Raw genomic sequence first — 143,265 nt, 5'->3', positions numbered from 1 at the left:
CTCACCTCTGTCAGTGCGCCCCAGGGCAGCTGTGGCTACATCGTAGCTCATCACCATCAGTGTGTGAATGGATCAATGATACACTGTAGTGTAAAGTGCTCTGGAGTCCTTACTCTGACAGGCGCTATACAAGTGCGGGTCATTTATCATTTTTAAAATTTAAATTTAAGCTACAATTTCCAGCTATTCCTGGAACCGGTGCTAACCACGCCGCGATCGTGGGATTAGCCATCCAGTTACCATTAAACTTCCACTTCCCCATGGCGCAAGCTCCCACTAGCTTATTCAGCTAACGTGCTCATCTAAAAATCGCCCCCTTTCACAACCAACTGAATGTGTGCGGTTCCGCTTACACCAATATCATACACAAAAAATGCTGAACACTAACTAGAAATTCACGAAAATTTTATAGAAATAAAATAATCTTGTTTATTGGGTCTTTAGTAATTTAAGACCTCTGGAAACTGTATTTAAGGATTATTTGTCATTTTTAAGGATTTTTAAAGCCTTAAATTTGGAAAAGCTAATTTAAGACTTTTTAAGACTTTTTAAGGACCCGCGGATACCCTGTAGAACCAAGCTGTTGTTCTCCCCTAGATGAACAAACGAGAGCTTGCAACCCTAACCCACAACTTAAAAATTGTAAATGTACTAAGGTGAAAAGGGTATCATGAAGAAAAGAGTTACAGTGGTTGATCCTTAAAAACACTAAAACTCACATTATGTTTAGCAAACCTTTACTTTTAGCTCATGATTGCTTCAGAGAACAGGTCTACAGAAATCTGCCATAATGACTTATCAGCATTTAATATCAAGAAATGTTTTTTTTTAAAGAAGCAACATTGTGCTGCCATTAAGCAGCAACTAAGTAGATTTAGACATTTACTGGCTTAAAGATTTCAGACGTAAGGGACTTCAGTATAATCTTGATTAGTTAGATTTAAAAGGTAATCACCTAAAAGTCACACAGCTGATTCTACAAGAGCAGTTTGGTCTGACACAATCTGTAACCCAAAGCTCGCCAAATGAACTGTTGAAGCTATTTAGTAGCTGAAAGAAGCTGAAAGGATAAAGCTGCTGGTGAAATTTAACACCCAGCCATTTGGATCTGGTCCCACACTTGGAAGTGAAAAGTGTGAATATCTCAGCCTCAGCTGTTTCATTTATTTTTCTGTGCATCTCCAGAGAGCCTGTAGGTTTGTAGAGATGCACAGAAACAGCAGCAGCAGCCTGTGGCCTCACAATGAGGAACACACCAGCATGAGCACAGTCAACGCTCTGATGGGAATACACGATTCGTGTATTTGGTATGAGTTATTGAGGCCGACAGCAACGACTTATTCTCCTGATGAACGAGGGGTTTGCACACTGCAGGGTGATGAGTGGCACAGAGAACGTGGTGAGAAGATCATCTGTAACACATTACACAGCAGGAGACTAAATAATCACAACCCGATGAGCACAGGAACGCTTTGTTGTACGATATGCGACGCTCCCCTTGTGTGGACGGTTGGTTGGTGACTTTGCTGAAGTAGATCTTTATCAGATCTTTTTTTCACCCCTCCCCCAATAAGAAGGAGATGTGGTAATGTGGTAAACTCTACAGAACCTGTTAGTCTCACAGCAACATGATGGAAAAAGGGTCATGAAGGCTGGCCCTGTGCTTTAACTTAGGGACTTATATCGCCCTCTTCAGGCTGCAGCAGGTAACACACTGCTGCTCTACATTAGAGGATTGTGGGAAACTGTGACATCATCCACCACTGGCTGATGCCTGATGGGAAAGTATGGATCTAGAAGTATTGATTACTTATAGATGTGTGGGGTCGGACTCTACTGTGTCCGATGGCATGTGTGACATCATCACAGATCAATACGTTCTCTGCTGCTGAACTGATCATTTGTTGTGTTTGTGAACATCTGTGACGGCGTGCCTTCAGAGCAGTGGGTGTTTCTTAGAGCAGATTGTCTGCAGAGCCAGCGTGTGTCTCTTTTGTTGCCATGCTCTTTATCTCCGTCTCTGTTGTAACACACTGCTGTGTGATTGGCTGTTGCTGCGAGGGTCATGAACCAGCAGATGGGTCTACAGAGAAAGTTCAGACACATCATTCCTCCACCTAAACTTTGAAGAAGCTGATTCTGCCTGGCTGATGAGCCTGTAAACATGTTTGGAGTTAACGGCGTGAAGCCCATGTCGTTGGACTGAATGTCTGCGTGTCCCCAGAAATGGAATGTGTCCATTTCCATCTATTTGCATGCAAACATCCATGTGTGTCTTTGTACTGGCATGCAAGCATCTGGCGTGTGTGTGTTTTAGGGGGTGGTGTTAGACTGAGGGCAGACAGCTGCAGATCCCCCCCCGACCCTTCTATAAAACAACCAGACACACAGAGCGAGCTGAGGTACAGGTCAAAGGTCAGGGGGTGGAAGGCCTCTATAGCCTCGTGGCAAGCTATTCAGTCTCAATACTGAGCCAACAAGCATGACGACACACTCAACAGGTCTTTGAGTAGAGTGGTGCCGTTTGCCATCACTGCAGCTGTGAGTGGGGGTGTCTTTTATATAATACAAGTAATTAAATACACAATAGCAATACACCTCTTTGTAGTAACAGTACTGACAACAACACATTTATAAAGTAGACGACACTTGGTCTATAAAGTAAAATGCACACTTTGAGAAAGCATCATATTGTAATTTATTTTGTCCTAAATGTTGATTCAAACTCTAAAGTTACAGTCTGCACTTTCACAAACATTACCCATCACATAAACTAGCATTTGCTGCTCACTAATGTTACTTTACTTTAATTTTCACACATTTTCTAGCCTTCTTTCTTCATCGGCCGGATACCCACAATCCTCTGCTCTGAGCGGGCTGGCGTGAAACCTGGGCTGTTTCTCAATGCCAAGGAACCTTGCCTTGATGTCTTGGCCTCGCCCCAGTTGTCTAGGAGATACGTCATCAGGAGACGCCAAGACGTGTTCCAATGTTCATGTTCTACCGAGGAGTGTTCTCCGTTTGTTAGCCGTTTAGCTAGCTGAGCGAGGATACATGGGAGGTGTCTTGTAGCCTAGCCTTGGTTAAAAATTACCCAGAATACACTGTGGTATTTTCAAAAGGACGGTGGATCAAAAGCTGGCAACTACTTGGGGACAATTTTCAAGTTTAAAGTAAGTCAGCTAATTTAAAATGTTTTTTTAGATCCAAAGAAGTTATCCATTGTTGGTTAGTTGTTTAGTAGTTGCAGCTTCGGTGGCTAGCGAGTAGTAACTCACTTATATTTTTAATTTAATAAACATATGCACAATTAAAAAAAGTTAAAGGCTCGTTATATATTTATATTGAAACTAATATGTATAAAATATAATGTTAGCTCACGTGTCACGTGACATTACGCTACCGCCGTGGAAGCCATGGTCACGTGATGCAAGTCTGTTCCATTTAACCGTTTTCTTTGACCAAGGAAGGACAGTGTCCTCACAAGGCCAGGCGCCTAGACATTGAGAAACACCAAGCCTTCTGTTGGAATAATGTCTGTTTCATGTACTGATGGTTAAAAATGAGACCTTTTCTCTATCCAAAGCTGTTATTGTTCTAAAACTTTCCAGAATCTCTGAAGTGATCTCATTCAGAGTGATGGGAACTGATCCTTTATGTCTGCAAGGTAACAAAGCAGGGGTTGAATAACTGTATGTGATGCTCAGGAACATCCAGACCGAACTTCAGATAATCTGTCGTTACCCAAATGGCTGCTTATTGAAGCTTTTTGAGCACAGGAACTGCTCATATGTGATGCTAGAGCTTTAGTCTATAGCTACTGGGTATAAATGACCACACAAACAAACAGAGCTGAGTTCAGTAGAAAGAAGAAGAAGAAAAGATCATTTCTATAGCGCCTCTCAAGATAAAAATCACGAGGCGCTTCACAAAAACAAAAAATTAAAAAAATGTAAAAATATAAAAAAGCATTTAGAAAATGTTTAAAAATATATTTAAAATGAGCAAAAATAAGCAATTGCAATTTAAAAGAAAAAAAGTTAAGAAAGAGAGAGAGTGAAGAGGAAAGAGGGAAATCAGTGGATCCTGAGGAAGGTGGAATAGGTGGGGAGAGCAGAATAAAGAGAGAGAGGTGAAGAAGGTCATACAAAAGCCAGCTTGAACAAGTGAGTCTTCAGCTGCTTTTTAAAGGAGACCACTGAGTCCACTGATCTCAGGCTCAGGGGGAGAGAGGTCCAGTCTGGGGGCCACAGCAGCAAAGAGGACAGTAGAGCTACACTGATAAAAAGTGCAACATGGTTCACTGTTTAGCTTCTGAAAATGAAATGAATTAATATCAAAAGGATGGTAAAAGTAGAGTAATGAAATGAAGATAAAACATTTTATATGAGTTTTCTGTTTGTCACATTTTTATAATACTAACTGCAAGAATAGGAATCTTAATTTTCATTCATAAATACAATCTTATTAGACTGAAATAAAAAAAAAACTAATTAGACTAACAAATCATGCCTTAATTTCGTTTCAAACTTTTTAACAGTTGTTTTAATTAAACTGGAGTACCAGGGAGGTGAAACTCTGCTTCCCTTCTCACTCATAAATCATAAAAGCAAATTAATATCCGTCTAGTGTTTGACTTATTATTATTGGAACATCTGATCAGTGATTACGCCGCACATAATGGTTTTAAATGGATAACAATGTAACTGCAAGAAAAAGTAATAAGAATGGGATCAGCTGGTCCCAGGGACAGAGATCTGTTACATGTCACAATCAAAACCATTGCTTCATGAGCCTCAGATGTCCCAACCGCATAAAACCCTTCTCTGTAGTATCCAGGATGAGCTTGAGCAACTTTCCTGAACAGATCTGGGACAAACTCTGCACATATAAAGTCCTGTATAACCCCACTGTTCTCACACACACTCTGGTTACATGCATGTTTTATTCTACAGCTGCCTTACGCCAAAGTCCTGCTTCAGCTCCACTAAATTAAGACCTCTGACTCAACCACACACACACACACACACACACACACACGCACACACACACGCACACACACACACACACACACACACACACACACACACACGCACGCACACACACACACACGCACACACACACACACACACGCACACACACACACACACACACACACACACACACACACACACACACGAGGAAAAAAACAAGACCCAGTCTTGTTGTGCGGCTGAGAGACTTTAGGCTCTGCCTGGCTGCAGAAAGAAAACAAAAGAAGTCTTTAAACACGGATGACCAACACACAACCTCCTCACAAAGACTGCACAAAAACTGCTGCATGGCTTCACACTATCCACCATCTCTGAGGAAAACCCTGACCTTTGGCCAAATGACGACGGAAATCCACAGTGGGGTAAGAGTCAGGGAGGAGGCGTTTAGTGGGGATTTGATACAGCCACTCAGATTTTCCACCTCCTTCCTACCACAGGCTGGTATGTGGAGCGAGGAAAGCTCAAACTGCCTGTTTCTCCCACATTTCTGATCAGGTATTTCCGGTTAGGAGAGTGAGGTGGCCAAGCTGAGGTATGGATGACTGGCTGAGCCAAAGACTGGGCCCCCTTCTTTTACTGTTGTCCCAGTCAGTTTAGCAGCAGTTGGGCTCTTTAACTTTCTGCACTGTTAGGTGAGATTAAGAGGTTAACAGAGGACCACTGAATCAGAGTTACTGCAGTCACACGATGACACAAAGGATCCGAAAAAAAAACAAAAACAAAGGAGAGAAAGACCAAAGGAGATGATCAAAAGAAACAAAAGATGCAGTCCACCCTCTGGTTTCCAGTTATTCCACTCTGGAGCCACGCTTCACATCTGGCTTCCATTGAAGGAGGGATAGGGTTGCACACACTCCTCCACAACTTTTCTTATGTGCAAATTCAGAACACACACATATGTGCATGTGAATACACACAAACAGGGTCTCGCTTACTCGATTTCTCACAATAAATGTGAACTGGACAGTTTCATACTAGCACACACAAGCTGCCTAAAACCAGGAGTCATGTTACATAGTAAATGTCCCGACTGTTAGTTTGAGCTGCTTGGTCTGATCGGGAGGCCAAAACCTGTTACAATAAGTGCTACAAGTACAGGATTACAGACACAGAGGAGGAAAGCAGGGAGAAAAGTGTCTAAAAGAGTAAATAAAAGGAGGATCTGAATGTGGGATGGACAGAGAGGAGCAACCCTAGACTTCCGGACAACACAAAGACGTGGTTTTATGTCACACAAAACAAAAATAAGAAATCTAACAAATCTAACCAAACTCTGAAAGTTTATGAAGTAACATACCAAACAAAAATGTGTCTTTTCCTAAAAATAACAATGGGCTATTTATGTATAAAAACTTTTAAAGATTTATTCTGGACGGGTTTAAAAGCTTTGAAAAAGGAAAAAATGTAATAAAAAAGGTTCTGCTGTCTTCAGTAGACTGATGTAAATGGATCCTGTGGTAAACACACTTCAGTGAAAGTGAAATGAACCCTAAAAACAGTTCATAAAACATCATTTTATGTGGGAAGCTTAAAGACACACGTCTGTCTCATATTTTAGCCCTTTATGGCATGTTTTGTGCATTCCTTTCACATTAATCTGCCTTTTTTAATGTTTCTGCCCACACTCTGGTTCACCCTTCTGAAATTCTTATTTTTCCTATTCCACGACCACACCCTGATCAGCTGCTGTTACCGTCCACACCCACTCATGGCACCCTGTCCTCTCGTCTGTTGTTGTGCCAGCCCTCGGTGGCACTGGCTTTGCTCCCTGTAACTATAACCCAGAATAGCCCCGCAGCTCTCAGCCTCTCAGACGTGCAGCAGCCATGGAAAACATCAACAAATGTGTTGTTGTGTATCGACACGGAGCAAACAAGACAGAAGGAGAACACAAGTGTGTGTGTGTGTGTGTGTGTGTGTGTGTATAGTGAGAACATCTGTGTGAGAAGAAACTGAAAGCTGTAACTCAAAAGCGAGACAGAAAACTTGACCTCCTCTGTCTTTTATGAGATTTATGGATGAGTTTGGGTTTAAGTACCTGCTTGCCGAGGTCCTCTCTTTCTTCTGAAAGCAGCGCCCGACTGCAGTGCCTCCAGCAGGCCGTCCATGATGCCAGTTTCATCGTCTGTAATAAAGATCAAAACCTAAGGTTAGGGATGCAGAAACAAAGCACAGAATTATATCATTATGCCGAGTCAGACTTGAAAGTCTATTTTAAGAACAAACAGTCGTTTCCTCCAGTGATCGGGAATTATTTACAAAAAATCCTGCCACAGGACACGGGGACATTCACACACGGTCACTTTTTAAATGAGTTACATTAACCTAGATAAGCTGTGAGCCGGTTAAGCTACATCACTGCTCTACAGGCAGTTTTGGCACGCACACACGCGCACACACACACACACACACACACCTCTATTGAAAAGATGCACTCACTAAAGCCAAATCCACAAAAACACTACAAAATGAACATGTGAATGTGGCTCTTTTTCAAACAGGCGCTGACTGGACGTGAAGCTGGAGTTACTGGATGTTTGTTGGAACGGGTGTTTTAGCTCGCCTTTGATTGCATCCAGATAGTCTGCTAAACTTCAGTGTCTGAGACAGGAAACACTGTTCAAGCCACGTGGAGTGCCAACACTCTGGACGTGTGTGTGCGTGTTAGTGGGCATCATTCAGTGGCACAGCTCAGCCATCAAGCAGATGGTCTCAATTATTTCTATTTGAAGCTGAATTGAGTAGAGAAGGTCTGGAAAGGGGGGCAGTAGAGCAGAGGGTTAAAGGTTTACATCGTCACCTTCCCAACCCCCAGACACAAAGCACATGTCCTGCTCACACACACACGCACGCACGCACACACACACACACACACACACACACACACACACACACACACACACACACACACACACACACACACACACACACACACACACACACACACACACACACACACACACACACACACACACACACACACACACACACACACACACACACACACACACACACACACACACACACACACTATAATCCTGCAGTAAGCCATGCAGCAGATGGCTTGTGGTCTCGCCTGTCATGTCTGAGAAAATCTCCCTCCCACCTTCCATCTACAGCTCATACACACCGCTCAGCGTCCATAAACAGGAACTACACACACATACACATAAGAGTCATGATAAGCTGCAGTTATCTTCTTCTGAGGAAACACATCTGGCATGAATCCATAAACAGCCTCAAAAGTCCCAAAAGTCTAATGAGACCAAGGATCCTCAAACAAGACTCTGGTCCACAGTCACACATGTCAAAACGTTTTTATGGCGCTCCCATGATGTCCTCTGAGAAAAACGTGTAACCTTGTTGCCAGACAGAAGCAAATAAACACACAAACCTAATTGTGTGAATGCTCTGGGCAAGTGCAAGGGCACCAATCAAGGACCTAGCTGTCTAGTAAACACACTTTACAGTCTGGGTGAACACCAAAGTAAAAATGAAAAGTCTTTGGGCTGCTTGTCGGTAAAGTTCTGAATAAAGCTCTAGTGTTTGTGTTTGCTTCCCTCGCTGTGGCTGACAGCAACTCTGTTAAAACGGGTCGTCATAAATGTGAGTGAGATCTACATCATTTCATTTGCTGCATATTGTAAAAAAAAAATCAACTCCTTAAATTCATCTATGGCTGATCATGCACTACTTGATGGGTGTAAAATATTATACATGTTTAGTAAAACTTTGTCAGACTAAACTGGACTAAGGTAAACAACTTAAGTGCTTCAACTATCCAGAAAATAAGCAAAGTTCACACCTGAACGAGCAGCACACTGCTCACTGAGTTCAGTAAAGGAGTGCATGAAGCAACTAAGACGCCCAGATGGACTATTCAGTGCAACAGTTTTAGATGGGAAGCTTTAAAAGTAGTCTTATTGGATTATATTTACAACACACACACACACCAGGTGCATCACCGAGGAGCACAAACACAGAAGACATCTCCCGTGGACCAACAGCACCTCTAGTGGTGGTTCACAAAGTGTTATGGATGGTGAAAAAGCAAACATAAAAACCCTTTCCTCTAACGTGCTACAGCTGTGTCTCTCCTCCAGCGAGCTGACGTCAGACAAACTGAGCTGATCCCATTTCATCCCATCATACTTCCGTGCTTTTCTCCTCTCCTCGTCTTGCCCTATTTTCTAAGAGACGACAACAACACAGTCTAATCCACCGCAGAGCATCTGCTGCCCTAGTCTCCTCCATCCCACCCCACCCCATCCCCCACACACCACTCCATCACTAGCTTTATGTATGGAGCACGAGCACTCCCAGTGGCAGTTCCCATACAAGCATCTGAATGTGTTCAAGCACACACCCTTCCTCACACACACACAGCGACGCTGAACCTTTTGCAGACACTACTGACACCTAGCTGCACACATAAGACACAGTAGCTGTCCAGAGGAGTCAGATCTAATTAGAGGAAAACATCTCACTTGAACCTTTGGGCGTGGATCTCCACACGAGCTCCGCTGAGCTATTTTCATGACAGCTAAATATCAGAGAGCACATAATAAGTGAAATATGCCACGAGTAAACTGAAAGATTCCCAGAAGAAATATCCATTCAGCCACTCACACCAGCTATTATCACATGCTTAAAACACGGGAAGTGTGTGTGACTCACAAGGGAATGACAAGGCCACAAACTACAAACACACACTGACCTTCCAGGGTTTAACCAACAGCAGTTGGGAGTGGATGTCAGAGCAGCATTCAGTAAATTCATGAGATAGTAAAGGCATGGGGAGCAGATAGGTGGGACACGGCCAGAAAAAAAGGGAACTTGTTGGATGTTTATGAGCAAAGAGGAGCAGCTGCTGATAAACAAGTTTGTGTTTAACAGCATTTCAGGATGAGGGTCATAACCAAATACAAAACAAAGACCAGGTGTATGTTTGCCAGACTGATTTGTGAGTGGGTGAATTCAAATAAGGGGTGTTGAATGACTCCAGGCTGCAGGGGCAGTCAAATGTGCCACCTGTTTGTAAATGACCCCTGTATCACACACATGCCTGGTCATCTTAGGAGCTCTCATGTTCCTTTAACGTGTCACCAGAGCTGAATATAACATTTAATCCCTTTACTCTCACACACATTCTGCAGATTTTTTTAAAAAAAGATACAGAACTTCCTAAGTAGGGCCTTGGTGTCTTTTCACAGCTGGGAGATGGACCAATAAGACAAAAGCTAAACACTTTTGTAAAATGTTCACAAAATACAGCAGAATGCACACATGGCTGTCGAACAATTAGACTGTGAAGGAGTCTCTGGAGAGCCCAAGTGGAGCCACAAAAAATAGGAATGCATGAAAAGTAGGTCAGAGTCTGAGGGAAGAGGGGGAAGAGTCTGAGTGCACAAACTTGTGTCTGCAAGGCAGGATTAGTGTGTTTGTGAGGGATGAGTGAGTGGTCATGTGTTTGTGTTACACGGGACAAGACGGCACGGGCATCGGTCAGTAAAACAGCTTCTCATGAAGAGCATGCACTTTCCCCCAAATGTTCTTTTTATGACAGAAAATCCCCTGAATGCTCAGAGGCGTGAAACGATGTGAAGCAGTTTTTAGACTCTTTGCTACTTTTCACAAGTTTTTGTGAAGTTGTTGTTTCCTGCTGACTTCAAAACAGGTCATCAACATTAGATTAACTTTGGTCTAAAAATACTGTGTGCACACTCTGCGCACACACACACACACACACACACACACACACACACACACACACACACACACACACACACACACACACACACACACACACACACACACACTAAAGAGAACTGTGGACTCTGAGTGCCCCCAACTGGAGTGTGAGAGAAATACAAACTGACACATGGAGTGTATTTATCCATTTCAGTCACAGGTAAACAATTCAATAAATAAAATTAAAGATGTGATTTATAAATTATGACCTCCAGTGATGTCGAGAAGCTTGTTTTTTGCTCTGTCCTCTTTCTGCTTCTCAGCTTTTTCTCTAGCCAGCTTGGCCATCCTGATCTTCTCCTCAGCCTCTGCCCTCTTTTGATTCTCTTGAACTGCTTGCTGCAAAATAGAAAAGTGCATGTTTGAGGTTTAAGAGGTAGTAACACATATTTTTAATGATATTTTCAGTGTGTGTAAACAAAACTTTAACAGTCATGCAGGTACCCGCAGTAGCAGGTAAAACATGTTTTCACCCTCCAGACATTTACAGAATAAATGAGCATTGTTGGATTTGCTTCTCTTTGTTGTATATAAACAGCAGGTGCACACTCAGGTTTTCCTTCATTGTTTCACTAGTCTTTCATCCGCTTCTTTTGCTGAACTTTGTTTTGTTTGCTTTAAATAGACAAACCGACATCTGACTTGTTCTCCTGCACACACCAGCACACACCTGGAACATGTTTTTGAAGTTGCTAAGGTCTCCGAAGAATTCCTCCACTGACATTTTTCTCGGGTCAAACACAAAATATTCTCCCAGATCGCTGTACTGCTTCTCCATATTCTTATGCATCAAATCCAGCTTCTCATACTGCTCCTGTGCTTGACTCACAAAACTGTGAAGATATCATGTTAAGGCAAATAAAACATTTGTCTAGAGGACTAAGTCACTGTTTAGTTACAACTCTCCGTTTGGCTCATTTTGCTTTGGCGGAGTGGCTGAACTGAGAGGATATCGACATCTTTTCCACAAAGAGGTCGTTTTCATTTTGTGGAGGGGGGAAAGTTTCCAGATCTTTCTCCAGGCTCTTGATCTGACGACCCATCGATTCCAGATTCTTCTGAATCATCTCTGCAGAAACTGCCAAGAACAAGAAAAATGTCAGCACATGAGGACAATAAGCTAATTAAAGACACTATAAATGTATTTGAACACATTGCTGTACATTTCCATATGTAAACAGTGGAGCAACCACTGCTGATGAGCTTCTGCCTTTATTTATTTTGATAGTTTTTTTAAAAACACACAAGAAGATTTTACAAAGTTGCAAAACTCGTGAGACAAGTTGTGTTTACGTGTAATCATTGTTTGACCCTATCCTCAAAGATCAAACTCGAAGCTAAATGCCACGCGTACCTCTGCTGGCCTTTTCCACGTGAATCAGCTCATCAGGAAAGCTCACGACATCAGGATACTGCTCCTGGCACACGCCAGCAAGAAAATGAAGCAGCGTCTGCTTCAGGTCAGCTGATTTGGTGTCCCGGAGCTAATGGAAAAATTATTGATTTTTTTAATGACATGCTGAAAAAGCAGCCCACTGAAATTTAAATATCTACAAGCTTTCTGCTTCACAAAGTCCATCTGTGATTTTGATACTGCAAGTCTGATAGGTTACAAAAATGAGCACATCTGTTTGTGGGTCACATATTCACACTTCACCTTGCACAGGTATGAAATGGAAAAACCGAATGCCATTCCATTACGGGAGCCAGAGTTCATGTAGTTCCCAACAAGGAGAATGATCTGCAGCAGTTTGGCAAAATTCTCGCTTTTCCTGAGCTCCTCACAGGCTGCTGTTACAGACACAACATCTGGCTTAATGTTGTTAAGCTGCTCCTCAAACTGCAGCTTGAACAGGATGGCCTGAAGACGTGGCATCAGCCGCTTCACACCAGACATCTGGAAAAACAAGGATGAGGGGACTGTGAGAATTTTCCTGGCATGGTTATGGCCTCTGTGTGTGTGTGTGTGTGTGTGTGTGTGTGTGTGTGTGTGTGTGTGTGTGCGCGCGCGCGCACACAAACAGATGTGTGTGTGTGTGTGTGTGTGTGTGTGTGTGTGTGCGCGTGTGCGCGTACACAAACAGATGTGTGTGTGTGTGTGTGTGTGTGCGTGCGTGCGTGCGTGCGTGCGTGTACACAAACGGATGTGAAGGAGTGAAGGGGATTTCATCCATAATCCTATTTTACGGTGAAACAGTGTCGTCTTTGTTTACCAACTTTAGGAGATTGAGTATCTCGTACTCGGGCTGTAAAGCTATATTTTTACACCTCATTTCTTCTCTCACCAGTTGGTAGGACTTGTTTGGGGTTAGTCATCCCAGCTTATCTGGGAAATAATACGAGTTAGGTCCACCACAAACTGCCTTTATTGTTTAGCCAAAATGTTACTGCTCTGTAAAATACAGAAGCTTTGGTATAAGTTTTAGTGTTTTCTTTTAGGTCATAAAAAATAAAACTATGCATGTGACAAGTTATTATTGTGATTTATCAACACAAAGTGCAATGAGACAGTCAAAAATGACCACAACTAATATATTATTTAGGACTAAGGTCATTGGTATGTATAAGCTAAAATGAGTTTTAGTTCCAGATCAGATTAACATTATAATAACAACATACATAAATTACAGTAAAATATGTCAGATTGTTAACATTTTTGCAAAAAAAACTAAAATTACACTACAACTCAGCTATTTGACGACTATTCAAGTTCGACATCATCCAGACATTCTCTCCTCCAATCTCTCCAAACACAGTGTGTCTCGGGTCTTCACCAGCTACCCGACCCGCTTAAAACAGATCGGCCTCTCTGGTGCTGTACATAGATGGTTCACTTCCTACCACAGACAGAACTTTTATGGTGAGTTTGGATACCTGTTCCTCTGGGGTCCACAGCATCACAAGTGGTGTGCCCCAGGGTTCAGTTTTAGGCCCAGTGCTTTTCAACCTCTATATGCTCCCTCTTGGCGGCATCATCAGGAGACATGGGGTGAATTTCCACAGTTACGCTGATGATACACAGTTGTAAATCTCTGTGTCTCCTTATGACACATTGCCAGTGGATGCACTTTTTAACTGCATTTTAGACATTAAATCCTGGATGGTATGAAACATTCTCCAGCTCAACCAGGACAAAACTGAAGTTTTAGTCATCTGTCCTAAGAACCAGAGAGAAAAACTTTTACCAAAACTACAATCAAGGTTTGTGGATTGGGGGGTGAAACTGGCATAATTGTTTTAAGTGTGGGAAAGGGAGGCAATGTGAGTTATATGGGTCATTTTAATCTGTTAAGCACGCTGTGTTACTTGCTTTGCATGAAAAGTGCTATATAAATAAAGTTTGATTGATTGACAGACAGGAGACAGCAGGTGAGGATAGAAGGTCACCTCTGATGGCCAGACCACACGCATCGGCAAACCTCAGGGGTGTGTCCTCTCTCCACTGCTCTTTTCCCTCTACTACAATAACGACATCTCCACAGACTGCTGTCAAATCCCTGATGTTTGCAGATGACACCAAGACCACTGGTCTAACCCAGGGCAATGATTAGTCTGCACACCGGTGGGAAGTTGAATGGCTGGGGCTTTGGTGCAGTTATAACAACCTGGACCTGAGAATTCTCGAGACTGCGGGTGACGGTGGATTTTCAGAAACAACCACCAACATTGCTCCCCCTCACCATATCCATCAGCCTCATATCCCCTGTGGAGACCTTCAAGTTCCTGGGAACCATTATTTAAACATTTCTCACTACAGCGCTTTACACATGATTTATTTCATTTTGACTTGGACTGCATAAGGCTTATTGATGTTGAAATAGCCTGGAAATATTTTCAGGATGGATTTTTGCAAATTGTTAAGAAACATGCTCCCTTGCGTAAGTTTATAGTCAAGGGCCGAGACAACCCTTGGTTTTCTCCGGAGCTCAGCAAACTTCTTCATGAAAGAGATGGGCAAAGGCTAGAAAATCAGAGGTAGAGGCTGATAAAATCAATTTCAGACAACTACGAAACAAGTTCACGGCAGCCGTCCGACATGCCAAATCTGAATACTGTCTGACTGCTGCTATAGATGCTTTAAATAACCCTAGGGTTTTCTGGGAGACTATCAAGTCTATTTCCTCCATTGGACCTCATATTGAACTGCCTCTCCATATAATCAGGGATAATATTATTATCTCAGATAGAATAGCTATGTTAGGTTTTAATGAACATTTTGCTGCATCTGGTTCATTATTTGATTGTTGTCAACCTTCAGAAGCCTCCCCCTCTAATGGTAATGCTGCTGAAAGATGCTATGTTGGTCAGCCTTTTACCTTTACTCCATTTTCAGTTAAAGAAGTACATAAAGCTCTTGTGTCGTTGGACATCAAAAAGCCTGCTGGTCCAGACCTCTTAGAGCCTTATTTTTTAAAAGTGGCCGCAGATTTTATTGCTAAACCGCTCAGGTATATTTTGAACTTGTCCTTAGATCAGAATGTCATACATTTAGCCTGGAAATCTGCCTATGTCCTTCCCTTGCTGGGGGGGTCCAATCTTGCTAAACAACTATAGGCCTATCTCCAGTTTGTCTGTCCTGTCAAAAGTCTTAGAATGGCTAGTAAACGAACAACTGAAGGAATTCCTGAGCGATAATAATATTCTATCAGAGTTTCAGTCTGGCTTTCGAAAGGATCATAGTACCATCTCTGCTTCACTGAAGGTTGTAAATGATTTCATTGATGCATTGGACAGCAAAAAGATGTGTGCAGCTCTTTTCATCGACCTCTCTCTGTGCATTTGACACAGTGAATCATTGTATTCTAAAACAAAGGCTATTCAACATTGGTCTTTCTGAGAAGGCAGTTGGTTGGCTTGAAAATTATCTCTGAGATCAGACCCAATGTGTCAGCTTTAATGGTATCTCGTCAAGCTTCTTACAGGTGGCTTCAGGGGTTCCGCAGGGCTCGGTATTGGGCCCACTTTTATTTACCATCTATGTGAATGACCTTTGTTCGACTGTTCACAATGCTTTATTCCATTTTTATGCTGACGACACAATCATTTGCAGTAGCGGAGAAACTATTCATCAGATCTTTGAACACCTGCAGGATGCTTTTGATATCGTACAATCCCATCTATCTGACTTGAAGCTTGTGTTGAATGCAAGTAAAACTAAACTGGTCCTCTTCTCAAATAATAGGAACTCTACAGCTATCCCCCAAACAAGATTACTCTAATAGTGTGTGGCTGAGTACAGGTACTTGGGGTTTGAACTTGATGAACATCTGACCTTTAAGATTTACATCCAAAGTTTAGTCAGGAAACTTAGGTTAAAACTAGGGTTCTATTTTAGGAATGGGGCTTGTTTATTCTCTTGCAGCAAGGAAGAAGCTGGTTGAGGCCACTTTTCTGTCCCTCATGGACTATGGTGATGTTTTATATATGCATGATCCTAAGAAATATCTGCTTCAAATAGATTCAGTTGTATCATGGAGCACTGAGATTTATTACAGGGTGCAAAGGTTGTACACATTGTTGCACTTTGCACAATCTAGTCCAGTGGCCCTCATTAGCTCAGTGAAGGCTAACCAGGTGGCGACTATTTATATATAAAGCCATCATTAGGATGTTGCCTCCTTATTTATGTAGGCTTCTGTCTTTCGAAACCAGCACTTGCTCACTTCGGTCCAATGCTAATCTCCAGCTGGCTGTGCCTAGAGCTCGTACATAATTAGGTAAGCGAGTATTTAGGATCTCTGCTCTATCAGCCTGGAACCAGCTACAGAACCACTTAAAACTAGAAACCCCGGTCTCTTTTGGTCAATTTAAGCGGCTAGTAAAGAAACAGGAAGCAGGCACATTCGGCCCCTGTCCCTGCTTCCGAAGTTAGGATAGGCCTATGATATAGGTCAAGACAAAAACTTCCATTCCCTAATGTTGACTGGATCACTGTAATATTAATGCATAATGTTTGGTATGTCTTTCCCATTGTATTCGTGTGTCTGCTGGTGCGTATGTTTGTGTACGTGTAAACATACACGTGTGTGTGCATGTGCTATTTGCTAATTTTGGTTGAACTCCTGCATTGTTAAAATTTGATGTTTTTTCTCTGCGCCTCTCGAGGGGGGCGGGGCCTTTTCTGGTCACGGTCTCCTTGGGGTCCCTGTGCTCTGGGGCAGCTCCTGGATCTCTGGGACTTGGACCTCCCTCCATCTCCTATGCATCTTTGGGGGGCAGATCTGTGGCCCCTCACACTCTCTATTGGACGCTCCTATAGAGAAACCTTACATATACAAGCGCGTGTACGCACACTGGCACTCCCATGGTTCTCTCATAAGTATGGACTTGGGCACATTCAACATATGTCTTAAGGCTGTGGTTGGCACTAAATGCACTGTGATTTATTATCGTGCAATTGTTCAGTAAAACAATGTTGATTTTACATTTCTTCATCAAGTTGACACAGTGATAGCTTGCTCCTGTTGTATTGTTGTGTGTCCCTTTTCTGCAGGTCTAGAAGCAGACTCTTGTTCATCATTGATTGTTTATTTTTGTGGACCAGCATTATGGTCTGCTGGTAAAAAAAAAAAAAATCACAGCAGTGTCCATCTCTTTCCTAAACAAAATCGTTATTTTTGTTTAGTTTGTGTCTGTATGTTTCTTACCACTATGCTAAATTGTTCTGACTCAGCCAAATCATCGTATTCATCCTTCATGTCTGCCAGAATGCTCAGCTGTTCTGTTTGTGGCAGCTGTTTGACCAGGTTCTGTGGGAGACAAACATCAGATCAAAATTATTTACATGAGTCCTAATGCACAGCTTGAGAAACAGGTGGTTAGATTAAATGGAGAGGGTGTTTCTAAAATAAAGTGTGTAAAAGCTTTAATTGTGATAAAAATCTACAGTCATTTTAAGATTTTCTCTTTTAAAAATGTCATTTACAAAAACTAAAAAACTTAACTGATTTTACTCTGCAACAAAACAAACCAGTAAGCTACAATCTGTGGTAGCATTTATAAATGAATACACAACAAGAGGCTTTAATAAAAACATGAAGGGAGATCTGAACTTAGTACCTGAACCATGGACTCAGTCAGAATCTTCTCGTTTACTTGCAGAATAGCATTTTTGATCTCTTCGTACGGAAGACGAAACGATCCCAGGAAAATGGCTTTGTAAAGAAAACCCAAACAAATAATTATTACTACTGAATAACTTTAGTAAATTCATCCAAAAAGCACAGACTGGTGTGAACGTTAACAAACAGACTTACAGAGGTTCTGTGAGGACTTGGCATCAAGAACCTTCAGCTCCTTCACCTTCTTTTTCTGCACTAGCTTCTTCTCGTCTCCACCATCCTGCTCTTTTTTCGCTGGAGAAGGAAACGGAAAAAATAATAAATACAGTTACAAAGAAATACAGCAGTTATTGTAGCTTAGGCTTTGTAATGTAAAATGCGGATTAAAGGGAAAGTTAGAGGGCTACGTGTGATGCATATAAACGCTGACAGACTTGGCACGGCCTTTATGTTTCTCACTTTCTCCCAACTGTGTAATGTCAAGGAGGTGTTGGATTTTTGTTTCAGCAGCCTTGGGTAAAACTGAACTAACAAAAAATGCCTGTAGACCTGGATAATGTCTCTGGTGAATCTGGGATGTAGAAATTTGGCAAGACATTTGTTAACCGAAGGCCATTTAAAGACTGCATTACATGTATGCATACACACTGAATCATATGCACTGGAAACAAATATTTTAGATTAATTTGCTCAGACAAGGTCAGGATTGTGACTGTGAGGATGTGTCAGAATGTGGGGGTAGATGTGAACTAGATTATAATTGGGAGTGAAAGATGAACAGTCACATGGGTTTGACCACATAACGGCTGGTTGAATCCAGGCACATCATGTCTAAAGTCAGCTGAGGTCAGGGTGCCACTGAGGTTCAGCTTTCTTTCAATGTTGTTCAACCTCAGAAGCTCACCTGTAACTCACCATAAGACAGCACGTCGATCAAACATAAACCTGTCATTCTCTCTAAATTCACAGCAGTCTTTTACACTCAACAAAAATATAAACGCAGCACCTTTGTTTCTGCTCCGATTTTTCATGAGATGGACTTAAAGATCTAAAATTCATTCCAGATACACAATATTACCATTTCTCTCAAACATTATTCACAAATCAGTCTAAATGTGTGATAGTGAGCACCTGTGCTTTGCTGAGATAATCCATCCCACCTCACAGGTGTGCCACATCAAGATGTTGATCTGACATCACAAGTAGTGCACAGGTGTACCTTAGACTGGCCACAATAAAAGGCCACGCTGGAATGTGCAGTTTTTTGCTTTATTGGGGGTCTGGGGACTCAGTACCGGTCACTATCTGGTGTGACCACCATTTGCCTCATGCAGTGCAACACATCTTCTTCGCAAAGAGTTTATCAGATTGCCATTTGTGGCCTGTGGAATGTTGGTCCAATGGCTGTGTGAAGTTGTTGAATATTGGTGGGTACTGGTACACACTGTCATATACGCTGGTCAAGCACATCCCAAACATGCTCAACAGGTGACATGTCCGGTGAGTATGCTGGCCATGCAAGAACTGGGACATTTTCAGCTTCCAAGAAATGTGTACAGATCCTTGCAACATGGGGCCGTGCATCATCTTGCTAAAACCTGAGGTGATGTTCATGGATGTACGGCACAACAATCGGCCTCAGGATCTCATCACGGTATTTCTGTGCATTCAAAATGCTATCAATAAAATGCACCTGTGTTCTTAGTCCATAACAGATGCCTGCCCATATCATAACCCCACCACCACCATGGGCCACTCGATCCACAACATTGACATCAGCAAAGCGCTCACCCACACGATGCCACACACGCTGTCTGCCATCTGCCTTAAACAATGTAGACAGAGATTCATCTGTGAAGAGAACACCTCTCCAACGTGCCAGACGCCGTCGAATGTGAGCATTTGCCCACTCAAATCTGTTACGGCGACGAGCTGGAGTCAGGTCAAGACCCCGATGAGGACGACGAGCATGCAGTTGAGCTTCCCTGAGACGGTTTCTGACAGTTTGTGCAGAAATTGTTCGGTTATGCAAACCAATTGTTTCAGCAGCTGTCTGAGTGGCTGGTCTCAGCCGATCTTGGAGGTAAACCTGCTGGATGTGGAGGTCCTGGGCTGGTGTGGTTACACGTCGTCTGCGGTTGTGAGGCCGGTTGGATGTACTGCCATATTCTCTGAAACGCCTTTGGAGGCGGCTTATGGTGGAGAAATGAACATTCAATGCACGAGCAACAGATCTGGTTGACATTCCTGCTGTCAGCACGCCAATTGCACGCTTCATCAATGCTTGTGGCATCTGTGGCATTTTGCTTAGACAAAACTGCACATTCCAGGGTGGCCTTTTATTGTGGGCAGTATAATGGGCCATTCCCATCTGTGCCGGGTCGGCCCGGGCCGGGTAGCGTAGGTTGTTTACATAACTGGGTGGCCTGGTATTTTTCCGGGCCAACCAAGGCTCATTCTCAGCCCTCTTCTCAAGGGGGTCTGCTTCAGGCCGACCAGGGCCAACACACCCACTGCTGACAGCAAATTCACACCTTCCATTAGAGCAAGCCTCTGATTGGTGGGTGGAATCAGCCCACATGGGCTTAATACAAGGATGTGTGGAATCAACCGGGCCAGGCTGGGGCCGACTGGGGCTACCCGGCCCGGGCCGACCCGGTACAGATGGGAATGGCCCAATAGTACACATTTGCACCACTCATGTCAGATCAGCATCTTGATGTGGCACACCTGTGAGGTGGGATGGATTATCTCAGCAAAGCAGAAGTGCTAACTATCACAAATTTAGACTGATTTGTGAAATGTTTGAGAAAAATGGTAATATTGTGTATCTGGAATGAATTTTAGATCTTTAAGTCCATCTCAAGAAAAATCGGAGCAGAAACAAAGGTGTTGCATTTACATTTTTGTTGAGTGTATTTTCTCCTTGACTGCATATCTTGAATGCTCATAAAGCGCTGACCTTTTGCTTTGTTTCCAGTTTCTGAGTTAGGTTTTATCTTTATGTGGGGCTTTTATCTGCCTCTCCGTGACCTTGGTTTTGTCTCATCTTTGCAGAGAAAAGAAAACCAAAAAATAAGGGGAACATTTCTGGATAAAAGCCAAGAACAATGTTGCTGCTGCAGTCTGGTTATGTGTTTAACTAAGCTACATCAACCAGAGCCCTGTGCAGCTTAACAGCTTTGACTCCCCTATAAACTTAGTGTGATGACATCAAAGCTAAAATGACCACGGCAGGAGGACATAATCTATTTCTCCTAACCCTAACCCATGTTCAAAATCTGTTTTGTTAATGATGATTATTAAAAAAATGTTAATGCCGCCTGTGTGAGCCCACAGATGAGATGATCCAATATTATAGCACTGGTTCATCGTCATGTGCATTTTAAAATGGTTTCACTGGTTGTGAGTTTTATTAGTTTGGACTTTTATCATAAATGGGTAATCTGGTAGAAGCTTTAAAGCTATAATGATTATAATTTGGAAAACAAATTAGCTTATAACAAATCCCCTCCCTAGCTGGGCTGCCACCTTACCATGGAGGAGGGGTTTGAATGTCCCAATGATCCTACATGTGTTTTGTTGGATTTGGATAAGGCGTTCAACCGCGTCCCTTGAGAGGCCCTTTGGGGAGGTGTACTTAGGGAATATGGGGTACCAAAACCCTTTGATATGGGCTGTACCAGCACTTGGTCCGCATTGCCAGCAGTAAGTCGGGCTTTTTTCTGGTGAGAGTTGGACTTCGCCAAGGCTGCCCTTTATCACCGATTCTGTTCATAACTTTTATGGACAGGATTTCTAGGTGCAGCCAAGGTGTTTAGGGATCTGTTTTGGTGGTCTAAGTCTCTGCTTTTTGTAGATAATGTGGTTCTGCTGGTTTCATCACAATGGGATCTCTGGTTCTCATTGGAGCGTTTCACAAGTGAGTGTGAATCAGCTGGGATGAGAAACCGCTCCTCTAAATCCGAAACCATGGTCTCGAGTTGGAAAAGGGTAGAATGTCTTCTTCAGGTCAGGGATGAGGTCATGCCTTATGTGGAGGAGTTTAAGTATCTCAGGGTATTGTTCATGAGTGAGGGAAAGATGTAGCGTGAGATTGATAGGCGGATTGGTGCTGCATCTGCAGTGATGCAGGCGTTATACCGATCTGTTGTGGTGAAGAGAGAGCTGAGCCAGAAGGTAAAGCTCACAATGTACTGGCCGATCTATGTTCCAACCCTCACCTATGGTCACGAGCTTTGGTAGTGACCGAAAGAATGAGATCGCGGACACAAGCAACCAAAATGAGTTTTCTCCGCAGGGTGGCTGGGCTCTTCATTAGAGATAGGGTGAGAATCTTGGTCATCCGGGAGGGGCTTGGAGTAGACTCACTACTCATTCACATCAAGTGGAGCTAGTGGAGGTGGTTTGGGCATGCTCAATAAAATCAGAGAAAGAGAAACAGTCGGCTGCTACCACTTCAACTTAGGACAAACCAGAGTTTCAAAAAGAAAAACACCATTGTAAGTCACGGACATCAAGAGACGTTTGGACCAAGAAAACACCAACTGGTGTTAAGCGCTCCTTTGTTTCCATGACCGTGTGCGCGTTCAAAACCTAGCCAGTTCTGTAGATTTGCTAAAGTAGCTTTAAGCTAGACATATTTCATGAAGTTTGTGTTGGCAAAAAATCTGGCATTTTGATATTTATCACAATACAGGGGTGTGGTGGTATATATGATATGTTGCTATACTAAAACCCAGACATTGTTTGCAAATGTTAAGACTTTAATTGAATTTAACAAACAAAAAAACACATCCAATGTTATCAAAAGATGTCACTTTGTTAGACTGCTGCAAACTAACTATTCGAGTTTGAATTGCACCACACTAAAGAAATACTGAAAAACATTCAAGAAAAAAAAAAACGGATGCACTTAAATCTGTATTCAATACCATAACACAAAAAAATCACTTTATTTCTCTGCATCGATATTTTCCTACATCTCAAATACAATATGCTCCTTCAGATATCACCATCGTTAAAGTGAGAGACTTTGGACTCTTTGATTTTTATTTCTGAATATAGAGCTGTCACATTAAAACATTCAAAGCAGCACAGCAAACTATTACTTTTTAAACTAAAAGAATATTTTTTCGTTTTATTAAATCAATAATTCTGACTTAATAAAATCCTTTGGTAAATGGCCCGTATTTGTATTGAGCCTTCTTAGGGTTCTAAAACCCGCCAAGGTGCTTCCCAACACAATCAGTCAGTCATTCATCCATTCACACACACATTCACACCCAGGTGGTGATGAGCCACATTGTAGCCACAGCTGCCCTGGGGCGCACTGACAGAAAGAGACTGCTGGACACTGGTGCCACTGGTCTCTATTGGGCCATTCCCATCTGTACCAGGTCGGCCCGGGCCGGGTAGCGTAGGTTGTTTACATATCTGAGTGGCCTGGTACTTTTCCGGGCCAACCAAGGCTCATTCTCAGCCCTCTTCTCGAGGGGGTCTGCTTCAGGCCGACCGGGGCCAACACACCCACTGCTGACAGCAAATTCACACCTTCCATTAGAGCAAGCCTCTGATTGGTGGGTAGAATCAGCCCACATGGGCTTAAGAAAAGGATGTGTGGAATCAACCGGGCCAGGCTGGGGCCGACTGGGGCTACCCGGCCCGGGCCGACCCGGTACAGATGGGAATGGCCCATATGACCACCACCAGGAGTCGGGATCAAACCTGCAGCCTTCTGATTATCGGACAATTAGCTCTACCTCCTGGATACTTGCTTTAAAAGTACCAAATAGTCACAAAGTGAAGAGCGAAGTGGTGTAAAACGATGCTCTGATACGTAATTGAATCAAACACTGATGGACCTCAAAACTCCAACATCTAAACTAGAAAACTGATCATGGACTTAATAGCTGGATGGTGACAGAGATTTCCCTAAAGTTCAGTTCTCTGTACGATAATCACAGCATCATTTCTTTAAACCTAGGATGTAGTTTGTTTAAAAACTATCTGGTCTCATTCAAATAGGAACACTAAGCATTCAACACACAGGCAGACAATTACTGCAGGAAAACAACTCATCCATTCAGCTGCTGATCCATCCGTAAGTCCAGTCAAACAGTGCTTTGTCTCGATGAGACGCCAGTCTGTTGGACAGTGCTAATTACCCATGCTTCTAATGAGAAACTTATCGCTCCAGTTGGTCACACAGACACACTGCAGTCAGTCAGTGGACTGTGGAGAGAAAATGTGCATCATTTTTTTCTCAGTAATCTCCCAGCTTTGTAAAACTCATCACCACAAAACCACCCATAATTTATTTTGATTGTTTTCCTAAAGTTTGAATGATAAAAAGACAACCAACTGTGTATCTGATTACCGGAAAAAGCTCTATTGTGTGTCACACACTGCTCGTACTCCCTGTGGAGCAGGAAACCAGAGCAGGAAGCCAGCTCTGACAAACACACTGGGAAGGAAAAGCCATCAGACATCTGAAAGGATGCAACATTAATTTAAACAAACATGTAATCACCTTGCAGCTGTGACTGATTGTGAGCACAAAAGGAAGTGACAGGCTTCAGCAAAATAAGCAGAAGATTTAAACGCTTTTGAACTTCAGATTCTGACTCCATCAGCCACTTTCTGGTGATTTTATCCAGCAGTTGTGATCAATTGCTTTTGAAACTTTCTAAATGCCTTTAAAGTTCCTTTTTCTGACCTTCAGCTGCTGTCTCTCATTTGTGTTTAGTCTTATCCGATCACGGGACCTTATGGTGCAGTTTGTAAAAATGATGAAAGTGAAGAAGAGTCGATAAACAGTATTTGATTGTCTTGCCTTTTATTTAAAAAGTTTTGAAAGTCCAGAAAAAAACCTGAAAAAGGTCATTTTTCCAACTGATTATCACCTAAATGATAAAAGTTCAGCTAATTGATTGTTGGACATCATGTTGTTGGCCCTAAAATACTATTTTGTGGCAAACTGTTCTTTTTACATCTGATTGATTATGCTGGGAAAATAAAAACAGCTGATTGAGAGTTAAAGAGAACATTTATCTGTAAAGGTATTGGATTTTAAATGAGATCAAAGAAACTTCAAAAGTGTATATCAATACTAGTTCAAAACACACACACAGACTGGATCAACCTGTAATCTTAAGTGTGTGAAATTTGTTCAAGCGGGAGTACAGTTAGAGTGGGAGAAGAGTGGTGATGTAGCATCATGTCACCAGAGTCACTGTGTGTGTGTGTGTGTGTGTGTCTCTCACAGAATGATGAGGGGTCAATGAGGGGCGAGTGTGTGTGGATGTAGAGGGTATCAGCACAAGCTGTGCTTCAGCCAATAAAATCAGCTGTAGTAACGTTGACATCATAGCTGATTCATAAAATGGGGTCTGGTGTGAGACTAAGATGGCTGCTCTGTGATTTTCACATGCAGACATCACTTTTCATTTATGAGCCAATGGCACCTCTAGTGGTGGCTATGGAGCACTGCATCCTGTTACACTTAGTCACCGTGGGGGAGGAAATGACAGAGGGAGAACACACACACACACACACACACACACACACACACACACACACACACACACACACACACACACACACACACACACACACACACACACACACACACACACACACCCTTCACAAGCACAAACAAAAACAATTGAAAGAAAATGCTTGTATGGCACAAGAGTTTTAATCTCTTTCTTTCATTTATGGTCACAGAAAGAAGAATTATATTCTGGAAAGAACCCAACACCCCTCCAACACATGTGGGCATGCAGTCCTTTCCTGGAACACCTCCCCCTGTCTCCCCAACAGCTGCTCGGCACCAAAAGATAAAAAAAATAAAAAATCTAACCGTGTGTGTGTGCGCACGCACTTGCGCGTGTGAGTGCAGGGACATATGAGTCTGTTATGAGAAGAAATTCTTCCATTCCTGGCATCTGCCTTTAATTATGTGGAGACAAGAAGGAGTGAAATGTTGGAGAGAGAGGAAGTGAAGGAGGGGTCAGCAGAATCATGAGGGGCCAAGTCATGCTGAGGTCTTTGTCAATATGTAACTAAGTATCGATGTGTGTCTGTGTGTCTGTCTGCACAAAGAGGCGTCTGTTCATCAGCCAGCAGCTCCCAGTGTGTCCTTCACCCTCTCCTGTTCCTCTCCTTAAAAGGAGAAGCTCTCAGCCTCTGATGGTGATGCTAGTCTGGCTGGCTTAGAGAAACACAATATAGTAAAACAGGGGCAGAGGGAACGGGAAGAGAGACAAAGGACCAAAGTGATCATACATATAAAAATACTTTCATCTCTGGTCAGAGTGAACCTAAAGCCTCCACACAAAGAAGAGGTTCAGCCTCTATTTACTACGGCTCTTTCACTCTGTCCGCTCGGCTCATTCACCCTCTCATCACCGCTCCCTGTAGCTTATTTTTAACTCACTAAAAGCTTTCAGATGATCTGCTCCATTGTACGTTTGTAGCAGCAAGATAGCTCTTTCCTAAAGGCCCTCTGGTGGCGAGATGGGAGACAAAAGTTAAATTAACTTTATGTAACTTCTAGCTAACTTTTTCCACTCAGCATTCCAGGCCTGGAGAACGTCTAATCGGGAACAGAGGAGAGGGTGTTTGGTTTCAGCGTCTATATCCCTGGACTCTGGGAAAAGCTACTCAATTTGCTCCAAAGAATTACACACACTCACACACACACACAACTTTTGCAAAGTTTTCCAAACCAAACTTACTTTGATTTAAACATTTATGTAGGTGAGGGAATCAGACAAAGAGAATTAAAAGGAGGGGTAGAAGTAAGCCGAAGGCTAGAATATGCAGACAGAGGGACAGCTGTTGCTCTGGTCCCTTTAAACTTTAAATGTCCACCATTCTGTCATTCTCCCCATAAGACTATTCACATTACAATGTTTTGACAGAAGAAGAATAAAGAGGTTTCCAGGGTAACCTAAAGTCTGAAAGAGCCCCTTCATCCTGTTTTTCCACTGTGAAAGGAAACTAGGAAAAAAGGCTGCTGTCGATGTGTGTGTGCGTGCACGACAGCAGGCACGCAATTGTGTGAAAAGCACCAGATGGCAGGGTGGGGCAGTGGGGAGGGGGGACGGGGGCAGGATGTGGGAGGGCCAGGATGTAGGGGGAGGGCTTGTGGGAGGGGTTAAACTGTGCTCCCTTGCGCTCCCCTGGCGCATGAACGCTGTAACTGCAGCTGAGTTTATTTAAAGTCATATATGATCGTGTTCTTTTTGCTTTAAAATAACTAAAAGTAAGTTTAATCTGCATCCAAATTGTCAGGGAAAAACCCAGCTGATGCGAATAAACATCAATCATCTTCACACGCTGGTTTTAAGTTACAGATCTTCAGCAGAAGTGGGAAATATTTATTTTAATATTCCTGAAACTTTTTTTTCTCCATTAAGTAAAAATTTGGAAATGTTTGTATAAATGGTTTTAAATATTTTTTTCATCTTTGTATATTTTTGGAAAAAAATTTGTCTAATTCAAATTTAAAACAAATCATTTAGTTTTATTTATTGACATATTTACGAATGTTTTAATGTAGTTGGTCAACAAGTTGCAACACAATGTTCAAAATGTGACTTAGTCTATTTCTCATCACAAGTATTTAATTTGACATACTTTATAAAAGCATTTAAAATTTTTGTTATCAAAAAGACACATTTGTAATTTCAAAAGGTATGACTTGATGAGATTATATTTAAATGACAACTTTTAAATATTCTCAACCTGATGTAGTCTTAAGTTTTCTACCCCCACCAATAACAGTAATGTTTAGTAAAGTGGAACAAGGAGGCACAAAGTGAGGTTCCTTCAGCGGAGCTACTGTTTATGTGTGGAGGCACAGTGCCCTCTAGCGGCAAAATTGGTGAACTGCAGGATTTCAAAGCTGACAAAAACCTGATCCACGTTTGTTTTTAGGACTAGAAAGAAAAAAGTTAGGACAACATGGTGCTTGTTTTTATAAATATGTGATGCTTCAGGCTGCGCAGAGGTTCATGATGTGGTGAGTGGGGTTGTGTTTGTGTGGATGTTGTTCTCCCTCAGCCAATGTGACCTCTCTCTGCTCTTCTGGCCATGAAGGTCTTCCACAATGACGCACGCATGGCACGTAACAGCATCACTGATGAGACACACACACTTGCACACGGGGTATGCTGCCCGCATTACTGATAAGGTGCATTACAGTCGACACATCAACACAGCACTACCTTGAACTTGAATTTGCACTTGCTGAAACCACACAAACAGCCAATAAATCCCCAAAGCAAATAACAGAAGACACAGAGCTCCCCACTCAGTGCATGCACGTACACAGACACAAGCAGAGGGAGAGGTGAGCTGCCACGGTGTGCTTATTAAATCAGTCCTCTATCAGCCAGTCTCCTTGGGACATCAGAAAAGATTTACTACAGCAATTACACTGGCTAATTACAAAAGAGGAAAGAGGGAGTGTGGGAGAGCTACTGAGTGTAGGAGCGAGAGCAAATAAAGGTGTGAAAACAGGCGATGAGAAAGCAAATAAAGGAGAGACAGGAAGAAGTTTGGAGGACAAAGATGATGAGGAAGTGACCTTGAGCCACCTGCAGCACCTGAGCCTTAATGCAGCACAGACACAACACAACAACACAAAGCTGCATTGTTTGGACTCACAAAGCAGCTTTGTGTGTCTAAGTGAGTGACTCACTGTGTGTGCATGTAGTTTCTCCTGTGGTGTTTGTTATTCAAAGTGAGAATGCCCTTGATGGTGCACTGGCCTTCACAGCACAGAGCCCCCTCTAGGGGCAGTGGAGTGAACTGCATCATAGTCTTGCTTGCAATTATTCTGGGTTTTAATCAATACTTGTTTCCTGAGATGTACATCAGAGGAAGTGACATTCTCAGACACTGTTGACATGTGTGGAGGTCACTGACCAATGGCATTAAAGCTCCTAAAGGAAGGTTTAAATAAAAGCTTATAGTGAGCATTACCGGTCAGAGTAGAAAATAAGAGCTGCTCAAATGTTAAATAAATGTAATTTACACTCCCATGAGGTCCCAAGGCTCATGAATAGTAAGTTGTGTTAGAAGGTCAGACTTAAAGCACACAGCTGAATGTTTTTATGCCCTCTGCCAGTCAATTTTCCTAATGCACAGGCATTTCCCTACTAAACGTACCTTCCATCCAGACTGCTCCTGTGATACATGCAAAACCATGAGTCTCATTTACATGAGCAAAGAGGAGAAATGAAAACCTAAAAATTGGCTTTCCGTCTCAATTAAAAAGTTAGATGAACTCTAACACACGTGCACCCCATGAGGCACATTTGCCCAGGGCAAAGAGGATTAGGTACTGCACTCCTGTCAGCGCTGAAATATTCATTATTTCCTTATTGAAAGATAGCAGATGGAGGCAGTGGGAACCAGATGAAGCAAGAAAGAGAGAGGGCAAGAAAGTGCATGAATACGTGGTAGACACTTTCTGAATACAAGCCGTTCTGACTTATGGAAAGCAATACAGATGAAAGGAGGACAGTGAAAAAACGGAGGTCTAGGCGGTGTCATGTCGTGGAGGACAGTTAAAAGCATGTCACAGAGCTGGTGCACACACTCATCCCGTTAATCCGTCCATTTCCGTTCTCTCGTCTCTAACCATCCATCGTTTCTCTCGTCTTTATCTCTGCTTCAGTGATGAGGACAAAGGAAAGCACTCAATCATTTACCCACCCGTCCTCCCCCCTTCCCATTCCCTTGGTCTCCTCAGGCAAGGCTCACAGGCCTGATTAGCAATTGTGACTTGACCACATGGTGGAAAGATTGGCACACATGTAAAAGCGCACATATGTGTTTATGTACCAACACACAAATGTGGCAAGGAGGAGGACAAGGGCCAGTTTTACTGGGTCTGATTTTCCCTTGAGCAAGGCACAGTGAGGGGGCAAGAAGGAAGTGGGGAGTTCAGCTATTTTTAATGTCAGTCATCACCCGCAGGACACAAACACGCATTTACAGAAACTTGAGTGTCTCTCTGGAGGCAAAAAGACTGCTGCTTTCTGGTGCTCGTCCTTCGTTCAGTCAACATATTAACATAATGAATCTAAAAACGAGAGGAGTAATGACGAAAAAAGCAACAAATCTATAAAAGAAAGTGTAGGAGGACAAGCAAACTGATGCAAAAACTATAAAGATGACTAATGAATTAAATATAAATAACTAGAAACAAAATAGTTTTAGAAAGCCTGCAGCCATTCTAGGTATTAACATGCAGTCTCCAATATCATTAAAGAAATCATGCAATAGAGAATTTTTGTTGATATAATTTCCAATTATGAACAGTTAGATTTTTTCTGATATCTCATCAAAGTAGGGATGTCACGATCCAATCACATGATCAGAAATCGGCCCTGATCACGTGGTTTCAGACTGATCGGGGCTTGGGCTTTACTTCCCGATTCGGTCTTGGATACTGGGTTCAAATTACAGGAGAGCAACTTGTTTCTCCTTAAAGGTTTTCAGGCTCCCCTGATGCCATTAACTTACACACCCAGAAGGAGCACAAAAAAGATCCCGTTTCTAACTATATTATATTATATTATATTATATTATATTATTTATTATATAATATTATATATTATATTATATTATATTATATTATTTATGTGGACTCAGCGTAGCGGGGATTCTTTTGAGCAGAGATACAGAGCGGCAGGCAGACAGCTGATTATTCATGAACTCCAGCTGCGTTCTGCACACGGCCACAATAACATTTTCCATGTTTCTAAGCGGCGTCACCAAAAAATATATAATTAACACACAATCATTCGTGTCCGTTTATTTTCTCTCTGGTAAGTTCTGTCTGTATTTGAGCATGACATGTGGACGCGCTCGTGCTGCAGCGCTCGTCACTGGTGCAGCCGGGCAGCGCGGCGCACACTCCACTTTTTTTGCGGTCAATAGATCAATTTGATCTGCTAGTTAAAAAGTTACTTGTGAGGTGAAAAAGAAGCAGCAGACAGGAGTTTTTCTGGAGGACTGGGAGATGCAGGAAGATCAGAGACAGACTGGACAGGAAGATAGGAAAATAAAAACCAAGAAAACAAAACAAAGTTCTTTAAAAAATAAAATGTAGGTAGAGTGACCCCACTCCACGTTTGTACCTGTATAAAGCAGTAACTTTTCAACATGTAGTATTTATATAGTTGATACAATTCAGATCATCTTCAAAACTCTGTCCCATGCCCAGGGACGTATCTAAGCATTTTGGGGGCCGAGGCAAAATAAACCCCTGCCAGGTATTTAAGTTGAAGTGCGATCTGTTTTTATATTAGACTTTTTATGTGTGCAATAAAGTCCAAAAGTGAAGAATGTATGTTATTTATTACTTGATTGTTCAAGCTACCTCACAGAAGTGATCTGTTGTTAAATTAAAATAAAAAGGTAATTAAATAAAAAATAAGGAACATTCTGGATCTGTTTCTTCCTTTTCTTTATTTTTTATGTATCGAAAGTATCGGATCGGGACTCGGTATCGGCGATTCTCAAAATCAAATGACTCAGACTCAAGGGCAACAAAACCTGATCGGGACATCCCTACATCAAAGCCTGTTTAATGCATTTTGGCCTTAATCTAAGATGAAAATCACTTATGCACAAACAAAGAAGTGAGGCTTTTAGAAGTTTCTTTTGTGACGGTTACAACTTCAGACCTTTCTCTGGGTCTCGATAGACTTTCCTTCAGGATTTCTGCAACTCATCACATTTTATTTGGCAGAAACTCTGCTTCAAACTGGATGGAAGTTTATGAACTGTAATCGTTAGGTCTCTTTACAGATGTTCTCCATGGGCTTACGTTTGGGCTTTGGGTGACCCATTCAAGGGCACTTCATTCCTGAAGCCACTTCACTTCTGTCTTCGGTCACTGTCACTGTGAAAGGTCACTCCAGTCTCATAGCACGTTTTTATTCTAAGTCAGAATGCTTTATTCCATCCCTGCACATGCCGTCTGTTTCCTGTGCTGACAAGTACCCCATAACATGGGGCCATAAAAACTCCTCACCTTAGAGATGGTCTTACCCAGATGATGAGCAGAGCCTTGGGTTTGACATGCTGTTGGAAAGAGTTAAAGCTTTTGTCTCTTTGGACCAGATGATTTTTCAGTCTTGCTCTTACAATCCTTTAAATATCACTTGGTGAACCTCAAGCATCACATAAGCCTTTCTGTCGCACCAAGTGGTTTCTATCCTACTAAAAGCCTGCATGGTAAGTGATGCCAGATAGAATTTATGGAAAGTTCTGCAATCTCTGCAAAGAACTACTGAAGTGCTTTGAGAGAGATGGTCGAGGTTTTGGCCATCTACTTGACAAGAGCCCAAGGTTCTGCTTCTCGGTTTAGATGGAAGGTGACAGATGAGAATTCTGCTGGTTCAAAACTTATTTCACCTCAAAATGACTGGAACGACTTTTCTGGTCTCACTATAAAGATCAGCAATTGGTTTTCATGCAAGCTCTAATTCATTCCCTGTAAAGGTTCCTGGACTTTGTTTTTGTCTTGACACGAGTACATTTAAGGTGCAATACCCATTTGTTGTTCCTTTCTCAACTAAAGCTAATTTAATTTGCCTCAGGCTGACTTCAAGATGTTTTTGACTTACCAGATAATGAAGGCAAGTTTCTATTATTCAGTGTTGGGTGTTCAGTCTAAGATTTCTAATTTCATTTGAAACCAAAATACATTGAAATAAAGTAATATAAACTGAACACTGATATAAAAAATGTGCAAGATTTGAGGATGTGTAAATTATGATGAGCAAAAATTCCCTCTGAATTTTTATCTTACGTGCCATTTTGGAAACTTGAATCCTTAAAATTGTTATAAAAATCCAGCCATGTGAATTCATGGATTTTTTTTTCACATTCTGTCTCTCACAGTTGAAGTGTACCTATGATGAAAATTACTGACCTCTGTCATCATTTTAAGTGGGAGAACTTGCACAATCGGTGGCTGACTAAATACTTTTTTGCCCCACTGTATATACTTGACTCTGCCTGAATTAATACGAAGTGTGTTTATATCCCTGAACAAGCAAAGAATCCTAAATTCTTCTGATTAAACATTCAAAGATAAATCAGGTTGATATTTCATATTTATATGGAATCATCACATCTTATCAGCCATAATTAAATATGCAGTCATTACACTATATAGTGTGACTGCTACAATATACATTTATATATATAAACATATGTATAGTGCTCAGCCTAAATGAGTACACTACATTTGTCAGAAAACCTTTAGTTTTCTTTCAGAATCAACATTTTCTATGATATATAAAACTACAAAATCTTCCCACAAATGGGTCATTGATTGCAAACAAGATTTGTGCATTTACACACAAAAGTGATTTTCCTAACAAATCCATTCAAGACCATGTTGCAAAAATGAGTAAACCCCATTTATAGTCTTAGGAGAAGTGAGAGGTGACTATAAAAGGGCATTACTTAAAGAAAAGCCCTTCCCATTTCATTATGTCAGCAATGGCTCCACATGGAACAAAAAAGGTGAGGGCTACAAGAAGATTTGCAAAGCTTTACATATCAGTCAGAATACTGTAGCAAAAGTGATCCAAAAATTTAAGGAGGATGGAAGTGCAACCATCTTACAGAGACGTCCAGATCATCCACGGAAGTTAACGTTTCGACAGAAGTATCTTCTGAAGAGTTGAAGAAAATCACCAAGCAAGTTCACTGCAGTTAGCTAAACCAATATAAAGCTAAATTGAAGTGACATTTTCCCGTGAAACCATACAGAGGAAGAGGAAGGGCATGCATAGGTATCGTCCATGAAGGAAGTCTCTCCTAAAGCCAATGCACATAAAAGCACACCTTGGATTTGCTAGGGCCCATGCTGAAATAAATGAAGACTACTGGGACTCTGTACTCTGGAATGATGAGAGAAAGATCACTGTTTTTGGAACTAATGGTTTCAAAACTATAAGAGAAATGCATGGTGCCTACAGTGAAACATGGTGGTGGTGGCAGTGTCCTCATGTGGGGCTGCATGAGTGCTGCTGGTGTTGGGGGGCTGCATTTCATTGATGGTATCATGAACTCAACAATGTACTGCTCTATTCTGAAGGAGAAGATGCAGCCATCACTCCATACATGTGGTCATCGTGCACTTTTCCACCACGACAATGATCTAAAACACACATCTAAAGCTACTGTTGCATTTCTGAAGAACAGGGTGAAGGTGATTGAATGGTCAAGTATGTCTCCTGATTTGAACCCAATCAAAAACCTGTAGGGAATTCTGAAGGTTGAGCATCACTCTCCATCAAGCATCCTGGCTCTAAAGGAGGTTATTCTTGAAGAAAGGAAAAAGATAGATGTTGCAAAAATATCGCCAACTTGATGTAGACTGGATGTAGCAGTTTTTGTTGTGCGGTGAATGTATTTTTACTTTAACCAATTTTAGTAAAACTGAAGATTTTGTGATCTAAGTTATATTATTAACCTTAATTTCATGTTATGGAGTAAAACAAGTGTTTAATAAAACCCAGCCTTGTGAAAATTCTGAATATTATTCTTTTGGTCATTGAGCTGCTGATTCAATTCGTACTTTTTAAAGGGGGTGTACTCATTCATGCCGAGTTCTGTATTTACTTACACCTTTGACACAGCGTTAAAGCAACCAGTTACAAACCCCAACAATCCCATCCCAATCACTGCATTACTATTGCAGTCACATGGCTAACTCCTCCTCAAATACACATTAAATCTACAACAAGATGAAAATAAACATTAGATGTTAATATCGGCCCATTCTCATTTACTGAACCAATGCCAGTTTGTTAAAAAAAGACCAACATCGGCTGATACCAATACTGATCATGTCACATCATGCATCCCTCCCTATAACGAATCCTACTAAAATGTACTGACCCCTGTCTATGTCGACAATAACCTTGTTTTTGTTGCACATACTGTATGAAAACACTGCATGTATTAAAAATAACAAAAACAAGTGATCATAGTCAAACTAAGCAGCTGCGGAGGATGACAGCCACAATCTGGCAACCTCCACCTCTACTTGGGAAACTGAGGAAAAGTCTACTTCAAAGATCTGCTGGGATGCTGCGGGGTTTCCAATTTGTGAATCTGTTTTTACCTCTTCTGGAGAAAAGGAGAAAGAAAAACCCAAAGTAAACTAAACACGAGAAAATGATATTTAAACAGAGAGATAGACATGCAAATTCTCTCCTAGAATATCTGTCTCTTGGCCTCTCGCAGGAATTGGCATCTGTTGGGGCTCCACAAAAAGACACACATGCGTGCACAGAGAGCCACAAACACAAACACAGAAATACACACCTAATCCCTCCATGTGCTTAGTGAGACATCAAGGAACTGTTGCCAATCAGACAGCTATGCGAGGTTGGCCGAATGAAAACAATCAAGGACCAACACAGAATATGGTGCAGAAAATGTGCTTATGTGTACAAGTGTTTGCTCGGCTGAGTTTAGAGCAGCCTCTATGCTCTCTTAATACAATCCTAGAATAAAAACCAAGAATATGCAGACTTTTTCTGAGTTTTTTTGTGATCAAACAAGTGTGGTCTATTTGTCAAAACAAAAACACTAAGATATAGTTTAAATAAATTAATATTACATAAGGATTATTTTGTGTAATTCTGAGCCTTTTTTTAGTTAAACTGACTGGATGACCTGGATGTGATTCATTTTCTTTAATTTAGTGCACTGGTGTAGTAATATAGAAGATAAAAGTGGAACTTGAGCAGTGCAATAACAGAATATGACAGAAAGTCGATATGCTCCTCCCCAAACGCTAGTAAAACAAAGACGGAACCATGTTTTTATTATTCTACCTGTTGTTTATCCAGTGGCCTGGCCTGTGAGTAAGTACATCTAGGTATCGCTGTCTTGTCTCCGCTCACGGCTCAGTGAGTGTGTCAGTCTGCATCGGCCCCCTTTCAGAGGCTATTGAGAGTTGGCAGCACCATTAAATTTTAACTCACTATCTCAACACTCACCACATACTGACGAGAGAGGGTGAAAACAGCAGAGGAAGTCGGGCAGACACACTGGGACATACAGGAATGTATCGAACCGCAGATACGACCCTACACGCACTCATTTCCCAGGAATCAGTCAGATGTGATGGCAAAAAATTGGGAGTGATGGAGCAAAAGATACAAAACAGATGGAAAGTAAAGAATATGATGAAGTAGATCCCCCCCCCCCCCCACACACACACACACTCACTCACACAAGGTTACATATAATGCTGGCGCTTCTATGAAAATGAATGGCATCAATTCTTGTGTTGGCTTGTGTTCCATCACCTGTGACTATCCTCCACTCTAAAGCCATATTTTCCTCATTTTCTATTGCTCTCTCCTTCATCAGTTACAGCTGCTCATTTCTGCTCAAGTAATCCCTCTTTTGTTTTCCCTTCCTCTTCTTTCTAAATCGATCATTCTTTCTAGTTCAATATTTTTGGCACATAGCTTCTCTTTTTCCTTTTGGTCCTCACTCGTCTCTCTAGTCTTTCCAGGCACTGTCCCTCTCTTGTTCTGTTCTCGTCTCTTCCTGCCCCAGTGGAGTGTGGGATAGCAGGCGGCGCTACAAGGCCTATGGTCTTTTAATTAAGAAGCAAGGCGAAACGAGGCCACAGTTAACAAGGGCACACACACAGGCGCTTGCTCCCTTAGCTCATAAAGACACAATCTGTCTACAGGTCTGAGAGCTAAAAGCCACAATCTGAACACTAAATTTTTGTTTGTCATAAATAAAACAAAAAACTAAATATCTCTTTTTACTCAGCTGCCTTCACTTAAAACGTATCACCTGACTAAATCTCACAATAACAAGCACCAACAACATGCCTGAAAAGCAACAGGCTCTGCTAAAGACTCAGGTTGCTCTTTCTATCACTCACACACACACACACACACACACGCACGCACGCACACACACGCACACGCACACGCACGCGCGCACGCACGCACGCACACACGCACACACACACACACACACACACACACACACACACACACACACACACACACACACACACACACACACACACACACAATTTCCTCCTCTTTCACACATTACAACACCTAATCAGAGAATGAGGACCTGGGTTGAAAACCGCAGGGCTAGGATTCAATCAGCTAGCGCAATCAGACACAGGACACACACAATCACCCACCTCCTTTCACACACACAGACACACGTGTGCGCGCAAGATGACACACTCATAATAAGCCTGGTGCTGACGGACGAGAGGAAGGCCATGATATTATTCAGTCTATCTCATCACCACTGCACCCAAGACACGCACGCACATGGCGGAGGCGGGATGGAAGTAGCTATTTTTGAGAGAGCGTGACTTCTCTGCGAAGGTGACTTTGGGCTGGCTGGAGTGGTAATTGGTTATACATACCGACGCTTTGCTGATTTTTCCCTGCTTCCTCCTCCCAACAGTGGCTCCAAACCACCAGGAAAGAAGTGAGCCAAACAAATAATTCACTTCAAAAACTACAAAAACACAAAAAGTTCAGACACCTAACATAAAGAATGCAAATTTTCCCCTTTGCCCCCTGCACACAAGAAAATACACGTGTGAGTGTGTATATATCATTTAGTTAGCAGGGGAGAAAAGCAAAGCGGGGTACAAATACACGAAATGTCACTCAGACCGTCACCCTGATCGTTCTGTCGAGACGCATGCAGACACATACGCACACAGGGTGCAATGGCCATCTCATTTCCTCAGACGAGTGACATTTTCTCTCTTTCTCAGTCTCCCCGTCTACACTCCGTCACTGTGGTGATAAAATTAGCATTCCCTTCCTTCCCTCCGCCTCTCTCTCTCCCGGTTCCTGGACCAGAGGTGAGGACCACAGGGATGGGAAAAAGAATGAAGAAAAGAGGGAAATGAAAATTAAAAAATAAAAAGAGAATGGTGGAAAAGGGATGAAAGGTGTTGGGACAAATACCAGATTCAAACCCAAAAACTAGAAAACAGAGTGCGACAGGCAGAGGAAGACAAGGACAGCAATAAAAGACAGCAAGAGAGTAAAAGATAAATTCATGTTGTGGACAAGATGCAGACTTGCAGGGAGAGTAAATGAGGGGGAGAAATATCCCCTTAAGGGATTCATATCACCATGACAACCGTCTCTTTTCTCCTTTGCTGTCCAGTTGCACAATGGCTACTTTGGAGGACCCCAATGTGGACAAAATACCTGCTAGCAATCATCTCATCAAATAATTGGAAATATGCTAGAAATGTGTGATTTCACACTGCATTTGAAACTTTTGGAACATTCATGATTCTTGAGTTAACATCTGGAAAATCATCACAAAGCTTATGTTATTTACTTAGTGTGAGCACTCTGTGTGAAAATGAACGGGTGCACAATGTAGCTCGAGCGCGTGTGTCTTCATGAGGAGGGTAAAAGGGCCCACGGAGTCTAATTAAAAGCCAGAAACACGGAGTCCTTGTGAGTGATTGCACAAAGTGCTTTTTGGTAGGACAAAGTAAATAAATGGATTAAAGCGGGGAAGAGACAGAGAAATAAAATTTAAAAATCCCTGACCTTTAAAAAGAGACAAAGACAGAAACAATATAAGATAAGGAAGATGCAGTGGAAGATGGGACGATAGAACAGATACAGGAATGTGATAATGCTGGAGTAAACTCGGCAAAGAGAAGTGAGAGAAGAGGAAGAAGATGAAGAAAGGATTGTAGTGCAATATTTGAGGGGCGGGAAGGATGGATGGATGGATGGAGGAAAAGAGAGACAAAGAGGGAGAGTGGTGAAGAGAGGAAACAGAAGAATTCTAATCAGAACTCTGAAGAACAAAATAATAAGGCTGCCTGACAGCAAATGTCAGCTTGGAGAGCAAAGACAATAGAGGGAGCAACAGAGCAGGACAGAAAGAAACAGAAAAAGATTTAGAAAGAAAGGGGGGAAAAAAGGGAGAGGAGAAAAGAGCACAAATAAAAATCCAGGAAGCGAAGGGTGGGGCTGCGGTGATGGAGACACTTCCCAATCAGCGCTCCCTCCACAAAGAGGCAATACAATCTTTCTGGTGCTAAGAAGCAACACAACACCGGGAAAAATATTCCCCATCTCCCACTGGAGAGAAAAGGATCTGCCAGGTCAGGCAGGTGAATCCTCATATGAGTGTGTAAGTGTGTGAGTATATCTGTGAGCAGCTGTACTAACACACCCACTGCCAGGCTGCGAAATGTTGCCCTTGAGTCAACCTTGACTTCTGCTTCACTCCGTTTCAGCTAAGCTGCTTCAAATCAAATCAAAACCAATATTTTTCCACTTCTGTGTTACTTCTTTATGACTTGATGGGGAGATAGGAGCCTGACAGCCTTTCAGAACACTCATAAGACTTTTGACTTACGATGCTCAGTTCGGTCTTTGTTCCACAGATGAGGTACCCAAACGAAAACCATAAAAGTAATAAATATCCTCTATAAAAGAGAAAATCGTTTCTAAAGTGCATTTCTGTTTTATCACTAAGGTGACAACATATTAAATCTATTTGCTTTATCTTATAATAAAACAACTACAGGAAAGAGCTTATTAGTTGTTAGATTCCAGCATTGTTCTTTTCTCAACAATGTGCTTTCACAGATAATTAACTACATCTAGCTGGTCTTTTATCCTGCTGCTAGATTACTAAAGATCACATTTAAGGCAGAAATGCAAACAACCTGCAATACCATGAAAGATTATATTTCATAGTAGAACTTGTTTTTAAATTCAGTTTATGAATTCGTATCAAGGCAGATGCTGCAGAATGCCAGTGTCTGCTCTGTGAAGAAACTTAAAACTGCAGCCAAGTCAAAGAGCTGTAAAACTCTAAACATAACAGCAATATGCTGTAAATAAACAATAAAAGTCTGCATGTAGTGCCACTTGTAAAACTCTGGCCTTTGATAAAAAGGCAAAAGCACAAAGTAGTACATGAAGGCCAAGTTCACTGAGAAACCACTTTTTACTTGTTCTATTTGAAATATGATCGATCACTCAGAGTTTAAAATGCAAGCTGAAAGTGAAAATAGTGTTTTACTCCTATTGCCTGGATTAGCCGCTGATAGAAAAGCCAATTAAATTGACATCCCATTACAAATATAGAATTCATGGACTCGCTCACCTTCACTTGCAGCAGTGAAGGCTGTTGTTGATGTAGCATCCAGAAGAGAGCATGGCCTTCATTAATTGAAGCTAACCATTAGCATTAGTAACTCCACAACACAGCAGAACTTCTTCAGGCTTGTGTTATTTGTGAAGATAAAATATCAATGTTGCAGAGCAAACAGAGTCCCAGTGCAGCTGGCCAGTCAGAGCCAAGGCGTACAATACCAGGACAAAAGACTAAAACCTGCCATCTTCAACTCAATTTTGATCTGGCTCATGGTGCTTTCCAGTTGTCCTCAGAACTCATTTTTCCCAGATAAGTTAGCCAAAACTGATGCAATGAACTCGGAATTATGAGCTGCGAGCTCGTAGGTTTCAGAGGACACCAAGATGGCAAATTTAAAGATGGCAGCTACTGCTGCCCTTTTGGTAAAACTACAACGGCAAATATGCAAAACAAGCTAGCTTAAAAAAATGTTTATGCCTTCTATCAATGTTCTAACACAGTATAGCTATATAGATGCTGTGGGGATGTAAAAAAAAATAAACATGTAAAAATGAATGAAGGGTTCTCTCATGTTTGTCTAAAAACCTCGGCATATAATGAGGCTCAGTCTGAAACCCAATATTGAACCATCAGATTGTCTGACTCACCTAACCATCATACCTCTGCAGTAACCTTGGTCTTCCACTCATTACCCAATTGTGTATTTAGCAACAGAACACCAATGGCATCAGAGGCTCTCAGCTCAATATCAGATGGAGAAACAGCCGGCTACTACCACTTCAACTTTAGGACAAACTATCAGAGTCCCAAAAAGGGTTGATAGGAGGGGTGAGAGTCCTATGATCATGTTTGCGTTTAAAGTAGTGGTGGGCATAGATTAATTTTTTTAATCTAGATTAATCTCACTGTAATCTTGGAATTAATCTAGATTAAAATGGCTCATTCAAATTCTGCCAAAGGCATATGTGTGTGCTACCAAGATAATGAATAAAAGCAAGTCTTTGAGAATGGAGGCGCATTTCTTGTTTCAATAATGCATCACAGACTGATAAAGCAGTTTTACTACAATAACTGATGATGAAAATAAATAATGATTAGGGCTGCAACAAACGATTATTTGGATAATCGATTAATCGGATGGGGTCTCGACACGATTAATCGATTAATCGGATTACATGGGGAAATTTTTAAAAACTGCTAGGGAAACGTTATTTCTCTCCTTCCTTCACTTTATTTAACACAACATTATTAGAAAACAGTTCAATAGCAGAAAAACAACATGCCATCACCTAAATTGTCTTATAAGGTGTATAGACAGAGACCCTAAGCTACATCTATCTGTGACCTAAAATGCTTGGTCCAAGTTAAACAGCTTAAGGGCAATTCTCATCTGTTTTGTTTGATCTCATCTGTTGACATTTATTTTAAATGTAATTAAACATAGGCTGTGAATTAATCAAAATTGATCACTATTTCCAAAAATGACTGAAAAAATACCAAATAAAACAAAAGTAAATGAATGCCATCCTCCTTGCGATGATGCCCTGGGCAACTGCCATAAAGTCACATCAAGAAATGCTGCTGATCATTCCAATGATCCCAAATAGACTCACATTAGGCCACATGAAAGCAACTGAACCCAAAAATATATTAACCAGTATATAACTGCACTCTCACACAACACGCCTGCAGCAACAGTTAGGACTCCTCCCTCCCTTTTAAAAGCGTTTTTGCTTCTGAGGACATTGTGGTTGTAAAACCACATGCTAGTAGTCTGGCCCCGGTGTGATCAACCAGTTTCTGCGGGAATGTGATGGCGGAACCAGGGCCAGATTAACACTTTGTTGTACCCTGGGCAACAATATTCAAGGGCTCCATCATCACGACCCGAGGATCACCATAATGTGGTCACATACAGAATATTTTACTGTAATATGCAGTAAATATACTCAATACTTGAATGCCTGACAACACGTAACCCGCCCAGAGTAACCTTTGACCAACCTCGTGTGGACTGACCAATGAGGAGAGGGTCTTAACTTGAGGCCCTCTCTTCATTGGTCAGTCTGCATGAGACTGACTCTCAACTGACATTCGAAGTCATAGGCAGCAAAGCGTCTCTGTGCAGCGCAAAAGCCCGGGGGACAGTTTGTTTAATGTAGGGTGATCATATTTCCATTTCCAAACAAGAGGACAGGGGATCTGTGCCTATGACGTCACACTATGGCAACGCCACACAAACCATGTTGGGACCCATTTTTTGTAAGAACTAAATTAATATCAGATTCTGCCAATAAAAGGGCTCTAAAACAATTCATATGTAAATATTTTGCATATTTAATGCAAAATCTCATTTTTATGCTTTAGTGCTGCAACAAGGTTTTATTAATAATAAATTATTATACCTTTTGTTTTACTACAGCATCGGTAAGCTTCCTGTGCACAGATTATTAAGGATGCTTGTTCCAGCTGTGAGATTAGACGATAGGATCAATGATAAAATAAGTTGTCACACACTCCATGGAAACTTTCAGATAATCCACAAATAGTGGCTTTCAAATGGTTTTGTTACTTTTTGCAAGTTTAGAAAAGAAGCTGATGAGACAGCATGTCTTATAATTTAGTTTTTCATCTGATATATTAGAACATGTCAGTAATGTCTGAGGGGCTTTTATAAACACTGTATAACTAATACTCCTGGAGAGGGCATCAATTACACAGAGGCTTCTGGGGAGCCCAGTTATGGGGGGGGGGGGGGGGGGGGACATTTTGCCTTGGCCCCCAAAATGTCTTGAAACGGCCCTGGGTGTGTGACTGAGTTTTGAAGGTGATCTGAATTGTATCAGATGTATAACTATGACATGTGTATAACTTATTGTTTTTTACTGGTAAAAACGTGTAGTGGAGATAAATCTACCTACATTTTACTTTCTTTTCTTGTTTTTATTGAACTATTTTCCTGTCCTGTCTGTCTCTCATCTTCCTGCATCTCCTCATAATTCTCCAGAAAATCTGTTGCCTGGATTCTTACCTTTTCACCTCATCAGTTACTTTTGAGCAGATCAAAGATCTCCTGACCGCAAAGCGGAGAGCGCGTTTTCGATGCTGCGTGAGGTGACATCACCACAGCACAGGTGATGAGCTCCGCAGCAGAGCGCTTCAGGCACAAATAAGACAGAAAATAGAGAACATGTGCAGACAAGAACGATCGTGTGCTAATTATAGTTTTTTGGTTGCGCCACTTTGAGAATGGACCGTGCGCTGGAAGCAGCTGCCTGGATCGCTGTGCAACAATGTGGAACCGGTTCGCAGCAGCGCAAGTCTGCAGGCTCTCCCTCGCGCTGATCTGCGGCTCTCCCTCACGCTGATCTGACTTGCTCTGGTCTGCGCGCAACGGTGGGCGGGAGGGGGGGGGGCGCTTTTGGAAGAGTTGTGCGACACAACGAATCGATGACGCAATTCGTTGCCAACGCTTTTAGTAATCGATTTTCATCGAATTCATCGATTCGTTGTTGCAGCCCTAATAATGATCAATAAGTATTTGTGTTCAATAGCTGTTTATTCAGTTCAACAAATTCTGCACTGTAGGTCTACAGAATAGGTCATGATTAACTATTTACAGTCAGTAGCATTTGGTCAATCAGTCCAAGCTCTATTCCTCCTTCTTCCACCAGTCACTCAAGCAGACCAGCTTGTTCAAATTGTCTGGTGACAAACTAGATCTTCTCTTCTGCACAATATGGCCTGCTAAAGAAAAAAGTACACACACACACACATATATATATATATATATATATATATATATATGTATATATACATATATATATATATATATATATATATATATATACACACACACACACACACACACACACACACACACACACACACACACACACACACACACACACACACACACACACACACACACACACACACACACACACACACACACACACACACACACACACACACACACACACACACACACACACACACACACATACATACATACATACATACATACATACATACATACATACATACATACATACATACATACATACATACATACATACATACATACATACATACATACATACATACATACATACATACAGACATACATACACACAAACTATCTGGCCTGGGGAGGGGGTTAAATTTCTGGGGTGCCCTTCCAATGCCCCCCTTTAGTTTGCATGTAGGATCGCCTCTGGTGAATAGGAGCGAGAGCTGGAAATGATGCCACAGCTCACCTGTATGAGCAGAAGCCAACTGTTGCTGTTGTCTCTGAAAACGGCAAGGGGAGTTATCCTAGCTCAACTTTTCTAAACAAATATACAAATTTATGAGTAAAACGTTTATTATTACAGGTGAATTTGAGTCGAAGCCACATGAACAACGACCTGTAGAAACAATGTATCACTTTATCACAATAAACAGCTGCTAAAAGAGCTAAACTTAGTTGGAAACCGCACCTGTCTGAGAAAGTCTTGTCTCGGTTTTCTCACATCCGAGCGCTGCTTCGGCCACGGACGGTGAAGTGGGGCCCGGGGAAAGCCCGACTGGAAATGTCGGAAGTAAACAAAACAAAATAAAAAGAATGAAAGTCGGATTTATGGATTAAACTCTGGTGAAAGTACATAAATTATTTACTTGTCCTGCACGATGAGAAGGGAGAAGCGCTGCTGGTGGCGAACTTGAGACTGTTCGGCTGCATGGGGAACATTAAACTCCGCGAGCCTGGCGTCCGTCCATACGTACGATGATCCGCGCCGAGTATACATCTGCGCCAACCAAGTATCCATCCGCGCAATGTGAAAGTCATCATAGCTTACTTAGTATAGACCCAGATCCCAACCCAACTTTGAGAATAGATTAATGGCGTAATTTTTTTTTTAATCGCGCAATAAGAGTCTGGCTTTACCGCAGCGCGTCAACGCTGATAACGGCCCACCCTTGGTTTAAAGAGCAAATAACAGGTTATTTTTTCTAATTCATATAAGGAGGATCTTTCATGGATATACAATCAAAGAGTCAGAGTACCCGGCCCGGAGGGTTACCGGGGTCCCACCCTGGAGCCAGGCCTGGGGTTGGAGCCCGTGAGCGAGCGGCTGGTGGTCGGACTTTCGCCCATGGGGCCCGGCCGGGCCCAGCTCGAACTGGATACATGGGCTCATCCAACTGTGAACCCACCACTCGCAGGAGGAACATGAAGGGTCCGGTGCAATGTGGACCAGGTGGCAGACCGAGGCGGGAGCCTTGGCGGTCCGATCCCCGGACAAGGAAACTGGTTTTTGGAACATGGAACGTCACCTCGCTGCCGGGGAAGGAGCAGGAGCTTGTGGCGGAGGTTGAGCGGTATCAGCTAGATATAGTCGGACTCACCTCGATACATATCATTGGCTCTGGAACCCATGACCTTGAGAGGGGTTGGACACTCCATTGCTGGAGTTGCTCCGGGTGAGAGGCGGAGGGCTAGGGTTGGCTTTTCGTTAGCCCCAAGACTCTCTGCCTATGTGTTGGGGTTTACCCTGGGGGACGAGAGGGTAGCTTCCCTGCGCCTTCGCGTTGGGGAATGGATCCTGACTGTTGTTAGTGCTTATGGGCCAAATATCAGTTCAGAGTACCCACCCTTTTTGGAGTCCCTTGGACGAGTGCTAGATAGTGCTCCATCAGGGGACTCCATTGTCCTGCTGGGGGACTTCAATGCTCACGTGGGCAATGACAGCATGACCTGGAGGGGTGTGATTGGGAGGAATGGCCCACCTGATCTGAACTCGAGTGATGTTTCATTATTGGACTTCTGTGCAAGCCGCAGTTTGGCCATAACGAACACCGTGTTCAAACATAAGGATGCCCATCGGCACACTTGGTACCAGGGCAACCTAGGTCGCAGGTCGATGATAGACTTTGTAGTTGTATCATCTGACCTGTGGCCGTATGTTTTGGACCCCCGAGTGGAGAGGAGCGGAGCTGTCAACTGATCACCACCTGGTGGTGAGTTGGATCAGATGGAAGGGGAAGATGCCGCGTAGACCTGGCAGACTCAAACGCATAGTGAGGGTCTGTTGGGAACGCCTGGCAGAAGAACCCGTCAAGATGGTCTTCAACTCCCACCTCCGGCAGAGCTTTGACCGCGTCCCGAGAGCAGTGGGGACATTGACTCCGAGTGGGCCTTGTTCCATTCTGCGATTGCTGAAGCGGCTGTTGGTAGCTGTGGTCGCAAGGTGGCCGGTGCCAGTCGTGGTGGCAACCCCCGTACCCGCTGGTTGACACCAGATGTTCGGGGAGCCGTCAGGCTGAAGAAGGAGGCCTACAGGGCATGGCTGGTCTGTGGGTCTCCGGAGGCAGCAGACAGGTACCGGATAGCCAAGCGGGGTGCAGCAGTGGCAGTTGCCGAGGCAAAATCTCGGGAGTGGGAGGAGTTTGGTGAGACCATGGAGAAAGACTATCGATCTGCTCCAAAGAGGTTCTGGGCAAACTGTCCGGCGCCTCAGGAGAGGAAGGCAGCAACTCGCTCACACTTTTTACAGTGGGGATGGGGAGCTAATGACGTCAACTGGGGCTATAGTCGGACGGTGGAAGGAATACTTTCAGGAGCTCCTCAATCCCACCTAAGCACATTCCGAGGAGGAACCAGAGGCGGGAGACCTGGGGATGGACTGTCCAATCTCAGGGGCAGAAGTTGCTGAGGTAGTCAAACAACTACACAGCGGCGGAGCCCCGGGGGCGGATGAGATTCATCCTGGGTATCTCAAAGCTATGGATGTTGTAGGGCTGTCATGGTTGACATGTCTCTGCAACATTGCGTGGTCATCGGGGGCAGTTCCTTGGAGTGGCAGCCCGGGGTGGTGGTCTCCATCTTTAAGAAGGGTGACCTGAGGGTGTGTTCCAACTATAGGGGGATCACACTCCTCAGCCTCCCTGGAAAGGTCTACTCCAAGGTACTGAAGAGGAGGGTCCGATCGATAGTTGAATCTCAGATTGAGGAGGAGCAATGTGGTTTTCGTCCTGGCCGTGAAACTGTGGACCTGCTATATACCCTTGCAAGGGTGATGGAGGGGGCATGGGAGTTTGCCCAACCAACCCACATGTGTTTTGTGGATTTGGCGAAGGCTTATGACCGTGTCCCCAGGGGCACCCTGTGGGGGATGCTCCAGGAGTATAGGGTGGGTGGCTTTCTGTTAAGGGCCATTCAGTCCCTTTACCAGAGGAGCGTGAGTTTGGTCCGCATAGACGGAAGTAAGTCGGACCTGTTCCCGGTGAGGGTTGGACTCCGCCAGGGCAGCCCTTTGTCACCGGTTCTGTTCATTACCTTTATGGACAGAATTTCTAGGCGCAGCTGTGGTGTGGAGTGTGTCGAGTTTGGTGACAGGAGAATCTCGTCTCTGCTTTTTGCGGATGATGTGATCAGCTTCATCCAGCTCTGATCTTCAGCTCTTGCTGGGTAGGTTCGCGGCCAAGTGTGAAGCGGCTGGGATGAGGATCAGCACCTCCAAATCTGAGACATGGTTCTCGACCGGAAAAGGGTGGCTTTCCAACTCGGGGTCGGGAGAGAGGTCCTACCTCAAGTGGAGGAGTATAAGTATCTCGGGGTCTTGTTCACGTGTGAGGGTAGGAGGGATCGGGAGATCGACAGGCGGATTGGTTCAGTGTCTGCAGTGATGCGGACGCTGAGTCGATTGTACATGGTGAAGAAGGAGCTGAGCCAGAAAGCCAGGCTCTCGATTTACCGGTCAATCTACGTCCCAATCCTCACCTATGTTCATGAGCTTTGGGTAATGACCGAAAGAACGAGATTGCGGATACAAGCGGCCAAAATGAGTTTCCTCCGTAGGGTGGCTGGGCTCAGCCTTAAATATAGGGTGAGGAGCTCGGACATTCGGGAGGGACTCAGAGTAGAACCGCTGCCCCTCCGGATGGAAAGGAGTCAATTGAGGTGGTTTGGGCATCTGGTCAGGATGCCTCCTGGACACCTCCCTGGGGAGGTGTTTCGGGCATGTCCTGCTGGCAGGAGGCCCCCAGGTCGACCCAGGTCACGTGTGAGAGGTTACATCTCCAATCTGGTCCGGAAACGCCTTGGGATCCTGCCGGAGGAGCTGGTGGAGATGGCCGGGGAGAGGACGGTCCGGAGCTCCCTAGTTGGATGCTGTCCTCGCGACCCAGACCCGGATAAGCGGAGGAAGACGACGACGACATATAAAATGCTGCCCAGAAAATACGATTTTAAATGCTTATTGTGGATATTTCGTTTTAAAATAATAACGGCACAGTTTTTCAAGTAAAAAGTGGCCTTTCTCAGCAAAGCTTCTAAAAACACAATTTTTTCTAAATCTGAACCTCTGACGTAACCAAGCTAGGCGCTGCCTCAGCTCAGTGTGGAGAGTGGGTAGTTTTAGGGTAGAGAGGTCATGTTATTGAGTCAGCATGTGTGTTGACTAGTTTTGGATTGTGTTCATGTTGATAAACTATAGTTTGTAATGGCTGTACCAACCCCAGCTTGTCTGGACATCGAGTCCACAGGTTTCCAAATAAGAGAAACAACGGCTCTATCTCAGTGCCTGAGGGAGTTTTGTGCAGCTGAAAAGACAGATTTCTGTAGCCCACATCAGTCAATAACAGGTCAGGGAGGTCCAAGTTGGCCTCCAGAGACCTGTGGCGGGATTTAAAAGATTAAATGCGGATTTCTGGAGCTCAGATCACCACCCAAACCAGGTCAGAATCGACCACCAGAGGAGAAGCGCCGTTCAGTGGGCCAGCCGATCTGGTTTCTGGGTCGGAGCCAGATCAGATCCTCCACCTGGACCACCAGCAGAGGATGTGCAGCTTTTAAAAATACCAGTGAGACAGTTGAGCTAGTGTCTGGGTTGGATCCAGCTCACAGAAGCTTGCATGAACTCCAGAACCAGATGACAGGTGTCTCTCTCCCTCTCTGCAAGTGCTTAACTATGCTATGTGAACGGATATTAACGAGTATGAGACAGATGACAGGCACTCATTAGTATTATTATAATAACTGACCGATGCCATTTTAATTGTCTGGTACATGATAGTAATCTGTACAATATTGTGATGTTAGCACACGAGTTTAAACTAGCATTGTTAACTCACCTGCTGCTCCCCCGCTGCTTCTCCCTAATCTCTCTGCTTTGGCCGACTGTTTCTCCCTCCGGTTTGTCTTTGCTCTCTGGGGCGTGCAGTCAACTCACAACTTTATGCTTTTGGTCCATAAGAAGTAGAATTATAAACATTTAGAGTTTCCTCTGTGTCAGAGCCGGCATTAGAATCCATATTTTTCTCTGGATTAAGCTAACAGGACTCCCTCAGCCGAAGTCACTTGGTTTGGCAAAAAAAAAAATACATAAATAAAAAATAAAAAGTAAAAATTCACAAAAATGACTAAAAGCCTAAATATTTTATGCACGTGTAAAAAAAATGTTTAAAACAAGTTTCTATTATGTTTCTCTAAACATTGGTTCATGGGAGTCTAACTTGCAATTTGCTTTTTAAAATATACTTTTTTAAGCAGATTTGCAAATGCAGTTTTAACAGTGGCAGAATTAGAGTTGTTATTGTTAGACAATCAAAGCAAAGATATAATAACAATAATAAGTAAGACCAGTAATCCTGTTGGTTCCACTTTCTCCTCAGACAAACTTCTACCCTCTGAAAAAGCACGAGACTTTAATTTCCACACTTTTTTTCATAAGGCATTCATTCATATTAAAGACCACAGCACTGACGCAAAAGAAGAATGAGGGAATGAGTCCTTTAAATAAACGTTTGATAATAATTGTTTGACTCAGGGTTCTGCACAGAAGAAATTTACTAAAGCCATTGCTGCATACAGAACAGCTGAGGGTGAGCAGGGTCAGCACTTACCTTTAGATCCTTGCTGGAAAGGTCTCTCTAAATTATAACTCTGAATATCTGCCTTGGAAGAAACTTCACTTTGGCTAGAGTCTTTAAAATGCAAACCCTCAATAGTGTCAAAAAGCCAGGCCAAAGCCAGCAGTGAATTAGATAATATATGCATAATGTCAGGGTGAACACGAACAGCGTGAATCTTAAAAGGAAATCAAACTTTAATGAGTAAAACAGCTCTTTCTAGATAACCTGAGGTCAATGGGGAGAAGTCAAGGTTATTCAAAAGGAAAAAACCCAAATTCTGTGACATTCTGTGGCTATTAAATTACATTTGGATCAGCAGTAGAAGTCCCAATGATTAAAGACAAGGTATATTTTTTGTTATGAATCCCATTATACAGAAAATGCCATTCTCAACCGATTTACCACTCTTTCCGTACAGCTGTACTTGTTGAATGAAATCAGCAAAATACCTTTTTGTTACACGATTAGCTGCATTTGTTCCTACATGTCAATTTTGACTACAGTAATCTGAGTAGCTTACTCGCACAATTTGCAGACTGGAAAATAGCAGCTGTCTCCAAATAGACAAAATGTAATGAAGCAAAATCTGGAACAGCTGAGAACTCCAAACATATTTACTGGTTTTCATCCGGGCATTATTAGAAATGACAAATCCCCATTCCAACCAAAGCTGTCAAGTGCTACAGCATGTGTAGAAAAAAATCAAATGACAGATATTCATGTGGGAATTGCACATCATTACATCACTGCTAGAATTTGAACTGTCTGAAATATGCCAACAACCATCAACTATGCTGACATTTTCTAAAACCCCGTTACGCATAAGGAGCACCTAAAAGGCTTGTATCACATACATCTGAAAAAAACCAGCTTTAACAGACTAAATATTTGGGATAATACAACAGGTGTCTCCTTGAACTAAACCTTTATAAAGCTATCAAAACAAGATGGAATTAACTACTAAGAAAGTTATCCCTGCATTTCTCCATAAAGCACCGCTTTTACCGTCACACTTAAACTGCCTCCCACAGCAGGAGCATCTTCCCAATCGCTAGCTATCCTATTCTCTCCCTCGCTACACCTAGTGAGTAATGGCAGGAGCAAAGAATAGAGGCAGAGAGCCATAAAAGTGTAATTTGCTCCATTTTCCTCCGGAAACCAAATTCACTTTCTGTCCTGCATTACAATCTGTTAACATTCAGATGGCCAGCGTAGCAGACAGGGCATTATCCGCCTACACTCACTGCTAATGACCCTCAAACGTGCACACACACTCACACACATACACAAGAGGCAAGAGCAGGGACAGTTTTGATCTGACAAAAACTGCAGACGCGAACACTTTAATGTGCCCACACAAACACAAAAATTCTCAAATTCTACCTGTAATGGACGGAGAAAGGGCAAAAGGGGATAAAACTGCTGAGAAAAGTGTGATTCTCTGAATTAAACAATGACTTCATAACTCAATTCTTTCTCTAGTAAAAAGGGCAATCTCAACTGCCCCATAAACCCTTCTATTCCTCTAAACGATTTCTCCTCTAACGCTTTGAAGCTGCTGCTCATGATTTTTCCCCTCTTCTTCCTCCCATTGTTAAAATTTCCCAACTCTGTTCCCTTATTTGCCCCCTTCTTGTCCTTGCACACTTCCTCCGTGCCCATTTCTATCCTTTCCTCACTTGTTCGCCAATTCTCACCCACACTCTCATCATCCCACCCTCACAGCAATCCTTTCTTTTTCTCTATCCCTATCCTCCATTTCTACCACTCCTCTCTCAGGGAGCTAATAGCCTCCTCCTTTGTTCTTGGAGAACAGCGGGGAACAATGGCGGAGTGGGGCTTGTCGTTGTGGCAACAGGCAGGAGACAAGAGGGGGAGGGAGGAAGACAAAGAAGAAAGGCAGAGAGAGAAAGAGCAGGCACAGAGGGGATGCTGGTTGTTAGCTGGGCGGCAGGGAAGCGAGCGCTGGCTAATTACACTCGTTTCTATGCACACCGTAATTAAACTCTGTTGCACACACATGCATGGTCCACGCTCAGAATATCCTCCGCCAGGCGCACACACTTCCTCAGCAAAATCAGAGAGAAAGTGCAAGCAAGAGAGGAGGTGGCACGGAGGCGGCGGGAGGGGGGGGGGGGGGGGGGGGGATAAATGAAAAAAAAAAGACAAGAAAAGACTATTTTAATTTGAAGCCACTGTTCTTTCAAGCAGCAAAGGGAAAGTTCATTAAACTTCCAGCTCAAATACAATAATCTCCATCAACTCTATCCAAATAATGTGAGTTGACGTTAAGGTATGAAAAGGCTCAGTGACCTCCTCAGACCCAAAAAGTAACCAACTTATTCCTCTAGTCAAACACCACCAGTACATTACTCTTTTGTCTGCTGTACTGGCACCAATTCACATCCATTATCAGTTCATTTTTATCTATTTATTCAGCTCATCTGGAGTCACGTCTCCACAGGATGATCCCCCTCTCGAGAGAGATGAGGAGCTTTTACTCCCACAAATTAACAAAGAGGAGATAGAGAAGGGAGTGGGGAAGATTTTAAGATGACTGGGAAAAAAAGGAGACAAAAATGAGAAGATTTAGATCCAGGTCATACCAGTTCAGTCCTCGATAGACCTCTACATCTCTTTACCAGCATCCCAACAGGCTTTTCCATTAACACACATCTGAAATAAGCATGTGTTCCACACCGTCTGCCTGTTTTATTATTCATGCAGTTTAATGCTTGCCCAAAGTGCATCCGCGCTTTAGTGATGGAAGGAGTATGAAACGAGCAACTACATCTCTAAAAACCAGCTGATGCATTTGTCACATTCAGCCTTTAGTGTTGACAGGGGAAAAAATGAATGTGTGTGCTCTGTGCCCAGAGCTGTACATATATGAGCACACACAGCATGGTTTCAACAGGATAACACACACACACACACACAGAGAGAGAGAGAGAGAGAGAGAGAGAGAAATTCATGCTACCAATGAGGCAGATGAGGAGTGAAAGGAGTCACATTAAACAGGCAAACTTGTCCTGTTTCGCTTTCTTCGCCTGAATCCATTTTCATAATGCATTAAAACCACCACTGAGAAGAGAGGAAGACGTGGAGGGAAAAGGGAAAAAAATGAGGAGGGGGTAGAGGGATAGCAACAGAGAAATATAGAAAAAAGAGGGGAGACAAGAAACACTTTCAAAGTAATCTAAAGCTGGTGAACGTATGGCGGTGTGTGGAAACAAGATACAGATGAAGGGAGTAGAGAACTAAAAAAAGAAAAGCTCGTCTCTGAGGCAAGATACAGGAGCAGAAAGTGTCTGATAGAGAGACAGATTAGGGAGGTGGATAAAAGAAGATGGAAGGCACTGATACAACAAGTGAAGATGGCAGCATGAGATGGGGAGATGATTTACTTACAAACTTTTGATTGTGTGCGTTATAAATGCACGTGGATCCCTTTATGTGTGTCTGTCTTTGAGTGTGTGTGTGTGTGTGTGTGTGTGTGTGTGTGTGTGTGTGTGTGTGTGTGTGTGTGTGTGTGTGTGTGTGTGTGTTAAAGTGACGAGGGGCAGAAGGTTTTCTGTTTCAGCACCAGCAGGCTGATGAGTTTGGAGCCAAACAGCCACAAGGCAAAGCTGGCCTTGTTATCCCCCCCCCCCAACACACACAAACACACACACACACCACCCCTACCACACTGAGCCTTTCTCACATTCACAAACATACACCAAAAAAATCTCAAATCGCCTTTCCGAAACACTAATAGGCTTCACGACACACAGGATTGGTTCAGTTAAAATATCTAGAATGCACATCCACTTGTTTTATGATTTATCTGTACAGTTCAACTTCTGGAGGCTTTCATGTTCTCCACATGGGTTTCTTTTCTTTCTGGTAAAGCTAGATGTTTTGGCGACTGCATTAGGTGTAGTGGATGTCAAGCATCTGTGTAAACAACAGCTTCACTCACTCACTCACTCGCTCACACCATGACTAATACAAAATGTAAAAGTAAAGAAGTAAACCTTCAGTTCAAGGCCCTTTTGAAACAAGGGATGTTTTCTAGAACAAAACATTTGAAAATGATTCAATCCAAATGAGACAAAGAACTATCGACATTTAGAATCGGTGCATCTTTCTATTATAGAGCAGAAGGCTAAATAAAAGCTACAGTGTATAATCAGGGGCGGAGAAACAGAAGACTGGTGCAGCAAGGTAGGAGTTCACATCACAGAACAGCCAGAGTTAGAGCTGGCTGGTTATGGAAAAGACCCTCTGATCCATGGAGGACACAATCAAGAGAATCTAACCTTTCTCCTTCTCCTTGTGTGTGCATTAGAAACACATTTGGATTGGGTCATCATCTGGGCACTCATTTATCAAACGGCCATAGAAACGAACCTATATTCCACCCTACAAATGAAATTCAGAATGTTTGTACAAACAGTCAAAATCTAGATTTATGAAACATGCAGTGGCTTTTGGACTCAAAATTATGTAAAAAGAAAGATAATGCACTAGTTTACAGAGTCTTTGATGTTAAGCACCTTAAGCTCAATAACAAGACTTCCTAATTGGAACACTTCTCTACGATGGTCAGGTTTTCTGACAAGTTTAGACGTGCTATAACTGTAGTGGTGCAGCAGCAAACTTTCACCATTATAAAATAAACAATTCCTAACAAAACATGAAGTAATTAAGATAGACAATTTAGAGTGCATGTGTTAATGACAAAAACAATGCAGCAGTAAATGTCATATTAAAGAATTTAGTTGCAGCTAATAATTATGTGCTCCTTGGCTGGGTGGGTAGGAGTTCTAGAACCAGTTTAATAGCAGATGAGAAATCCAAAAGCCCATCTCCTCAGAGTCATTGGTGTGAAAGCTCCCTCAGACACACCTGACAGAGACAGCACTGCCAATAGTGCCAGAGGGAACAACTGCATTGGAAGGTGGCAGACGGGGAGACAGAAACAAGGAGGGCTGCTAAAGAGCAGAGACAAAGAGCATATAAATCACAAGGCAAGAAAATATGGCTGTAATGGATAATGGTTGGTCAGTGGTAACAGGATGACTGACGCCAAGTCACCCACTCAAATGTTGGTTCTAGGAGAAAGTTAAAGAACAAAGAGTTTAGTATTTGGGAGTTAGAATGACTGATCGTGGCAGTGTGTGTGCTAAAAAATTAAACAGGCATTAATAAAAGCAATATCATTACACTCTGCCTAAGGGGGAACAGACCTCACCAGCAAGGAGGCACATTTGAGAGTTACCGCGTAGGAAACATTCACAGACATAACCAACCTCATCACTCATAATACATTCTCTAAGGTTTTACTATGCCTCCATTTCCCCCTCTGCCTGCTTTTATTATCTACTCTATGAATCAATCATTAAACTTACTGCAGGACTGATCATTACCCGAGTTTGAGGAAACAAATGCAGCTACATGGAAAAAAGCAACTGGAAGGCTGGAAGAGCCTTAAAGCAGTGTCAAGGACAAAGGTAAGCTACTCAGCTCAGTTCTGAAAACAGAGCTTTTTCATACAGCAAAGACGGAGACTTGAGTAAAGCCACAAAGTACTGCACCTCCTCAGTCACACTCTTCACAAGTGAAATAAAGAAAAACTATGAAAAATGGGAAGCCAGACAGAAAATGGACATCCAAAGAGGCACACCTGAATGCTGCAGCTTTCTTGAAAGAGAAACTGTGCTATAGAAATCTCTCATCTTTCTCTCTTTGACAAAGCCAGGCTGGAAGGATGAAAGGCCTGAATGACAGCCTACACTGGACCTTTAAAGACCAGATAATGGTGGTAGTGAACACAGAGAGGGAGACGCTAGAAACTGGCATGAGGGGAGGAAGAGAGAAAAACTTATTTTATAGACATTCATGGAACACACCAAGTGTAAAATGTTAAGTGAAGAGGAGAAATGAATATGGACGACAAGCAGGAGAGTGTAACAGGAAGGATACCGGTAATAAGTAACGTTGTCCAAGAAAGACAGTATGATGCAGAGAATAAAAAAAACACGTTTTTTCTTTCTTAGCTCTAAATAATCCGTGGCCTACATACACACGGTGTGTGTGTGTGTGTGTGTGTGTGTGTGTGTGTGTGTGTGTGTGTGTGTGTGTGTGTGTGTGTGTGTGTGTGAATGGATCACGCACCGATAACATTACACTCCCTAATTCCTAATTAATCCGTCTAAACTGGATTATGGCACCGAGCATGACAAGACCAGGATTCCACTTTTTGCCCCAGTGACGCTGTGTGTGTGTGTGTGTGTGCGCGTGTATGTGCATGTGTATGTGTGTGTGTGCGCGCGCGTGCGTGTGTGTGTTGTCACGTCATTTTTCAGCTTGGGGTCTCAGAAGGCAAGTCTGTCCTCGGTTACAAGATGTTGGGAAATGAAGCTGACAGTGTCTGTATTCTCCCATGACACACACACACACACACACACACACACACACACACACACACACACACACACACACACACACACACACGCTTATCCTCACACACACAAATACAGATGTGCATTCACAAATACAAGTTTTTAGGTCACAGGTCCTGGAATGCGTCTGAATTATTTTAACAGTGAGGACTCGCAGAGGAACAGCATTCTCACATCAGACTCTGGTCCCCCGTCTCAAACATTTAGACTAAAAGCTGCTGCTCAAACTATCCCTAGTGACAGAGCATTACACTGTTCTCTGAAATAACTGAGCACTCTAAAGACATTAATGCTAATGAACTCAGCTGATGTTGTTCTTTGCAGAGAGCTGAAGTGTCTCTTTCACACAAAAACAGCTTTAATATCTGTTCAAAGCTTTCATTACTTCCCACAAGAAAGGGTGAGTTATTTAAGAAAAGCATGAGGCCAATGTCATGCCAGAAACTTGGCAACAGTTACAGTGACATGGAATACAAGTGTGAATTTGGCAGTCCCATTGCAAGTGCCACAGTTTCCTTAAGCCTGTTAAGATGGTGGGTTAACCCCACAATTCTTGCATATATCCAAACTTTTCTCCACCTTTTCCATTCATATTTTCTGCTGTTTCCATTGCTGACTACCCCCACTTGTCAGTGGGAAAAAGGCAATTTCAGTGTCTCTCTGAATAAGGAATGACAGAAAGGCCAAAGCAGTAAGAAAACAAACACGCTGCAACAACAATATATACCATAAACTGCCTTTATATTTTTACAGAATCGAATAAGCTGCATCTTTTCAATGTGCTGCACTTTTTTTTTTACTAATGTTATAAACCTCAAGACAACCTCAAGACCAAAATATTTAAAAAATACCCCCTTAATTCTAATTTATGATCAACATGTGTAAATAAAATGCAACAACATACATCTTTAGTTAAGGAAGGGAACAATGGGAAAATACATCAGCCAAAAAAATAAAAAAATCACTAATTTGCTAAGCTCATAAATTGATTAGGCCTTCCTAATCCCTAATAGGGTAATATTTGCATTTACCACCATTTATTCACTGATTAAATATCAACATTTAATAAATCAAGAAAAATTATCTACAGCCCCAACCGTGAATTTATACTTAATTAAAATAAGCAGTTCTATTCCTCATAATGCTTTTCTAAATAAATTGAACAGCAATATTTGTTCCAACAGCCTTGAATTACCCTAATAAAATGGTCCAAGATACATATTCATCATCACTTAAAAGATGAATTAGTATTTGTCATGTGTCTGAAATTAAAGAAGCAGCTGCTGCTGTGTTTTTATTAATGGTTTGTATTAAAGTGCACAAAAAATTAGAAGTCTGTACCACCTTGTTCTGTGGGTTAATGTGTGCAGAACCTTGGGTTTCCTAAACTTATTAAACCATGTTGGAAACAAAGCAAGATGTAGACAGGCACAAAGTGGAAGAAGTTTGATGGAGTGATGGAAATGTAGGGGTCACAAAGGGATGGAAGTGTGGGTGGTTGTGGTGGGGGATTAACATGCTTTCATGCGTTCTACGCTTCACTGGAACACCACAGGGCTTGTTGATGCCTCTAAGTGCTATGAAGTATTAACCAGACAACCTTCGAGGAGGCCCAGAGGCAGTGTGTGTGTGTGTGTGTGTGTGTGTGTGTGTGTGTGTGTGTGTGTGTGCGCGTGCGTGCGTGCGTGCGTGCGTGTGCTGTCTGACTGACCGCTAACAGTGTAGAGTTTAGTACAGAGCCCTATATAACCTATTGGGGGGTGGGGGACCAGAAACATTTAGTGGAAAGCTAAACACTGTTTGAGGAGATCAGCATTAAAAGGTTTTCTGTGCCAAGTTTCATTTCACCAAGATAAAAACATACCTGAAAGAAATTTTTACTGCACAGGCTACTTATCACATGCAGGTGTGTTGGACACTCACTGATCAAGTCATAAATGAAAGGGATAAGAATCATGTCTCCAGGACAGACCTAAATGCAACCATCATGGTGGCCAGCAAGCATTATGCCATTTACAGCCAAACACCCACCCATAGCACCTATTTCACCTTCTCTCTCTCATCCACTCAAACTCACTCTCCTCACTCGCCCCAGTAGCATCAAGTCTCCTAACCTTTTAATCATTTGTCACTCGCTCCCTTGTTGCTATTTTCAATCATACACACATCACTCCTGCCTCCGTTCGTCCTTCTCTGGGCCTCATTCATTTTGGGTCTCTCCTTCACTCCACCTTCAGTACTGCCATCTGTCTTCTCATCTGCTGTGCCAAGATCACTCTTCATCCATCTGTGTCTTCGACAAAAATCTCCCTTCCCCAATAGTGTCTAAAGGTTTCACATGTCACAATACTATCTAGGATATATTTAACTATTCAGTTGCGAAACCTGATGTTCCTTGAGTAACTATTTACAATGACTGCTGGTAAATATTAATGTGTCGACTTTCAGAAGACTTGGTTTCAGAATGTAGATGTGAACTCTGGTCTGTACTTCTCCATTTGTGTCGAAACAGAAACGCACAACGTCATTATTCGTCATCACAATGGCTCTCCAACAGGCTCGCAAGGATGAACGGAGTAGAGCCCACTTTTCTAAATATTTGTCGAAAGTGACGTTGACCGCAAGCCTGTGATTGATCAGGACGCAGCTTCCTTTAACTTAATCAACAGCAACGCTATCCCCCTTAAAGAAATAAAACGAGCGCTGAACACATGTAGAAACAGACACTGGGTATATTGCAGAACAGCTCGCAGAAATGGTATTTAAGTATGAATGGAAAACATCCCAGTCAGTATGTGTGTGTGTGTGTGTGAATGCAAAGGTGCTGACGGAGAAGTATAAACTGGGCTTAACTCATCAGCTACTGAATTTGACAAGGTTTTTAATCAAACGGGGTAATAATTTTCATATTAAGCTAATAGCATTGCAATTTGTGTCAACAGAACACTCGAATGTACATTAATCAACAGTTGCAACGTGCTTTCTTCATTCTTGTGACAGCTAACTAATTTTGAGTCACAGGGGCGATAGGGGCTGGGTGGCATTTCATTAACCCTATTGGCTCAAGAAATGTATTGAAAAGTATGAAAAAGTTGCAAAGTGTTCCTTTAACAACTTTATCCAAGGTTGAAAAACTCAAACATTTTTTCCAGACCCAAAGAAATAACATTCGTTTGCATTTCTACAAAGAACGATGTTCATCGCTTAATATTCAAGAAACTTTTACATCTGCTAGTACATTCCACATTCAACTGCAAAGAAATTCATATCTAAATACAGGCGTCTACAACTTCGAACAACACAGTTTAGGCTCATCCAGTGTTTTTATAAATCTACATTTTTCTTTTACATTGTGTAATGCTGATGGTTTGCTGCTCAGTCTTCTTGGCTAATAAAGAAAACCGTGGAGGAAAAAAAGATGTTTGAGGTAAAGTCAATGTGAAACTTTGAAAGCAAAAACTATGAACTGTTAAAAAACTTAAGAATAGACTTGGAAAGCTCTCAGAGAAATCTTTAGAAGTCTGTAGTGCACCACTCCATTCATCCAAACAGACAGGAGTTGCTTGGTGATGCCATGTGCATGCTCAACAAGTCCTGAATGACGCAGTCTGCTCAATACACACCTCCACCACAACAGTCCTAGCAAAGAAAGCTATCTAAAGTATAATGTTCTCAAAAAAAATACAGACACAGCACACAAATAAATAGCCATCTATTTATATTGCATAAATGATATATACAATGAGTGTCATACCTAAACAAATGTTGCTACTTTAACCCTCCAACTGTTCTCATGGGTGACCCCGCCAGGAAAGTTGACCATTGAGCAGGGTTGATGGTTTATCCCCTGAGGTCCACGTGGCAGGGGTGAGGAGTGAGCACCACCTCACCCCTGCCACATGGACCTCAGGGGATAAACCATCAACCCTGCTCAATGGTCAACTTTCCTGGCGGGGTCACCCATGAGGACAGTGGGAGGGTTAAGAGCTGTTTAATGTCACCTTTTCTTCACCGTCTGCGCATGAAGGCTGAACTGTGGCCAAACAAGATTTTTTTTATGCCCAGAAGGAGACACGAGAAGGCCAATTTGGGGTCAGACGAGGCAGGTTTGTAGTTGAAAATGAAAACAAGCTGAGAAAACGACCCAAACAATAATGGCTTTTCAGCACTCCGCAGGCTTTGCGCAAGCTGAGATGGATTTTCAGTTCAAGTCTGAAGTCCAGTCAAGACTTATACTCCCTCTGACATAGTGGAACTTCAAAGCACATACACTCAGATCACCATTTCAAGAAGAAACTTCATTCACACAATGAGAAGTGACTCATCTGCTTTCTTTCTTACACTCTCTTCTACTGTTATTCCCCACTGGCTCGCTACCATCACCCTGATTTGGCAGTCTCAGTTTCACCCTGTAGATAATCTGCTGGGTGGAGTGATGAGCGCTTGGGGAACCAACGAGAAGAAGATGAAGGAAGGGGAAGAAGGAGAGGAAGGGAACAGGGAATGAGAGATGGCCATGCATTATTGAGCATACAGAGTAGAGTTTTCAGGGGATAAATGTGAAAGCATGTTTAGGGACAACCTTTTCCCTTTTGCCTCCCCCGCCTTCTTCCATTTGTCTTTGCCCTCCCTCCAACTTTTCTTACCCCACGAGGACCACTGCATCTCTTATTCAGTGGGGAGGTTAAAAATTCAAAGCTAGGAAGGAGGAGGTGGACTGGGAGAAGGAATGAGAGTACCTGAAAATGGTCAAAATGAAGGAATGTCTTTAGGGAGTTTTCTCAAGTGCTAATCTAGAGAGCTCCCTGCGTTGATTAGCTGCATGTGCATGGTGATGGTTGAGTGGGTGGGGTGCCGGTGGCTGTGGGGTGGAGAGGGGGAGTGCAGGCACAGGGGAGGTAGATGAAGGATAGAGAGAGCAGGGGAGGATGTAGACATACACTTTCATGCAGTACGGTGTAGTGTAACAAACAGCGTGGTGAAAAATTAAGGAGCCTCCCGGGCAAAGCAGAACCCACGTCTCCAGGAACATGACAAATGCAGATACGGAGTAATGGAGCAAGTGTTTCAGCATGCAAATGCAGGCACACAAAAACACAAAGCTATGAGAACACAGGGACTGACCAAGCAGAAAATAAGTCCAAACACTATAGTAACACAACCATAAATAAGGAATAAACACCAGAACAACACAAAGATATTTTGGTCCACATTCACATAGTTAGTGACAGGAAATTAGGGTAAGAAAGTGGAGCATGGCCTAACCCACAGAGTCTAGTAAATACCATTGGTGTCTGGTGTGAATACCATTGGGTTATCCATTTCACACACAGCCACCACAGTCAGAGACATGTCACACTGGCAGATGTAGCAATAAAAGCTTATAGCACACCCAGAGCGCACATACAACGGGGTGAACACCACATTTACAACCAAGCAGAAATAAGCAAGAGAATGTGTAGCTAAAAGTGTGCACAATGTGAGTGAAACTGATAGTTTTAATAAGTCTGGCTGTGTGAGAACCCTGTGGACATGGTCTGAACCATTAGCACAATCGTCTAATAGCCTAGTAGCACCCTAATAACTCAATATGTAGCCAACATCAAGTCAGTGACTGCCTTAAGGCTGCTGTTAAACAATTCAACAGAGTTTAGAGAATTAGACTTTCTAATGACATTTTCACATGCCTCCAAAGTTGTCATCCATCTTTACTTTTCTCAATTTACAACTTCATTTTCATTCTGAACCATCATTTTTCTGATCCAATCCCTCATTGATAGTCTAATTTCTTAAGAGCTACCTTGCCATGCAGAGATAAGAGAGATGAGGAAAGCAGGAGAGGGAAGAGAAGCAGGAGAGAGATGCGGGTTAATGCTCATATCTTGTGAACTCCATCTTTGATGTTGTTGCTCTTTACTACACTTTTTTTTAACTTAACTTATCAGTGACATCAAAGTGGGCCAAGTCTACTGTGTGTGTGTGTGTGTGTGTGTGTGTGTGCGTGTGCGTGTCTGTCTGTCCTCAGGGGTAGCTAGCTTACACAACAAAAAAGTAAACAGAGTTCAAGCTGTTTGCTAGAGAATGTAGCAGCAATCTACTCTTTGACGCTTTCTAGTCCTCGCTTGTTTTCTTTTTCTCATGATAGCTGTGCTTTCTAATCATAGACACAGCATCATAATTACTTCCGTTGCTCCTCAGTTCATCGCAACGGAAACTGAAGCACTTCTGTCTTCTTTTTGGCACTTCAGAGACGAAGATGCGCGCACATGTGCACAAAGACAAGTAAAAAAAATGTATAAGCAACAGAACAGATTGGGGAAATGTAAGAGTATGCTGCTGTGACCGAGAGGAGGAAAACATGAAAGAAGAGTGGGTGGATGGATTGTAGGTGTGCATACATATATGCTTCCATCCCTACATTCTTCCAACTGGTTCATGTTTCATTTTCTCTTCCTGTGGGTGAAAAGAGACAGAATCACAACCGAGGATACCTGGCAACTGTAACAAGCCTCTGAGCTTATCAGCCAATCCCTCAATTAAACACACATTCACAGAGATTACCAACGTACTATAAGAACATGGACTCAAAAACGCAGGTTCCTCCAGTTGATGCGCGGCTGTCATATCAATAGAAACATTTAAATGTTAACGGTAGTGAGATGAGAGATTGGGTCGCTGGCAGGCTGGCTAACTGACCGGCTGGCTGGTTGTGAAGAGGGTATATATGGTTTAAAAACAGGATAATCTCCAGGAAAGAGAATAGCCTGCAAAGAGATTAGGCACATAAAGCAGTGATGCTGTGGCATGAACACACTTAGCTCATTTACATGTAAAACAGTGTAGAGGGAGATATAACAGGGGGGATGAAGAAAGGAATGGAATGAAGCGAGGAAGTGAGAAAGCATGTGTGTGTGCGCGTGTATGTATTAGGATGCCTCCATGAGTATATGTAAGCATATGCTTGTGTCTGAGCATGTAAACAAGCTGCTGCAGTTGGCAGCGAGAACCAACTCAAGGATGCTCAGATGTGTTTGAACCTGATAAGGCCTGATGAATAAACAGTGCTTTGCGGCTGTTCTGTAACCATGAAGAGATGGTGACAGAGGGAACGCCGGAATGAAAATACACGCCGAGGCTTAGAGAGCAAGCAAAGCCAAGCTAATGCACCCCTACTGTCGAGGGTTTAAGAGGTATAGCTCAGATTTAAACTTAAGCAGTGGTAGGCAGAAACACTTAAGGCACAAATACATAAACACACAGAACCAAACTAAATGTGAAATTTTATATCCTATTTCTATGTCATACCAACTTAAGGAAAAGCTACTCCACATTTAGTGCTCATTAAGAATTTAACTGCTGTTTACCATACTCTTTATGAGGAGACTTTCAGGTTGCAGGTGGGGAGGAAAAGCCATTCTGATCTTTTCAAACCACTCAGTCATCTTGAACATCCACTAAATGGTTTGCAAGTTGACTGTGAAGCAGTTTTAATGAAAGTCTACAAACAAGTACCAGGCCACAACTGTCTGCCAGAAGATGGGGGTTAGTTCCCCACTTGGCTGGATTTCTGCTGTTTATCCATTTGTCCACAGCATCTTACAAAGAGGAGTGATGAGTAATTCAGAGAAGAACACTAGTAAGGCTCTGTTAGGGATATCAGAGTAGAAAAAAGGGAAGGGGGAACACAAAGTGTAGAAAGGGGGAGGAAGGTAATGGGTAGGCACTAGTTTAGGGGACGGATCATGGAACAACCACGGAAAAGAGTCTGAATTGTCTTGAGAATGATGAAGGCACTGTTATGTAAAATTATATTATGACTTGAGTGGTTGAGTTAAATCATAAGCCTTTGCAAGAGCATTTAATCATGTGGGAGTTGTCCCATTCAGCACTAGTGTTACAAAGAATAACAGGCTTGACTATTAACCATGATGTGAAACACTGCAGTTAATCTACCCTTAAGACTTCTGCAACAGCACCCATGTGTTGCTCTTGATAAAAAAGCAGTACAGTGCTTCACTTTTTATTGATCTGTCAAAAGCCTTAGACAATGTAGACCATGCTCTTTTAAAACGAAAACTTCTTTGTTTGGCATTGTCTGAACATGTGATCTAATGGCTCACTGACTACTTGAAGGACAAAACTCAATGCGTTAAATGTGACGAGTTGTCCTCTGAATTTTTGAGTGTCCACAAGGGAGTGCCACAGGATTCAGTGTTGGGACCCCTCTTGTTCATTTTGGAGAATGTGTCGGATGCCAATATGCACTTTTACGCTGATGACAATAATTTACTGTTTTGAAACATCCCCCACTAAAACAGTTGAATTCTTACAGAAAGCTTTTAATGAGGTCCAACAAACACTTCTGCAGTTAAAATTGATCCTCAATGCCGACAAAACTAAGCTAATGTTTTCAAACTCTAAAAAAATACTTTTAAATATACCATCAGTGACCACTCGAGGTAAATATCATAGAGGAGGTCCACACATACAAATACCTTGGTGTCTGGCTCGCTGACTCCCCCTCCTTCAAGCCCCATATAGATAATCTTGTCAAGAAACGCAAACTCAGAATGGGTTTCTTTTTCGAAATAAACGGTTTTCTTTTGAGGCAAAAATAAATAAATAACTAGTTACTTCAATAAATAAATAACTAGTTACTTCAACATTTCTGTTCAACCATTGAGCAGGGTTGAACAACTCCTTAAGAGTTTTGCAAACAGAATGGCACATTGGGAACATAACAATATGCATTTCAGCTAGCTTCCTGTTAAGACTGATCTGCTGAGGATGACCATTTCATGCCCACAGAGGGTGTTATGTGCAGTGGGATGAGACTTGCAGAAGGGCATTTTGACAGATGGGTTATGATTCAGTCATTTAGAAGGGGGACCATATTAGACTAGATAAGGATTTTCCAGGCTTGAGACAATTTGCAGAGGCTTTACAACACAGTTAAGTTAGGAGTTGCAGTAGTGACGGTGGGTGAGGACCATAGACTGCACCAGGAGCTGGGTGGTTTGTTGGGTTAAGTATAGCCTGATCAGTCTAGGTTAAACAATGTGAAGTGACACAACTAAGCAATGACGGTAAGGTGGGTTTGGAAAAGAAAACTGAAGCAGAAAACGGGCAGCAGTAGCTCAACAGGTTGAGCGGGTTGTCCAGTAATTGGAAGGTTGCAGATTCAATCCTGGCTACGGACAGAGAATTCTGCTGTTGTGTCCTTGGGCAAGACACTTAACCCACCTTGCCTGCTGGTGGTGGTCGGAGGGACCGGTGGTGCCTGTGCTCAGCAGCCTCACCTCTGTCAGTGTGCCCAAGGGCAGCTGTAGCTACATCGTAGCTCATCACCATCAGTGTGTGAATGTGTGTGTGAATGGATGAATGATACACTGTAGTGTAAAGCGCTTGAGTCCTTACTCTGAGAGGCGCTATACAAGTGTGGGTAATTTATCATTTATGATTCATCAAGATTAGGCAGCAAAATAATGAGTTAACCACATTTTTTTCAAATAAAAGAGACAGGTGAGCCTGATGCAAAATTGGAAACAAAAATTTTGCAGTCAGTCAGATAACACTTATTATGTACCGTAAATTCTCTAATATTGGCCTGTATTCCATTACCGGCTGGGTCTCCTATTTTAGCTGGTCTTGCTGTCAGGGGCTGGTCTCGAATAGTGGCCAGCTTTACGGCACAAACCTAAGTGCCGACACAAACTCAGCCGCAGTTTTGATTATATTAAAGTACAATTGATCTTAAAATATTTTTAAAAATAGCGTACTTAACCACTGTTAATAAATTAGTCTCACAAATCATGACGGCAAGTCTGATCACGTATAAACAATAGAGCTCCGGACGTCACGTGACTCTCAGAGAGTAGACGCCATGTTGGCATGCAACAAAGGTAAACAAAATGAACGGGATCGGCTTGGATTTTACTCAGTCTGAGTTTACTTCACACTTTAAAACCGAAGAAATCGTTTTATATAGTCAGAAATTAAATAGATTAAATATATCTTTACCATGCCCCTGGGATACTTTTTAAAAATGCCAGAAGCTGTCGGAGCAGACAGGGAACGCCTTCGGATTTCCCCAGAGGAGCTGGCCCAAGTGGCTGGAGAGAGTGAAGTGTAGGCCTCTCTGCTTAGGCTGCTGCCCCCGCGACCCGACTTCAGATAGGTGGGCGGGCGGGCGGACGGATGGATGGACAAATAACAGATTTACATGTAAGTAGTTTAAATAGAGTGCTGTGCTGTTTGAATGTATAGACTGAACACCAAGAGAAATCACTAGTGTGATTTTTTTTCCGTGGATAAAATAAATATGTCAGGCAGGAGCGCCTCAGGATCTGTCTGAGATCTGTCTCGGTGAGACAGATAATAGCAATCCAAAGTGCTTTTTATGTGTGATCTGACAATTGATCAACCATTGCTTAAAAATTAAATACAGCTTAGCTGGTTAATTGCCGTGATCATAAGACACATAAACGGCAGCATGCAGAAATCACAAGGCAATGTTTTAGGTGATGTTTACTTGTTGCTGTGAGTAATAAGACAGAAAAAGCCACGCCAAAATAAGTTTAGGAAGCCCACTAAGAATCGTAATAAAAGCATTTAATATAAATACCATATGCAGTTGAGGAAACATACCTGATATGAAGTGGTCGCTGCAAAAGCGAAAACCTTTACTCTCGGGATCCCAGTTTCATTTTAGCCCGGTCACTAGCGCGTTTTATTGTGATGATCCAACGTTTGCGGGGTTCCGGATCTGGGGAATCCTGAAGAAAGCTCTTCCCTTATCTTGTTGGCGTCTTTTCTGGTATTCTGGGGCACAACAGGAATCTACCATATTTGCCGTTTGAGTTTTCTGACAATAACAAATAGCCCAGCCGCGGGCTTCTGCCTGCCAAGATGGCGCCATTTCGATTTGAACTGTTACATGCCGGGAGAAGTGGCGTCAACTCCCAGAGCTCTATAGAGTCACTGTCCGCTTCCTGCTCTCAAATCCCGCATGATGTGACTATCGCGCGACTATCCAAAATGCGCTCAGCTTAGAAGCACAGCTATAAACACAGCAGGTTAACAGTTTGATACGGTTTTCATGTGGCCTCACCGCAAATAGCTTGTAAAGTGTTAACGTTCTCGGTGTTGTAACGTGGAACTGCAGAGGATGAGGATGAGGATTAAAGAGTTGGGAGGATTAAACCAAACGAGACATGAACGGTTAAATTTTGGAGCAGTAAGGTGTCTGTTGCCTTTTGTTGTGAATCAATAACCTAATTCACCAAGTGATACCGGCATGTTTGCTACGTTTGTTACCATACTGGGATTTAGCCTGAAACCACAGTGTTTGTTGTAAATATACCAGATATATGTACGTACAATGTTAACTGTACATTTTCAATAAACGAACCTAGTGTTTTATAGGTTCATATAGACACAAAATTTTGTTATTATTCATTCTACTGGTAGTTTATTTTGCTCAAATTTAAACAGAGGCCTGCCCCTAATTCTGGCCTGAACCAGGATGCACTTGAGTAAATAAAGGCCCAGGTCTGTATTATAGTATTTACGATGTAATAGTTTTGCTGTCTTTGACATACAGTAGTTTAGTCATTGCACACACTTCCATTTCAATCTTGTAAGTAAAATACAGTGCAATGATGCTGTGATGCTACTAAAGATTTAGCAATAACGAACAGAATAAGAGGGCCCATTATTATGTCCAGGCATTTTCACCACTGGGGTCTGCAATTTTCTTTTGATTTTAAAAGTGTAGCAATTGTTCTCATCAGTTTTTATGCTGTTTTTAATTCTGTTTTTATTTTTTATTGTTTCTATTGATGTGATTGCCTGTTTATTGTTGTGTTCAGCACCTTGGGCTTCTGCTAAAGGTTGTGGAAGGTGCTCTATAAATGAATAAATGAAATGAAAATAACAGACAAAAAATGCTTACTTTTTAATTAACATTTCTATAAAATGCGTCTCGACAGCGAGACAAGGTTTCTGCCCATTTTGTAAACTACAGCAATCAGACTACAGTAAACAACTGCAATAAAAAGGCAGCTGAGTGCCTCCGCTTTTTGATAATCACGAAAAAAAAAATAAGCAGGAGTACTTTGCAAAAGATGAAATGACCCAATCAACACTGGACCATAATCCTTCATGTCTTGGTCTTAAAATTCTAATATATTATAGCTTTCATCCCTTCAACTGATTGGCCTACAAACTCGTGAGGCAACGTGCAAGTGTTTGAGCAACTGCACACACGTACACACACACGTACACAGCTGGTACTTTCATGCTGACTGGTACCTCATTAAGGTGAGAAGTGAATGGTGAATGTAGTAGCCCGGGGGGGGGTGGGGGGTCACCAAATAGGTAAATGTATTCAGACGGACCCGCAAACGCCTAGAGAGAACACAATCACACCTACAGAGGGAAAATTGATTTCATCAGAACACAGGGAGATCAAAAAGCTTATTATAATTGGTCTCTAAATGTGGCAGAGCTCACCAACCCACTCTCCCAATCACACACACTAGAATACAGACACCACTGAACCGACAATACATGTCTCAGTAACTTAAAGGAAGTGAATGCAATATAAAAAGGCGCAGTTACCAGTGTAGCTGTGTGGCACAAGGATCATAAATGGCTTCTTTAAATTAGATGGTTGATTTGAAAAACAGAAATGAGGACAACACGCTATGACGACGTACTGAAACAGCAATACAGAAAAGAATGTGGAAAAGGCTGGAGAATTGAGATACGAAAATGATCCTCCCATTATAAGGATTAATAACTATATATGCTCCTGGCTCTTTTCTCCCCCGAATCAAATTAATCACCACCGCTCCCAATAGCCTACTCTTTCCCTCGCTCATTCTGCTTTTATTTCTCCCACCTCCTCCTCCTACTTGTTCCGTCTCTCATTATTTTTGCTAATTGGGCTATCTGAGGTACTGACTTCAAAAGGAACCTGCTATAAAACACAAAGTCTGCAAAAATAAGAGAGAAAGGACAATAAGGAAAAAGGACCGTCCAAGATGTACATTTCTATGCAAAATCAACAGCATACAAACTCTAGTAGAGCCACTGTCCATCTGTACTTTCCAAAGCAGCTTTGAATTCTGATTAACCAATTTTATTCATTATTATAAAAGAGAAGTAAACCAACACTAAAATGTAGTAAACAAACCACTTCAAAGTGAGGAATTTAATAAAGTAGCTTAAAGGAAAAAAGAGGATAAGCTCACTGCCTAAATTCTTTTATACCACACTAATCACTTTATAGGCTCTCACAGCTAATCTAAACAACAAGGCTGTTTACAGTTACAAAAAGCCAAATAAAACACAAAATGTGTGTTCAACAAGATGATTCAACCACTAATGATATTGCTAAGTATTCTGGAAAGACATTTCAGATATATTAAGTATATATAGCCTAAACTTTATAAGTTACAACTATGGCAAGGTGTCCAACCTAGACAAGACCTTCTCTGTGACAAGGCTAAATGATAAAGTATATCCTGAATGTCTGCTGGGATTTCTACAGGTCCTTCTCAAAAAATTAGCATGTTGTGATGAAGTTAATTATTTTCTGTAATGTACTGATAAACATTAGACTTTCATATATATATATTAGATTCGTTACACACAACTCAAGTAGTTCAAGCCTTTTATAGTTTCTAATATTGATGATTTTGACATACAGCTCATGAAAATCCAAAATTCCTATCTAAAAAAATAGCATATTTCATCCGAACAATAAAAGAAAAGTGTTTTAATACAAAAAAAAAGTGAACCTTCAAATAATTATGTTCAGTTATGCACTCAATACTTGGTCGGGAATCCTTTTGCAGAAATGACTGCTTAAATGTAGCGTGGCATAGAGCCTGTGGCACTGCTGAGGTGTTATGGAGGACCAGGATGCTTCGATAGCGGCCTTAAGCTCATCAGAGTGTTGGGTCTTGCGTCTCTCAACTTTCTCTTCACAATATCCCACAGATTCTCTATGGGGTTCAGGTCCGGAGAGTTGGCAGGCCAATTGAGCACAGTAATACCATGGTCAGTAAACCATTTACCAGTGGTTTTGGCACTGTGAGCAGGTGCCAGGTAGTGCTGAAAAATAAAATATTCATTTCCATAAAGCTTTTCAGCAGATGGAAGCATGAAGTGCTCCAAAATCTCCTGATAGCTAGCTGCATTGACCCTGCCCTTGATAAAACACAGTGGACCAACACCAGCAGCTGACATGGCACCCCAGACCATCACTGACTGTGGGTACTTGACACTGGACTTCAGGCATTTTGCCATTTCCCTCTGCCCAGTCTTCCTCCAGACTCTGGCACCTTGATTCCCGAATGACATGCAAAATTTGCTTTCAACCGTAAAAAGTACTTTGGACCACTGAGCAACAATCCAATGCTGCTTCTCTGTAGCCCAAGTCAGGCTCTTCTGCTGCTGTTTCTGGTTCAAAAGTGGCTTAACCTGGGGAATGCAGCACCTGTAGCCCATTTCCTGCACACGCATGTACACGGTGGCTCTGGATGTTTCTACTCCAGACTCAGTCCATGGCTTCCGCAGGTCCCCCAAGGTCTGGAATCGGTCCTTCTCCACAATCTTCCTCAGGATCCGGTCACCTCTTCTTGTTGTGCAGCATTTTCTGCCACACTTTTTCCTTCCTACAGACTTCCCACTGAGGTGCCTTGATACAGCACTCTGGGAACAGCCAATTCGTTCAGAAATTTCTTTCTGTGTCTTACCCTCTTGCTTGAGGGTGTCAATGATGGCCTTCTGGACAGCAGTCAGGTCGGCAGTCTTACCCATGATTGCGGCCAGGCTGGGAGTTTTTAAAAGCCTCAGGAATCTTTTGCGGGTGTTTAGAATTAATTAGTTTATTCAGATGATTAGGTTAATAGCTCATTTAGAGAACCTTTTCATGATGTGCTAATTTTTTGAGATAGGAATTTTGGGTTTTCATGAGCTGTGTGCCCAAATCATCACAATTAGAAACAATAAAAGGCTTTAACTTCTTCAGTTGTGTGTAATGAATCTAATATATATGAAAGTCTAATGTTTATCAGCACATTACAGAAAATAATGAACTTTATCACAATACGCAAATTTTTTGAGAAGGACCTGTATATGCAGCACTGCAAATTAGGGCTGCAACAACGAATCGATAAATTCGATGAAAATCGATTACTAAAAGCGTTGGCAACGAATTGCGTCATCGATTCGTTGTGTCGCACAACTCTTCCAAAAGCGCCCCCTCTTCCCGCCCGCCGTTGCGCGCAGACAGATCAGCGCGAGGGAGAGCCGGCAGGTGTTTGGAAGAGGAACATGGCAGAAGCAGCGAGAGTCAAAAAAGTAAAAACTTTTTAAGTTTGGGAGCATTTTCAGTTAAATCAGGCAAAGACATTCGTTACCTGCAACGTTTAGGTCAGACTTAGCATGGCACGGGATGATGCAGCGTCTTAAACGCAAGCATGTCGGGATCATCAGCGAGGAAGGAGAGAACTCCGTGTCCGGGTAAATTAAAAACTTTTCAAAAGTGATTCATCCAAGTCCCGGATTATTACACAGGCTAGACATGCCCTAAACTCGTAAAAAAGAGTCTAAAGTCGTGAGCGCGACGCTTATTAGATGAGCGGGGGGACTCGCGCTGCTGCGAACCGGTTCCGCCCAAGGCCGGATTAACTGGGCAATTGCCCAGGGCCCACGAACTCTAAAGGGCCCAGGGCACGAGCAAAATACTGTATCTATAATTTCCCGCTTTATGAGGACTATGGTGACCGTACGTTCCGTTTTCCCCGGACGTGTCCACTTTTCACTCTCTGTCCGGGCGTCCGGACTGCTGGTTCTTGTATTGATGAAAATGTCCGGCTTTTCATCCAGGAGCAGGGATCGAATTATGGGGGAGCTGTATATCCTACACATCCAGGAGAACCAGAAAAAAGTTTTCTATATTATATCATTTTTGGACTCTTTTGAGCAGAGAGCGGCACAGCGCATTGTTGCGCAGCGATCCAGGCTGCTGCTTCCGGCGCATAGTCCATTCTCAAAGTGGCGCAACCAAAAAACTATAATTGGCACACGATCGTTCATGTCTGCACATGTTCTCTATTTTCTGTCTTATTTGTGCCTGAAGCGCGCTACTGCGGAGCTCATCACCTGTACTTCGGTGATGTCACCTCACGCAGCATCGAAAACGCGCTCTGCGCTTTGCAGTCAGGAGATCCCTTTGATCTGCTCAGAAGTAACTGATGAGGTGAAAAAGTAAGAATCCAGGCAGAAGTTTTTCTGGAGAATTAAGAGGAGATGCAGGAAGATGAGAGACAGACAGGACAGGAAAATAGTTAAATAAAAACAAGAAAACAAAACAAAGTGTTGAAAAGTAAAATGTAGGTAGATTTATCTCCACTACACGTTTTTACCTGTAAAACAATAAGTTACACACATGTAATATTTATAAATTTGATACTATTCAGATCACCTTCAACACTCAGTCACACACCCAGGGCCGTTTCAAGACATTTTGGGGGCCAAGGCAAAATGCCCCCCCCCCCCCACACACACACACACACCCCCACCCCCACACACCCCCACCCCCCATAACTGGGCTCCCCAGAAGCCACTGTGTAATTCATACCCTCTCCAGGAGTGTTAGTTATACAGTGTTTATAAAAGCCCCTCAGACATTACTGACATGTTCTAATATTATCAGATGAAAAACTAAATTATCAGACATGCTGTCTCATCTGCTGCTTTTCTAAACTTGCAAAAAGTAACAAAACCATTTGAAAGCCGCTATTTGTGGATTCTCTGAAAGTTTCCATGGAGTGTGTGACAACTTATTTTTTCAGTCATTTTTGGAAATAGTGATCAATTTTGATTAATTCACAGCCTATGTTTAATTACATTTAAAAATTAGTTGTTTGACATCCCCAGTTATAATAAATGTCTACAGATGAGATCAAACAAAACAGATGAGAATTGCCCTTAAGCTGTTTAACTTGGACCAAGCATTTTAGGTCACAGATAGATGTAGCTTAGGGTCTCTGTCTATACACCTTATAAGATAATTTAGGTGATGGCATGTTGTTTTTCTGCTATTGAACTGTTTTCTAATAATGTTGTGTTAAATAAAGTGAAGGAATGAGAGAAATAACATTTCCCTAGCAGTTTTTAAAAATTTCCCCATGTAATCCAATTAATCGATTCATCGTGTCGAGACCCCAGCCGATTAATCGATTATCCAAATAATCGTTAGTTGCAGCCCTACTGCAAATGATACCGTCTAACATTATCAGAGAAACCAATAAGCTGGTATACACCTTGGTGACCGTGATCTTTCACTTTTATGTGCTGAAGACCACAAGCTACATTGTTGCCTATGTAGGAGGAGACTGGAAACAAAGATCCAGGCAGGAAATACTATAATTTTACATCTCTGATAATCAGTAGCAAAAACTACAAAAATAAAGGAGGTTCCTCATTTTACCATTAACAGTATCAAGTGGCAAGGGACAAAAAGAACTACTAAAAGCTTAAAGAACACAGAGAAACAATTGGGAGAAGACATCACCCAATGTAACGTCTCCTTGGATGAAAGATAAAAAACCAACCACAGCACTTTTCCCACAACAAAAGCAAGTATGCATCAGTATTAAGTATCTCAAGATTATATAGTTGGACTACACCAAGCTGTGACATGAGCCACGTCTACTGGCTAAAGAAACAAATTGCTCTCTATGACTGACTGCAGAACAAACAAGGGACCCAGCAAGAGTTAATAAACCAATGCAAGACAATACCAACAATAAAGGGTCCCCAGAAGGGAGCAATCCCATAAAACTACCAGCCTGTCACTGGTCTTTGTACAACATGGAAGCTTGTTTCAGGCATCACAGCAGCTAAGCTAGGAAGACACATCAAAACATCAGCAGGGCACAGAAGGGAATATGTAGTAACACATGAAGGGGGAGGATGGGACAGAACAGAGAAAATCAATAAAAAGAACCTGACATTGACTAGATCAGATGTAGCTTGAATAAGAAAAACATGGACTGAAGATGCATTAAAGAAAATTTTTAAGAGAATGGCAAATGAAGTCAAGCTAGAGGAAATAAAATGTGCTCTATATAAAAATTTACCAACTGCCCACGACAAACAAAAACAACTGGTTAGTCTGATGGTGTAAGCTGGTTAAAGCTGCTTTCCGGAGTTTTACCCTTTCAGAAATGATGTATGATTTTTCAGAAATCCGTACAAGTGATCATCTCATCATGTACAGTGATATAATGAAAGAAAAGCGTCTTTTTTTGGGGGGGCTAAGGGTGCCCCCTGCCCCGCATAGGTCCATGCAATAGGAAACTGAGCGCCGACCAGAACTAACCAATAGCGTTAGACTACCGCTTACTTGCTTCAAATTTAAGGAATACCAGCCTTCAGAGAGTACAGACGCTTTTTTCTCAGCTCCCTTATCGGCTTCCCCAAGGCTCTTGTCCTGTCTGCCTACAGAGCACTTCTCTGCATTTCTCCTGAAACCACTACTCTTTTTTGGAAATATGGACTTAATTAATTGGTCATTCAACGTGACTGACAAAATTTTCTCTACGATGAGAACGGAGAAGGGGGCTCCCACCTGTCCAGAGGGGACATTCGCATCGGGATATGCACTCGATTCTTGGGAGGTCTGGCGAATTGTGTGCCTCTCTCAGCTGTCCATCGAGGACGTGGAAGATTTGTGGATATTCGGCCTAATGATCACTGGATTTCTTCTGATTGGAGTGTGAGGATATCTGGTTTTCTGGAAATTTGGGAAGACGGGAGCGATTGGAGTGCGACCCGTACCCACGGAATGTGCCGCTCGTGCAGTGACCTCACAGACTGGGACGTTACTCGAGGTGAACCGTAAGCTGGACAATGTCCTTGCGGCGTTTCCTGTGTTAGTGCGCAAGATGGATTTGATCTCGGAGAGGGTCGCCGGACGATGCGGGGATGTGGAATGTAAAATTGGCTTCACTGGTGGACATGAATGACCACTTAGAGACTACAAGACGGAGAGGAAGACTATCTCTGTCTGCCCTAAACAAAGTCATGTTTATCCTTATCTGACGCCATAGCAGCCTCTCAAGGCTGCCTCAACACACCCCCACAAAAAGGAGGAATGCCGACAGATGCTGTGTCCCGACCTTCACCCTCTTCCTTCAGATTCTGCAGGAACTTCAATGTGCTCTCTGTTCCTTATCTCTCCCTCCCACCTGTTGGTCTGCAGCTGGTCGATGCGCCGCAGTGGCAGCTCCCACTGGAGGCTTCAGGATCCCGCCCACCCCCACCTCCCCATCGGACTCTGATGTTGTATACGTGCTGTATGTGCTTCCATGTCGGGTGTTTTTTTGCATTAGAGTGCTACACCCTGCTGGTGTAACCCTGTTAATGCCTTTTTTTCCCCCTCCCTGAACTTTCCTCATGTAACACCCTTTTCATCTAACTATTAAGGTAGCGCGACTCATGTTGCGAATGACCGCAGTCACCAATTCTTGTTATGTGTCTTACCCACGTATGTCTGATCTTTGAATTGTGTGTGCTGAAACTGAATTTCATTTCTCTGTAAGTCCTGCACATGTGGAGAATATGACAATAAATGACTTTGACTTGACTTGAATACCTCGGCAAATGCAGAGTTGATGAACTTTTCACGGACAAGTAATTGTCTCTAAAATATAAATATATGAGAACACAACATGACATGAGAATAATACTTGTAAAACGTGTTTTAATTATGTTTGTCAAGCTACAGAAGCACACACATAAACAGAAATGTGAAGTCGCCATCTTAAACAAACAGAGCAACAGAGTTTTTGTGTGATATGCTCGTCAGCTACTCGATGGTGCCATTGGATCAAGTCCCCATAATTCGGGTCTGGATGTGAAGCAAAACGGGAAGTGACAAAAATTGCAGTTCCACCCTCATCCACTGGGGGCTGGTGCCAGAAGCGAGCAAATCCTCATTGACTCCAATGTTAAAAATACAAATTTCACAGCAGAAATAAGCACATTTACAGCCTGGTTCCAAAACATGTTTTAGGTTTAATTGATCTAGTTCATACTCGTGACAACTCTGAGGGGGGTGAATTTTTTGTCACTCTTCTTTTTAAGAGTATTAAATGCCTAAAATTCAGAATAATTAATGAGCATCAGACCCACGTGACTGCAGAGCTAGCGCCGGCGAAAGGCCTCAGCCTAAGCCTCGGCCTCGCTTTAAAACTGCTCCGCGATTTTCAGTCTCTCAACTTAGACTATTAGTTGTGCCGTTTGTGTATTCTTTTTGGATGTTGTTTGTGCAATTGTTGGACAAAATGACTTGCTGTGGCATTAATTGCACTAATAGAGCGTCCAAAGAGTCTCCGCTTCATTTTTTCGGTAAGTACAATTATATTTATGTATTTTAGGTCACTGCTGCTCTTGCACTAGCTGAGCTTAGATTTTAACATGTACTGTTTAACCATGACATTTAAATTTAATAGGGTAAAACCAGTGCATTTAACATAATGCTGCATTTTTGAAAATGGGTTGAAATATGACGTTGGTGGAGCTGGGTTCCGACTATTGGTGTGGACTCCCTCCCATCAGCGGCAGCTCGGCGCATCTCTGATTGCAGCGGCGCCTGTCTGCTGCGCGGGCTGCCGGCTTGTGGAGCTCTCGGATGGATGGATGGATGGATGGATGGATGGATGGATGGATGGACGGATGGACGGACGGACGGATGGTTTTACCCAGCGGTCAGCCCGGTGCATCTCTGACCCAGAAGCTCCGGTGTTGTGCACAGTTAACTCTGGTTGTAGCTAGGTAGCTACCTCCGTTAGCTTAGCTCCCACTTCCGCATTAGCTTTGGGCTAGCTTGTAGCTACATCTCTTCAGTTCGACGGGTGTCATTTGATCCCAGCCTTACAGCCCCGCACTCAGCTCCACTTCTTTTCCCTTTTATGGAATTGTCTGGGCTTGACGGAACCTGTGACAAGGTCAAAATGGCGGTGGTGGCCACCTCCCATTTTGGCACAAAAACTTTTAATTGGAGCCTATGGACACGAATTGTCCAGTATATATGTCGACACATCGGATAAGAGAAATGCTCCGGAAAGAAGCTTTAATAAAAACTTAATGGTGTGTTTCACTCGTTTAAGCATTTGCTGTGGCCTCCAGTTGGAATGAATGCTAGAGTAGCACTGTCTATTTTCTATCAAAAGGAACTGCAGGATATAGGTGTAGGAAACTATTTTCATGCTCAGCTTGCAGAAAAAACTCACATGATTGAAATCAGAAATTAATAAATGTTTTTTCAGTGAACTAGACATTTAACACTCCAATGTTATGTTGATAAAATAACCAATGTTTGCAACAAAAATAATCCTATTCCTACAAAGGTTAGTGCAATTAAAAAGGGTGCAGGCACATGTATTTAGGGTTTTCCCAGCATGTTTACTATAATAGCAGGAGGAAAAGAATGCATAATATATAGTTTAAATTACATACTGAATGAAACCACCACCATCTCCACAAAAGAAACTAAAACAAATACAGCTACAGAGTGTGTGTGCAAAAGTGCTACAAAAGCTGTGTGGAGCCAAGGGGTGTTTCCCCCCACCATCAGTTGGCTGCTGTTCTACTAAGCAGTAGAGGTCAACACCAGTGACCGTGCCTTAAGCATATGACCCTGTTCCGTGTGTGCGTGTGCGTGCGTGTGCGTGTGCGTGTGTGTGTGTGTGCGCGTGTGTGTGTGCGCGTGTGTGTGTGTGTGTGTGTGTGTGTGTGTGTGTGTGTGTGTGTGTGTGTGTGTGTACACGCTTGCACATTTAGCTGCTGCGCAACTGATGAAGATGAGTAGGAGGGGTCAGGGTGGGTCAGTGGTGACTTGGTGTGATTTTAGTCTGTTGTTCTTTTTAAAAGCTGGGGAATGGTTAACACAAAAGGAGCACGAGGGAGGAGTGTAACCAAGCTGATGGATGTGAGGGATAAAGAGACAGAGAGCTCTGAAGAAATGCATCAAGCCTTGAGGTGTGAGTTTAAGACAGCGACTGAAGGACAAGAGGTGAAAGTTCAGTCCATGTGACCAGAGCTGGCTGTTTATTGGGCATCAGTGCTGTCACATTCACAAAATGTGTATACAAAGTTTCATTAAAATCCAGAAATTTATTTATTTATTTTTTTCCCCAGAATACAATTCCAGCTGCTTAAAAACATGCTGAAAAACAACAACCCCAGCACATCCACTTCCAACCCCTCTCTCAATTCCACCCCACCTTGATCCACACAGACAGGTGTGGGGCTATGAAAAGGCCATGGTGTCTTTATATACAGCGTTCAGAAAAGGTTATTAGACATCACACAGAACAGGCGGCTGTCTCAGCCAATAAAAAGAGGATTCATGGATGCACGGGCCAAACTGAGTTGGGGGGGTCAAATTATAGACTGGCAGGCAGACGTTGGGATTTGATATACAGGTGAATGCAGACGGGACAGCTGCCAACCCTGACATTTAACTACCATCAAAAGCTAGCTTAAGCTATGTGTGTACGCACACTCCTGTTTATGTATGTGACCTGAATAGGACAGTGTGTGTGTGTGAAGGTCAGATACTATCTCACTCTCACACACACACACACACACACACACACACACACACACACACACACACACACACACACACACACACACACACACACACACACACACACACACACACACACACACACACACACACACACACACACACACACACACAGTCTGCAAGTTCCTGCTGTCCTGGACAGAATTTGAATATGGAAGAGTTAGAGCAGAAGGCTCAGTGACACCGGGACAAGGTGATAGAAGTGGACAGGTGTGTGTTAGTGTCGGTGTGTGTGTCAGTCCTTTGTGCCAGAACAGCTGGTGACTAGTCAAAGGACATCAGTGACCTTCTCCTTATCCCTTCCTATACCATCTTTCCTTTGTCTGCCTCTCCCTACGTTCCTGAGTCCCGATCCATCTTATCCGGAGACGAGTGTTCCGTCTCTGTACAAGTGACGGGTGCAATGAACGGCTGAACCGCCAGGTGGAAGTGGATAATTCATGAACTTTGTGATTTGTGGCTTTGTAAAAAATAATGTGTAATGTCTGTTTCAATGACTAAGCAAAAAGATGAATGTAAATTTAAAAAATAAAAATAAAAACTGGGATAAATAAGATAATGTGGGAATTTCTTACCTTTGTTGGCTGTTGGAAGAAGAGAAACATGTAGAAACAAGCACCCAGAATAGTGGGAAGTGATGGAGGAGAGAAAAGACAAATATAGTTTATTACTTTGGAACTTTAAAAAGGAAAAATAATCTATAAAAATACGTAAGTCAAACACTCACTCTTGGTTTGTGAGGAGAAGGTTAAGGTGAGTTTGGCAAAGAGTTCATTGCTCTGATATTGTTCCTCTTTGGCCTTAATCCAGAAACTGTTCTCATTCAGATCCTCTGGGCCAATCTAAGTCAGAGAAAGGTCAGTATGTCCAGAACAGAAGAGAGAGGGGGACAAAAGAAGAGGAGCGAAATGAATCACATTTGTTATATAATTGTTTCATCCAACTGGCTTGATTTTTCAAAAATGGTTATCTGCACACCTGGCAAACAATGAGCCAAGCAGATAAAGAAGTCAATAGAACAAAATGAACCAGCAGGGGTATAATGAGAGGGGGAAGAAGAAGATGAAGAAGAACACAAAGAGGAAGGTACACGCGTCATTTTCTCTAATTGTTGCACACTTTTTACCAAAAAGGAACCTGAACTCTTAAAGAAAAAAAATCTTAATTTCGCCTTCACTATTCTTTCCCCTTATTTGTATGCACTCACACAAGTCCCTCCACTTCCTGAATGTTCTTATCGAGGAGACACAATGAGAGAGAAGGAAACCCCGAGTGAGTGGAAGACAGTGGTAGGAAATGTATAGATATCAGGCCTTTCATTATGGACAACCCTCAGGGATGGGTGTAGGACCGAACAGAGGGAGTAAGGAATGGATATGTGATATGAGAATGAGAAGAAGCAAAAAAGGAAACCATGAGAGCATGCAAAAAAGGAGGATGTGGCAGAGTAAAAAAAAAAAAAGTTAATTTAAATTACAAAAGAATACCATCCTTTCTAGAAGCTATTTAATTATCTTCCAGCGGTGCAGTTAAAAGAAGAAGGCTTATTAAAACGCAATTTCTGTGACATCCTCGTCAAACCCTCACACCTTCCTAACAAAGAGGGCGCACGAGAGGGAGAGGCTAAATGCTGATGAAGTCTGCTTTGGCCATTAAACAGTAGCTTTAGGCTAAAGAAAGACAGAAGGACGTTTTGATGTTTTAACCATCACAGATGAGAGGGTGTGGAGGAACATGAAGCACAGTCCTGAGATACACATATGCATGCAAGAAAATTTCGCTGTCAAAGCTCAGACTCACTTTTCTCTCATAATGTGGAACTGATCAAAAACACAATGGCTCCTTTCAGTTCCTCACTGCACATTTAAATAGTAATATTTACCAAAACAGCTGAAGTGATGTGTCAGCTAATCACCAACATATTTTAAAAATGACAACTTTTAGCTTTGAGTTATTTAGCACCAAGTCCTCAAATTCAAACATCTGTGTCAGGAGGAACACACCATTTAGCAAAACTAAAACCTGCAGGTAATTAAAAATGGAGCAAATATCTTAAATAAAATGAAGAAAACCTAAATATTTAAACAAGACCCACCTTGCTCCAGTTTGCCCTCTTTAGCTGGACCTCAGGCTTGAAATCCTTTTTAGGTTGGAGCCCAAACGGCAGGGAAGGTGGTGCAGGGGCACCCCAGCACATTGGTGGAGGTACACCTGGCCCTGGTGGGGGTGGAGGAAAACCTGGACCACCAGGGGGCGGCGGTGGTGGCGGAGGTCCTGGCATTCCAGGTAAGGGAGGTGGTGGTGGGGGTCCTGGCATTCCAGGTAGAGGCGGGGGTGGTGGAGGTCCTGGCATTCCAGGTAGAGGCGGGGGTGGCGGTGGTACAGGCATGCCAGGAAGGGGTGGGGGTGGTGGAGGTCCAGGAATGCCAGGTAGAGGGGGTGGAGGAGGTGGGGGAGGAAGACCAGCATGACCCGGCAAAGGAGGAGGGCGTGGAGGTACAGAGGTCTGGCCGGGCAAGGGTGGTGGTGGCGGTGGAGGGGGCATGCCTGGTAAAGGGGGGGCGGGTGGAGGTGGAGGCAAACCAGGTGTTGGCACAGGAACAGTAACTGTAATAACTTTAGTTTTGGCATCTTCTAGATCCTTGGACAGTTTTTCAATCTGAAAAAAAGATGTTTACAATCTACATTAACGATTAATGTTCAGGTGGATACTTAATTTATGTAATACTGAGCCCCCTTGCATATCTATCAGATGCCTTTATTTACAAAAACATTAAGGCAGTGTTTTTGAGGGAATAATAGTCGACCCAGAAAAACTAATGTTGCAACGGTCATGGGAAGCACAAGAACCTGGAGAGCTACCAGGGACCAGTGGAATAATTGTCTTTATAACGGTGCTGTTCCTGAAACTCTCCCCACTTGTCTCAGTGTCTGTGCCAACCATTTAAAGCCAGAATGCTTTATACATTTAGAACAATATCAGGCAAATATGGCAATAAGGACTCATCTAGAAAGAAGGGCCATTCCAACACTGAGAACCTTGCCTGAAATTCAAACGGTAAGGCAGAAGTCTGAATACTCTGTGATGGACAACGTCCTAGCTTGCATACACAGAGAGGTTACTTTGGAGAGAGCTACTGAAGATAAACCTATGATGTCAGCAGCCCTGCTTCCTTCCACCAATCAATGCGCCCTTCATTTGCATTATTGTAATGACTGTCCGGCACAGCCGAAACATTGTGTGTGCTGTTCATGGGAAAACGCAAGGATTTCCAATACAAATTATTTTTATGGCCTAAAAGACTATATTATGATGTAGATATTCACGGTAGTAACAGGTAATGTCTCCTTTAAATAAATGATCAATGTGATTTTTTTGCTAAATGCAACCCACTTTCTACAATGAGGTTCAGATCACCTCTCTGCTAAAAAAAAATAGAAAAAATACGCTGCTCAAAAACAAAGGAAAAACCAAAAATAAGACATCTTAGATCTGAATGAATGAAATATTATTGGTTCTTTACATAGTTGAATCTGCTGACAATCACAAAAATTATCAATGGATAATTATCAACCCCCGCTGTGCCTCCACCAACTACTGTCGGTAGCTGTGTTAAACTCTAAACACTTTAAACTCAACCTCCAATAAATAAATAAATAAAACAGCGAGCCTCAGGAAACATCTGTAAAGGTTGAAAGGAGATAAACCTGAAGTCCTTGATAAAAAAAAACGTGTTATTTAGTGGTGACATTGGTTGATTTGACAAACAATGAGCTCAAAACCACTCCCGCAGCATCTCAAAACTTTTGTTATGTTGTCTGTAAGACCATCATTGGTCAAATGGCGATGGCTGAACATTTCCAAACTCCCTTGTTTGTGAACAAGATGAATTTCCATCCTTTCTCTGAAATTGATGTAAAGAGTGACTGAAACCTGACCAAATACACCCCCCACCCCCAATACAAAATCTCTTTGGCTGTATACGTCTCATGTGATTGCCTCATTTGGCTTCAAAAATGGAGATTTTCACCAAAACCTGACATGTTTGCAAGTATGAGGTTAGCTACCCTTTTCTTTTATATAGGTTGTGTTTTATATGAATCATTTTATTTTTGCATCTTCAATTGTGTGGTTGAGTTTGAAAAGTGTGCCACTCCTCTAAACCAGATTAGATAATATATCTAATTGGACATCCCTGGTTAAATACCTTTAAATAAAATGAAGACGTCTACTGAAGAAAATAATAGCAACAAGGGAAAAGTCAAAAAGATTAGAGCCTGGGAAAGACTGTGCAATGGAGAAAGAGATGGAGAGGAAACACAGGGCAAAGCACATAAGAAAAATCATAGCAAGAGGGAATTAAATCCATAGAGAAATTCAACAGAAAAAGTTTTAAGAGCAGAGGACAAACTTCTAAATTAAAAGCGAGAGTGAAATGAATTTTTCATTACCATACTGAAGTGCTGATTACAGTATTTACATCAGTAGGTGCCAAATTTTGAGAAAACTGTCCAAGTCATTAAAGTCAGTCAGCTAATAAGAGCTGATTAGCATTTGAATATAGATATACCAAAAACAATTAAGGGAGAATGTGTATTGAAAAGCTTATTTTCTGTGTGCCTATGAATGTCAAGCAAAAACAGTGTGTGTGTGCGTGCGTGCGTGCGTGGGTGGGGAGTGGAACCGTCTGTATACAGCAGCGTAACAAATTGTTTGTGTTGTTCTCTCGGACTTTGAAAAGAAGACAGTAACAGACGAACAGAGCCTCCAAGGCAGGCCTTCTTAGTGCTGCAGCAGATGAAGAATTGGGCACAGCATCATACACGGGGACACCGAGAGATCTCGACATGAGAAGAAATCTTCCATCGGCAGCGCCTCAAACACACAGAGTGAGCCATCTTAGTATGAGAAGTTTGTTTGATGCTTGGCTCACGATGCTGCTGACGCTTTGGACAACTGTGTGCATGTTGTTTGTTTAGAGTCTTTGTGTAGTTAGAAGCTGACTCTGCTGGCACCAGCCACCGTGAATGATGCTCATATTGGAAGTTGGGTAACTGTTCAACTGACAGACACACAGACAAACGTCTTCATGAGGTTATGAGCACGCACGCATGCACAGAGGCAGACGGTTCTGGGTCACTTGGTGTGTATGTGTTTGTTTGTCACTACAAGGTCCAGCTGGTGTGGCAGCAGGACCCTGACAGCTAAACAATCCTCGTCTCTGCCACCAGTGTACACACAAACAGTATGTGTATCTTGGCCTTAAAAATATGTTTGTCCTGAGTCCGTTCAATTCTTTCTTCTCTCTTTAGTCACTCACTCCCCATTTCTATTATTTATAAAATTCCTAATCTCTACAGGATTTGGCTTCATTTCACAATTTCCTTTTAGCTCCTTTCATGCATTGCTTGGCTAAATTATTTAAGACCAGGGGGCGTCTGTTTTCTGAGTTTGCACTGATGTTGAGCAACTTTTTGGGGTTAATACTTTATTATACTTACTTTTATGACTTGAAATATTCTGCTTCTTGCTGTTTTTTAACAGATTAAATTTTGGGCAGAGTTTTCCAGGATTTGATTTAATCATTTAGGTTAGTGTTGAAGATGTCACCTCAACTTTTGCTTCACAGAGGCTGAGGATGCATTAATGATTAAAAACCAAATCGGGTCTTCCCGAGATGGACAATTTGCCACAAATATTTCTAGGAACACGACACCAACACAATGTTCCAAAATAAATGCACTCAGTAAAATAAATGCATTTTTAAACTAAAGAGATCTGTGTTTTCATGTGTGTGTACCTTGGTTTGCAACGAGCCCAGTTCTTTCTGTAGAGCCTGGTTCTCCTTTTCTCGCTCCTGCTTAGAAGTGACCAGCTGTTCCTTCTCCTGGCTCAAGTCCAGCAGCTTCTGTTCATAATCACCCTCCAGTTTCTTCAGCTCCACCTGCAACTCGTGGCGTGCCGTCAACTCTGCATCCAGCTGATATAAATTTAAGTCAGATTTAGAGAGATTCAGGCCTCAGTAACCTTCACAAGTATTAGGCAGACTTAATTTTTCTGGTTAATGTGGAGAGGTGTTATCTAGGAAGCAGTGAAGTGTGTTTTTTCTCGGATTTCACAAGGACACTGAAGAAAAGGTCACGTTAGTCTCTGGGCTGCATGCGACTATTCAAAGTGCCCCCCCCCCCCCCCCATCCATATTCAGCAATATCCTACTGCTTTCCTACCGCCTGGGTATAAAATTAGGACGTACGATTTGTTCCTTTGTAAGTTCAATTATGATCTTAGGCATCAACGTGGGATAGCGAAACAGGTTTCTCTGCTCAGGATATCTGTAAAATCTCCTGTAGGCTACATAAAAACCAAGGAGCAATCCCTCAGGATTAATGTCAGGGTCTGGTCTTCAAAGCTGACATAATTCTACAAACATTTCATTAAATGGATGACTGAGGAGGAGGAGGAATCAGAGTTCTGTAATGAAATGTGGGAGCCAAGTGTGCTTGAATGCACAAGCCTTCAGGATCCACGGTGAAGAGGCAGCAGTCTTCATATCTCACAGACCTGTTGAAAACCTTTCTAACAGTCTGCTTCCTGTTTCTTCCTGTATAATTTACACTGCAAATTAGTGTCACTTATAAATTGAGGATGCTTCAGTGCTTTTGTAGGAGCTCACATCTCAATTCCATTCTTTTAAGCTTTCACCTTGTTAATGAGGGAAACATTTTACCCCAATTTTAATTTCCTCACTTACTGCACATATCTTTTTTCTGAGATTCTGGACAAACAGAACAAGTATTAAGAAAGATGAATGCATGAACACACAGACACACGCATGACTGTTTAATTTGCAGAAAGCGGATCCGTTACTTTTGCTGTCAGCAGCCTGACAGCCTTATCCTTAATTCCTGCCAAAGGGATCGCTTGCAATTATCCCATCAGACACAACTGGTGTTATGATGTGTGTGCTCCATGAAAATGGATCCAAGTCTCTCAAAGGAGCAGGCGGTTGTGTGTCCATTCGATGGATAGGATTCCAAAGAAAAACTGCGTATTGAGTATTGATGTGTGCATGAATGAAGGCGACTTTTCAGCTCCGTCTTTTCAATTATCCTGTCACCACGACAGAAACATCCGACTGACAACACACCGCAATCAAGCCATTTACCTCTCTGAGGGTTTTTTACACGTGTGTGTGTGAGCGCTCTTTTTGTTGCCGACCATTGTTCCTCCTTTGATTTTTTAAAATTCGTCACCTCATGCCAGCCTGACAATGATCAATCTGGCTTTTATTATAATGACGGGCAGCTTCCACAGAAGGAGCGTTTCCTTTGAGTCCATGTCACGATGAAAGTCTGCACGTCTCTGGGTTGGTGTGTGCGTTTTTCGGTGTGTGTGTGCGTTTTTCGGTGTGTGTGTGTGTGTGTGTGTGTGTGTGTGTGTGTGTGTGTGTGTGTGTGTGTGTGTGTGTGTGTGTGTGTGTGTGTGTGTGTGTGTGCGTGTGTGTGCATCATTTATTGTCTGTTAGGTATACCCTGTGTGGATTTTACCTTCTTCTCTAGCTCGGTGGCTTTTGTCTCACTGATTTCCACTTTTGTCTGATTCACCATGTTGTCTACGGACAAAAGCAGAGGGGGAAAAAAGAAAATTAGACAGCATATGAGCGGCTGTAGATTAGATAAGCGTTTTGGCAACACATCTGCACGCCTCTAGTCACAAAGCCTTAGCACCCTTTAGTCTGGCACAGGTCATGTGCACTCACATAAATCTACAAACAGATTCATGCAACCCATCTATCTTCCCGCTTCTTCCCTTATCACACTACTCACAGTCAAGATCTATGAGGCGATTACAGCGCTGTCTCATTACAATAGGATGCTTTGTGTAGCATGCTGCTTCTACATATCATTACCTTTTAAGCCGTCAGCACACAAACCTCTGTTTGACTACGAGCATTTGTAGAACAACACCAATTTCCCTCTATGCAAGATAAATCTCTCGTCTGGGAGTCGGCCATTATCAGATATTCTGTGCGACGCAGGACAGAGCGAGAAGGACACAGAATGACCAACGGGATCCTGTCACTGAATAATTGCAGGGTCAACAGGTGGCTCAGTGCTGAGGGGCTTACCAAGCATGTGCTGTGGTAGAGCTAATTAATATGAAGATTAATGCCACAATGTCACTGGATCAAAGAGTGCTTATGATGCCCAGGAGGGAGGATACGACGCAAATAGCAAAAACAGAAGGCTGTGGGAAGCTAAAAAGGGACATTTAAACAGTGTGCACAGATACGGTGGAAAGGGAAGCATACAGATTATGAGATGAAGCTACATTTGCAGACACTATAGGTGGAAAGATGGATACGTTGTGAGCTCCCGCATTTAAAAATGAGCCAAAAAGCACGAGGATCACAATTTTCCCTGATGAAAATAAACTTAACAATAACATTCCAACCCACATGCAATTTCAGTGTATTTATGACCAAGTTCAAGTGGTTATTGGATATGTAATGGACGTGTGTGTGTGTGTGGGGGGGGGGGGGGGGGGCAACGGTGGCTAGGCTAAATGGGACAAACTCTAAATAGCGCACTAAGGGAGATAGAGTGTAGAGAGAAAAACTGTGCTGAATTTCAGAGTTCAAAGAAAAACACTAAATAATGCATGCAGGGCAGAATTGGGCTGCTTTCCACCAATAATAACTCTGACAGGCTTAAAGGAGGGCAGCCAGCCCGCGCGCGTGTGTCAGGACGCATTTAGAAGCAGCGCAATTAGAGTCTCCTGCAGTGAGCAACGGAGACCTGCCATAAAGAGCAGTGGACTCATGAGACATGGCCCGCACCTGCATTCTGCTGGGGTGTAGCCCGCTGCAGTCAGCGATTACCTACGGCTGCCACTCAAGTCAGCCTTTGCCCGTGCATGCAGCAGATTTCACAGAAGTTATTATTTCATCAGAAACAAGACCACATTTCAAATTTGTATTCAACAAAGAGTGACACGAAACTGATCACACGGATCAGTGGCGGTCACAAAGTCGGCTTTAATTCCTTCTCGCGTCACCCTTTTGATGGAAGATTAAGGTCCGTGTCCAACCATTTCTGTTAGTTTACAAAGAAACCCCAGTTTATATCATTCACATGCATCATACCAGCTTTTTCCCCTGCACAAAGTGGTTGAAACATGTCTCTACATCTGTTGCTTTGTTTATTTGAAGCATTTTACTTGGTTAAACCAAGTGGAACACTGAAAATTTCCACCTGAAGAGACCTAATGCTCCTACTTTAATGATAGCGCATCACCTCCATCACTAGAAAAGCTTCTCAGTTTAGAATGGATATGTGGATCAGGCATAAACATCCGGGATGGCATGTCTTAAAAAGCAGTTTTGACAGCCCATAAATCAGCTGTAATACTTTGATTCCTGTAGGAAGTCTGTGTCACGCCTGTAGCTGGTGAGGATTGTGATTTCTTGTCTCTCTGTGTGTCTCAGACACCTTAACATGCTCAGAGACAAATGAAACCAGACACTGCTGGTTTGTTTTAATATTACAGATAACATCAGAGGGTAGAATATGAGCTCATATGATCTTACAGGTTGTTGAATTTAAGAAAACATAATTATGTCTTCGTAAACTGTATATTAGACAACTGATCTATGATGTTAAAACCTGTAGAACAATTCATACTTACGGCTCCTCTCTAGCTCCACCTTGTGGTGAAACCTCTAATGCAGTATGATGAAATCGACCAGATCTTACAGAGATTGGATGTTTACATTAACAGCATATTGTAAATGTATGTTAATTATGTCTGGTTTAAACCTGAAAGTGCATCATAGTGTAGAGGTAGGCAGACCTGGAAGATGGGAAAGCTGTGATCCAACATCTCACCTATCAAGTGATCAAAGTTGAATTTGAGGTTGCGGCACTTGAAGTCAGGATCCGCTCCATTCTTGTGAAGCACGATCTGAGCGATACACTCGTCAATCAGCTTGTAGTACTGAGGCCTGGAGGAGGGAAGGAGAGAAGCAACAGATTCCTACTGAGACCAAATACCATACAAGTGTTACTGAAGGGTGGTGCAGCTGAGAATGTGATGGATAAAAGAAAACACAGCTGTAAAAGTTCTGCATAATTTGCTACAACATGAACAACCAAAGCAAAAGTATGTGCTCAAGAAGTCGATAACAAATCAGGCGCACGGTGTGAGCAGAAGGTCAGTCTATGACTAAGAACAACTGGGCTCGCCTCCTCAGACAAATGTGCGAACACACATCCTTTGCTACTTTGTCTTTGAAACTGAGATTGCCTGTCTGTGTGAGCGGGGCAGTTTGAGTTTCTTGTCACAAAGATTGATTGTGTGCAACTGCTTGGGTGAGAGCTTGCTGATTTGTGTCGAGCGCCAAATGTCTGATCAAGCCAACTTCACGCAGATACTCTATTCTGGAGGTGTCTTATTCCTTGACCCCATTAGATGCTGCCAGAGTCAAAAACTCAACACTTTATTTATTCTGTCTGCTTCCTACCCCGCTGCCTCTCTTTTGCCCTCTGCCTTTGTCTAATGCTGATTTCACCTCCTGACTATACTTCAGGCTTTGCTTTTCCCATTTTTATTTTTTCTTTCCCTAAAAGTTGAGATTTATCCGTGAAGCGAGAGAGACATCTAGTGTCATCCTAAAGGAAAAAGTGTAAATCTGGATTTATCTTCAAATTTGTCATTTTTGATTTTCTTGAACATACATTTTTTTTAATAAATAACTGGAATGAGGTCAATGCTAGGCCTAAGGCTATGTTCGTTTGTTAGAAATCCCATGACACCTCTAAAATTCATCAACTAAACTCTTTAAAAGTCCATGAAAATTCACTGTATGTAAAACTAAGAATGTTCTATGTTGTTCTGTTATATTCCCAGGACGCTCTGGAGAATTCAAAATTTACAAGGACAGCAAATCAGCAGGTACTACAAGTAGCAGTTTAGCTCAGCGCTGCTTTTCTTCTGAATTACTGTGGTATTAAACCTTAATTCCTGCCACTCTGCAGCCTCTCCTCCACTTAATTCCTGGGTGTTTCTCAATGTCAAGGAACCTCGCCTTGATGCCTTGGTCCTGTCCCAGTTGCCTAGGAGATACATCAGGAACCGCCAAGGCACGTTCTTTTGTTCATGTTCTACAGAGGCGTCTGTTCTCCGTTTGTTAGCCGTTTAGCTAGCTGAGCAAGGATACATAGAAGGTACCTTGTAGCCTTCTCTTGGTCAAAAATTTCCCACAATACATAGCGGTATTTACAAACGGATGGCGGATCAGGAGCTGGCAGCTACTTCAGAGGCAAATTTCCAGTTTAAATTTAAGTCAACTAATTGTAGCCATCGGGCTGTTATCTAAAATGTTTTTTTTAGATCCAAAGCAGTCATCTATGGTTGGTTAGTTGCTTAGTAGTTGCAGCTTCGGTGGCTAGCAGGTAGTAACTTGCTTACATATTTAATTTAACCAATATATAAACAGTTAAGAAAGTAAAAGGCTCATTATACATTTATATTGAAACCTATACATATAAAATATAACTTAACCTCACGGGTCCTGTCAACTGACGTGACCGGAGCCTCAGCTGCGGTCACGTGAGGCAAGCCTGTACCATTTAACCGTTTCCTTTGACCAAGGAAGGACAGTGTCCTTGTAAGCAAGGTGCCTGGCAAGACAACACCTTGCTAGGCCAGGCACCTTGACATTGAGAAACACCCTCCATCTCTGTTGGAGCCTATTATAAACCACATCTATTGTGAATCACCAGGATGGAGATAAACTGAACAGGAAGAAGGGAGAGATAGAAAAGATTGAGTTATTTCTAAATAACCTTTTTACATCTTCACTGCTCGTTTTAAGTAATCAGACATTTTGTAAAAAATATTTAAAATACTTAACAATACTAAACTTTCTTGTGCAGTTTGCAATTAATAAACCGAGAAAGACCATAGACCTAATCAAATATGCCCAACACTAAACAATATTCTGTCATCTTTTCATTCTCTGTGTTTTTAGTCCATTTTTTAGGAAGTGAAACTCTATGGGCTTTGGAGGACGCAGAGAGAGGCATATTAGCATATTTCTTCTGATAAGGGTGGATGGTGCTCAGTTCTATTAAAATGAAACTGGACTTCTTTGCATTTATTAATTTCATCTCTTTGGAGTGGTGCTCTAGAAAACAAATAGCAAACGGAGGAAATGTCTGAAAAAGGGGGAGATGTGAGGAGAATTGTTAAAGAAGAGGAAGAATCTAGTTCTTTCTTCTTGGTTTATTAATATTTTTATCACATTGTTTCTGCCTCACATGGACATATGTAGACCATCTACAACCTAACTATGTGATTAGTGACTCTGTGGGTGTTGTGCGTTTGTACTTAGAGGGCATTCTTATTTGGTTTGACATTTTTAAAAGAGGCAACAATAAATAATCAAACAAACAAATAAAAAATAAAAATGTTCTCCAAACTTTCTTCATATGATTAAAAACTAAAGTAGATGTGAACACAATTAGAGAAACTCGGCTGGATAAGCATGTCAGAAACTAAAGAGCCAAAGCAGCACATGTATGAGTGACATTAAAAGGTATCTGGTATGGACCAAATGCTGGTCCATACCAGATACCTTTATCAGTTTGGTATGCTGGGCGACATGGACCAAAACTTATATCTCGATATCTTTTTGCTGAATTCTGATATACGATATATATCTCGATATTTTTCCTCCTGTAAAATATTTACAAGATAACTAACTTAAAGCTGTCTTGAGAAATTGTATACATAAATCAGTAGATTAAATGCATGAAAATGTATTGATTCTTGTCAAACTTTAGCCTCAGTGCCTATTCTCTACCAGTCTTAGCATTAGAAACACTGGTACAGCTGTCTGCAAACACACACACAGTTGAGAGCTAGAGGTGTATCAAATGTCCCACAGGTATTTTTTAATTTTATATATATATATATATATATATATATATATATATATATATATATATATATAATGTAAAATTATTTAAATGTCATCTAGAGGTGGGCCATATCGTATATTTCTTGTCCAGAAAAAAATAATCTATCATGTTAAACTAAATGTATGATGATGTAATTGCATCTACTGAAGATCACATGGGTCATGCATCATGGAGTTAATAGTTATCGGGGCAAACATGGCTGGAATCTAACAGTGTTGGCTCATATCAGCGATTATACTGTAATAACTCAGAGTCTCTGGTTGCTCTTTTATGAGTATTATTTCCGGGCTACTGTTGCCGTAACCCACGCCTCACAAACTCTTAACTTTTTCAACAGAATCGCTCATAACAGAGTACTTACTAGCATAGCAAACCAGAGCGGAAAAAGCCGGAACTGGAACAACATTTCTCACCCGCTGAGCTCTCCTTCAAAAACAAATGTTAACCTTATAGTTTACTATTCAAACCCATACAATATGTTTGAGGTAATTTGGCCACTCCGGCTATCCGTAGATGTTTCCTGATTACACAGGGGAGGGAGGGGTTTGGCTTGTCCCCGCACCAGCAGGATGGATAAACAGAACTCTGTTGGCGTTGAACGTCCCCAAATAATTAAAAACCAGGTTGCCAAATGCAAAGTTTAGAGCAGTACATTTACCCAGAGGCTCTCAGATTGAGTGAACTTGTGAGAATACACGTAATAACCGCTTAAAGACGGAGCAACATGTCGCTAGCATAGTGGCTAATCGCTAGCTTAGCAGTTTGACTAGTTATATCAAGATAAAGTTATAAAGGCATCTGTGTATAGATATCTGGTATACAGGGTATCTGCAGATTTAAGGGACCCAAATTCAAGAATTTTTAAGACCTTTTTTAAGGCCACTTTGACCAAATTTAAGCTATTTTAAAAATTAAATTTAAGCTATAATTTCCAGCTATTGCCTGGAACCGGTGCTAACCACGTCGCGAACGTGGGATTAGCCATCCAGTTACCATTAAACTTGCACTTCCCCATGGCGCAAGCTCCCACTAGCTTAACCAGCAAATGTGCTCATCTAAAACAATAGCCCCCTTTCACAACCAACTGACTGCGTACGGTTCCGCTTACGGCAACATCATACACAAAAAATGCTGAACACTAACCAGAAATTCACGAAATTTTTATAGAAATAAAAGAATCTTGTTTATTGGGTCTTTGGTCATTTAAGACCTTTGGAAACTGGATTTAAGGATTATTTGTCATTTTTAAGGACATTTAAGGCCTTAAATTAGGAAAAGCTAATTTAAGACTTTTTAAGGACCCGCGGATACCCTGGGTATAGTATACTAACGTCTGTGTACAGGTATCTGGTATAGTATACTAAAGTATGTGTATAGGTATCTGGTATAGTATCCGGTATATTATAATAAAGTCTGTGTATAGGTATCTGGTATAGTATACTAATGTCTGTGTAAAGGTATCTGGTACAGTATACTAAGGTCTGTGTATAGGTATCTGGTTTAGTATACTAAAGTCTGTGTATAGGTATCTGGTATAGTATCTGGTATATTATAATAAAGTCTGTGTATAGGTATCTGGTTTAGTATACTAAAGTCTGTGTATAAGTATCTGGTATAGTACCTGGTACATTATAATAAAGTCTGTGTATAGGTATCTGGTATAGTATCTGGTATATTATAATAAAGTATGTGTATAGGTATCTGGTTTAGTATACTAAAGTCTGTGTATAAGTATCTGGTATAGTACCTGGTACATTATAATAAAGTCTGTGTATAGGTATCTGGTATAGTATCTGGTATATTATAATAAAGTATGTGTATAGGTATCTGGTTTAGTATACTAAAGTCTGTGTATAAATATCTGGTATAGTACCTGGTACATTATAATAAAGTCTGTGTATAGGTATCTGGTATAGTATCTGGTATATTATAATAAAGTCTGTGTATAAGTATCTGGTATAGTACACTAAAGTCTGTGTTTAGGTATCTGGTATAGTATGGTCAAGTCTGTGTATAAGTATTTGGTATAGTATCCGATATAGCAAGTGTGTGTGTGTAAGTGTGTGTGTGTGTGTAAGTGTGTGTGTGTGTGTATGTGTGTGTGTGTGTGTGTGTGTGTGTGTGTGCTTGTATGCATGTATGCGCGTGTGTGTGTGTGTGTGTGTGCTTGCCACGTGTGTGTGTGTGCGTGCTTGTATGCGTGTATGCATGTGTGTGTGTGTGTGTGTGCGTGCTTGTATGCGTGTATGCGCGTGTGTGTGTGTGTGTGTGTGTGTGCGTGCTTGCCACGTGTGTGTGCGTGTGCGTGTGTGTGTGTGCGTGCTTGTATGCATGTGTGCGTGTGTGTGTGTGTGTGTGTGTGCGTGTTTGCCACGTGTGTGTGTGTGTATGCTTGTATGCGTGTGTGTGTGTGTATGTGTATGTGTGTGCGTGTGCGTGTGTGTGTGTGCGTGTGTGTGTGTGTGCGTGTGTGTGCGTGTGTGTGCGTGTGTACACGTTACCTGGCCAAATAATCATTGCGGATCAGCAGCAGATGCTGCAACAAGGACAGGAAGTGGTTTTCTGCTTTGGAGTCTTTCACCGTGTTGACTAAGATCTCAAACACTTCCCTCACATCACTGAAACAAATCCAGTCAAGGCTCAACAGATTCAATCAACATTCAGAAGATGTTCAATGCACACCCTCTTTATGAGATGATCTAACCTGCATATTTCAAAATTAAAAATATCAGAGCAAAGTAAAATTACAAAAACTGCATCAAAATGTTCCAAACCAGATATAACCCACTGTGAAGAATACTTTTCTAATCAGCGGAGTGGTTTTGCCAAGGTTGATGATTCCTGGGAGACACCTTGTGGTGGACATTAGAACTACATATCAACACAGGAAACTGAAATACTTTATAGGATAAAACAGTGGCATTAGTATGCTTCATCAGTGATACTCACTTGGAGGAAAGGCTAATACATTTAAATTTAACATACATATTGGGGAAAACACTCTTAACCAGGCCTTAAACTATTTTAGTGCATTGACAATTCTTATTTCTGGGTAATTTCAGATTCCAAATATTTACAGATTTGGTGAAGTTTATTTAATTCATTAATTATTGTCTACAATCCAGATCCAATCAGTAGCAGCAGCCTGAATCAGCAGGGTCATAATGCACACTGCCATTTAAAATAGCTGCTAAAGGCGATTTTTAGAGTAAAATATGAGCTTCTCTTCAGCTAAAACAGTTTTGTTGTGTTGTAGTCCCTACAGATGACATACTGATAACGATTTAAATACTACATACAGAAAAATAAGATTTTTATTCAGAATCAACTTATCAAACTAAGAGATAAAGGAATTTCTTTATGTAGTGTTAATAATGCAGTCTAAAACACTTCTAGATACTTTAGGTCTTGATACTGTAAAATGTTAGATAAATTATTGTTTTAATCGGACTTTATTGTACAAGAAAACTGAAGAGGAAATTTCTGAAATGAGAGAATAATTGAACAAGTAGGGAAACCGTATTTTTGTTTATAAAGAACAATAGTTTGTGAACAAAAACAAACTTTCTATCATCAGAAGGATATTCCATTTCAATGCGAACATCTTCAAGACGGATTTTGAGCTCCTCAGAGTCATCTTCAGCCAGCTCATCAAACACCTGGAGTTGCACCCTGAGTTCCTCATTTTCTATCTTCCGCAACTCCTGCAGGGAAAGAGATGGTGACGGAGGGATGAAAAGGCTCTTGAGCGAATGGCAGGAGGAGTCAGTGGAACATTTTAAGTTTGGAGTGTTAAGATTTTTTTACAGAACTAGTCCCTGAGACACCAAAAGGAAGTCAAGTAGCAAGAAAGAAGTTAGGTAAAAGCTTCAAAATGTATTTTGTTGCAGAAAGAATTATTTTTTTTACCATAAGCATGTCTCTTAGTCCAAATTTAAGCAGCTCAGAGCGAATGTGGATTCTAAAGTCCAACTCTTCTCCCCGACTGATCAGGGCGTTGATCAGCTGCATGCAGCCAGCCTGCCAGGACACATCATAGGATCAGAGATACAAGTGTGACCAACAAGAGGAAACACACTGGTATACACAACATTAAGGTTTTCACACACACAACACAAGATCAAGTATTATCATACACCTCCATCAAGTTTGGGACCATTTGAAGAAAAAAAATCTAAATTCTAAACATTCTTGAGCTCAAGTCCATATGGACCATTTACCTTCAGAGCAATGTTCTGAATGTTCATTCCAGTTAGGAGAGCCTGGAACCTCTCCATGTCCCGTCTCTCAGCCTCCTCTGTCATGGCCTCCAAAACACGCTCATTACTACACAACACATACGGTAAGGTACAGATTTAACAGTTTACAATCAGCATTTACAGCCATTTACTCAAACCCGACACACAGGAACAAGGCTTGTGTTTGATCTGAGACTGAAATTCAAAGTTCGGCATTTCTGTGCATTAACTGCTCCTTCTTACAGGTTTTCTGGATGTTCCAGGATGGAGATGGCAGAGAGCAGCTTGACAGCATCCACCATCATGACTGGTACCCTGGGGACCATGGACCTGACCAGCAGAGGAATTCCCTCCTCTGACTCCAGCATGGCTTTTAAGCCATACTAAACACAAAGGAAGCAAGCACAATGAGAATACATAATTTCCTAATCACACTGTAGAAGTTATTTAAAAAGGCAAAAATAAGAAAAGTCCGGGATGAAGATGACACAAGATCTATTTACAGTGTATAATGACTGCAAGTCACTGATTTTTAAATGGCAAACATTCATATTTAATATGTATTAATATAAAATAAAGCTAAAACTAGTCAACTAAATAAGTCACAGTCCTTTTCATACATTCATACATCAAACTATTTAATATTGTTCAGAGCCAAATAATTAATATTTTTGTCAAGGAAAAACGCAGTAAAATATTTTGTTGCTATAAACAAATTTAACCTCCTCACAAATAAAGAATAAATAAATTGTCATAAATTATGGTGATGGATTGACCTGTTCAAAGTGGGCTAAATTATATTTATTGTGCCCTCTAGTGGACAAACTGCTGCACAATCAGATCATTATACCTAATAAATAAAACTATAAACTGGTCACGTGAGATATTTTGATGTTCGCTAAGAGTCTTACCTTGTTGTTCATGAAGGCTTTCAGACAACGAATGATCTCATGCTGACATTTTACTCCCATCCCTCTACAATGTGGATGACAAACATAAAAAAGTATTAGAAACACATCAACATCCATAAGAATGACACGTGTCCTTTGTCATGATTCATATCACTTACGGGACATCATCTTTCTCCTCCTGCAGCCTCCTCAGACGATTCAAAAGCAGAGCCAGACCCTCATTTCCAAAATTCTGCACCCAGCTGGGAGCGACAAAACATGATTATTATTATTATACCATCCTGATGTTATTTGTGTTTATGTGCTTTTGGTGTTTACTTCAGTTATATTGTTATGTTTACTGAAGCATCAGCTTACATGATTTTTTACAGTCCAACTCAAAACAAGTCACTTTTAGATTCCCAAAGTTTTACCTCCAATTGTGTTCATTGATTTTATAACAACATGAAGATTTTGGGAAACACTGAAAATAATGTAATGTAATAACATTTTGCAATTCTATGAATGGCATGAACATTCATTCCTGCAAGCTCAGAGGGTGTGAAAAAGGTGACAACAAAAAATTACCACATGCTACAATAAATATATTAAGAACAACCCCCCCCCCCGATTGATTCTCTAACCCCCTCCCCCCAAAAGACTTCCAAGAGGGAAAACCTGATAAACACTGAATGCTAAAGCAAAAGTGACTTGAACCCAGAGGGGAACTGCTGGTTCTGGTGCGTATGTTTTGGCCCGAGGCAGTCGATGGAACAGCAGAGCTTTACTTTTCTTTATAAAGGCAACAATCAATGTGCACAGATGTGCTCATAAATGCTTCAAAGCTGCAAACATTTTATTCCCAAACCCTAGTAAACATACCTCCACAACAACAATGAGGTTTCAGTGCTAGATGGAACAAGTCGAAACCAGTGAGTAGAAAACCTTTCAATAACTAAACCATGTTCAACAAAAGGAAGGCAGCTGCTGTCAAGTCTTAATGCAGCACCTGTTGATATCTGCAGGTTAAAAATTAAATAAAATCACTTTTCACTTCATGAAGCACTTATCCAACTATTAATCCCAACACGTCAGGGGCAGTGTTGTACCAGTAGCACAAAGGAACTAGTTTGGAACTGAAATACCAGTGACGAACAGAGATTAAACACAAAACAAGGGGGAAACTAGTCTGAAGTGTACGTGGTACCTGACAGGATTGCTGGTGAGTGAGACTCGTAGTGATTCCAGACAGCTCAGAAGTTGTGTCTCCCTGTAGTCTGACTTTAACTCCTGGATGTACATCACCGCTGCCTTGGAACTCTCCGTCTGTTCTAGGACCTGACCAGTGCAGAAACACAGCAGACTGAGTGTTCTGGTTTTAAATTCACTAACATAGTTAAAAGGCACTTGGTGTAAAGTGTTTAATCTTAGTTCATCTCAGGATTAAAAGTTAGTTTAACTTGTGAGCTTTTGTCTAACAGGAGAAAAATCTTCTAGTCCTCAATTCATAATAAATGTTATTAGTCAAAGTTTGAAAACATTAATAAAGGTTAAAAAATTACACTGATCAGATATGAAACAAGCAGTGTTCAGGAAAGCTCAACCCTATTTTAAATCTTTTTAACCCCTTTTTGTGAAGCAGTGAGCATTTCAGTTTCTCACACACTTTTCAGCTCAATGAGGTGTTTGGCTATTTGATGATTATAGACCACTGAGGGTCTACCACCAAATTTAAAGCAGGTCAAGGACTGGGCCTCAAAAATCCTCTTTCATCACCTCCAGGCATTTCTTATAACCAGTTGTAAAATTGCAGCTGCACCCAGGATCATCGTTTGGTTGTGTGACCCCACTGTGGCTGAGATTTAGTAGTCAGATGGCCTCATATTTGAGTCCAGATTACGTTGGTGTACAGAGGATTTATTGGTCAAGCCAGTGACTGTGTGCTACCAAGGTCCAGTGGCTGAAAAACAACTCTGAATCTGGCCATCTGTACTGGTTTCAGGAGTCCTATTTGTTTAGATGTGCCAGGATGTCATGATCAGAGTTTATTTCCTAGAAGGAATGCGCTTTCATGAACTTTAATGTTTAATATACCAACGCTGGCTTGTAAAGAGATGCAACGGTGGTGGTTATGTACAACTTAAAAATCAAGTAATGGTAGAAAGAATTAAACAAATTAATAAATAGTTGCAGCAACAGTATCAACCAACATGCATCCTACCTTTAAAACATAAGCCAAAACGGCAAATCTGGAGCACAAATACATATGTTATCTTTTCCACATGTAAAATACTGACATTTTTAGATCTTTGGAGGTACTGGGAAACTATCTCTCGTTTGATGGAGATGTCCTTCTGTCTCAACGGCTGCTGTTTTTCCTCGTTCAGGTTCATGTCCACCTAAAGCAAAAAAATAAAAATGAGCTCATTTTCAACAAAACAAAGACTTCAATCATAGCAGAGTGTTAAAGCACTGATTAAAAGCAAGTTTTTACAAAGATTACATTCAATATTTGTCATGTAGTAATTGAAATAAACAAACACATTAAACAAGACTGCTGGATAATTTAACTCTGGATTTCAACCATTTCATTTAGCTTTTAAGCATTTTTGTCAAAGTATATGTGGTTAGACTAAACACAGAACTTCATAACTGCGGACTGAAATCCCACATGAAGGGTCTTAAATAAGTGAGTGATTCAGTAATCATGAGGATTACACATTTCCTAAGCTGCAAAAGCAAGATAATGAATTTATGAGACTCCCCAAAAGCTGAAACTTTCACAAATGTCTTTTCTTTCTCACCAACATCTGCTCAAAAAGTTCCAGGACGTATTCATCAGAGTGAACATCCAGCATGGCACCCTGAGAACTGATCTCATAGCTGGCGGCTGAAGAATGTCGCTGGCCTGGCATCTGGCTGGGCTTCTCCTTGTCTTTCTTTGCTTTCATGCTGGTGAAGCGCTCCAACTAGATGAGCAAACAGAAACATAGACGTTGTTTTGAAAGACAGAACAGACTGACTACGAATCCTCACATCCACTTTCATGTCATCCACCAGGTGATATGTTGTGTTAAGCCTTCACATATTTTACGTCTGTTTGATTTGAACCCCTTTCAGATGTTATGTTCTAGTCAGAATATTGACATTAATTTACATGATCTTAAATTAGTAATGCGTAACATTAATAAACTAAGGGACAATTTTGTTTTTGTTTTTTTGTTTTTTTGGTTTAGACCAACTGATAAGAAAAACAAACACTACATGCTAAAAATTGCATACAGCATTTTTACACATCCATTAATCTTTCATTAGTCTTGGCAATCCTCCTGTTCCATCAGTTATAAATTTAAAAAAAAAACTATTTTGGTATCATAAATCAGTAAACATCAAAATATCTGTATAATCACAAATTGTCAGGTCATCCAAGAAGATTCATAAATGTCTCCAACAATCTGACAAAGGCACAAACCATTCATCTGAAAAGGGCTAAGATCTCCAACAGCACAAGGCTCTCGATGGTTAGGGACTGTAGGCATGTTGGTGAGAAACAACGAAACACAAAGTTTTACAAAAGTTGTGATTTGTAAAACTTAGTGTGAACCACCAATCCACAAAAACACTGAGTAACATTTAGTTAAAGACACATGAAATCATGGCACATGAGTGACCTGTTGCAAATACATCAAGGCATCACTAATCGATGTGCCAATCATCCATGCTATGAGCACATCCAATGTAAATACAGCACAAGACAAAACATTCAACAGCAAGGGTGTAATGGTGGATTAGGCCTCTGACAAATGACAACATGAGTGTTAAACACACAAGGGCAGGTCGATGACTAAAGCCACAAGTGAGGAAAATCTGAGGAAAGCACACATAAAAGAAACAAACCTACCTCATCGGGAATCAGCCGTTTGAGTTTCTATAGGGTATGAACAGATCAAAGGGCGAAAAGTGACAAGGAAGGGACAGGAAAGTTGGCAAGGTGAAAGAGTGGAGAAGTAACAGGGAGGAGAGGAAGAAAAATAAAGAATCAATTAGACAGAAATTATTATTAGACAGATTAAATTGGGAGAGGAACACCAAACGTCATTAAAACTTAATCCAGTTCTTCATTTGGGGTTTTGTGATTACCCAGAAGGTGTGCTATGTTAGAGATCAGAGCTTCTAAATTAAGCTAAAAGAAAAAGGACAAATACAACCAAGCTTTAACCACTAGATGTCAGCGTACACCAAATGATGTTTCTGTGAAGCGCTACATTCCTTTTGGTGCTTCACCCTCATAAAAACATCAACCTTAAAGAGGAGCAGTGCATGCAAAACTACTTTCCTCCACAAAATGATCAAAAAAACTACAAGCTGAATAAAACAGGTCATGGGTTGTTTGACATGAATATTAATAAGAGTTCAACAGAAGGACTTAATCAATATTTAGTTCTGGAGGGTGACTTTCCAAGACAATGGTGAACTTCAAAAGTACTATGTGCAAGTAACCCTGAAGTTAAATTTTAATTTCTCTGAGATTTTTTACATTTTTTATTTTGAAACAGAGATTTAGCATTGATTCTCTTTTAAAGATAAGATTAAAAAAAAGAAGAAAGAAACTAAGTGTAAGTAAATAAGAACCGTATGAAGGGGGCAGGAATAGGAGTCCTCTCTCATAGCTGCTACAAATCACTCACGATACCAGAGAGAAAAAAGGAAAAAAAGCAAATGTTGTGGCTGTAATGTTGGCCACAGAACGGAACTACACCGCTGACAATAGGCTGAGTAGATTGTGTGTTATTACACAAGAAACTGTACTGTACTTGGAAAAAAAAACACAGGGTTGGAGACAGGAAACATTTTAGCATTAAACAAACTGCAAAGTTTCTCTGGACAAACCACAGGTGCATCCGGTTAACATGTACAGTCATAATCAAACCTAAATGACAGAAAAGATAATCACGCCTTTAAAACACAGCTCATCTCCAGACTTGCACACAACACCCTCCGTGTCAAGAATTCCTTCATACCAATTTATTACATTTGTTTAAAACACTTTTATTTGGATACAAATGCAGTTTTCTTTTTGTTTATTAATGCCAATATCAAAGATGTGCTACGCCAACACAATCATCTGTGATGGGTTTTTAAGTTCAGGGGTAAAAATAAATAAAATACAAAAAATTTAGTTTCTAATTCTGATACTCTTTACAAATGAAACATGACCTCATGAGTTCACTGTAAGCCTGTCTTAAGGCTGGGCGATATATCAAAAATGTATCAGTATCAAATTTTCTGACTCTACTCAACATCATTGTGCCTATGTCAATAAATCTGATAATAAAAAAAGAAAAGACGTGTGTAGGTTGGTGACGTTCAAGTCACTAAGAAGCTGTAGTACTTCCCGTCACATGACAAAGTGACTCAGTATAATACAGCCCATCTAGTGGATAACCTTTGTTGTTGCACATAAATGTAGTTATCGTCCATTTATTGTTATCGAGGTGAAATCCACAAGATATTGTGATATTGATTTTAGGCCTTATCATCCAGCCCTAGCTGGTCACCACTTAGGCTGAAACTATCCATTTCCAGTCACCAACTGTTCAAAATCTATTTGACTCTAGTCCTCGGAAACCACCACAACCATCCACATATTCTGAACCTTCATCCAGAAGCCAAGTTCTAAAATAAGACTTTGTGTACAGGACAACAGCAAATATGTTCTTTATATTTGGGATCGTCAGTTTTCATTTATAATCTGTGTAAAAATCCAAAGAAAGACCGCTGTACTTTTCTAATTCAGTTAGTGATGGTGTTTAAAATTATTTTTGATTGTGCTTTTATCTCGGGCAGTCACTTTACAGAGGTGTTAGGAAATACTAAAGTTTCCCAGTAAGTAAACAATTTATTTAAACACCACCTGTATTACGTTGGTTTCATTTTTAAAAGGGGGATATTGCATGTTTGCTGTGCATCATTGATTTACCTTAATATGTGATGAAATGCTGAATTTACATAAATCAATCCAACAGTGGATTTAACATAAAGCACAGTTCAGCACAATCATGAAGAAGGTTGTTAAAACAGTGCAGACTGTGTGGTGTTACTGCTGTCCACACGTACTATGATAACAACGTTGTCATGACTACAAACTGTGTGTGTGTGTGTGTGTGAGTAAGCAGTATTTAGACAGGCACACCCAACAGTGAGTTTTCACCACATCATACCTAAATCAGGAAATTAACAACTCAAAGCATTCCACTTCAGTCCGATCTTTATTGCATTCAATAATAAAAACTTTTATTTATTATGAATTATTAGTATTACTACCATGCCGCTGAGGTAGAAGAAGAAAATATCATTTCTATAGCGCCTCTCAAGATAAAAATCACAAGGTGCTTCAAGGTAAAGTTGGCCTCTACATAAAGCAGACAGCAATAGATTCCCTAACAGCAAAACTTCTCTAAGTTATAATTAGTATTGTTGGGTGTGTTTGCTGCATGACTGCTTCTTATACCTGCCATACCTGCCCTGTTCATGTTGACAAAAAAATCCAATTACTTCTGGCCCACTAGCAAGAATGTTACAAGAATGTGAAAATTATTTAACAATAGCTCAGAGCAACCTTCCGCATGGATCATAATAACCCCTTTAAAAAGAGAGAGGAGGAAAAAGCAGAGAATGAGCCCTTAATCTTTAATGGGATAGAGTTGGTTAACCAAACATAGATTTACTAGCTTGTTATTCAGAGCACAGCATATGTGGTCTGTGCTAACTAAGGCTCTCAAACTTTTATGTAGATGAAAGCTCATGATGGTTCCATGTTTGTTGACCAAATCTGAACACCTTATTTGGATCTTAACTGCCTTCGAAAAAAGAAAAACAGAAAATGGATTCTGAAAAGTTCCATTCATTCGTCTAAAATGTCTAAATAAAGTTTGAAAAATTACAACACATGCAACATACCAATTTAAAGAGGTCTAATAGTTTGTATATGTGTACGTACATGTATGACTCAAGTCTATTTGCTGAAAAAGAATGGCTCTGCTAAACTACTGTTTTTCAGTGAAAGAAATAGACTGATATATTGGTTGGCTGATATATTGCGCTGATGTTTACCATTTCTGAATATATATATAACTGGAAAATTCTCTTTAGAAGAGCTGACCTAAAGTCAGGCAGAACCGCCAATATCTACATAGGAAATCTCAATAGCCAGGCTCAGAAATGAGGATTGTTGTTAAGATGCAGCTGCCAAGTTAATTGCAGTAAAATGTTTAATTTGTAGTTTACATGAACAAGCTGTCAAGAATTATTAGTATAAAGCTAAAAAGATTGAATGCACTTAAGATTTTGCTGGCGTGTTTAAGCATGTTGCTATTGTGGTTTCAGTACAATCTTTATTTTTTTATTTATGTTATTAATTAAAGCTGCAATAGAAAATGTAGAGAGCAAGATGGCTTTTCAAGCAAATAGGGTCACGGAACTCCAATCCCTCTTGTCGGGAATCATCCCTGTGCCCCGTCCACCGGAAACCCACATTGCCAGAGGAAACGAGATAGTGCTAAGCAACAGTCACCGTTTCCTAGGTCCCAACTTTTTTTTTTGTTTTCCGTGACTTCAAATGGTGTTTTTCTTTTTTGGGACTCTGGTAGTTAGTCCCAAGTTTAAGTGGTAGCAGCTGGCTGTTTCTCCTCCTCTGTTTTTATGTAAACATGGGTCCTCCACTCACATCATGAGTGGAGGACCGAGGGAAATGCAGAAGTGTGGTGGTCTTTAGACAAATGTGAGAGGACCCCTTATTTCATTTTTTTTTTCTTTCGTTTTTTTTAAAGTCCACAATAAATCTATAGCTATGCTGGATTAAAATGTTGTTAAGAGGCATGAAAAACAATGTTTTAAGCTAGTTTGTTTTTCCAACTTTGCTATTGCAGCATTAGCATCAGATGCTGTGCATTTGTTTGTGATATTTTAACATCTAAGCAAGCAAGGTGGAAAATGTCTAGATATCTTGAAAAAGTGGAACTAAATATTGGCAGCACATATCAGCTTACCATCACCCCTACATATCGGCATCTGTATTAGCAATTGAAACACCCACAATTGTCAATTTCTATTTAGAATATATTTTTTATTTGCAGTGTTAACACATGGTTACGTTCTGCAAATGCTATCTGATTTCTAAGAGCTATGGTCTATCACTGATTTGCGGCCAATGCTGTTTTATTTGTTGATGTTGCAATGCTCACAAAAAGGCTGAGCCTTCTGCAGCTGATCTATTTAATGAACCCAAACATGACCTCAGCTTACTTAGGCTGTACCCTGGGGTTTAGAAAGATAGTAACTCATTAAAAACTCTACTGTCCCTTTTATGGCCAAATAAAAAAACTTGAATGCTTCTGTTAATAAATGTCTTGTTAATAATGTAAGTTATCAAGACAAAAACATAAACATGTATTAATCATCCATGTAATTCAATGACTAGAAAATGAAGAGAAGGAAGCTGCACAAACAGAAAATGTCAAAATTAGCAGCCAGTTATAAGAACTGGTGCAAAGGTAACATCATAAAAGATTTAGCAGCAGAGGCAGGGCTAATTGGTTATTGTTGAGCCCATTATTAGAGTGATGATCCCTCCTCTGGTGTAAATCTAACAACACCCGCTTCATTCTCTGTGTGCTTTACAAAAAAAAAACCTTAGAGGTCGTCTCCGGCACTGCAGGGAAGCTTGCATGCACGCTGAGCCTACGACTCAGACCTGATCAGGTCAATAAATAGGCATTTCTAGCTAAAATTAGCTATGACCTGTTGATGCTGTGAACCAAACCATTATGAAATTAATTTGTTCCGTAAAAAAAAAATTAAAAAGTATGTTGCATCTTCAACAGCTTAAATTAAGAAGTTACAACTATATGTAGTAATCAGACAAAGTGACCATAATTGGGTCATTGAGATTGGGGGGGGTAGTGTGATGGCTGTTAACATTTTAGCTTATAGCATCAGTGTTACAAAGGCTGTAGGCTTTGTGGCACTGAACAAAAACTTGTAACACCAGCATACAAATTCTTTTACAGTCTAAAAAAACTGTAGTTCTTATATTTACTTAAACTCACTGATAAACACTAGTAGTGCATTTAATGAAAGCATGATAACAAGAAATATCTTCAGGCATGTTTGTCAGTGCAATTTCAAAAATAACATTTTCATTCAAATTAGTGTGGATTTGTTCAGTACAAAGGTCTGTCCTCAACAGCATAGTCGATAAGCATGTTTCCACTACAAGAACTTCAGGGTAGATTTACAGGAACCTCCCGGCATTTGCTTGTCTCGACCTGACTGGGCCGTCTGAACGGCCATTTTCAGAAACCTGAGTACGTGCTCTGGAGTAGGTACTCTGAAACGGCCCGGTGGAGAAGCTGAACGCAACCTCCGGTTAACTTACGCTGATTGGTTGTAACTCAGTAGGAAATGGCATCAGCAGACGTCCAAAACAACCGGCAGCAGTAAAATTGGAAGTGGCTGGTGTAGCAGAACAGAAGCAAAACATTTTTTTAAAAGAACCAATCGTGTTTAAAATGTAACTCCCGACCAAGTCCCCACAATGCGGCTCAAAAATTGAGGTCAAACCGGAAGTACCAAAAATTGCAGTTCCACCCTCATCCGCTGGGGGCTGGTGTCAGAAGCGAGCAAATCCTCATTGACTCCCATGTTAAAAATACCAATTTCACAGCAGAAATAAACATGTTTACAGCCTGGTTCCAAAACATGTGTTTGGTTTAAATGATCTAGTTTACACTCATGACAACTCTGAGGGGGTGAATTTTTTTCTCACTCTTCTGTTTGTGTATTAAAAGACTAAAATTCTGTATAATTAATGAGCATCAGATCCACGTGACCACAGAGCTAGCCCCGTGGAAAGGCCTCAGTAGAGCCTCGGTCTGGCTTGGAAACTGCTCCGGGATTTTGATTCTCTGTGTTTGTGTATTCTTTTTTGGATATTTCTTGTTCAATTATTGGACAAAATGACTTGCTGTGGCATTAATTGCACTAATAGAGCGTCCAAGGAGTCACCACTTCATTTTTTTCGGTAAGTAAAATTATATTTATGTATTTTAGGTCACTGCCGAGCTGAGCTTAGATTTTAACATGTACTGTTTAACCATGAAATTTAAATGTAATAGGGTAAAACCCAGTGCATTTAACATAATGCTGCATTTTAGAAAATGGGTTGAAATATAACATGTTGGTGGAGCTGGGTTCCGACTATCGGCTTGTGGAGCTCTCGGAAGACCGATGTTTTCCACCCGTTCTCCCCTCCCCGCAGCTCGGCGCATCTCTGTCTGATCACTGCTTCTGTCTGCTGCGCGGGCTGCTGGCTTTCAGCAGCTTTCGGGAGACCTCTGTGTTCCACCCGGTTTTACCCAGCGGTCAGCCCGGCGTATCTCTGACTCAGAAGCTCTGGTGTTGTGCACAGTTAACTCCAGTTGTAGCTAGGTTGCTACCTCCGTTATCTTAGCTCCCACCTCCGCGTTAGCTTTGGGTTAGCTTCAGGTTAGCTTGTAGCTAGTTTGATCGGATGTCGTCAGTTGATCTCAGCCTTACAGCCCCACCCTCAGCTCCACCTCTCTTCCCTTTTGTGGAATTGTCTGGGCTTGACGGAACCTGTGACAAGGTCAAAATGGCGGTGGTGGCCACCTCCCATTTGGCCTCAAAAACGTGTTATTGGAGACTATGGAAATGAATTGTCCAGTATATATGTTGATGCTCCAGACACTGGAAAACTCGGTGGAATTCCCCCACAGACTTAACGGGTCTTGTCTGTCTCACAAAACTTAGAGCTCCTCTTGTACTCTGAATGGATTAAATTTTGATTTACTTCCATAAAAAAGGCTTTTCATATTATTAATGTTACTTTGGGGGCTTTTGAGGTTGATCAGTGACATCACTCACCGCCAAAGCAGTCCTGATATGCTGACGTCTGTGCAAGTTCTGAAAGGGCTAAATTTGAATGGAGACACAACAGCTGAGAGGACTGGGACATCCTATCTCCTGGTCAAGTTCCCCATCCCAGGAACTACCCTGGAGTGCTGGTAATGGATGCCGCACTGACCCTTACTGCCTAAGGCGACCACATTTACAAGGTCTACATTTTATATAGTCTATAGTTAACAGGATATTTAATTAAAAAGCTTCATCTTCTGTTGGCAAACATCAATGGAGCTACAATACATAAAATTATATGAATATAATAAAATTTTACATAAAATTATTTCAACCTCTAAGTTTTACCTAAAATGGAAAAGGAGGCCTATTATAAGCATATTTTAGACAGTCACGTACACAGAGATGTTTCGAGATTAGCAGTAATCTCTCAAGGGAAAACAGAGTCACCAACAAGGACCGACACTGTAATCCCAACTAAGCCCCCGTACAGCAGGAAACACGCACGGAGTGGAGAGCAGTCATATCTGTGGGGATCTGTCACTGTCTTGTCTCTCCAAAACTAGATAGATTGGTGATGCATAAATACTAGGAACTAATTAATTTACTTAACTGTTTTGCAACAGATTGCATGAGTTCATTAATTTTATAAAGATATAAAAAAAATTACAAACAAAAAATTATATTTTTCTTTTCTTTTATGATAAATAAAAAGTACTTGATCACAGAAACATGCATGTTCCCTGAAGAGGCCACATTGGATTACCAAACGATACCAGAAAACAATGATAAATGAGGGATAAAGAATTATAAAAGTTGATTGTCTTTCTTTGGCAATATTGTTAGCAAGTCAAGCTGATCTATAAAAGAACAGCAAGTTAATTCCCCAAAATCATAACTCAAAAAATCATGACAATATCTGTCAAAAAATGTTTTGACAAGTAAATGAGAGGAAGCACACTGTCAGCTTATGATGACACGTTGATCAACTCAGTCTTAACACAGCATCAACACAAAAATACACACGTGCATACCAATGAACAAACTCCGCCTGCCAAATGTGAAGCCAACGCAGAACCAGTGTTGTTTTCATTAATGAAAACTAAGACAAACTGACTTTGTTGATGCCCCATTTTTTGCAGAACAAAACAAGACGCTGACAAGCTAAAAAAAATAGCTCTTTGGTGACGAAAACATGATGAAACGAATGGGAGTTTCATTAACGAGCCAAGACTAGATGAAAATTAAGCTGAAAATACACACTTCTAGCGGTCTCACAAAAGTTAAAACAGCGCTGCAGCTGCTGCCTGTCTGCTCAACTGACCAGCCCCAGAAGCTGAGTGAAGCTGGCTCCCCCCACATCACAAACCACTCTATTTGCGTAGATTTGTGATGTGGGTTGGAAGTAGGGCTGCCACGATTAATCGTCGACAAAAAATATATAGTTGACGATTAATTTAATAGTCGACCCGTCGTTTATTGTATGAGCAATTTAAAAATCTCGCCTGCTGCAGCACGTTCGGCGTTTGCTTCCTGTCTCTCTGCTCAATGCTCATGCACACTAGTTGCCATCCATGTCAGCCACTGCTTACATAAGTTGAGGCACATGCGCAGTAGTGCCACTCCAGCTCAGCATTTGGATCACAATCACCGGTGAAATAACACATCATGATGACTCGGCAACGGAGCTCAAAGGTTTGGGAGCATTTTATTAAAACAACTGAGAAGCATGTAGAGTTCAAACTCTAAGGTGAAACTCATTTCATGGGAGCACATCGGCGATGCACGAGCATCTTAAAAGGAAGCACGTGACAGCGGAGAACGAAGAGTTGCCTCTGTAAGCTCACCTCTTTTTAGCTGCTAGCATCATAGGTGTAGCAACAACTGTAGTGATGGTGATTAAATGTTTAGAACACGTATGTATGTCGCATATTTGCTTTAATGTTACAAACGTTAATGATTTATTTTATCCCGCTACGTTACAGTGCTAAGAGAGCTCTCTTGTTCTACAATGGCCAAATGTGCAACAAGCCAACATCCTGACCGAGGCCATTTTGAACATGCTGGTAACGGACATGAGACCCCTGTCCATGGTCGGCGATCAAGGTTTTAAAGATATGATCAAGAAGTTCAACCCAGGACACTTTAACAACTATTTACCACACATTTCACCACCATGATGGAAAGGAAATAAGAGAAGACCTTTGAAAAGGTGTGTGTGTGTGTGTGTGTGTGTGTGTGTGTGTGTGTGTGTGTGTGTGTGTGTGTGTGTGTGTGTATGCGCGCGTGCGCGTGTGTGTGTGTGAGAGAGATTGAACGCATGACACACTATTAGTCGACTAATCGTCAACAAAACTTTAGGTTACTGTCGTAACCCAGGCTCTTGAGTAGCATGAGTGAGTGTATCACTACAGGAACGCCTAGGCGTGACCTCATCAGAAGCTCTTTTTCCACACTGCCAGCCCTGATTGGCTGGAACAAATCTGTCAGCGTATAGGAGGCAGGAACCCCACCTATATACTGGGCAGGCTCCTCACTGACAGTATTCTAAAATGACCACCTCTTCCTCGCTACGAAATAGCAAGGAGGGCGGTATGGTGAGACACTCACTCATGCTACTCTGAGAACCGGGGTTACGACAGTAACCTAAAGTTCTCTTTCATAGCATTCATTTCGTGTCTCACTATGGGAAAATACTGACTCCCGGATTGCAAGGCAGAACATGATCCACCGACTGTACTCCCAAATATCATATCGTGTGAACAGCTCAGATAGTGGGAGCCATACCCAGCACCGAGTGAGCTAGTGACGGTGTTGTGACATCTAGCTTGTAGAACCCAGTGAATGTGTGAGGGGAGGTCCAACTCGCCGCAGCACATATTTCCTGAATGGACACTCCCTTAAAATGGGCCCATGAGGAAGAATGTCCTCTAGTAGAATGGGCACGAAGGCCCTCAGGAGGTAGAGCCCCTTTGGAGTTGTAGGCCAAGGAAATGGCTCCTACAATCCAGTGAGAAAGTTCCTGATTTGATATGGGCTTCCCCAACAGATTTTTGGCCCAGGACACAAAAACCTGGTTGCTCTTTTGCATAGTATCTGTCCTGTCCATGTATATATGTAATGCACGCACCGGACAAAGTGCATGGAGATTCTGCTGCTCCACTGAGGAGAAGGGAGGAGGGCAGAAGGAAACCAAAGAAATAGGGGGGAAAGCCCCCAGCACCTTTGGCATAAAGGTGTGATTAGGGAGTAAGGTCATTTTCGAATCCCCTTGGGAAAATTTGGTACATGCCGGGTGAACAGACACGGCATGCATTTCACCCACACGTTTAGCCGATGCATGTGCCAGCAACAGTGCCATTTTTAATGTAGCCACCTTCAAATCCACCTGCTCCAGTGGTTCAAAAGGAGAAGACATTAAGGCCTCCAGAACTAGCGGGAGGTCCCAGGGTGGAGCCAGATTCCTAAAGACTGGAACTTGCCTTTGCACGCCTCTCATAAATCGACTCACAAGGGGATGCTGTCCAACAGACTTCCCTTCAAAACCAATATAGCAGGCCAATATTGCAGCCAAATACACCTTGATGGTGGAGAAACCTTTTCCTTTATCCATCAGGTCCTGCAAGGAGGTCAGTATGACCGCCACGGAGCACTGAAAAGGGATTTCCTGTTTCACTACACACCATTTTTTGAAAATAGACCACTTACAGTCAAACAGAGACCTAGTTGAGGGAGCCCTTGCACCCTGAATGGTCTCAATGACCCTCTGTGGGAGTCCTACAGCCTGTAGGTTGGACCGCTCACGGTCCAAGCCCAGAGGGACAATCTCTCTGGGTGTGGGTGGAAAACCTCCCCTTGTGCCTGAGATAGCAGATCTTTGCGTAGGGGCAGGGACCTAGGGCTGTAGAAGCCTCGATGACGTCGACAGCTCGATTCTAAAAATTCGTCGACATCAGATCCGGTAGTCGACGCACCGCGCCCACTTGTTGCATCCCCAGGAGTTTGTAAATAGAGGTGGAATCTGCCTGTTTTTCCTATAGTTCGCCCTCTTCTCCGCCTTCACTAACATCTCAGCCAAATACCGAAGACCCGGAACAACGTCCGTCCACTACTAGGTTCCTTTCCTGTTTTGCCCGCCTTCGTTTCCCGGCAACGGACAACAACTTCCGGGGTCAAATGATCTGCTCTGTCTCTATAGCAGATGCAGAAAATCACCGGGAGCGTTTCTCCCTTCATAAAGGAGCTTCTTTCAGACATTAGGAGAGCTGTTTTGGTGGTAGCAGTCTCTCCTCCATGCTGGTCTGTTTGCTGCTGGGTGTTTTTGGTTTATTTAAACTTGGTAACTTGAACTTAACGTTGGTAAAGCTACTGTTAGCATCTTCGCTAACAGCTTCTTGCGTTTGGATAAGCTGTTACGTTTTGGTTTAGAGTTGATCTTTTTTCAATCCAATCCAATCCAATTTTATTTATAAAGCGCATTCACAAGGCATTACAACCAAACAAGGCGCTATACACTAGAAATGTTGGTTAATTAAACAAGTGATATTTAAACATGTTGAACACATATAAAAAATAATAATTTGTGGTACAAATTAATAAATGTCTAAATGTAATAAAATCTCCCTTTTATTACATTTAGAGTGTTGTGGGTTTTCGGTTTAGTTTAAAATATCACCTTGAGTTTGGTTTAACCACCCAGTTTAGAGTTTGGAACTTTGGAGATTCTTATTTTGGTCCAAAACCCTGTAATCTTTGCCCAGCGGGACATCCCTAGTTATCTGTACTTTTGTTTTAATTCCCCACAGGCAGAATTAGTTTTACTACTCCCAACCTGTGGATGGAAAGATTTGTTTTTTTTTTGTAGTTGTAAATAAACCTGATCATCATTTTAAGTTTTAAATCCCACATTACTGTCCCTTCCTTTTTGCACACGAGCCAAACTCCCCAAGAAGGGTCGTAACACCACTCGCCTCACGCACATAAGTGACCAAAACAAAGCAGCATGGAGACACTCCGTCTCTAACCACCTCTCAGGCAGCAGCCTGCACTCCCAAGTTCTACATGTCACCAGAACATAACCAACCAACACAATAAAAGCAGTGTTATACAAAATGGGAGGCCTGTAGTGTTTATTCTCTTACAGTAACAATTTATCAATTTTTTGGAGGAATTTAGAGATTTTTTGGTTTTTATTAACTGTGCAATAGAAGAATAATCATTAGATTAATTGTATAAATAGTCATTAGAATAGTCGACTATTCGATAAAATAATCGTCAGAATAATCGTTTTAAAAATAATCGTATACCCCCAGCCCTACAGGGACCACGGTTCTCCACAAAGGAGTTGTGTGATCTCCGCCAGCCAGTGTTTCGATGGCCATTGGGGCACAATCAGAATCATTATCAGGTCCTCCGTTCTGACTCTGGTGAGCGTGGGTGAGATGAGAGCCACAAGGGGAAACGCATAGTGCAGGGTCTGTGGCCATCTGTGGGCGAATGCATCCACTCCAAGAGGTGCATCCTGGTCGTGTAGGGAGAAAAACATGAGGCACTGAGTGTTCTCCTGAGAGGCAAACAGGTCTATCGAGGCCTGCCCAAAGCGCATCCAGATCATCCTGACCACCTCTGGGTTAAGTCTCCACTCCGCGTATAGGAGGTTCCCTCTGGAGAGAAGATCTGCCCCAGGTTCCATATCCCCAGTACATGAGTGATTCTCAGACAAGAAGTGTCTGCTGCTCCACAGAACAAGCTTGTGAGCCAACATGTGCAGGCTTTGGGATCTCAGACCCCCCTGTCGATTTAGGTACGCCACAACAATTGTGTTGTCTGTTCGTACCAGAACATGGTTTATGAGGAGAGGGAGGAAATGTCTCAACGTCATGTAGACTGCCGACAGTTCCAAATAATCTATGTGGAACCTGAGCATGTGGGAGGGCCACGACATGGAGGTCTTCGGGTGCAGGTGAGCTGCCACCGCCGGTTCCACCGGGGGCATCTGTCGGAGACCGTGATTCTCCATTCCCTCATAGAACTCCCTGCCACCGGGTGCCTGTCTCTGTTGGGTTTTCCCCGCCAGGAGATGCGAAATTCCTCCAGTAACTCCGGGAAGAAATGGAGGAGTTGTTTCCCGGTGCGCTTCGTCTTTGGTAGTTTCTTCCCATCATAGCGGGAGTGCGCCGATTCTGCTTTGACCTCCGGCCACTAGATGTTGAGCTTCTCTGTGGTGCGTTTGCACACGTCCTGCAGATCCAGATCCAGGGCAGGTGACACCGATTCTCCGTCACTGACGCGGCCACTGCTCAGGAGCTGAGGTTTTGCGACCCAGCCTGAGGAGGTCAGAATGGGGCTGTCCTCCTCCTCCTCATCTGTCAGGAGGAGCTCTGATGCTGCGTCGGAATCGTCGCCATCCTCTGCGCCACGGAAGTCCATTGGGCTGTCCGCAAGGTGGAGGTCCAGGAGTTCCAGTGAGAGCGGGTCCACAAGATCCAGAGTTTCACCCCAGCTTGGTCCAGGTTGAGGTTCGGGGGCATGGCAGCTTGGTCCATCGCACGCTGGTACGTAGCTGTAGAAGCCAGTGACGGGTCACCGCTGGACAGAGTCACCTGACGAGCCAGACGGCGACGAAGAACTTTGAGGGAGAACCAGCTACAGGGAGTGCATTCTTCCGGAGACTCAAGGGCCGTTTGGGCATGTTTGAGACCGAGACACATCACACACCTTTGGTGAGTATACCAGCTTGAAATTTTATTACCACAGTCTTCAACTCACACCGCTGCTTGAAGGCAGGTTAGTGTGAGACTGTCTCTCGTGTAAAACCGTAAGACCAGAACCAGCGCCCGGCGGTAGAGTTCGCACTCCTCCTTTGGGCAGTTTAGCTAGCTCCAGTCCGACAGTCAGCACGCGAGAGGAAGAGGTTTTAGAATACTGTCCTTGAGGAGCTGGCCCAATATATAGGTGGGGTTCCTGCCTCCTATACACTGACAGATTTGTTCCAGCCAATCAGGGCTGGCAGTGTGGAATAAGAGCTTCTGATGAGGTCACGCCTAGGCGTTCCCGTAGCGAGACACGAAACGAATGCTATGAAAGAGAACTAGCGATTAGTCGACTAATAAAATAGTCTTTTGTGGCAGCCCTAGTTGGAAGCCAACTTCACTCAGTTTGGCTCGGCTCAGCGCTTTCTTTGCATGGGAATGTGCAGCACTCAGCTGGTCATTGACGCTACGAGTGACGTTGTTACTTTTAAGTATATTCATAATACTAACACTTTTCTTATCAGTGTGAAATGATGGTTTTGACAGGTTTTATCTGAACACATTTAAAGTTTTAAAGTCAGTATGTCAGGATTATTGTCTCTGCTCTCTGGTTCCCAATAACGAGTCACATTCCTGTGTCACATTTTTAACCCAACAGCATAGCAGTTTAAGCCCGTTTAAATGTTTATGAGCATCTCTGCTAATGCTCACGAGCAGAACTGGGTTATTTATATTAATTCTGAAGGCTCTGAAAACTCACAACACTGCAGTCTGTGGAAAAACATTACTGCATTTAAGGTGGACTTTGCCAAAATATATATTTAAAGTCACTAAGATGGAGGTCTGATAACTCTAATAATAAATTATACAAACACATTTTATTCCTATTTAAATATTGTGTAGAATACTCTGTATGCTCCCTAAGAGTCCATTCAGTTAAGGAAAGAAATTCATAAATGTCTTTAGTGGAAATCTACAGAAAGATGCACAGATCTGCATCAGTAAATTATATACATTAATGTGATCATCAATAAAGTCAAAAAATGATAACAGTCTGGGAATTATTCTTTTACAAAATCTTGGGCAGATGAGATTTTGTCCCACAGCCATAAAATAAATTATGTTGGTATGAAGCACATGCAGTAGCCCAGAGTACATGTCTGACCTGTGAATTAATTCGATGGAGAATAATACTTTAAAGTTTAGTAAGATTCAAAACAACAATCTTTGTTGACTAAAACCTTTATGAATTTTAGTCGACTGACCAAACACTTAAGTTTTAGTCGACTAAATCTCTAAAGACTAAAATGCATTTTTGTCGTCAAGATTAAGACTAAAACTAAGTTGGCCGCCAAAAACAAAACTGCGCAGAACTGACAGAACCTGCAGTCCCCTCTTTTCTGCTAGGGGACAGATCCAGAAAGGAAAAAGTTTCCATCGACTCCTGTGTTAAAAATGCCTAATTCACAGCTGAAATAAACATGCTTACAGTCTGGTACTAAAAACATTTTCGTTTACCGTCATGACAACTCTGAGGGGGTTGAAGTATTTGTAATTCCTCTGTTTAGAGGCAATTAAAACTTAGGGATGTGTCTGTTTCATTGAGAGGTAGCAGATGAGCCATCAGCGCTAATGGCTTGCCCTCCTGCTTGCTCCAAGGAAGGCCTTGGCCTCACATCAAAAGTGTTGCAGCTTAGAAGGCAGAGGGTGGAAGAGTCCCTCAACCGTGCTTTTCTGGATAAAAGTGCACGCCAACCTCCATTAGGTTTGGTTAGCTCAGTTAGCTCATAGGTGAATTGGCTCAGTTTGTTGGGAATCAATTATCTATGCCTACCCTCACAGCCCGACTCCAAGCTTGTCGTCGTCGTCTTCCTCCACTTATCCGGATCCGGGTCGCGGGGGCAGCATCCCAACTGGGGAGCTCCAGACCGTCCTCTCCTCGGCCACCTCCACCAGGACCCCAAGGCGTTCCCGGACCAGATTGGAGATGTAATTTCTCCAACGTGTCCTGGGTCAACCCGGGGGCCTCCTGCCGGCAGGACATGCCCGAAACACCTCCCCAGGGAGGCGTCCAGGAAGCATCCTGACCAGTTGCCCGAGCCACCTCAACTGGCTGTAGTTGTTTGACTAACTCAGCAACTTCTGCCCCCGAGATTGGACAGTCCATCCCCAGATCTCCCAGCTCTGGTTGCTCCTCGGAATGTGCGTAGGTGGGATTGAGGAGCTCCTCAAAGTAGTCCTTCCACCGTCCGACTATAGCCCCAGTTAACGTCAGCAGCTCCCCATCCCCACTGTAAACAGTTACCTGGTGTTTATACTTTATTTGATCTTATATTAATAATTAAACTTGTTATCTTAATCTTTGTAAGGCTCTACCGGTGTTTCTGTTTTTGTATGAAAAGCGCTTGATAAATAAATTTTCATTTGATATAACAAAAGACCTTCTATGGCTTCTAAGTGATGATCTGCACCCCCAAGCACACTGCTGCAGATATTGGTCAATTACTGCCCACTAAAAATAAGTTCAAACTTAATTTTCTCCATAATCAGAGTGTAAAATCTTTTTCCAGTTACTGGAAAATCAATAAATGTCTGGTTAATATCAGGACAACCTGTTGACCGTACACACCATGCAAGTGTAATATATTAAGCCTAAACTATTTCTTCGTTGACTCACACACTGTTACACTCCAAGTCTTGTGTGTTTCAGAAAGATCCATTAGTGACTTTAATAAAACCCAAACTATGGTTTAGCCATTATAAAGGCACTTAAAGCCTTCCAACCTTTAGATACCTAAAGAAGGGTTGCCATTTTTACTGGTCCCCTGATACCCTATGAACACAATTGATGGAAAAGGGGAATGGGGGAGATAACGGTAAGCAATAGTAGGTTAAGGAAACATCCTGTTCACTATTTTTGCACAACTTCCTGTCATTGCTCTCAGAATTTGAGAAATAATAAAACAATGCAGAAACACTAATCTATGCGATATGCTAACTGTACAGCATGGAGATCAGAGTATGAATATATCCACTCATAAACAGCTTACACTCTTAGATGCTTTTAGTTTTAACTTGACTATGAAGTTTACCAGCATGCATTTGGCAAGTTAACCTGAAAAAATAGAAAGGACATTAGCAAAAACTGAAACAACTCTTCTAAACAATCATGAGACATGAAAACTATCTTCAACTTAGCCTCCGTCAGTGCGCCCCAGGGCACTTGTGGGTACAATGTAGCTCATCCCTATCAGGGTGTGTTAAGTGTGTGTGCATGGGTGAATGACTGTGTTATAAAGTGTCATAGGGGGTTCTGGGACTCTAGATGGTGCTATATCAAATACAGGCTATTTACCATTTAGCTCTACATTTAGCTCAAACATGGACAGCAGCATGCCATGCTAAGATGGTCAAAACCAGAAGTAGTGAATCTATTCCTGATAAAGCTGCACCTATGAAAGTGAAGGTGATAAGCTATTCTTAGAATACGATTTTAAAAGTGTATTGGCTCCACATTCCACCATGTGCCAGCCAGTTCCAAAAATGTGTTCTATAACCTTTTAATTACAAAACTCATCAAACACATCTGGTCAGAAAAAACTTCAAGGAAAGCAAACCGCTACTGTATGTACCGTAAAAACAGTTTCAATGTACTCAAATATCCAACTGTTATTACTCCAACAAATATTTGTATTTGGTGTAATTATCTAAATGTGGAACAAGTTATTAATCTTACTTCATGGTAAATGTGAAATGACTTAAAATGTTATTCAATTTTATCCAGTAAGCAAAGAACTAGAAATGGTCAAATAAATGTGCTGTGATTAAAAGTCAATGTTAAAACTATTAAATATTCTTTTTTTAACTCATTCACTGCCAGCCGTTTCCTGATCGGTAAAGCCCTTCGCTGCCAGTGTTTCTCGCCGTTTTTACTGGTTTTTTAAGAGTCACAGAACGTTGCGTGCTAGGATGATGTTGACGCCAAAACGACCAAAACAAAGCAGAGACTCACCTCTTAGAATCCGCAGTTTCAAGCGTTATCCGTTCTTTCATAATCTGTTGTTGAATTGTGATCGGCAGATGCTTTTCCGGTTCGCCACTCACTTTTTTTTTTTACAGGAACAGCCCAAAACAATTTCCTAACACATGGATTTTCTGCTTCCTGATCATGTGACGTGTGACGTCTGCGGATGAAGATCGGCTTCAGAGCGGAGAGGTTTGTTCTCTCGGCGCGGGGGCTCGTTCCGATGCTCAAACCGTAAAAAATGCAAATGATGACTTTAGTCGTCAATGGCAGTGAATGAGTTAATAGTAGGGGTGTAACGGTTCACGGGGGAGGTTGAACCGTTTCGGTTCGGCCTGTTTGGTTTGGTCCACTTCCGTACCGTTTATTTTTTCCATTAAACAATGAATTTTTATTTGTGTGATTTAATTGCAGCACATAAAAGTTCCTAGGTGAGTTTCCGCACGGACGCTGTATTGAGTGATGCATGATGGTAGCTCGCACCCGATCTTTGTTTAAAAAATGTGATCTGCTAATTCTGATAAACGCCTTTGAGAGTGGATCAAACCAGCTGGCTGTTGCTGCTACTGAAGCCTGTGGACACACTGAACGGAGCGCCGCCCCTCCCTCCCTTCTCTCGCAATGTGTCGACACGCAGCAGCAAAAATGTCAACAAACACGTCTGCTAAACTTTCCCCCTGGGACAATTGTAAAGTTTTCATCATACAACGAAAAATACAGCGCGGAGGAAGCTCGTTATTTACTACGAGTTTTAAAGAAGAAACTCTGGGCGGTATGAGGTGAGTTTTTAAGGCTCGTAGCAGAAATAAAAACAAGGAGCATCAACAGTCAAACAAAACACTTGTCTGTAGGAGCGGGACACTCATAGCTGCACAAAAAACCTATGAAATAATTAAAGGCATCATGCTAGATCAGCAGCCGGTAATGAGACCTGGTTCTGCTCACTATAGGAGTCGCTGTAGATATTGAATAAATAAATATAGTATTATACAGAAAATGTACCGAACCGAGCTCTTCAAAACACTGAACTGAATATGATTTTAGCGTACTGTTACACCCCTATAGTATTTCATTAGTTTTTCTACCAGGGTCATGATTGTTAATTTTCAAGCATTTGCTTTATACCCTCTACACACAAGTGTATGAGATCGATTTTCCAGGGGGGAAAACTCCTGTAGAATGTTTCACTTCTGTTGTGAGCCGCTGCATGTTTACGCTAGGACTTACAGTCGGGTTTTCCATCAGAAGTCAGCAAATGGCTGAATTAAAAGGCAATTTAAACTTCTCAAGATGTCTCGGGCATTTGCCAAATATATCTGTAGATGATGTTCATCGACATGGAACAAGTCGGACGGCACTTCATTTTGATGGTTAGCAAACACCTGAGTTAGCTTTGTTCTGCTCTTTCTGCTTTTCCTGGGATCCACTGATTGCATTTTCTGGTTCATTATTTTTTCCCTTTCCTCAAATCTTTTGCTTTTCTCACTTTTACAATTTTTTTGTCATTTTTTTATTTCTTTGTTTTGGATTATTTTTGTTCCTGTGTTATATTTTTATACATCAGAAGTAATATCGTCATCGCAATATTAATCACTGTTATCACATCGCAGGTTTTCCTAATATCGTGCAGCTCTAATCCATTTTATTATTTTGACAACAGAATAATACCTCCATATTTGTTCTGTTCTCCTTTAATGCTTGAAAAGCTTAATTGAATATAAAACTCTTACTTAGCCAAAAGTCATCATGTTTGAGGACATCTTGAGCTTTTGAAAAAAAAATCTGATGTGGCCTGTATTTGTATAGAGCCTTCTTATAGATCTGTTCCATTGCCAGGTCTGGAACGGTCCGGTCTGGTTATTTTTGCACCAGTGTGTTCCAGTGAGCATTTCAATCGTAATTTGGGCCATCACGTCAGCAGGCGGTGTTAAACGAAACGCCATGCGCAATTTTTAAAGTTGTGCAACTATGCTGTATTTCTGTGCTGCAATAAATGGTCTACAGAGCTAAAGAAAAACAAAATGCTTATCACAGCTTCCACATGTGACTCCAGAGAGCAGTCAGTAAGTCCAGAAGCCTGCCTCGCTGCCTCGGCTATAAATAGCATTCAGCGCGTCGTAGCAACTCTGTATTTCTCCCATCTAAGGCTGAAACGATTCCTCGAGTACCTCAAATAATTAGAGTACAAAAAAGCCTCGAGTCAAATTATCTGCCTCGAGGATTCGTTTGATTCATGTTTAATTAATTAATGGCTTTGCAATCGCCCGGGGTCATGTTTCACCCGGACCGAAATAAGTGACGCACATACACACTGCAGTGAATGCACATGGGAGTAGCGAATATAACTCAACTTTCTCTTAAGCCATGGTGGACAACGTGGACCCCGGCGGAGTGCGAAAAACACAGAAAATGTCAAAGGTGTGGGACCATTTTTCATGTCGTGAGGCAGAAAACATACTCCAGTGTAAATACTGTAAAATGGATTTAGCCTACCACAACACCACATCCTCGATGCTGCAGCACATGTAAATGTCACTTCTGCAAGCGGACTCTGAGCCTCTACAAGATAATGCATTTTAGCCTGTATTTCTATATATTCTGCGAACACTGTGCGACTTTCGTTTGTAGCACTCAGTTTCAGCACACACTGTGTGTCTGATAGCAACACGTCGGACCTAAAAATGTGCTAAAAAAATTGCAGTTTTTACACAACACGTCAGACTTTTTATTGTGTTGTTATTTATGTCCGTTGTCCCTCGGGATTGCTGCAGGACGACACGGGTATTTATGAGAGTGGCGGAGGAAAATGAAAGAAAGTAAATAAATGTTCTGTGATCAGTATAATTTGACATAACCACGGCAAACATGCTTTCTCGACATTCCTTGTTATTGTGGGAGAAAAAATGTGCAGAAATTAAAACGGACGTGTGTTAATAGGGAAATAGCTGGCCAGCTATTTTTGCACAAGCGCCGTGAGCGGTTCTGGTGCTGTTTGGGCCGCAGCCACTCCTTAAACAGTTATCGTCCTAGTTTTTGTCTGGCTTGCCGGGCTAGTAGATTCTCGCATGAGGGGAAAATCGGCCCAGGTTGCATCAAGCCCCCACAATGCAGCTCAAAACTTGAGGTCAACCCGGAAGTACCAAAAATTGCAGTTCCATCCTCATCCGCTGGGGGCTGGTGTCAGAAGCGAGCAAATCCTCATTGACTCCCATGTTAAAAATACCAATTTCACAGCAGAAATAAACATGTTTACAGCCTGGTTCCAAAACATGTGTTTGGTTTAAATGATCTAGTTTACACTCATGACAACTCTGAGGGGGGTGAATTTTTTTCTCACTCTTCTGTTTAAGTGTATTAAAAGCCTAAAATTCTGTATAATTAATGAGCATCAGACCCACGTGACCACAGAGCTAGCTCCGTGGAAAGGCCTCAGTAGAGCCTCGGTCTGGCCTGGAAACTGCTCCGGGATTTTGAGTCTCTGTGTTTGTGTATTAGTTTTTGGATATTTTTTGTTCAATTATTTGACAAAATGACTTGCTGTGGCATTAATTGCACTAATAGAGCGTCCAAGGAGTCACCTCTTCATTTTTTTCGGTAAGTAAAATTATATTTATATATTTTAGGTCACTGCCAAGCTGAGCTTAGATTTTAACATGTACTGTTTAACCATGAAATTTAAATGTAATAGGGTGAAACCCAGTGCATTTAACATAATGCTGCACTTTAGAAAATGGGTTGAAATATAACATGTTGGTGGAGCTGGGTTCCCACTATCGGCTTGTGGAGCTCTCAGGAGACCGATGTTTTCCACCCGTTGCTCCCCTCCCAGCAACTCGGCGCATCTCTGTCTGATCGCGGCTTCTGTCTGCTGCGCGGGCTGCCGGCTTGTGGAGCTCTGGGATGGGAACCTTTCCACCCGGTTCTCCCCAGCGGCACCTCTGCGCATCTCAGATCACAGCGGCGCTTGTCTGCTGTGCGGCTGCTGTCTTGTGGAGGTCTCAGAGACCTCTGTGTTCCACCCGGTTTTACCCAGCGGGCAGCCCGGCGTATCTCTGACTCAGAAGCTCTGGTGTTGTGCACAGTTAACTCCGGTTGTAGCTAGGTTGCTACCTCCGTTAGCTTAGCTCCCACCTCCGCATTAGCTTTGGGTTAGCTTCAGGTTAGCTTGTAGCTAGTTCGACCGGGTGTCGTCAGTTGATCCCAGCCTTACAGCCCCACCCTCAGCTCCACCTCTCTTCCCTTTTGTGGAATTGTCTGGGCTTGACGGAACATGTGACAAGGTCAAAATGGCGGTGGTGGCCACCTCCCATTTGGCCTCAAAAACGTGTTATTGGAGCCTATGGAAATTAATTGTCCAGTATATATGTCGATGGGTTGTCGATGGTAGTGCTGAAGTTTTGAAAACTAATTTTGAATAAAACTTGAAGAATAACTGGCAATTGCTTTCTCATTTTAAGAGAATTTTCATATTTTATAACATGCCATTTGATATAATGGTTTACAAAGACAAAAGGGTAATTTATTAGAGTACTTGATTAATCGACAAAAGATTTGATAGAGTACTCGATTACAAAAATATTCAATAGCTGCAGCCCTACTCCCCCATCCAAAAAAATGTTTCACTCCGGCTGTTTCTGTCCTTAACCATCAACTATATTGGGCTTTAATTTCTTCATCTTGGCCTGACATTGTGCCAACGTTCACCCTGATCCTTCCGCTGCCATCCATGAAAAAAAATAAAAACTACCAGTCCGTCTAGCTCTTCTGGTGGACTCTCATGATGACAAAATGTATGGGACACTGAAGGTGACCAAAACTTGATACTTGCTGGCATTTTTTCACATTTATGTACAGCTAACGAAAATACAAACAACGGAACTCCGTTTATTTTGCTTGTTGCAAGAAGGGACGTATTTCTGTCAACCAATAAGTGGACTGTGTTGTTGCTCCACCCTAACCATACTGCTCCACAAATTTCTGGACCTACAACAGAAGGGAGCCAACAAACTTCTGTGATTGGCACGGTCTGCGTAGGTTGTCTGGCCCGGTTTTACAATCGGAGTAGAAAAAGTAGCGACCTAATCCTTCTCATTCTATGCCAGTTTGGGAGATGGAAAAGGCTGATTAGGGTTCTACAACCCCTCGAAGCACTTCACAACATAATCAGCCATACACACATATATACATGCTGGTGATGAGCTACATTGTAGCCACAGCTGCACTGTGGCACACTGACAGAGGCGAGGCCAGCCAGACACAGGCGCCACCAGTCCCTCCAACCACCACTAGCAGGCAAGGCGGGTTAAGTGTCTTGCCCAAGGACAAATGCAGCATTCTCTGATCGGAGCCAGGATCGAACTGCAACCTTCTGGTTACTGGAGTGGACAACCCGCTCAACCCCTGAGCTACTGCTGCCCCACTACGTTACTACTACAATATCTACAAACCTCACTTAAAAGTAACAGAGAACCTTAAAGATGGATGAAAAGTGATTGGGTTTATTTTGTTTTACATCATATTGTCTGATGTGAAACATAATATTGCCCAACCCTAGAAATGTATTCAGTGCAGCAATTTCAGCTTATAATAGTACATTTCACACTTTTAACCCATTTTACAATACAGTGACAGTTAAAACACTAAATGGTAAATTTGCACACTACAATTGTGATATTAAGCTTCCATACAGCGGCTTCCCAAGCCATACGATTAAACATTGCTGACTGGTTGAAAGACACCATGACTCGAGGAAGTGAACAGTCTTTGCAGCAGCTCACACATCAACATACTTCCTCTTTTCTTAAACTGTGTGAAACGCCAACATGTTAATATGCTGCATAATGCTGTGTGAAGCTAAAATTCTGATGCTTTATGTGCAACATGATTTAACAGCTTGAGCCATTTAAACCATAAAAAGATAGAAGTGAAAATTCCTTTAAGTGTGATTTCACATCTTTGCACCTTATAAAAAACCTGGTTTGTTATAAAACAAAACTTTTATCTTACCATCATTGACTACACCCACACAATTAAACATATTTGACCTACTTTAACCTCAGAATTTATTCTCTTAATCTCCATCATCCATAATCTTGAATTCAATGTTTTGACCTTCTCTGACATTCACTCCGTTTTAAACTCCCTGCTTACTGATAGTCACTTGTTCACCTGCTTTTCTTCTTCCTCTCTCAAGTACTAACATTCAGTCAATGCCAAGCATCCTTGCCTCCAGGAGTCCATTAGCAACTCAGATTTCATGTTGGCACCAAGTCTACCATTTAACCACCGCTACACTCCTGTTACCAAAAATCTGCAGAACAGGAAGCCGTAAGTCTGTTTGCGCCTACAGATGTGTATTTTATCAGAACAGAGTAAACGTGTTTGTGAAAGGGAAGCTGCAGAATAGGCAGATTGTGCAGCAAAACGAATCTGACCTGTTCTACTTGACTCATTTGCATTTGATTCAGATTTAAGTGTGAGTGAGGGGTCGTGACCCAGCTGCTTTAATTTGTGACGGCATAGTAGATTGTTTGCTGAGGTGGTTACCCCAGGATGTAAGCACAGCGCTACAAAAGGGCACAGCCAGGCAGAAGGTGTCACACTTGAAAGATTGTGCACTTTTTTTGCAATTAAGTAGGTGCTTAATGATCAAAAATGCCCCCCCCCCCCAAAAAAAAAACATCTCCAGCTGTGACAAGTTACGTGTTTAAATACAGAAATTAAATCGACAGCAAGCAAACACAAATGGGAGAAGCGACCTGATTATTTAGAAGCAAAAATGATTGTTATTATGACTAACAATGCTTAAGTGATCTATGGCTGCAACTAAGTCTGCAATATACTTCAGTCTCACTCAAAGAAACATTATGGGGACTATATATGGATATTTCCCAAAAGGCTGTTTTGTGTATTTGAACACAAAATGCAGCTACCGTAGATGCATACTTGTTATTAGTCCACTAATGGCACATTGTTGTTACAAGGAACAGTAGACCACAGCTTAGACTTCTAGTACTTTATTGTAGTAGCACTTTAGCAGTATTGTGTTCACACTCAGAGAACTGATCAAGGGGTGGTTAAATTTCAAAAAAGGTGCAAGTAAGTGATGCAGACGGTTCATGTGACACACAAAATATTTGCATGACAGGGTGAAACAAGCACTTTAGTCAAAATACCAAGGGAACAAAAACATGCACTTATATCAGGCACTAAGCTTTAGTCATTACAGTTGTATTGTTTTAATAAACAATTTCTACTGACTGTAGAATATGCAGATAGTAAATGACAGGTTGTGTAACAAAGGAAACCGTTATCCCCACTCGTTTAGATTCTATCACTCACTATCTACAGGACTGACTGATCGAAGAATGATTTTATTCCAGTGTACTTTGTGGTTATTACAACAGAAATGTCCCACATGCTTTGATAGTAAGTTGCTCTAAATGACAGATATAACATCTAAAATGAACCTGATCAACTTGGTAGCATAAAGGCAGTATCAGCTATAAGCCTGATTTCTAAAGATACACTTCTCTTCACTTAATTATTTTTTTATTAAGGTGTCTAATAAAATATAATTTAATGAAATTCTGGCTGCACACAAGATAAGTGTCCCATTTGAGAAATTCCACATTGAAGGACCATTCTGTGCTGTACTGTACAGTTCTGTATTGTGCAATAAAGATGTTAGAAAACTGTTACAAATTACCCAACAACACCATGTATTTGTTCCATAACAATCACTGATTTAGCCAATCAACTAGCCTACATGGTGAATAATTAAAACATTAACCTCTTAATTTTATGTTTATGTTTATTTATTTGGCAGACGCTTTTATCCAAAGCGACTTACAATTTATAACCTATAGGGCATGTTGTGATCTGTGGGGAAAACCAGAGTACCCGGAGGAAACCCACTCATGCATGGGGAGAACACGCAACTCCACGCAGAAAGGCTGCAGCCGAGTTTCGAACCTGCGACCTTCGTGCTGTGAAGCAACAGTGCTAACAACTGCGCCACCATCCAGCCCATATAAGTATTAATAATAAGTATATAAGTAAATAATTTTACTTATTTACAGTCAGTGAACATCTCAAATTGTCAGGTTAGGACAAAATTATCGTTTTCTATATGGTAAAAATAAATTGTTAACATATTAACTGTGCAGTTGTTTTATGAACTTTTAGAATAAGCCTTAAATCAGTATTACCTAAATGAAGATAAGTCATTTGGTGGTTTATATGTTAAAAATCACCTTTATGTTTGCCTTTTAAGGCTAATAAACTAAGTTTGGACAGAGTAAACATGATACAAATGGGACTTTAAATATTTTAAGTCTGAAGACTAAAATATACACAAAGAAATTACAAGCCATTATTCTCCACTCAAGTCACATTAACAGAGATGAGAACACTACTCCATCAAGAGAGCTGCAGTAGCACCTCATTACATAGTCCATGGCATTGAATCAGTGGGGAAACTTATATTGGACAATGTGAAAACAAAGACCCAAGGCCAGAATATGTGATCTCAAATTCACCTTGTATCCCAAACAACTGTCCAGAGCACTGACCCCTGGCTAATCCCCACTGTTTGTGCCTGCTGGGTTGAGGCAGCATGCATGTTTATGTCAGCAGCATTCATGGATGCTGACTCTCAGACAGTCTCTCTGGATCTGAGGACACAGATGACTCCTCAGGGCTCTCAGCTAAAATGACAAGCTTTTGGTTCTAAACAACATACCTGGGTTATGTTCAGCAAACGGTGCATCTGTAAGCTCAAACGGTAATGTTAATCAGCCTTGTGAAATCAGGGTTTTTCCTGGCTCAAATTGAGGCAGATGTGGTACCATCCTGACCATGCGCCAGCACATGCATACTCTGTGCATTTAACTGCCTCACTTTATTAAAGGCAAAATATTATAAAAGGTTCAATAATATGCATTAGATTGGTGTTTAGTTCTTTTTTCCCCATCTGATATTTATAGTTAAAAAAAATTTTTATTTTTGACCTACATTTCAGTAACATTTTTGGTTTATAATAAGAACACTCATCTTAGTCAAAATAACACAAATATATCCAGTAAAATGCAATGCATTTCATGAACATGCATTTGTATTGGAAATGGTAATAACATTTAATTTCTGCTGCTAACAATGTAATGGTGGCATGTCTATTATGTACGGGTTGGCAATAATCCAGTTCAAATTATGTTCAAAGAGAGAAGCGTTTGTGAATTATATACTACGACTTGCCATACTTCCTTCGCCAGAAGTAATGTGATTCGTATCTGCAGCGATTCTGATCCACAGCGCTGCAGGATGCAAAATAAACAGGATGGTGCTTGTAGTTTTTAGTCTTAGTTTTACGATCATCATATATTTTTTGTGCGCCACTTGATCGTGATACTGCTACCATTAACTTTAGCATTAGCCAATCTGCGTGTAGCTGCACTTTTGATCCCAAACTTTGGGCCGGTTCTGCCTTTGTGCCTTTGCTGGTTCCTTTATTGTCCTCCACTGCATCCAGATGACCACACTGTGCGCCAGGAAAAAGCATTTTTTTTACACGTAACTTAGTTTTGTTCAATAAAGTTCTGGGGAAAATAGTAATTCAAAGATGTTGCACCAGTGCTACGGTTAAAAATAGACAGACACCCACAGACAGTTTTTTCCGTCGTACTGTACAGCCCTGCTCTGATATGGAAGAGCCTGGGGGAAAATCAGGACGTCAATAGCACCAACCATAGATATGCAACTAGCGAGAAAAGTAATTTTTGATCTTCTTCTGCAGCGGTTTTAGTGATTTTCGGTGCACCGCTGCTGATACAGCGCCCCTGTAGTTAGGGCTGCTCAATTAATCGAATTTTAATCACGATTACGATCCGAGTTTTGAACGATTATAAAAAACAAAACAAGCCGATTATTTGCTCCTCCCACTTGCGCTGCCCTGAGTGGCAAATGAAGCGCTCCTCCTAGGGTGTTGCCAACTTGGCGACTTTGACGCTATTTCTAACAGCTTCTCAGACCCCCTTCTTGACGTTTTAAATCTTAAAAGTACCTAGCGAACACCTCAGAAACATCTCTGGTAACCCTTAGCTACTTTCTGGATAAATGTCGTCGACGTTTCCTGCAGGTTAGCTAAACACTCCGCCTGCGCCTCGGACCGTTCTTCAGGACATTAGGAAAGCGAATGATGTAGTGATGTGTCAGTCGCTAAAGAAACAGCTCTCAGAGCCGGCTTCCTGTTGGAGTAACCAGAGTGAGTGACACACACACCGCACCTGCGGACTCCTGAGCCACTAAACACGGCGCGTGCGGCGCGCTAAACACACATGCAGCTTGCCCCGATTGCTGTGAGACCGGGTTGGGGGGTGGGGGGTGCAGCTGTGGTTGGGACAATTATTACATTAACTGATGGACTTGTAAATAAATAGTTTATAAATAAGGTAGAACTAATGTCCTCACGCTGATAATAACTAATCTCTCTGAGGACATGGTGCTAGTGAGTTCTCCTACAGCACCTTGACACGACTTCAGTAAATGTTATGCAACATTTTGTGAACATCAATTTATTTGCATTTATTTGTTATAAATGCCACTGTATAATTCTTGCTGTCAGTATTTGCAAGATATTGGTATTTGGGTCTGTACTGGTTACTTAAATGAGTTAAACCAAGGTCTATAGCCCTTGGGTCATAGACTATGAGCTATAAGTATATTGGTCTTTTTATACTGGGAATCAGGAGTTCTTTTAGTGATCATCTTGTTTCTTATTTTTGTCCTGATTGTGCCCTGAGCAAATTTATGACTGAATAAAAACAAATAAAATCAACATAAATTGAAAAATCGTCTAAATAATCGTGATCTCAATTTCAGTCACCATAATCGTGATTATTATTTTTGCCATAATCAAGCAGCCCTACTGAAAACCGTGGTAATTTTGGTCACACTAACCGTGAGGTTAAATTTTCACACCGTGACAAACCTAATACAGACCATTTTAGATTAGGTTACATTTCCTTTATTCCCAGATTATGTAGTTTGTAGCACTCATTATAATGTTGTAGAAAATTTCTGGCCAATCCACGTGATCTGTATCGGTGATCGGTATCGGTGATCAGCATTCTTTGATATCGATATCAGTGATCAGCAGCAAAAAACCTGATCGGTGCATCCCTAGTGATAACAAGGCCCTCATCAGCTCACAGACAGAAGTGATCGACAGGCTAGTTGAGAAAATGAATCACAGGTTCCAGGATGCCAGTGTAGGGATTCTGCATGCCACCAAGCTAGTCAGTTTCACCAACTGGCCACAGTCAGGAGATGAAGAAGCAGGTTGGTTTATCAGAGCTGTTCAGTCAGGTTGTGAATAAAAACTGCATGCTTAATTATTTTAATGCCTTCTTTTTACACTACTGTTCTAGATTTTGGTGATGCAGAACTGGAAACACTTGTGGACCACTTCAGGCCTGTCGTGGAGACCTCCACTGGCACAAAGACTGTGTCAGAAGCAGGAGGCCAGACTTCATGGACAGAGAAAACAGGGAGTCTGACTAGATTTCAATGAAAGAGTTCATAAAAACATCTCTAAAAAATAAATAAAGAGTGAAACGACAAAAGAGTTGTTTTTCTTATTAATTGATGTTTTAATTATTTTGTCACTCTGTTTGGAATCAACATAATATAGAATTACATGCTTTAGGTAGATCTAAATCATTTAGAATTTTGGCCGGTAAAAAATATGCTTGGCCGGTAGATTTTCATCATCTACCAGCCAACTTAGCCGGTGAGTCAAAAATTTATTTCGGACCCTGGCTGCAACTGCAGTTAAAATAACATCCATATAGCTAGGGGGCTGAGTGAAATCAGGCTGGGGCGGCACAAAATTAGCTGGAGGCGGCCGCCACGCAAATTTGAATGCAGGAAAAACCTTGGAAATGCAACTGCAGGTTACATTCGCCAAAAGCCAGTTGGTGTGTGAACTGAGACGTGCACATGCTTACACACAGCAGGGGTACACTACACCAATTCATTATGTCTTTGTGTGGCAGAACTACAATTACCATTAAAGGGATTGGCTTTGGGGTAGGAATGGTTTGATGCAGTCGGTTGTAACAGAACATAACAACAGAAACCTCTCAGTTAAATCAAAAATAAACTATGCAATTTATAAACGGTCACGGCATTTGTTTTCACGGCAAATTAGCTTAAGTTTTTCCAACAATACACCATCTGAATCAGGCACCCAGAGTATTCGAATAAATGTGACCGTGTCAAAGAATAGTGACTCAGTCACCGAATGAAAGTGCCATTCATACAAAAATATTTTGAATTCCAAATAAACCACTGTGTGAAGATAACACACATGCATTATGAATTCTTCTGCTATTTCAAGGCAGGCTTACAGGAAGTGAAAGACAAACATGATGAAGTCAAAGACAGGTCAGTGGCAAACGCTGGAACGTTGAGTGATAATGCAATCAATCAGGTTCATCTCAAATATTTCCGCAATTGGACAAAAGGCTCACATTTCAGTGTGGGGAGATTAGTATCCACAGTTAAGTCCAGCTAATGAACTACAGTCTGTGTCCCAGACCACGGGAGTAGAATCAATGTATTGATCAAAGAATGTTTCACCAAGACAGGTGGTGACAGGCCCTCTCATTTCAGTGTGTTAATGTAGGGCCTCTTCTAAATGTTGCAAACAAAGACATTTAGAAACAAGGACTGAAAGATACCACAGTGTTTCCCTTACATAGGCGTAGCCGTGGCGGCCCGCCACGGCTGAAATCCCAGAGCCACGCCTACAAGATCCCAAGTTTTATTTATTTCTTTATTTATTTTTTGCGCCGTTTCCCAAAGAAGCAGCGGGAACTACTCTGTTGTTGCTTGTGATCACAGCCGGCAGGCAGCAAAGAGGAGGAGGCAGGGCGGTTACAGCTAGGGATGAGCCGGATACTCATTTCAGACGCATATCCGGAACGGATTAAGCATTTTTGACGAATACGAGCATGAAACGAGTAAAACTCGTAAATATCTGTAATCGTGCTGAAGGAAAATCCTCATTGGGTAACTGACTGTCTTCACGCTCTGTGATTGGCCAGTCACATAGAGCGCCCGCCCCTCCCTACACACAAAACTCTGCTCAGTCCGTCCGGCCCAACCATGCACACACACACACACACACACACACACACACACACACACACACACACACACACACACACACACACACACACACACACTAACGGATCTCTCTGTGCTTGCTTCACTGTTGCTCACGTTTCTTCAGTACTCCCTAGGTTTTCTTCAACTCGCCTCTTTTTCGGTTGAATATTTAAAGTTACATTTTTCGTAACGTACGTCGTGCATTTGACAAGACAGAGCTGAAAATGGCTCGTGCATGCGTTGGTCACTGCCTCCGCTCCGGTCGGGTTTTTTTTTTATTTATTATTTTAACTCTCTCTCTCTCACACACACACACACCTCAATCAACATTGTTTTGTTTAACTGTGTGTGGGGAAAATGCCAACAACGTTAGGAAAAAATCAGTTTAATCAAATTAAAATATGGTTCTAGTATTTCATATTTCCTAGTTCCTACTGCATGAGTTCAGATGTATTAATTCATGCACTTAAATAATAATGTTCTGATGTTATTGAAAAACTTGTTCTGTAATAGTTCCTTTACTATTGTGGTCAAAAAGATTTAATCTCAATTCTGAGGCTGCTCTGTAAATAGTTTTCAAATAAACAATACACATAGCAACTTCTGATCAATACATATCAATTTCAGATTTAAAATAATATATTGATGTAATTAAACCACACCCACTAATTTCTAAATAATAAATAAGAGGTGCATTCATCTGTGGTTCTCCTTTGATCCGCATTAGTGATATTTTCAGCACCAGAACAATGAAGCAAAGAAACAGATTCCTGAGTTTATGTTAGTACCGTAAATCCTCCAATACAGGCCGGCATTCAATTAAAGGCCGGGTCTCCAATTGTGGCCGGTGTCAAAGCCAGTTGAGGTAAATAATGGCCGGTCTCTTATTGTGGCCGGGTGGAATGTAGTAACAAGCAAGTATGAGCGTCCCTGCGGCAGGGTTATAGACCCCAAATCAACCAGCAGGAGGCAGTAGAGGTTCAAGCAGACCTTTATTGGGCTTTCTCTTCAACGCTTCCTAACGCTACAGACACGATCCTCTATCACGCTCCTACCACACAGAGTCACGGTGTCAGTTAACCATGCTAATTCAACCCACTCCACAGAACACACATCAACTTCCCTGTGGCTTACATAACACCCACACAACACGCAAATCAGCACATAGGAACTAGCAGAACGATAGGAAACACATATATCACAATACCCAGAATGCACCTGGCTTACAACCCCAGCCAGGTCATTACACTATCAAGTTCAAAGAGAACATGCTGATTATGCTGCAGAACACTCTGGAGAGCAGCAGTAGGGGGTGTATGAACTAGTCAACTTCACTATAGTGACTTTTTATGCCTGTCGTCGACTAGTCGCTGTCACGTGATAATGACCGGCAAGATGCAGTCCTCGGAAAAGACAGCCGTCTGCTGTCAGCAGGTGACAAGCTCCTGCGCTCGGGGGTGGGGGGGGTGGGGGGTGGGGGCAACGCGCTGTGCCAGACCGTAGGTACTGACACGCGATCGTTCATGTTGGTTCATTTCCTTTAATGTTTTCTGTCTTTTATTTGCGCCTGATGCGTTTGCTGCATGCTGTGGAGCGGGGCGCTGCGCGCATCACCTTGTCCTCCCGACGCACTGATCACTTATACGGCCGACAAGCAGCGAGCACTCCGCTGTTTTTGCGGTCGGTAGATCTTTTAGAACTGCAGTTCAAAGGTAACTCATGAGGTGAATATATATGAACCCAGGTAGCAGTTTTTCTTTAGGACTGAGAGGAGATGCAGGAAGATAATAAACAGGCAGGACAGAAAAATAGTCAAATAAAAACAAGTTAGTTTTTGTACCTGCTGTTGCAACAAACAGACACCATTGAAGGTCATCAGAAGTGAGGAACAGAAAATGAAATAATTATTTTAATGTTTAGAGCAGCAGGAACTCCGAGAGGCTGCAGGCGCATCAGTGAGTTTGTGGCCGCTGCGCAGGGGGAGGGGGGAGAGGGCTAAAGCAGGGGGAGGGGGGAGAGGGCTAAAGCAGGGGGAGGGGGGAGATGGCTGAAGCAGAAACTACCGTTGTTAAAAGAAATGTGTTTAACTTTGAAAATGTGGGCGCAATTTTAATTGTCAAAAACTCCAAGGAACATTAGTTCATTTTGCTCAAATGGAAATAGAGGCCTGCCTCTAATACTGGCCCTCCTTCCAATAAAGGCCTGGAGCTTGATGAGCTTGAGTCAAATAGAGGCCCGGGCCTGTATTAGAGGATTTACGGTAATTTTATTTATTAGGTGCATCTGATCTGTTCTATTTTTCTCTGAAATGAGATCAAATCAGTGCTTCTATGGGTTGTCTCCTCTCTGCACTAGAAAAATGTACTTTATTATAATGTTCACTGTAATGCATCTCGATGTTCTTAACAAATAAATTAAATGAAAGATATTGGTCAGTAATGCCAAATATGTAAATTTGTGTTTCAGACATTTTTATACTGGCTTAAAAATACTTCATTAAGTCTAATAAGCAGGGGTGTAGAACGTGTTTAATAGGGCCAGCCCAGTAATGATCTTGGACCAAAATACAGGGGGCAGAAATTCAAATAAAGGGGGACAGAAGGAGATGTTTTTCCAGACGCCAAGAAAAATTAACCCCCCCCCCCCCCCCCTGCAAAGTGTGTCACTGAGAGTTTAAAACAAAATTTATTCTTGTGCAAATATTGGTGTATTCACCTTTACTACTAGTTATTTAAATGCAGCAGTTGCTAGATTGGTGCAGTTCAAAGTTAAGTGCATCAAACAATAGCAAGAGATTGCTTTAATTATGTGAAAAATTATAAAACAAGAAAGATGGGTACTTCAATGGAAAATGCATATTTTATTGAACTTTGCTGCTTATAGGCCAGTTCATACTAAAAGTAAATAAAAATGCCCTATCTAACACCAATTAGGCACAGTGTTCAGTCTGTATAGATGTGCTTTCTCTTTAAGTGTTCATGCATTAGCGAGGTGCTGCCGTGATACGCAAGGACTGCTTTGCAAATAATGCAGGTAATCTTTTTATTCGCTGAATCCAGGCTAGAATGCTCCCAAACTTTTGATGTTTGGGTACAAGTAGCTGCTGTGTTGGACGCCGCCATTTCTGTTAGTTGGAGCTCAGCAGAGAAGCTATTGCGTATGTGCGACTCTCGGCAGAGATTGTAATTAAGTGAGATGCCTCACTCGGTCGGAAAAAACATGTCTGGCGACAACGTCGACAATGAAACTCATTGTCGACTATTTCTATTGTTGATATTTGTCGACAACATCGACAAATCGTTGCAGACCTATTGTTCATAGAATTAAAATTCACGTTGAAGTTACAATTATTTCATCAAGTAGGACCTGTGGTTACCTAGCTCATCTAAAACATGTCATGTCTTGAAATAATCGGAATCGGGAATCGATAAGAACCGGAATCGAAACGAGGAATTGGAATCGGAATTGTTCAAAATTAAATAATGCCCAACCCTAGATAGGACAGCATCTTGCAGTTGATGGAGACCTGTGGGATGCACATCCAAGGCATTAAGCTCCCGTTCCACCACATCCCAAAGAAGCTCTATTGAGTTGAGATCTGGAGACTCTGGGGGCCATTGTAGTACAGTGAACTCATTGTCATGTTCAAGAAACCAATTTGAAATGAGTGGAGCTTTATGACATGGAGCATTATCCTGCTGGAAGTAGCCATCAGAGGATGGGTACATGGTGGTCATGAAGGGATGGACATGGTCAGAAACAATGTTCAGGTAGCCCGTGGCATTTAAATGATGCCCAATTGGCACTAAGGGGCCTAAAGTGTGCCAAGAAAACATCCCCCACACCATTACACCAACAACAACAGCCTGCACAGTGGTAACAAGGCATGCTGGATCCATCTTCTCATTCTGTTTACACCAAATTCTGACTAACATTTGAATGTCTCAACAGAAATCGAAACACAGACCACGCAACATTTTTCCAGTCTTCAACTGTCCAATTTTGGTGAGCTTGTGCAAATTGAAGCTTCTTTTTCCTATTTGTAGTGGAAAAGACTGGTACCTGGTGGGGTCTTATGCTGTTGTAGCTCATTCGCCTCAAGGTTGTGCGTGTTGTGGCTTAACAAATGCTTTGCTGCATTCCTCGGTTTTAACGAGTGGTTGTTCCAGTAAAAATTGCTCTTCTATCAGCTTGAATCAGTTGGCCCAATCTCCTTTGACCTCTAGCATCCACAAGGCCTTTTTGCCCACAGGACTGCCGCATACTAAATGTTTTTCCCTTTTCACACCATTTTTTGTAAACCCTAGAAATGGTTGTGCGTGAAAATCCCAGTAACTGAGCAGATTGTGAAATACTCAGACCGGCCCGTCTGGCACCAACAATCATGCCACTCTTAAAATAGCTTAAATCACCTTTCTTTCCCATTCTGATATTCAGTTTGGAGTTCAGTAGACGGTCTTGACCAGGACCACACCCCTAAATGCATTGAAGTAATTGCCATGTGATTGGTTGATTAGATAATTGCATTAAGGAAAAGTTGAACAGATGCTCCTAATAATATTTTAGGTGAGTGTATATCCAAACAGGTTCTGTTTAATTTGGCTTAGGAAGCGTCACTGATAATGACATATTTTAAACTATGTTTATGTTTATGTTTATGTGCTTAGCAGACGCTTTTACCCAAAGCGACTTACAATTATTTTTTAACCTATAGGGCATGTTGTGATCTAGTGAACTAGTTAACCAACTGGAAATTTGCCTCTTATTTTGAAAATACCAGATATTTTAAACTGCTTCATGTTAGCCTTTCTGTCTGGGCAGATCTGAACCGCTGACCTTTTTGCAATTTCGCAGCTTAATGAGTGAAAAATAGACTCAAAGCGTAAATTTGGCGGAGCGTTGTGACACTACACTTTTGAGACATGGCCAAAACACAATGCTTTGCGTCTGGTAGAAACACACTCATCCACTATAATGGCAGTTAATTGCTGCCTTGTACATGAAGCTTATGTGTACAGTGGAAAGATTCAGTAAGAAGAACTGCAAAAAATTTAAAAAAAATAAGCATGCAGACTCATCGGTGCACTTATCTCAAAGCATCACACTGGTTTCTGTATACACCGTGTGCTCACTTGTAGAAATAATGAATCATGTGTGTTAATTAACTTTGATTACATAAAATATTAAATGGTTCACGGTAAATGGTCTGTATTTATATAGCGCCTTCTTAGGGTTCTACAACCCCCCAAGGCACTTCACAAAACAATCAGTCATTCACCAATTCACATGCTGGTGATGAGCTACGATGTTGCCACAGCTGCCCTGGGGCGCACTGACAGAGGCGAGGCCTGCCGAACACCAGTGCTATCGGTCCCTCCGACCACCACCAGCAGGCAAGTTGAGTTAAGTGTCTTGCCCAGGGACACAACAGCAGTATTCTCTGTTGGGAGATGGGATTGAAACTACAACATTCTGATTACTGGACAACCCACGCTACCTCCTGAGCTACTGCTGTCTCTAATAACAAATCCTAATACCATCTTTAAACATGTATGTCAGTCAGATCTTTCAAATTAATCCTTGATTTTAAGATGCATTGGTGAAAACCCAAATGTTTACAGCACACTGTAGGAAGGTTAACACAGGGGGAGGCAATGTTATACTGAAAGCGATTTCTACCATCAATCCTATTAACAATTTGTATGCAGCTACAAAATAATCTTGACCCTTAAAGTTAAGAATTTATGTTCTAAAGTGATATCTTTCTTTCCTTTAAAACTTTTAAGTGTTAAAGAAATAAAATAGAGAAAACTGCACTAATTTGTTTCAAATTATGCAGCACTAGTTCAGTTCTTCCCATATTAGTAGAAAATTGATTAAATATACGCTGCATATTTTAGAGAATGTTTATTTCATTCTTTAACAAATGTAAATCTTTTAAAATATTTTGCTTATTTTAAAGATGCATTATGTAGAGATGAAGTAAAACGACATCCTGTGGTAAAATGTGGTTATTGCAACCCCTTTAAAACAACTCTGGAGGGTTTTGCCGGCTGTCGTTAAATTACAATTGTCAGAGCTGCTGTATTAGCTCGCAGGAGACATGGCAACCCCACACTCACCACTTATGGTAAACAGTAGTTACGTCCCTCCTTCCTTTATTTTGAAAGCAGAAACACTGACAATCTCAGTAGCCAGCTGGTTAGGAAATATGTTTCAGTATAACCTTCCTTCCAAAATGACTGAAACATTAGACCCTTTTGGGATTTTCTCACTATATTTTTACATACTGCACCTTTAATGAATCAACAATTAGGTGATGAAGGTACCAGGGTTCAAATATTGGAATTAGGGCTGAACGATTTTAGGAAAAGATTGAATTGCAATTTTTCTTGCAGAAATTGCGATTTCGGTTCAATTCACGATTTTCTGCAAGCAAAGATCCAACACTAGCCTGCTAAGCCATCCTGTAGATTAAGTGAAAAGATGGTCTAGATTCTAATCTAGTACAACAAATCATTCACATTAATATTTACTATTTAATCATACAATAAAAAACAGTTAAAGCTATTAATATTTTCTCCCATTATTATCTTTTTTTAAGTGTTTGTGAAGCAACTTGTACTTGTGATTTTTATCTAGAGAGGAGTTTAAAAAAAAACATGTTTTACTCCAAAAATGCATGGAGGAAATCTGTAGGTAGAAATAGCTTTTGAATGTATTCATTAACAAAAAAAAGCAGTTTTACCTGCATTAACAAGGCAGACTGGCTGCACGTTTTCAAAACCATCTGATAGTTTTTCCTCACTGAAACATCAGTTCCGTGAGAGACGCACGCATTCTGACACCTTAGCTTGTTTGAACTAACGTGCACCATCAGAAACATTCTAACCATTTTTAAAAGAAAAGTTGAGCTTTCCGGTCAACTGAAGTGTGCGTCTCCGCACTCGTGCTGATGAAGCGCTGACGAAGCATAAACAAAGCTTTAGAAGTCAGCCTGAACCTGCTGATGTGGGAGGAATCTCTTTCTCCCTTACTCAACAACGTTCTCTCTCTCTGTCCCGGGCTCACCTACGGTGCCATTATCATCGGCTCTAGCAGCGCTGTGTGTGGGAACATAAAACAGCAGTGTTTCCCTTACATAGAATAGGCGTAGCGGTGGCGGCCCGCTACGGCTGAAATCCCAGCGCCACTCCTACAAGATTCCAAGTTTTATTGATTTTTTTTTGTAAATAGTTTTCAAATAAACAATACACATAGCAACTTCTGATCAATACATATCAATTTCAGATTTAAAATAATGTATTGATGTAAACCACACCCACTAATTTCTAAATAATAAATAAGAGGTGCATTCATCTGTGTATCTCCTTTGATCCGCATTAGTGATATTTTCAGCACCAGAACAATGAAGCAAAGAAACAGATTCCTGAGTTTATGTTAGTAATTTTATTTATTAGGTGCATCTGATCTGTTCTATTTTTCTCTGAAATGAGATCAAATCAGTGCTTCTATGGGTTGTCTCCTCTCTGCACTAGAAAAATGTACTTTATTATAATGTTCACCGTAATGCATCTTGATGTTCTTAACAAATAAATTAAATGAAAGATATTGGTCAGTAATGCCAAATATGTAAATTTGTGTTTCAGTCATTTTTATACTGGCTTTAAAATACTTCATTAAGTCTCCTAAGCAGGGGAGTAGAACGTTTTTAATAGGGCCAACTCAGTAATGATCTTGGATCAAAATACAGGGGGCAGAAAGTCAAATAAAGGGGGACAGAAGGATTTGTTTTTCCAGACGCCAAGAAAAATTGAATGCCAACCCACCCCCCCACCCGCGCAAAGTGTGTCATTGAGAGTTTAAAACAAAAACTATTCTTGTGCAAATATTGGTGTATTCACCTTTAATAATAGTTATTAAAATGCAGCAGTTGCTGGATTGGTGCAGTTCAAAGTGGAGAGCGTCTAATAAAACAATATTAACATAAAGGTGAGGCGTGTCATAACCCCCCCACCCCCACCCCCACCCACAACCACCACCACAGCTGGAAAAATTCCTAGGGGAAACACCAAACAGGGAAAATAATCTGAACATGCAGCTCTGTCAGCTGTGGAGTTAGGCTCGGCTCTGCACGTACACCCCACCCCCCTCCCCCGCGCTGGCTTTTGTCGCCACCATAACACCGTGGAAAAACCCCGGATGTAAAAAAAAAAAAGAGTTACAAAACTGATCCTGGATAAATCGCAATTTTGGTCCAAAAACTATAGATCGTTCAGCCCTGATAGGAATTATTTTCTGTTTATTTATTTTAGGGCTGGGTGATATGGTTTAAAATCAATATGACGAATCACGAGATATTGAGGATTTCACCTTGATATCAATAAATGAACGATAACTACATGTATGTGCCGAAACAAAGCTGTCCACTAGATGGGGCTGTCACATGTATTACATTGGCCGTGTTCGAGATGAGTCAGTTCTGCGCAGATTAGATCAGCGGTGATCGGCGAGCAGTGCATGTCGATTAGATTTTTGTCCGACTTGACGCCGACTTGCTCTGACGTCATGCATACGTAGGCAACGATTACCTCGTGAGATCAAGGCGGCCGCAGATTTTGGAGCAAGGCGCTGCAGTTGCTCTCCACCGGCTGCAAAACCTAGAGGATGACGGGAAACGCCTTGCTCTCACCTATCTAAGATCTGATTGGTTCATATTTTGATCCAAACATCCGGTGGTAGAACATGAAATGTTAGTTGGTCACATGTATTCCGTAAATCATGTTATGTTGATGATGACAACTATATAGGCCATAAAGAGAAATGTGTTTGGTTTTCTTTTGTCACGTTTCCTATGAGCACACTAAAGCTACAGCTGATAACCTTTACTTATTCATATACAATATATGATATTCACAAGCATGTGAGGATGTGTTTCAGCTGCTGACAGGCACCAGAATTAAAATAATTTATTAAACAAGTGTGAACGCTAACGCGATATCTTCAGCCATCGTCACCCGCGAGCTACACATGCAGGAAATTGTGTCCGACTTAAACACCGGCTTTCAGCCACTCCCCCTGCTGCTTCCGTCTGCTCTCGTCTGTTTTCCAGGCGAGGCGCAGCTCAACTCAAACACGGCCATTGAGTCACGTCACATGACTCAACGTGGTACAGCTTCTTAAAGGGGCATGAATGTCACCAACCAACACACATTTTCATTTTTAAATGATCACACTTATAGACATGGGAAAAAGAATAAAAAGTCAGAAATTTCGATAACAATAAATTTTTTGTTTATTGCCCAGCCCTAATTTCTCTGTAATACGGATAGTTTGCAGTGGGTTTCTAATGTCAAATTTTGATGTCTTAACAGTTCATTCATAAAAATTATGAAAATGCATTCTTTTTTTCCTGTGATTTTGATCAAATGTGTAAAAAAAAAAGGTTTTTCTGGTAGATTCAAAGTACAAATTTCAGTATGTCAGAGGCTACATAAACAAGGAAACGGCAAGCTAACATACCATTTGCATGAGAATAAAACTGATGAACACATTGCAAACATCTTTGGCAAGCACAATCCATTTCCAGCCTGATTCTGTTACTGAAACAATGGGCAGCAACCCTTTTATGTTACATTATGTTGTAATCAACACCACACACCAGTTTGCAAAGAGTTAATGGCATACTGACAAAACTCCCAATTCCCACTATTAACACAAATCCAAATGTTACTCCAGTTCATGCCATTTTCATTCAAAATTACGGGAGCCACTTCAAAAGAGCAGGTCATAGACCCCTGGGTTAACACCTTAAAAACTGTCCATCCATGCAGAATGACGCAGTTGCATAACAGCGCTAAACTCAGTGATCAAAACTCAGCCCTTGACATGGTCCAGCTAGGACTCCTGATTTCTAGCATTTATGTTTACTTTTTTAAAAGGTGGCAAGTGAAAAAGCCTTAAATTGTATTTTTTTTTTTTTTTTTTTGGGGGGGGGGGGTGCAAATGAGCTTTCTAGCAGAACTCATATTTTGTCCGCACATCCTCTATGGTTACCAGTTGCCACCACAATCAATATCAGTTTTCACCTGTTGCTTGCTCAGGCCAAGAGGTAAAGTTACATCAGTTTATCCAAGCTGATGGCAAACTTTACCAGTGAATCTTGCTCATCAGTTGCCATCGAGACACCACTGAATCTATAGAAGCTCACAGTCAGCCGAGGAAAACCTAAGCCACACCTTTTCACCCAAAATTGGTTCACACAAATGAAAACAGCACTTTTCCTTGTGTTTCACGCCGAAATGAATGCATCAACAAATATGTACAGCGCTAACACACACTCAAAGTTCAAGTCCTCAAAACAGAAGACTTCCTCATATTAACTTTTTAAGAACTTTGATCTGAACCATAAAGGCCACAGGGCATATTTGAAAACTATGTTGACAGCCAGCGAGCAGGCTCAGAGCTGGAAGTAATTACAGGTACGGAATCTTGTTGGTGTTAAACAGCTGTAGTTGAGATTTGAGAGGAAGGAAAACAAAACAAACAAAAAAATAATAATAAAAACAGCAAGTAGAGTTAAGCAAATGGTCTGGTCAGGGCCCATCTCCGCTCTAGGGGAGATGATATAAGTTTGCAATACTTCACCAAAGCGAGAAACTTACAAATTTCTTTTTCCCATCTCCATCCTCGTTGAACTTCTTTGACTTCTTCTCCTTCTTGGACACCGCCGCTGAGGCAGAATTTCCTGATTGCTGATCCATATTAATAAATTATCTAGTTTCTTCCTAGTGGACACTTGTTGCTTTTAATCCACCCGCTTTCAGCACAAATACATAAAGGTTATCGAAAAGAGGACGAATCCCTCCGGGCCTGTATGCTAGTTAGCCACAATTAGCACCGTTTGCTAATGATTTGGTAGAAAGCCAAAAGAACCCCCTCGCCTGACCGTTTCGCCGAAGGAGGGAAATTCAAAGCAGTCCAAAAGTCCTCAGGACACTAAGGACAATGGTCAACCTGTAGCGTTTGAGAGACACCCAAAAGGACGGTACTCTACAACGTCCCTTTAAAAAAAAACAACCCACTCCTTTGACAGAGTGAATTTTAGTCCCCGAAATAAGCGGTACAAAACGAGCTAACGTTAGCTTTAGCCCGGCTAGCTTGTCGGCTACAATAACAGTCAGGTAAAGCGGAAAACCCCCTATCT

The 143,265-nt window shown here is 41.7% G+C and overlaps 2 protein-coding genes across 3 annotated transcripts in view; both read right to left on the bottom strand.

Moving 5' to 3' along the window:
• Nucleotides 1-18,171, bottom strand: part of LOC129152278 (protein diaphanous homolog 1-like) — a 20,689-nt gene extending 2,518 nt beyond the window's left edge. Inside the window, exons 1-9 of the mRNA XM_070551586.1 lie at nt 18,041-18,171; nt 17,844-17,938; nt 17,432-17,533; nt 12,442-12,681; nt 12,139-12,268; nt 11,738-11,862; nt 11,455-11,619; nt 10,994-11,123; nt 7,072-7,158 (exon numbers count right to left, since the gene is read on the bottom strand). Coding sequence (XP_070407687.1) covers nt 7,072-7,158; nt 10,994-11,123; nt 11,455-11,619; nt 11,738-11,862; nt 12,139-12,268; nt 12,442-12,681; nt 17,432-17,533; nt 17,844-17,852 — 988 coding nt within the window. The 5' untranslated portion in view covers nt 17,853-17,938; nt 18,041-18,171. The remainder of the gene's footprint in view (nt 1-7,071; nt 7,159-10,993; nt 11,124-11,454; nt 11,620-11,737; nt 11,863-12,138; nt 12,269-12,441; nt 12,682-17,431; nt 17,534-17,843; nt 17,939-18,040) is intronic.
• A 61,189-nt stretch (nt 18,172-79,360) lies between these two features.
• Nucleotides 79,361-143,006, bottom strand: LOC107376515 (protein diaphanous homolog 1). 2 transcript variants are annotated; one of them, XM_015945645.3, is made up of 18 exons: nt 142,724-143,006; nt 101,080-101,106; nt 99,983-100,147; nt 99,476-99,577; nt 98,386-98,516; nt 97,358-97,441; nt 97,200-97,263; nt 96,532-96,671; nt 96,271-96,376; nt 95,960-96,070; nt 95,636-95,754; nt 94,552-94,668; nt 88,955-89,070; nt 86,615-86,679; nt 84,868-85,047; nt 81,162-81,725; nt 79,794-79,908; nt 79,361-79,650 (listed from the first exon to the last, which is right to left on the bottom strand). In XM_015945645.3, exons 1-18 carry the CDS (start codon nt 142,820-142,822, stop codon nt 79,505-79,507), a joined length of 2,451 nt encoding a protein of 816 aa, XP_015801131.3. In that variant the 5' UTR covers nt 142,823-143,006; the 3' UTR covers nt 79,361-79,504. The 2 variants fall into 2 exon arrangements, with proteins under 2 accessions (XP_015801131.3, XP_054595058.2); XM_054739083.2 differs by lacking the exon at nt 101,080-101,106.
• Nucleotides 143,007-143,265: the final 259 nt, after the last annotated feature.

This window comes from Nothobranchius furzeri, chromosome 1 (genome assembly GCF_043380555.1).
Source record: "Nothobranchius furzeri strain GRZ-AD chromosome 1, NfurGRZ-RIMD1, whole genome shotgun sequence".
Classification (NCBI taxonomy): domain Eukaryota; kingdom Metazoa; phylum Chordata; class Actinopteri; order Cyprinodontiformes; family Nothobranchiidae; genus Nothobranchius; species Nothobranchius furzeri.
The sequence above is the reverse complement of the archived record's forward strand: the minus strand, read 5'-3'. Positions and strand labels throughout refer to the sequence as shown.

Excerpts from the sequence above, each read along its gene's own strand:
- LOC107376515 (XM_015945645.3), bottom strand. The coding sequence starts at position 142,822 with ATGGATCAGCAATCAGGAAATTCTGCCTCAGCGGCGGTGTCCAAGAAG. Across the intron at positions 89,071-94,551 it reads CGCAATGATTATTTGGCCAG|GCCTCAGTACTACAAGCTGA; the intron begins GTAACGTGTACA and ends TCCCTCCTCCAG. Across the intron at positions 79,651-79,793 it reads CTTCTCCTCACAAACCAAGA|CCAACAAAGGTAAGAAATTC; the intron begins GTGAGTGTTTGA and ends TTCTTCCAACAG.